The sequence below is a fragment of the Macrotis lagotis genome, chromosome 5 (genome assembly GCF_037893015.1).
Source record: "Macrotis lagotis isolate mMagLag1 chromosome 5, bilby.v1.9.chrom.fasta, whole genome shotgun sequence".
In the NCBI taxonomy this organism is placed as follows: domain Eukaryota; kingdom Metazoa; phylum Chordata; class Mammalia; order Peramelemorphia; family Peramelidae; genus Macrotis; species Macrotis lagotis.
The window spans coordinates 270,765,586-270,895,907 of NC_133662.1; the positions used below are offsets into that span (position 1 = coordinate 270,765,586).

Here is a 130,322-nt window from a genome sequence, read left to right on the forward strand (position 1 = left end):
GTGCCCAGGCAAGGCCTTCTGCCATTTTCCCTATTTAAATACTTCATGCTTTCTGAGAAAGTGGACTTCTCCTTCTTTGTTCCTGGCTTGGAAATGGGTCCCTTCATCCACCACCCCCCCTTGGGCGTTGTCTCTGCCTTAAAGTATAAGTTCCTCAAGGGCAGCAGCTCATCCTCTTTTTGCTTAGAACTCAGGTTTAGTCTAAGGCTGGAAGCCACTGAGGGCTTCATTAACACCCCCATCCAGCTCCCATACACCTGGGTACTGCCCTCTGGGCTCAAGCAGCTGGCAAGATCCCTGGCACTAGGTCTGGTGCCCCAGGACCTGGTGACCTTGGACAAGATCCACCCATCTCCTTGCACCTCAACCCCATCTGTAAAAGGAGGAAAGTTGGATTGCAGAGTGGCCGACATCCCTTCTGTCTCTGCACAATGGGTAGAGTTCAAATCCTGCCTCAGCCCCTGACTAGCTCCAGGTCCCTCCCTCACCAAGGTATTCAGTGCTCCCAGCCTCAGTTTCCTCATCTGTAAAATGTTTTAACAGGGTTATTATGAAGATCACATGAGACAACACATGTCCTTAGCAAACCCAAAGTACACATCATCATCATCATCCTCCTCCTCCTCCTCCTCATCCTCATCATTCTAAATCTGAGAGAATGCCTCTTACAAGTCAGCTCTTCCAACACCCAAAGAGCTTTATTAAACTCCTGCCCTCCCCCACCAGCTGAGTGTTTTCTCCTCTGGTCCCTGGGCCCATCCCACCCCACCTTCTCTCCAGGACCCTCCTGAGCCTGGCATCCACTCCTTAGCATGCCCTTCCTCCAACAAGTCTCCCCCAGAACTGAGCCCAAGCCTCCAGATGGGTCCAACCAGGGCCAGATACTCAAAGCCCCCTGAGCTTTGGCCCCTGGCCCAGGGTAGGTTTCCATAGTTCCAAGACGGCAAATGGGGAACATACCCTGGGTTCCCGGTCAAATGTAAGCACAGCAGGAAGTCATTGGCTTTTCCTCCTTCCAAATTGCGTCAGAAGCCCTCTCCCCACAGACGATGGGCAGGTGGCTCTGAGAGACACATGTTTGGCCAGGGATAACAAGCCCTGGGCTTCCAGCTGAGGGCAGGGGCCAGGAGGCTTCGGCTGGCACTGCCTAGGACACCTAGGCTTACCTGGGATGGCCTCCCAGCTGGGTCATCACCTCTCCATAATGCTCAGCAGATCTTTCCATGGTGCTTTCTGGGGTGGTCTCAGACCCTTGGAGCTCCTGGGCTTCAGAGGCCTCTCATTCCTGGAGACCTACCCCTCCTCCTCATTCCTGCTTCAGGGTGCTCATCAATTAATGCCACACCTATTTTCTGGATGTTCCCATGCTGCAGGCTTGGACCCTTCTGTGTCCTGATTCCCCCATCAACCCCTAGTGTCCATTTGCCTGAGACATCAGAAAATTGTGGCTGGAGGGAGCCCAGAGGCCATCATCTGATAGGGGCTCATCTAGAAGACCCCCTTGGGCAGTCCACTCCACTTGGGGTCTGCACTTCCCACTGGGGAGACTTTCTTGACTTCAAGCCTAAATCACCTTTTACATGACTTTTCCCTATTCCTCCTGGTCCCACTCCCCCAGGGACAAGCATAAAGATCAATCCCACCCATAACAGATGGACCTCCAGACATTCCCAGTTTCTTCAAATAAAGGACAGCTTCCAATGGCCAGGAGCTGGCCTCAGGGTCTGGTGCCCCCCTTAGAAACCTAAGGCCTTCAACAGCCTCTGGAGCTCTGAGAGGAGGATGAGGAGGGCCTGGGGCAGCTGGCCAGGCCATGTCTGAGGGCAGCCTCTCCCCAGAGCCCAGCTGACCCCCTCCTGCTCTTCCCATCTCCCCCAAGTTCCAGCGGTGAATGGCAGACAGGCAAAGGAGGCCCCTTTTCTTTCCTGCTCCAGTCCCTCACTTCTCTCTCAAATCATGTCTTCTCTAGTTTTTGCATCACCCAGAACCTAATGGGCAGAACTCTTGGGGCATGAGCTTGGGACCTTGACAAAAGCTGGGTTGACTGAGTGTCCTCCCTTTCTGAATGTAGACTGTTCTTGGGAACCACAAGATGAAGATGATGGTCAATCTTCTACTGTGGATAGGAGTGAGCAAACCACCCCCTTGGCCAAATCTAGCCCAGCCCAGCCCAGGCTGGGGGACCTGGGAATGGGTTTTAGGTTTTACAATAGAGTAGCATTTTGAGTCAACAAAATATTCTGACTTCATGAGCTGTAAACAGACCAAAGGCCCTAGTTTGCCAGCTCAGCTTAGGATCATCATCAGAAAATACCGATAAAAATAACTGACGTTGAGTGAAGCGAGCAGAACCAGGAGCACATTGCAACATTGCAACAGCAATATTGGGTGATGAGCAACTAAGATGGACACGGCTCCTCTCAGTGATCCAGGGATGATGGACAATTCTGAGGGACCGGCTTGGACAATGCCATTCACACCCAGTGAGGAATCCATGGAGTCTGAATGCAGAGGAAAGCAGACTACTTTCATTTTTAAAACTTTACATTCTTTCTTTCTCATGGGTTTTTTCCTCCCTTTAATTCTGATTCTTCTTTCACAATATGACTAATAGAGAAATGTTAAAGATGATTGTGTGTGTACAAAATATATCAGATTACTCACTGCCATGGGAAGGGGGGACGAAAGAGAGGGAGGTAGAAAAATGTGGAAGTCAAAAGCTTACAGAAAGGTGAATGTGGAAAACTATCTTTGCATAGGATTGACAAATTAAAATAACATTAAGAATAATTGCTGCTTTTATAGTATTTTTAGGTTTGCACTTTCCATGAATCATCTCACTTGAATTTAGTAATAACGAACCCCATGAACTCGGTGCTGTTATTCTTCCCATTTCCCAAAGGAAGCCACCTGAGGCCCAAGGAGAGGGGCTTGTCCAGTATCACCTAGCCACCACATAGCGTCAGAGGTGCGTGGAACTGGCCTCCATAACGCCCACTTCAGGTGCAGAGTTCTCACCATTTTATCATTGCCTCTCCCAAAGAGTGAACAAGGGCAGCCCACATGAATGAGGAGCAACCAACCCAAGTGGAGAGGAGAGCGCTGCTCCCCCAATGGTGGAGAGAAGCTCCAACTCCAAGTCACCAAGGACAAGGGTGGTCCGTCTAAAACCACTTGTCACTCCGTCCTGTTGAGGAGGTCCTCTGAGGATAAAGGATGGACTGTCAAATGGGTGTGAGGATAACCACATTGGATAGTTAATGCCGACTGAAATGCTAGTTTTTTCAGTCCTTTCCTTCTCAAAAACTCCACCTTCCTGTTCAGGACTTACACTGAGTTCTCAGAGCAGCTGCCCGGGATGGGGAAGGGTCCTCTGGGGCCAGTGAGGGAGCTCAGGGAAGAGCTGGTGGTCTTCAGTCATCTGAAGGGGAATCACTGGGGAACATCTGGGCCCAGTGAGCAAAGGCAGGCATGATGGCAGAGGGTAGGCATCTCAAAGATGCCAATTTTGACTGATATATGAAATTCAAAGCAGTGAGAATTCTGCATGCTTGGCATCTCCAAGTGCTCGCTGGATAGCCAGGGACACCAGGAAGGAGATTGTTTCTCAGGCACCAAATGGTCTCTTTTCAGCTCGGAGGTTCTAGGAGGTTCTAGGCCTTGGTCTCCAGCTTGTATTGTTTTTATTTTTTATTTTTGCAAGGCAATGGGGTTAAGTGGCTTGCCCAAGGCCACACAGCTAGGTAATTATTAAGTGTCTGAGGTCAGATTTGAACCCAGGTACTCCTGACTCTAAGGCCGGTGCTCTATCCACTGTGCCACCTAGCCGCCCCTCCGGCTTATATTCTAAGCAGGCTTCTGGAGTGGCATTGCCAGGAAAGCAGAGCCATGACAAGGAAGAGACTGGGGGGAAATTCACCTGTCGTTGCCCATTTCCACTCCCTTTCCACGGGAGTCTACTCATGAAAGTAAACAATCCCCACCCCACCAGATACATGTGGATGGGAATGCTCCTGCCAACCGGGAGCTTTCAGCTCCTTCAAACCATTTCTGTCTGGGTTAAAAACTCCATTAGAATGGATTTATTCCTTCTGCTCAGGAACTCAGAGCTGAGCCGCCGGATCTGGCCCGACCAAATGCATCCGAGCTCTCCCAGACTAACCACAGAATGCTGGGAGTGGAGAATGATTAATTCATGTTGGGAAGCCGCTTTGAACACGAAAGCCCTAAGCAGCGCCTCCCTGCCTTGGTGCCGGAGCCTCCTCACTCTGTGGAAGGTGGTCGAGGTCGCCTATCTCTCAAGAAGCTTTGCCTTTCCCACCACATGGTTGGGGTCATTCTGCTTTGGCCATGAGTCACATGCAACACATTTCTCAATTATGCTTCATCTTCATGTTTCATATCATGCTAGGAGGAAGCCTCAGAAGTCACAGAGCATCTAAGCTCACACCTCATTTTTTAAGACAAAAGACCCTTCCAAGAGAAGAAGGGCCTGGGGGCAGCTGGGTGGCACAGTGAATAGAGTGCTGGAGTCAGGAGGACCTGAGTTCAAATCCAACTCCCTTCTGAAGAGCATTCCTTAAAAAGAGTGCGATGGGGAAATCAGGCCAGAGCTTGAGGGGTGGATACTTCCCTCCAGACTCTGCTCCACTGGGGCAACCAAGAAAAATGGAAGTATAGCCAAAAAAGTGTAAATTGAGGTCTCACTCCCTTCCCCCACACCTTTACTGAGACCAGATCTTTCTTCAAACGGCTGCCCGGGTGTCAGGAGCACCTTGATGGGTCCATCCATTGGCTGTTTGCTCCCTCAATCTTCAGTTTGACAGCATGTGAAGGAAGAACTCTTATTTCTAACTCACCTAAGCTCCCTCTGTGAGAAAAAGCAGCCCTACTCAAGATGTGTCAGGTCCCCAAATGGTGTGTTGTGCGCCACCCCCACCCCCAGCCCTCACCACACAAATTCATTATTTTCAAGAAACCAAAATCACAGGAGCTAATGAAGTTTCCTTCAGGCCACCAGATTTTTTAACCAAGGGATTTGTTCCACATTCTATATTAGAAGGGGAAAGCATTCCATTTCCAAGCTCGTCAGGGATCTTGTAGGTAGCAGCTAACAGCTAGCTCTGGGCAGGACAGATGGACAAAGGATGCCTCTCCATACTCATGGAATCAGTCTTGTGGTTTTTACCAAACACCCCTCTAGCCCTCTGAATGCATCCATCCTGGTCTTGAGTATTGTGAGCAAAGTAACGAGAGGGCCAATAATGTCTTTTCTGATGAACATTTAAAATGTCCACAGAGGCATCATCTGACACCTTTCCACAGAGAGCAGCCAAGACAGGACTTCCTAGACACTCAGCCATCAAGCTGCTCAAACCAAGGGGGTGAAGCATATTTCACTGAGCAGAAAGCGAGCCCTGAGGTATTTTTAAATGTGATTTTTACACTGTCTTCATTCAACAGAGCTGTTTTTATGAAGTTAGGAAATCACAAATTCTAAGAATTCTATGCAATACAGAAAGCTATTTTGGAAAGTTATATTGGAGGGAAAATCTGAATTTTTATCAAGACAGATTCACTACTGGGGCGGCTAGGTGGCACAGTGAATAGAGCACCGGCCTTGCAGTCAGGAGTACCTGGGTTCAAATCCAGCCTCAGACACTTAATCATTACCTAGCTGTGTGGCCTTGGGCAAGTCACTTAACCCCATTGCCTTGAAAAATCTAAAAAACAATAAAACAGATTCACTACCCAGTTACTTCTTTTTCTGTCCTAGGGTGTGCCCACAGCAAATTGGACTGGACTTACAGGAAATAGGACATGGCCACCTTTGACCTGTCATCCCAACTGGGCTCCTGGAAAAGCGGCAGTCATTGGGCCCACTTGGCTCCAGAATGGATGCTGTCCACAGGCCATCACACTCTTCACGAAGAAGCTGGCAAGTTGAATCTCATGAGACGTCCGGTTCTATGGCCACAGAGACACATACTAGCCACGCTTTACTGATGTGGCTCCAGCAGGTTCCATTGAACAAATCTCATAGAGTGGACACCAGGGCTAAGCCATACTTTAAATATACCTTCCTAAAACTGTGTGCTGTTTGATATTTTCAAGTCATCCCTTGAAACTACTCAGGTAGGGGACAGATTATTTCGAAGATGTACTTGCTCTCTAAATCTAAAAGGAAGGGCATCTGAGAAACAATGATCCTGTTGTCCGGGTCAGGGGGGAAGCAGGGAGGCATCTGTAGTCTAGCGTTCAGGTTGCGGCAGGCCATTGTTTTCCTGAGGGGAGGCAGCCTTGGAGCTATTATTTCATCAGGTTATGAACTTACAGGCAAGAGACTCCTCCACAGGTGAAGCATCTAACTGTCCTCGACCTCCCATCTTCGAGCTCCTTTGGGCCCTGAGAGGCAGCAGCTTCCTAGGGTCCCAGCTGGCATGGGTCAGAGAAGCCTGAAGGCCGCATCATCCTGACTCCAAGACATTCTAATGGGTCACATTTGCCACTGTGATTTTTGTAGAGATTTTAAAAACTTGGAAAAGTATTTATTTCAAATGTTTTTTTGTTCTCACATAAAAATATTTTTATTGAATTGAATCCTCTTCATTACATGCCAAAGAAACAGAGAATGAAAATGTAGGAGATCCCTCCTACTACATTCAAAAGCAAGACAGCAGAACTACCTGGAGAGCAGTTTTAACACTCAACACCTGGCAGCCAAGACGGGAATGCAAGCTTGGGCTGCATGTAGAAAGACAAGGGATGATGGCATTCAAGAATGTATTCAGAGGAAGGCAGTCAGGGTGGGGTAAGGACTCCAGGTTAGGCTATTGAAGGAAGTGAGGATATTTCATCTGGAGAAGACTGGGGTAAGGGTGACATCAAGTATTTGAAGGAATGACCCCCCTGAAAAGAGATCTTATTCTGCATGGCCCCCCAAGAGCAGCACAAGGAGAAATGGGGGCAGCATCAGGTTTGATGTCAGAAACACTTCCCACTCAGCACTTCCCAAAATGGAATGGACTGCCTCCAAAGACAGTCACCCAAGCTTTCTGGTGGTCTTCTTGCAGTGAGGTTTCTTTTGGGGTGTGGACTGGTCTCAGTGGCCCTTCCCACTGTGATTCTACTGCAGTATTTCAATTGGAAGAAAAAAACATGAAACATTTTTTCCTGTCTTTATGTCTCTGCCCAACAACCCTGTAAAAGAAAACACTGGAAAATGAAACAGTGCAATTCCAAATTCATGTTCCCTCTCGAGGTAGCCTCCAGCATATAGGCTTGGACACAAATCCCCGTGAAAAACCAATGTTTACAATGGCTGGCAATTATTCAGACCTGAAGCTACAAGAAGAGGGTTGATGCGGTGGGTGGGCTCTGGATCTCACCCAAGTCATCCTGACCACACAGTCCATCGTTTCCCTGACCTGCTGGTGAACAGAACTAGAGCCTAGTCAAAGTTGAAGAGAGTGAGGGCCCTGCAGAGGAGGAGGCAGCCTCCACCAGGCACACCCTGAAGTTAATTAAAGAGATTTTTCTTTCTTTTTCCTCTGCTCATAATGGATTTGTGTGGGGGAAGCCAAAGCCCAAATGGAGGTGCTTGGAACCAAAGGCCCTGCACGACTGGCCCGATGCCCAGCAGTACTTTCATTTAATTATTAAAGTGCTCAGTTCCTTGTTGGAAATACAAAATTACAACCACTTAAATATGGTCTGTGACTCAAAAATGGCCAGGAAGCTGCATTTTCGCCTCTTGTAAGCAAAAATGGAAATGGAGGTCATCCTGCAGCCTTCTCAGGCCTGTTCTCAAATTTCCTAAAGAATCCCCCTCTGGACAAGCCTAAAGCCAGCCCTGCCCAAGTTTCTGTGAACATCCCAGAACAGGAGGAAGAGGTCGGGCCTAATGAATTCATAAACTGGGGTCTCATCTGGCCCAAATGACCACTTTCTTCTTGTATTTTACTTCTTCAAGCCTCTGAGCTTGTAAACACCCATCAGAGGAGAAATTAGGAGAATGGCTGATGATGGCTTTCAGGTAGGCTTCAACCAAAATGTCTATTAAGACAAAAGCATTGCTGGGTCAATCTGGGGCCATTTTCCTTCCCTCTTTCAGTCTGTTCTGTTCTCCTTGGTTTTTGTTTGATGCAGCAGTGAGACTGTTTGAATGCAGGGCAGGACCCCAATGCTCAGAGTCAGACACACCCACCATCCAGGGACAAGAGCACTCACACGCACTTCAGGGAGTTTCACAGAAAAGATTTTATTTCTTGGAAGTCTGAGGAAGCAAAATACAGACTTCTGTAGGGGTCAAGGCCAGTGGAAGAAAGGTGCTTACCAACCAGTTTTAGGAAATTCTATTTTTTTAAATTCCTTTAACTGACATGTCTAGGGATCATAGAAGGCAGCGCTCATCTCCATGGTCCTGATAGAAGCCACAAGGCCGTTCTCTTCTTCCAGCTCATAACTGGAGACTCATTTCCTTGGTGACTGGTTAGGGCCTGTAACTGCTCCATTAGCTCCTTCCAAGGGGGAAAGGTTTCATTTCAGCCAAATCCACTTGTCCCCCACCTCTGCATTATAGCCTGGACTATATTTGTGACCTTTCAGCTAAAAAGAAAAAACAAACATCAGGAATTATTATTATTATTATTATCAAGAATTATTTCACAAAGGAACATGACTACTGTCTCAGTCCAACTTCATCCAGATGACCAAAACTCTCCCTAGTCAAATTCTGATGTCAGAGGAAGTAAGGAGGGGCTGATAAACAGAAGGAAGCATCTTCTACTGAGGGCTAATTTTCTATATTCCTATATATGACCTGAGGAAAATGACATAATCAATGTTGGAGGGAAGATAAGCATACCACTATTAATGCACCATAAAGTGGTTCAACCATAATAAAAATCATTTGGAATTAAGAGAGAAATATTAACCAACCTTCTGACCCAAAGATCCCACCACAAATGGATATTTTTCCCAAAGGTGTCAGAAAAAGAGAAAGTAGTACCACTGATGTCAAAATGTCAGGTCAGCACTTTTTTGCAAAACCAAAAATGCAGGAGATAAACCAAATGTCCATCAAGGAGGAAATGGCAGGTGGAAGCAGGATCCAACAATACAACTAGATTAAAAATAATGAATGCCAGAAATTCAGATAATCCTAGTTAGAGGTGACTGAGCTAGTGCAGAGTGAAGTAAACAGAACCTAAAGCAGTTACACAATGCTGTAAATGAAAGAACAGGAAAGCAAAACCTAATCCTGGTGCAATGGCAAGGACCACTCTTGGCTCTGCAGAAAGGTTAAGTAAATGACCTCTTGCTTCCTTGGAGAGGTGGGGGGCTTTGATGTAGAATGGCGTGTATACTGTCAGGGATGACCGATGCTTTGATTACACTGTTTTACTTTGCTACGAGAAGGTTCATAAGGGGAGTGGTCCAGGGGGCTCTATCTGGAAGACATCAGTCAGTCAAACTGAGAACCCAAGGCATCCTTACAGGACAGTGACAAATAGCACTGGATGAGAACTCAAGCCTGAGCCAATTTGTCTTGAGAACCAAAAGCTCAGTCTTGTTTCTTGGCCAACTGCTGAGCTATCTGGAGCTGTCATGAAATACGGGAAAGGGGAAGTCGTTGCTTCTAGAGGCCCTCAGCACCATCTTGGCTGCTTGCCAACTGCAGGCCCCACAAGTGAAAGACTGCACAAAGTCCTAAAAACCACACTGAAACAGGTTCTTGGAGTTGAAGGGGCCTCAGTGACTTGCATCGACTCAACCCGTCTTGCCAGAGGATAACTGGTTCAATTCCACTCAGTAAGTGATGTGCTCAGCAGCATATCAGTACAGGAGTCCTGCCCTCATGCAGCTTTACTGGGAGAGAAGATGCCCACAACAGAAAATGATGGGATGGAGATCTAGGGCCAGAAAAGGTGGAAAAGAGAGCAGTATAGCCATGTGTGAGGGCGAGCAGGGAAGGTTTCCAAGCATGGCTTCAGGGAGGCCGCCTGAACAAGAGGGAAGAGCCACCAGAGGAGGAGGCAAGGTTCATGGTCATGAGTGGTAGGCTCAGAGACTTTCTGCTGAAGTATCGGGGGGGCAGCCCCTCAAAATGGAGAAGTAATCCCTGGATGACATCAGGCCGCTCCTCTAGGAGGGCAGCAACATTCTCCACAAGCTCCGGGCAGCCTCAGGGGACCCACAGCTGTTTCCATGTCAGATGACTGGCATTAGCTGCTTTCTTTTCTGTGACCCCCCCCTTCCCCCCCACCAGAACGAGGTAAGGCACTCATCTGGGCCCTTCTCCATTTTGAGCTCTGTGGTGTCCAAATGATGGGGAAAGATGCTGCAACACTAATCCCTGCCAGCCACTCTTGACAAACTGGGAGTCATCCCTTCTTTCCTGTCAGCAACCCAGTGCAGGACCTTATTGCCTCACCCCTACATCAGTCTGCAAATCTCGCCCAGTTTCTCTGTCCTCTTCTAGCACCAGACTTATGTTCTTCAAGTTCTAAATGGATCACTCTCTCATTCAAAAAATTTTTCAGTGACTTCTTGTTGCCTAAATGATTTAGTTTGACTTTCCTAGACCCTAACAATGTGACCCTAATTCACCTTGACCAGCTGGCCTTTCACCTCACCAAACCTTCATGCTGGTCAGTGTGGACACCTGACTAACCCAAATATATACTTCCTGCTCTCCAACCTCTGTCCAATCCCCTCTAGTGGAATGTCCCCTTTCCTACTTCACCTAATACTAACCTGCTCTCCTAATGTCATCCATCACAGGCTATCCCTCCCCCACTCTGTATTTCTTTCATATTTCATCGGCACTAGCCATGTGACTGGCCTCCTTACCATATCTGGCCCATGTTTTGCAGATACCAGACTGCAGGAGAAGGGCACACTTGGGAGAGGCACTGGCTCTCATGCCCCAAAGCCCCAGGGTGAGTAGACAGGGGCATTCTGGATACCAATACATCACAAAGAGGGATGAAAACTAGGGCCGGTCACTTATAACAATTTAACAAGAACGATTAGTAATGATTCACCAGTCACTGGGAAGGACCAACAGAGCACTGTGCAATGGAAAGAGATTTGAACCTGAGTTCAAATCTCAGTGGCAGCACCTACTCCCAAGGTAACCATAGGCAGTTGAGGCAGCCTCTGGGGAGTCAGACTAGACTAGACTAGCTGAGGTCCCTCCCAGCTTTAATGGTCTTGGCCCTGGGGATGAGAGAAAGGACAGAACAAAGGACAGCATGGTTAAGGATGCCCTAAGGCTACCAGCCCTAAGGGAACAAGAGATAACATTCACTATTATCTTAGTTATCAGTGATTGCTGAAAGCATCCAAGGTTTTCTCCCTAAGACTCACCCCACTGGTCAGTAATGGGACCTGTTGCCCTGAGCTGCCAGCAGTTTCCCCAACTCGATCCTCCTTTCTCATCCATCCCTGGCCAGCCCCATCAGGTCCTAAGATCTGAGTCCCCTGTCAGCAGTATGGCTGCCCTATTCATGATGAAGAGGGACCATGCAAAGACATGGTGCTGGCGACACTAGCGCGGCTTCTAGGTGAGCTATTCCCAGCTCTCTCCAACTCTCAGGCACAAGACCAACCCTGAGTAGGGTTTCCATGCCTGGATGCCCTTGGCTTCTTCTTCTCATCATGCTTTCCTGGCTCCTGGCCTGTGGAGGGCAGAGGGCTTGAGTCTGGCATCGTGACAGAAGAAGCCTTGCTCCTTCATGCTAGAGAAGGGTCTGCCATGGGTCACTCAGCAGGCAACCAACACCCAAAAACAAAGACACGGCTGTGGCTGCCATTTTCTAAGAAATACTTCCATCTTGCCCTGTTCCTCTTCTCACTGCAAACATACACTCTTTCGAGTTTGTATTCAAGTTAGAATCAGCAGTTTTCAAATGCCTGCTGTCTTCTGGACACAAGCGTTGGGGAAACAAAGAAAAAACAAAAATGCTCCTTGATCTCAAGGGGCTCACAAATGGGGGTGGGGGTGGGGAGACAGGGCCATAACTCAGAGCTGATAAGAAAGTATGGAGAATAAGTCAAACCCAGGGAGATGGTGCCCTGAGGACAAGGGGTCAGTCTGCAGAGACAGAGCCTCAAAAGAAAATCCTGACTGTGGCCTCTCTGGTGAAGACAAAAGCAATCACTGAGTACGGCACGGTCTGTTTTGCTGCCTTGTAAAATTCTAATTAACAACTAATTTCCTTAAAATCTTTCACTCTCCTCTGCTGCTTCATCGCGGCTCCAGCTCCTGCAGTTGCTGATTCAAGCATTGACTTCATTCATAATTTAGGATGTTTTCATGGGCTCTTTTCTCATCCACAATTGAGCCACACCTGCATGTGGCCAACTCTGGGGGGGCTCCCCCATGCAGAGGTTCTTATCGAGTCCCCTTGTCCATTCTATACTCCCGCACTGGCTCCCTTGCAGACAGGATCCCTGTACCCATTTCACGAGTTTCACGAGCAGGCCTGGGTTATTGCACACCAACCAGGCTGTGCCAGGGGCCCTTTGGATCATTTGTCATTCATTCTTTTTTTTTGTTTGTTTCTTTTTTTGGAAGGCAGTGGGGTTGAGTGACTTGCCCAGTCATACAGCTAGGTAATTTTTAAATGTCTGAGGCCACATTTGAACTCAAGTCCTCCTGACTTCAGGGTCAGTGCTCTATCCACTGCCCCACCTAGCTGCCCCCATTCATTCTTACAAAACTGGGCTCTGGGATGTGTACCTCACATTCTCACTGAGAAAATCTCTGCAATGAGAGGAGGAGGTTTGCAGCAGTGAGAGTTGTAATCACCGAATGTTTGGTGCCATTTCCCCTGCCCTATTATTATCCACATGCAAAACTCTTCTAATTCCATAGGCTGTCCCACCAGTGACAAAGCATTTTGTTTTTCCATAGCGGATGAGCTATGGAGTTTTTAGCTCTGTGGTATTCCAAGGCTAGACACACTTAGGATAAGGCCATTGGGAGAACCTCATCATTAACAAGGACCTTATATGATGCTGGCAAACATCTCTGATTTACTTACAGCTCCCTTTGTCACATCAATCATCAGTTTCCTTTATAGAAAGGTCATGATTAACTGTTCAAGTTCTACAGGTTGGTTGAAGCCAGAGCTCAGAAGAATGAAGATGCTAAGATGAGGAACTAGGACACAGACCCCTGAGCTGAGGCTGCCAGAGGGGCAATGGGATGGGAAGGGGGTCAAAGGTCATGTGATTTGCTGTCCCCAATATTGGGTACAGCCTGTCTTACCCCCACCTCCAACTCTGCCTCCTCCCATCCTCTGCCATCTAGACACTCAATAGCCACAGTTACCTTTCAAGCAGGAGATCAACCAAGGGTCACAGCTACCCTTAAGCCACCCTGCTGCCCTATCATCCCAGTGATTTTGTTCTTATGGGTGGGAGACAACTGTGGGAAAAAACCTTCAAGGTTACTCAGCTCTTTCTCAAATACTTTAAACCAATAAACCAGAAAAATGGTGAGATCTAATATTCTCTGTATCCTAGTAAGTTTTCTGAGAACAACCCTGTGGACCAAGCTGGCTAGACCTTCTTCATGTTTTCATCAAGGACATCCTTGAAGAAGTTCAGATGGTTCTCCTAAGACTTTATGGCAAAAGAAAGGGGGCATGAGGTCAAAAGCTGCTCTCTCCTCATCTATAGTCTTTTTTGCTAATCAAGTGCCATCTGGGTTCATTTCTCTTATTTGGAACTGTTGGACATTTCTGAGCATCCACCACTCAGTACCATTAAGCCTCAATCACGGAGGCACAGATGGTTTGCTGCAAGTCTACATCGGTCAGGTATAGGTCCAGAATGCTGTGTCACCCCAGAACATCTCCTAGTCTCTGCTCAGTTCTGGGGCCCACCCAGAACATCACCCGATAAACCGTGAAGTATTCAAGGATGGTGAGGGACCTCATGTTTGGCTGGAGACTTGGGGTGGGCTGGAGGAGGAAGGGACAGCTGTTGCTAAGTACCTGAAGAGATGTCCTGGAAAAGATCTAAGAGACTCATTCTGCTGAACCCCAGATTGAAGTTCAATGAAAAGGAATGACTTTCTAAAGCTAAGTGAGATCCCAAAGGAGAAGGGGCTGTTGTGAAAAGGACTGAGCTCTCATTTATAGATTTTTCAAGTAAAGGCTGGATGACCACTGCTGGGAAGGCTGTGATGTGCTTACCCTGAGGTGCTTAGTAGCCTGGCCTGGAGGTGTCAAACAAGGATTGAGCTTTATACCCGAGTAAAATGACAAAAATACAGAGAACACAAAGAACACTAGTCTGTCCATTTCTAGGCCAGCATGCCGTCCACAGCAGTGTTACCCCAAAACATCTCATATTCTTTGGTATGGCTTAGTGGCTGACCCCTATTTTTATTGTTGTTGGACACCACTGCACCAAAACCCTGAGATTTCCTTCCAATTCAAAGCTGTGACTTTGAGGGTAAATTTAGTGTCTGAACTTTGCATAACCAACCGCAGGGACAAAGTGACGTCAATTCAACTCAACCAGTACTAATGAAAGTCCTCTGCTCACCCTCCTGGGGACCCCAAAACAAACAAGAAGAACAGATTCTGCAGGAGCAAACACTCCTCTTGAATAGGGGCTAAGCAAATGCTTTTCCCACATGTGACTTCTCCAGGTTCCAGTAACAGGTCCTGGTTAAGAACCACAGCTCTGGCAGGTCCTGGCCAGGTCGAGCCTATGGCTGGGCAGCAAACAGATCATTTTCATCTCTGCCACAAAACTAGGAAAACATTCTCTAGCCCAGGGCCTCATCCCACAGCCTGGAGCCCCTAAGCAGCTTAGTTCACCTAGATGAGCTTTAAGGGGCTTTTAATTGAAAGGTATCACTGAAGACTTCCAACTGGAGGCTAGAGCAGTCAGGGAGGAGGCAAAGCAGGCTTTGTCTTTCCCATGATCACTTCAAAGAGAACTTCCCTTCCAGACCCAAGTCACACTCATCACCCTCAGGCAGCACCATCTTGAACCTGCAATTCTATGGAAAGGTTCCAGGGTCTGTCACGAGGAAGACATTGAAGTCTCAAGCTCCTCCGTACTCAGCAAACAAAGATTAAGGAGATATGAACCAGGCCCATAAGAAACACATTGAAAAGAGGAAAACAATCATTATTTTAATTCAGATGATTGTTACAAATTCTACAGTGGACAAGAATTCTTTTAAAGAAATAAAGGAGGGGCAGCTAGGTGGCGTAGTGGATAAAGCACCGGCCTTGGAGTCAGGAGCACCTGGGTTCAAATCCGGCCTCAGACACTTAATAATGACCTAGCTGTCTGGCCTTGGGCAAGCCACTTAACCCCATTTGCCTTGCAAAAAAAAAAAAGAAAGAAAGAAAGAAAGAAAGAAAGAAAGAAAGAAAGAAAGAAAGAAAGAAAGAAAGAAAGAAAGAAAGAAAGAAAGAAAGAAAGAAAGAAAGAAAGAAAGAAAGGAAGGAAGAAGGAAGGAAGGAAGGAAGGAAGGAAGGAGGGGTAGCTAGGTGGTGCAGTGGATGGAAACCAGCTCTGGGGAGTCCGGAGACCTTGAGTTCAAATCCTTGCAAAAACAACAAAAAAAAGCCATCTTCACAGCCAATAAAAGGGTAGGAAAGGCAGTATTGGGGCATAATCTCCAAAATGACCCAGGGAAATAGGTTCAGATCCACAGTAATACTAAGTTGATGCTCCAACCACTGATGCCAAATTGCTCAGGTCTATGAAGACTACAACATTTTCCAGAACTAACACCCCCAAAAGATGTCATATTCATCAGAGGATTGGAAGGTTAAGGCAGAAAAATCAAAAGATAACTGGAAGAAAAGAAGAGTTTGGCTGGCCTTTGGACTGCAAAACGAAGCAAAACAAGAGACGAATAGCTTTGTCTGGTTACAGCAAAACTTCCCAACCCCCCCCCCCCCAAAAGCATCTCCACACATGGACACCACCAGAGGGTCAGTAAAGAAACCAGACTGATTCCATACTTTGCAGTGCATGCAATTGGAGAGTGAGCATTAAGAAGTCAAAAACCCCTTCACAAAGCAGTTCTTGGGAGAAACAACTGGGAGGCAAAGGAAGAGGGAGGTCAGAACGCACCCATGAGCAGGAGGCTGATGGCTCCTCAGGGGACACGGGGCAGTCTGTGACCAGGAAAATGTGAAATGACCTGGAAAGGGAGGTCAGAGCCCACCCCAGAGGCAGCATGAAGCCGCGGGAGTGCCAAGGTCAGGCCGAGGGACCCAAGAAGCTCCTCTGCCCAGGTTTGGAGGTAGGTGGCACAGGGAAAGGGCTGTGCCTTCCTGTTCCCTTTTCCAAGTCTAGTCTCCTTATGTACACAGACTGTCTCATAAAGATCACCTGGCCAATCCCAACTTTGCAATGACTGATGTTTTCTTGACTCCATTTTTTAGCAACAAGAATTCCAGTCTACTCACGAGGATCAGAGTAGAGTGGCTCAACAAGAAAGAATGCTGTTAGGCACCTGGAACTCTATGCAAAAGAAAGGAGTTTGGAGTCTACCAGGCCAAGAGAACACACCTGGAAGGCTTACCTGGCCAATCAAAGCCATTTCATGGTTCTAAAGGTCCACAACCAGGTGGATGGCAAGATCCAACAGTCTGGGCCATGCTGGAAGACCAAGACTTGGTGATTCTCTTCAGGTGATCCTTCAGAGCTCTCCAGCCTGGGCTGTCTCCAACAGGGAGACTGCTGGACTAAGGAAAACTGCTCACCACCATCCTCTCCCCTTTTCTAATTCCTCCAAGGTCATTTCTAACTTGGTGGTTTCAATGGCTGCTTATAAACAGGGGAGAGCTTTCCCACCTTTGGTGGGTTTGCCCATTGAGCTTCAATGTTCTGGAGATGGTCTTGGTCTCACAAGATTTCTTTCATTCCACCCCCCACCCCACCCCACACTGTTCCTCCATGTTTGATGAATAGTATCACTCACAACTTTCCATATGCTCCCACCACTGCTCTACTCCTCTCCAAACCTCTACACTTACCAAGGACATCAAACCTCTGTGACTTAAGAGAGTTTTCTAGCTTCCTTTGGCCTCCTCCTGGGGGGAACTGGTTTCCATCAATTAAAATCCCATCCAGATAATCATATTTCAAGCCCATACAAGTGATCTGAATAGAGAAAAGTTATGAAATCCCTCAGGGCCCTACACCAACACATTTCCAAACACATTACCAATATGCATTGTTGTTGAATACCTCCAACATCCATAACCTTAGGAAAAGTCTATTCTTTAATCTACTTCCAGTTTTTTTAGAACTAGCAGCCTGTTTAATATGTCAGAGTGAAATCACCTACCGTCATCTTCTTTTCATTTTTAATTCTCTCGCGCAATTTCTGACTGATTTGGGTCTTTGCTTTACATAGGCTGGTGGCCTGGTCTACATCAATAATAACTGCTTTGGAACTACTTCCCAAATCCAGGCAGGCATTTCCGATCGGGGATGTCATTAAGTGCTCACAAAATTCAGTTCCTCTCAACTCTTCTTGATTCAATTCAAGCAGGTCCATAGACTGGTGTCAAGAAGCTTCTGTTCTACTGGAATTGAATAGTTTCTCTAAGTATTCCTGATATTAGAGGCTTCCCTTTAGTCTATAAGCCTTTGTCCTCTTCTGTGTTTTAATTCAGGCTTTATCTTCCAATATATTACTTGTGGTCCTCCCCTCCCTTTGAACAAGTTGCACTGAAGCAACAGAATATTAAAGTATATTTTTGATTTAATCAGAAGGAACTGATGAGTTCTTTATGGTAATTCTTTGTTCCTTCATCCTCGGCAACAGATACTATTCCATATGCTACAATCTTTTTTCGTGTTTTTAGGGCTTTTGGGCTGGTTTTGTCACAAGTACCCCCTGAAATGATACTCCTTTTTGCATCTCCATATTACATCCTAATGCTCTCTCTCATCCCATAGTCCTTAAGGTGTCAAAGTCCTTCCCACTCACAGCGAGGTTCTCATCACATTTCACTCTGATTATTGCAGAACTCCTAAATGGTTCCCCTGCCTCAAGTCTCTTCCCATTCTTGTTCATCCTATACCACACCTAATTAATTTTCCCTAGGCATAGATCTGACCATGGGACCCTTTACACAACTCCTAGTGAGGCTTCCTATTGTCTCGGGAGTCCAATGTCAACTCCCCTGATTACATTTTAAAGTCCAACACTAACATTCCACGATCAATGAACAATGGTCAAAGTGGTGGCTTCCCAGTGGCTATCCTTCGTGCTTGCCATGACATCTCCTTACTCTAACCCCAGAAAGCCCTGACCTTCTTGAAGGTGCAGTTCGAGCACCAACTCAAACATGGAACTTTTCCTGATACTTCCTCACTCACTACACACACCCACATAACTGCTGGCTCCCGTACAAGGAAAATGAATGTTGTACTGCATTATTTTATCTAATAACCAACATTCTCTGTGATTCTTCCTTTTCCACATTTTGATAGCCCCAACTTGTGAAGGGTGTGATGGAATAAGGCCCTTCTCTTCTAGGCCATCCTCAGGGATGTTTCCTGTGTCCTTGCTTTTCCTAATCTAAGTTAGGGGTGGCCAAAGAGAATCTGATGAAACAAGCTCACGTTTCCCTAGCCAAGAGCGCTAGAGGCAGCTGGGTCTTATAACGGAACCAGCATTCCTAAAGTGTCAGAGAGAGGGGTAATCAGCTACATTTGAAGGCCAGCCCAGGTTCTCTAGCTTCAGATTAATCCTGGTTCCTGCCCTCCCCTCCAAGGAGGAGAAGCTGAGAACTCTAAGCATATCTCCTTACTAAAATGTCCACCAAGCTGGACTGTCTGGCCTTTATCCAGGGAGGTCCAAATGATGAAGTGTCAGGGCACTGGGAAGGAAGATGAGTCCTCACTTGACACAAATGAAAACAGGCCTATTTATAAACTATTACAGCCCTAGGAGAATTGTCTTGGTTACCTACTTGCTAAATTTCATTCAGAACTATGAGAAGGTGAGATCACAGAGCCCAGCAGATGTTCATGGACTTGTGAATTGTTCGCAGTTGTCTTCATTGCTTCTTTTGATGCCCATTTCCTCCAAATTTCTGCCACTATAAAAGTCAACCCAATCTTAACCTTAAGATACACCGACTTTTAGCAGAGATTTTAAAACAAAAATTTACTTGGAGATTTGACATGAATAGTGTGGAGTAAAACCAAGCGAACTTTAAAAGATAAAAATGAAATAGCTAAAAATTATTTTTCCACCAATATAAACTTCACACTAAAATGAATATATCTTTTCTTAGCTGTCCTATTCAGTGTCCTAAGTGTTAGAAGATGAAATCACTCCTCTAAGCTAGGAAAGATAGAAAGAGAACAAGGCAGTCCCCAGATCCTGCCCTGATAAATGGCTGCAATATTCTGAGCCATCTCAGAGTCTTTTAAATTGCCTGAGTGCAAAACCTGCAGGCCAGAGGTTCATAAATACCCAAGGGAATCAGAAAAGAAATGCAGCAACTTTTCAGCTTGTTAACCTCTGCTCTCTCTCCCCCCAAAGGTTTGTTTCTTAAAACTGTTTAGCCACTTAGGATTTTTATTTTATCTAAAGAAAAGACAAAGAGCTTCAGATAGAAATCCAGTGGTAAATTTCCACTCTTCATCCTCCCCTAAACCTACAGATGGATGAAAAACAAGTAAAATCCCGACTCTCTTCCATTCCTGTCTCACCTCACAGAAAATGGGGAATTCACTATGATCAAATGGAACGTAATATTTAATAGGAAAATTTGCATTTTAGTATACATTAAAGGTCAGTTCTCTTGTTATGAATACTTTTGTATGGTCATAAAAAGGAGCCATATTTGTTTTTAATCTGGAATGAAAGGACTCATCACCTGGCAACATTTTTTCATGATTTTAGTTAAGGTTATATTCCAAAGCTTTTCTTGTTTGTTCCAAGTCTGACTATCTTTATTAGGATGCTTTTTGTAAAGCCAAGAACAGACAGTACTATGTATTAAAGCTGTCAAACAGCTCCATTAAAAAAAAATGGGATGGGAGACCTTGATACTGGAAATGAAAACAACTTGAGATAGTAAAGAAATAAAAATAGCAGGCGAGAGAAAACAGAAGATACTGTTTCCATAGCAACTGTCTTGGACACAATCAGCTACATGAAGGGAGCACCACATCTTAATAGCATTTTGCCTCCTAATGCTTGGAAAAGACTGACTCTAAAGTGGAAACCAATTTATGGTTTAATTATCTGCCTTAAAGGATGGGCAGCACCATCTTCAGCGCAACCCCACCCTGCTGGTGAAAAGGGGCTGGGCTCCTCCCCCCAACCCCTAGTCAGCCTTGATAGGAAAGCTCCAGGCTGCTCCCTGCTCACAGGACATGGCCTAGGCGGCCAGGAGGGGCTCAGCCTTGAGCTGAATGAGTCCAGTCAAAGTGTCTAACTTTGGTGATGACTCCTGCCAGCCTAATAGTGAGGCTGAAGAAGGGAACAGGGATGAACTCTGAAGGCAGTCAGGGTTTGAGGAAGGAGAGTTGGGGGATAAGCAAGCATAGGGGTGGTGCTGAGGTGAGGGATGACCAGACAATCAGCCTTGCCCAGGGTCACCCGATCAGCGTGTCTGAGGCCCTCCAGACTCCAGGTCTGGCGCTCTGAGCACCACAGCACCCCCAGCTGCTCCCTCTGTCATTACTGCTCATCTAGATGGACCCCACCACCTCCTAACTGGCCTCTCTCTGTCCCAAGTGTCTCACCACTGCAGTCCACTTTCCTTATCATTCCCCTGACTACAAAGTGGGAAGCCCATACCAGACAAGAGATCCATTTGAAGAGAGCCAAACACCCCAAAGCTCTTGCCCAGTTCTATGACCACTTGAAGGAGGTATCAGTACTTGGCCTGGCCCTGGGGGTTTTCACATTTTCAACAAATTCCCCGGGCAGTAGGTTGGAGACCTAGAGAAGGCCGCCTTGGGCTGCCTGGGGAGGGGAAGCAGAACCTGGTTCACTGCGCCTTGGAAAGGAAGGGTTCCTCCATCTGCCACTCCAAGCTGGCCTGAGGACTTAAGGTCACTCTCCCCACAGCCACATCCCAGAGTCCCTCGCTTCCTTCAAAGCTCAGTTTTGCCTAAAGGCCCACGAGCACTTGGAGGGCAGGACTGCCTTCCTCTTTTTTCCCCTGACAAAGAGTAATAAGAGCAAATAAAAGAAGGCCAAGAGGCCAGTGGACTGAATGTTGGAACCAGCCTAGGAGTGGGCCTTGGGGAGTTGCCTTCAAGGACTGGATGTCAAGGAAGAGGGAACTGACCTGTTCTGCAGGACCCTAGGGAAGAACTGCCAAGAGGAAGCACTGAAACAATACTAGTGTACGAGGTTTCCAGTTTCCAGACAAGGCTAGCTGACCACTTGTGGCCTGGGGAGGTCCCAGAGGGTCTCATGAATAGTGCCAGGGTGGAGGGGCCAGGCCCAACAGAAGAAACCTCCTTCCTCTTCCATGGGCTGGCCCTTTAGCCACATGACAACACTCCTAGATCCCCACAGCTTCTGTTCCCCAGGCCTATCAAAGTCCTTCCTAGAAGGGGGTTCCCAGTGCTCGGTCTGTGGTCTCACCTCCCTCCACCCAAACACTAGCCCCTCTCAAGGTCATCTAGGACAAGAGCAACTTGGTAGGCCGCCACAGCATATGGTGACTCATAGTGAACGTCGTGTCCAAAAACAAACAGCAAACTCCATCTCGGCTCTTTTGTCCTCACAATTTGCTGCTTAGCCTCATTTTCACATTACGTACTTCAGAAGGTGAACGTCCCATGCTCAGAATCCTCCTAATTCTGGGCTTAAAACAGATGACAACTATTCCTTATCTTTCTTTTGTGCCAAAGCTCCATTCTTTGCCTTGAGGGAACAGGAAGCCTTTGTTCTGACCCTGCTCAAGTGCCACAGAATTAGAACAATCTATGGTTTAGTGATTTTTGAACTAGAACTACTTACGAACTAGAGCCACAAGTAGGGAGGAGAAACAGAGTCTACGTGCATCGATCTATTAAATGTGGGGATAGATGGCATGTTAACTGTCATGCTGTGCACATACATGCCTATCAACCTCGCCATGCCACACACATCTTCATGCCTGGGTTAAGGATTAAAATTGAAATGGATGTGTGTAACGCATACCCATACACACATAGACACACACACACATTCACCCGCCTTGTCTCTCCCTAGTTTAGGTTTAAAATCTCTAATAGTTTTATTTCTATATCTAGAGAGAAAGACAGTCAGACAAAGCAGAGAAATAAACCTAGATCCGTGTCCTAAATGAACAGTTACATAAATCTGAAATAAAGCAATGGCAAATAGGATAAAACAACACATTAGAAAGATTATACATCATGACAAGGTTAAGTTTATACCAACAAGGCAAAGTTGCTTTACTACAGGCAAAACTATAAATATAAATCATGCTGATAACAATAAAAACAAAAACACAGTAAGTTTCTGATAAAATCTAATACTTGTTTCTGTTGAGAAGTCAGATGGAATTCTAATAAGACCAGGGGTAAAACAAAGATGCTATTATCACTATTACATGTGAACCCAGGACTAAAAAGGGATCTATAGAAATCAAGGGAAGGAGCCTATCTAATGAAGTAACAGAATTACTGCTTTTTACAAAAGATATGACAATTTCTCTAAAAGGCAACTAAAAAATTAACTGAAATAATCAGTTCATTCAGTAAAGCTGCAAGATAGAAGACATCCACCAAAGACATCAGAATAATTCCATGTTATCAAAAAAACTTACAGGAAGAAAAATAGAAATTCCGTTCAAAATAACTACAGAATGTATAAAATATTTGGGAAGCTACCTACCAAAACATATCCAAATAGCTATATGAATCCATCTTTTTTCTGGAAAAAATAACATTAACTGGAGAAATATTATTTGCTCAAAGACATGAGTTGATAAAATAAAAATTACAACTATCTAAATTCATTTGTTTTTTCAGGGTTATACCAAACTACTATGGAATTGTTTTTTAAAGTTAAAAAAATAAAATTCCTATGAATTTTTTAAAAAAAGGTCAGGAAATAGAAGGAAAATAATAAACAAATGAAGTAGGAAAAACAAAGACAGCAGTTAAAGATCTCAAACTTTGATCATCCCAACAATTGGTTCTGGTTAAAAAGAGATTAAAAGCTCATTGGAAGAAACTGTGTACATAACCTCCAGAAACAAACAAAAGCATCAGCATCTGACAAAAACTGCTAGAAAACATACTATCTGGCAGAAATGAGATCTAGACCAACATTTCACACTGGATACCAAGGAAAAACTCTAAATGGATTCAAGAACTTAGAAATGAAACTGGAAGAGTCAGGAAGAAATGACTTCTCGGTAATGAACAAGGCAGATTTCAACACACAGCAAAGGATAGAAAGGATCCCATAAGATAAAATAGACAATTTCCATTATATGACACAAAAATGTGCACAAAATTGAATTTAAAATTAGAAGAGAATTAGCTGAGAAAAAAATCCTTCCAATCATTTTTCCTGATAAAGGTTATTATATCCAGGATAACTAAGGACCAGATTCAAACGAATGACTAAAAGCATTCTCCAATAGACAAATGACCAAAGGAATGGAACAGGAAGTTCTCAAAGGAAGAAATCCAAGTTATCAAGAGTCATTAAAAAATGCCCCAAATCGCTAATAACCAGAAAAAGGCAAATTAAAGCAGCTCTGAGGTTTTTTATCTTACACTCATCAGATTGGCAAAGATCACAAAAGAGAAAAATGACAAATGTTGGAGGGGTTATGGGAAAAACAGATACTTTAATATAATGTTGATGGAGCTACAAACTGGTCCAGACATTCTAAAAAGCAATTTAGAACAATTTCTTAAAAATTTACTGCACTGGCCATACTCATTGAGATTCAACAATACAGAAACACAGAAAGGCTTGTGTTCAAGTGATTTTCTCTTCCAGCTATTCTCTGGGGAGAGGGAGAGGGGAAGGATACACTCTTGTCATTTTTAAATTTACTTTCCATTTCAATTTAGCAGCATCAACTGAAGAGAGAACCTATTCAGCTTTGCATCTAGGAAAAGACCATGGAAGAAATGCTGGAGAACTTTTCAGAGGGTGAATTGAAGAGGTGACCCCAAAAGAGATTTACTGTTCTATAAGCTGATTTTATCTTCTTTTTCTGCTTTTAATGGTCACACTAAATAAGAAGTCATACATCACTAGTGTGCAGTTTTCAAAACTCACCATTTCCCAAATTTCTCCAAGGACAGACAGTAAATAACAGGGAGAAGCATCAGCATTTCTGAAAAAATGTAGCATTATGGTCCTTTAAGCAAACAGTACAATTTCCAGATTTTGGAGAAATTTCTAATAATGCCCAGATAACCTTGAAGTACTTTCTTTTTCACTCAATAAGGGAGAAATCCTGTTATCTCTGAGTCATTTTACTCAGATATTGGCTTCTTCCTATAAAAGAATGAATTCCCTCTGAAATATGGGCAGGTGGCCTCAAGGAAATGCACATGGAGCTGTGGTATGCCCAGGCATGCATCTCTAGTCTGGCCAAGACTGACTTGCTAGCCACCTTCAACACACATACAAAATGAGTCAATGAGCTAAGTTCACCACATGCACTGAGAAGGTTAGAGGTCACAAATACATGGTTTGTGATCTAACAATATTTTATTCAAAGGAAAAAGTTAGAAAATGAGTAGCAACAAGAGGAAGACAATTCTAAAGATTCAGTAAGTTCAATAAGTCTCTGCTTGCAAACCCTTCTGCTGAGTGGTAGCAATCCAAAGACGGAGAGGACATCATGGGAAGAGAAAAGGGAAAGGGTGGAGGCAAGAGGTGGGGAAAATGTCAGGAGAGGCTTTCAACTAGGAGCAGGTCAAGCTGAGTCAGGACAGAGGAAGACACTTCAAGAGAAGATGGGGAATGCCCAGGAGACACAGTGGTTCTTCTACAGAGACAAAGAGAAGGGAGAGAAGCGCCAAGCTTGGGGAAGAACATGACATCAGGAGAGACAGAAGTCCATGAACAGAGAGAGCAGAGTGAGAGCAGCAATGAGAAGCCCCCAGAGGACTTGGGGGGAAGGAGACAAACAGATCAAGTAGGGACTGCTATGGAGAAGAGAGACTGGAAGAAGGAAGATCACCTGGGAGGGAGGAATCTGAACTGTGGAGAAAGGAGGAGATGAAGGGAGGATCCAGGAAGACTGCACTGGAGGCAGAGAGGATGGGCTGGAAAGAGAAATTCCAGAATCCCAAAACTGGGTGCAATGTGGCGAACGGGAAGATGCCCAAAGGGTGAAGACAGAGGTGATAGGGGACAAGATGTGTTGAAGAAGCATAAAGGGTCTCGCAGGCAGAGCCGGGAACGTGTTTGTGGAAGGGAGATGAGGACTAGATAAACAGAAACAAAAAAATCACAGGGTTGCTGCAATTGCATCAATAGATGCAAAAACAGGTTTTTGACAAAAAACCAAACCAAAGGAATAAATGAACCCTTCCTTCCCCTAGAAGACAAGAGTCAGCCGTCTACAGAAGGGGCAAACACCTTTCTAATGGGGAGAGGGCTGAGACCAGGTTGTCCAATCTACCATTACTAATCCATACAGTACAACATGCCAGCTAGAGCAGGAAGAAGAAAGAAACTGTGAGACAAAGCACAGACCAAAAAAAAAAAAAAAAAAAAAAATCCTGAATGCCTTCTGCAGATGGTATTGAAGATTTCCTTAGAGAACCCTAGAAGAGTCAACCTGAAAAACTAATTGAAACCCTTAACTTCAGGAAAGTTGTTAGATGTAAGCTAAATGCATATAAATAATCAGGATTTGTTTCCTATCCACAAAACTCAGCAGGAAAAGACAGAGAGATCTTTCATTTAAAATAATGACAAAGTGGACAAAATAGCTTGGGAATCTCACCTACCCATCAATGATATGAATCTAACAGTAAAATACTGAATAACAGAACAAATACTAATTGCTCATAGTTGGGTCAAGTCGGGACAACAAAAAGGCACTATGACCTAAATTAACATACTCATTTAAATGGCATTCCAATCAAACTGCCAAAGGACCACTTTACAGAACCAGAATGAAATTATAACCAGATTCATCTGGAAGAACAGAAGGTCAAGAATCTCAAGGAAAGTAATGGGGGGAAAGGTGACAAAAGGGGCCTCAAGGTTGAGGTCGACAGAACAGGAATCAGCAAACAACTTGGAGCCGGTTACAAACCAGAACTGATCAGCAAAGTGGACTAGCTAAACATGCAAGCAGACAGAGCCAGGAGGTCCGGTTTGAGGAGGAACTACCGGCAGACCGCCCGTGATGCAGAAGCCAATAGGCTCAGGGAGGAGGGAGTGACCAAGTGGAGGAAGGGAGGCAGATGGGCTGCCCGGGCCTGGAGGATGGCCATTAAAGCGAGGTCGAGGGGGGGCTGGAGAAAGGGACAGGGTCAACGAAGCACCACTTTGTTTTTAGATAGAGGTGAACATCATCTGAAGTCTTCACTTAATCTAAAAGGAAAATGCATCCACCTCAGCTGCTCTGAGTGTTCCTTCGTCAGATTTGTTAAAAGGGCTTAAGCGTTTTATCTACCAATACTTTGTAGTTATAATTTTTAGGCAATGTGGACAAGTCTTTTATCTACAAAAAAGTGAAGAGTCCCAGGGATTCTGACATCATAAAGCCTCTCAAATCCCCAGGCTGCTAAAAACTTTGTTCATTTCTTAGCATGGAATCTGATTTCTTATTGCCGATTCAGGGTCAAGCTTTCTTCGGAACATCTGGCCCTGAAGCCACTGGGAAGGTGTCCTGTGTGTGGTCAGTCCCCCCAGGGTTCACGCTGAGCTGCCCAGGGACTAGAATGCAAAGAGAATGGTTTGGGACCAGAAAACAGCTATTTGGTACTGGAAGGAACCTCTCCTCCTGGTGGTCTGGGAACAGTTTCCGCAGGGCTCCCCGAAACTCTGCCTAACCATTCCAATGCCCCTGGCATAGCCTCTCTCCCTCCTCCTTGCCAGGTCAATACTTCTGCTAATTGTAAAAAAGCAGGATCTGGGGTGAGCAGCAGATCCCAGGCTCCCCGAGGCCTCCATCCCACCAGCTGCCCTGGACCTTGAAGGTCCTCACGGCTGGTCCACCCTGCCCTGGCCACACAGGCCCTGCAATGCTACTTTTTGGCTCCCAGTAGGCAGCTGGAGCCACAGACTTCCAATGCAATGCGGCCTCAGTTTGCTCTCCTCATCTGTACCTGGTCTGGCCTCCTGGGCCGGCTCCACTGCTCTGGGACATCTCAGGACCTCCAATCAGGGCTTGGTTCCCAGAGGAAGTCTCATCACACAGCCACTGGACCTCAGGTGGACCCTGGACCTTCCTCTGGTGGGGAGGGGAGTCCATCTCATTAGATGGGAAGCTCCCTATGGTCAAGCTTGCCTTTGCTTTTATTTGTACCCATAAGGCCATAACTTAGCAGGGAGCCCAACCTTGGACACTCGATAAATGGTTACTGAGCACAAAGAGGCCAGTTCCTCCAAACATGCCTTATGGCTCTGGTCGGTCCTAGAGGTCTGTGGGTCTGTTGACCTGCACTACTCACTGAAGGAACAGACAGGGACAACACCAGCCCCCGGAGTCAATCTCTCTGCTGGCCCCTCCCAACTCTGTCTTCCACCTTGTCCTCAAGAAACTGAGCCTCCACAACGAGGGACCCTCCCTGCCTCCCTTTCAATCCCTTGGCTTGGTAGGGAAGACAGCTGAACCCTCTGGTCTGCAGTCAGAGCTGAGGGGCACCCTTGGGACCCTAGGAGCAACTCAGGTCCCAGAGATGAGGCAGCCAATGGACAAAGATCACAGGATTTCTGATAGAGGGAGAGCCAACAGAGAAGTGGGCTGCAGCTCTCAAAAGGAGAGGAGAATGCAGGGGGCTTTTGGTTCTGTTTTACAAATCACCATTAAAGTTCAATGGCCTTTCCCCAAATTGTAGAGCAATGAAACCCTTTCCCTCCCAGTCACCTGGACTGAACTCAGGGACAGTATCACTCTCCAGTCCATATAAACCCACTTGAGGGGACCTGCCATCAAGGGGCCCAGCTGACGGTGAGGGGCAGGGATGGATGAAGAGGGTCACTCATGCTCCTATCCTTCGGCCTTGCATCTCTCCCAAATTTTTTCTACCAGCTTCATTTTGAGACCTTTACTTCAAAACAAAACCATTAAAATGTTACTTCCATTTCTTGTAGCCACAGGACGTCAACAGCATCCCCCCCCCCCGTCCCCCCAACCACATGACAATGGGACAACATAGCTCCTCCTCCCTCAGTCCAGGAGTGGGGCCCGGCCTCCCATGATGCTTCTGCAGGGACATCCATCTTGTCTCCTACAAAGGCCTGCTGGCATCACTGTGCAGAGTACTGGGTCCGGCAGCGGGGGGGACCCACCACGTTCAAATCCAGCCACAGAGCTGGGTGACACTAGGAAGTCATTTAATGGCTACCTGCCTCAGTTTCCTCATCTGTAAAGTAGCAGCTCCCTCTCAACATTGTGGAGAATATAAAGTGACCTCGATAAATGCTTGCTCCCACCATCACTGTTGCATTCTGTAGGCTCCGAACAAGTATTGGGACAAATGAAGAAGTGAAGTGGGCCATGGGGCAAGGGGTTAGCATCCCCAGTCTTGCTCATCTGAGGTGGGACAGCTAGCCCCGGGGGGGAAGTCCCTGCTAGGTCTCAAGTTCCTTCAGTCTCACAATCACTTCCGATGACTGGGAGTCAGGAACCCAAGGGATGGGGGACACCAGACTCCCACAGCCAAGGAGAGCCCAAACTCGGCTCTGGATTAAGGGAGGGCCTGACCCTCAGAGAGGTGAGGTGACCTGTCCTGGGAATGTCCCCAAGAGAAGTCAGGGCTTCTGACTCTCAGGTCAGACCTATGAAGGAACACAAAGCCCAAGGCTTTGGGGCTGCGACTGCACTAAGCCTTTTGGGACAAGTGGATTGATCGCTTTCCTCACAATTATTTCAGGCTCATTTAAAAAAAAAAAAGAAGCATATCAACATCATCTCATATAAGACATTCTAGGGTTGGTTCTAAATGAACCAAATATGTGATGAACATTGCAAGCCTTCAAACTGAGATCTTCACTGGATCTTCTTCCAATATTCCTGAATTCCCACACTCTTTTGTAAATGATGGTTGACAAAGCAGAGAAGCTACCAGGATGGATGCTTCTACGAGCTCCAAGGATCTCCCCACCCAGTCCCTCTCAAACCCAGTCACCACCTCCCAGCCAATTCTCCCATCAAGACCCTCCAGGAAGAGGGCATCTGACCAGCCAGTCAAATGTCAGGAGACTGGAAAGAGGGCTACGCAAGGCAGTGAAGGGACCCCTGGGAGCCACCGAGCTCAGCCTGGACCAGACCAAACTCCAGTCTGAATAGTCCATTAACACAGCCATTGTACATTTGGAAAAATGGAGCAACAAGAGGGAGGGATTCCCTGTTCATTTTCCATAGAACAATGTAGTTCCACAAATTAAGACCAGAATCGAAGAATCTAATAAACCACCAGCTTAGAGTTTTAATAACTAACTTGGTGGGGGGTGGAGACAAATGTTGGGAAGAAAAAGCACCTTAATGAAAATTAATTGTTTTTGCTTTATTGAAACAAGAAAAGCATGCGGCAGCACTCCACACAAACTAAGGCGGCAGGCTGTGGACCGCCATCCTCCCACCAGACCAAAACCTTACCTCTCTGAACTGGTGATACAGCCGGTCACACTGATGAGCTCCAATGGTGAGCTCCGGGAGGTAGATGGGAACGGTGGTGTAATTCATGACCTCATATTTATTCTGGACCCTGAACAACAGAGAAAACGTGCAGATCACTGCCCAGCCTCTAGGACAGAACAAAGGCCACCCCCCCTCCTCATCCCCCTCCCCTCCAGTCCTGCCCTGGGAAAGCTGAGCAGCGGTGCCCAGGCACAAGGTTACATGCATGCCAGGCATACCAGACTCCCTCCCTCCTTGAACAGTGTGCCCAGCTCTCCCCAGAAGGGATTCAGGAACCTCTGGCGGGCCCTCCACAGCAGTCAGGTCCAGAGTCAAGCACCATCCACCACAGGCACTGGAATCATTGCCCCCTTGAGCACCAAAAGGCCCTCTGGTGGTCACCAGCCTGCCCTCATTATGGCCCAGGATACAGTGACCTGCTGCTCATCGCTCAAGGCAGACGCTGCTCTCATTCGGAGAGCTCTTCCCTGACATGGTGGCCCAGAGATGAGGCACCAGACTCGGTTTCCTTCAGATTGGGGCTCTGCTTCCACCAGTGGGGCTTTGGGCCCTCCCTGAGCTTCCCTTCCTCCTCTGCTGAATGCCCCCCAGTAGTTGGCCCAAGATCCTCCCAAAGAAGCCTCAAAGAGAGTCTATGTGAGGGATTTGGAAAGAGTTCAATGGATCTAGGGAATGATCCCTGAGAACCTGAGACCAGGTCCAGTCTTTCCCGGGCTGGTGCCATATGCCAACCCAAATCAGCCCCTAGAGCAACCTGGTCAGGTTCTCAAGGAGTTCCGTTCACTTGGCTGGCAGCGCCCAGCCCCGGCCTCCCTCACCCTGCTGCGAGAGGACACTGTCAACAAGACAACCCATCTGCTCTGCACTAAGTGGAAGTAGTCTGCCGCCAGCAGATGGACAGAAGGCAAGGCATCCATCACTAGTGGATACCAGGCCCTGGAGCTGAGGGAGCGATGAGAGAATTGGGACTGCTCGACCCATCAGCTCATCCTTAAAAGAATCTGGAGTCTTTCCTTGGAGAGTCTGTGGAGGGGACACCACCAAGCCAGTTCTCTGAGCCTCCTCCTGCCCATAGTGCCCGAATACACTGAAATACTGAGGGTTCTGCTCTCAGGATTCTCTGCAGGCCTGACATCACCTCCACAATGAAAACCTAGTTGGGAGGAGTATGAAGGTGGGGGATAGCAGCCTCCTCCAGAGGAAAAGAGTTGGCTCCCTTGGATCTCTGGCATAGGGGTCGCTTCTGTAGCATGTTTTGTTCTAGGAAGTCCCTTGGGGGCTGCAGCAGAAAGAGCGAGGGTTGGGGTTTCCCCATGGGCTGGAGGAAAGCAGACGAAGATGGAGAGAGCCTCCAATGTTGTTCTGTGTGTTAAACAGGCCCAAGGACTCCAAAGAGTAAAAAACAGGGGGCATCCCTTGTGAGAAAGTAAGTTCCTTGAGGACTGGCTATTTGACTCCTAGTTGTCTTGCTACGCCCCAATAGGAAGCTCAGGGCACTCAGTGGCTAGAGTGCCAGGAAGATCTGAGTTCAAACCAGTCTCAGACAGTAACTATGTGATCCTGGGCAAGTCACTTCATCTCTCTTTTCCTTAATCCCCTGGAGAAGCTAACAGCAAGAAAATGCCACAGACAGAAATAGTGTGGTACGGTCCCCAGGGTCCCAAAGAGCCAGACACGACTTGGTAAGGAGGTAAAAACTGGGGGAAAAAACACAACATTAGAGGTATCTCTCTCCTTTCTCTAGGAGTTCAAAACCAAGAAAACAAAGCAGGTCCTCTCCCTCGGGGCCCAGAAGGCCAGTGGGTCCTCCGCTGTGTGTCTGCACCAGGAGAGGAAGAGGTCTGGTGCCCTGGAGAAGCCCAGGTCCTTCCTCCCTCTCCTCTGCTTCAACACCCCCTTCTTTATAATGATTTCTCTTCCTGGAGTATCTGGGAATCTTCCCTTTCTGAGAATTATTTCTATCACACTGAAGAGGCTCATCACAGGACGATGACAGCCCCAGCCAAGTAACTCCACACAGGCAATTTAAAGATGGCACCACTGTGATTTTCTCTAAAAACGTAGGCCCCATCTTCCTCATTCAAGAAACTACCAGAAACGTGGAATAATTTGGGGGGCTGTGGACAGGCCAACAGCTCCATCTACATGGAAAGTGAGGGGATTGCGTGCCAGAAGAGATTCTGAAGCCAAGGCACATCTCCCTCCTTGGCCTCCATGGCTGGTGCCACAAAGCCCCAGGACAGTCACCTGCAAACCTGCCCAAGGCTACATGGGCTGGGCAGCCCCAGAAGGACTGCAATTCACCCACACCTGCCAGCCAACTCCTGCTGGGTTCCAAGACCTGACAAAAAAGGCAGTTCAAGCAGGGCTGCATTACTCACAAGGCATAATCTAAAAATCAGAGTCAAGCCAGAAAACTCCCCGTGACCTGATGCCACATTGTACAAAGAGGAGTTATTCCTGCCCCCCATGACTTGGCCAGTCACCCCAAGGTCCACGAAGTCCTCATCAACAAGAGGACGCATTCCTCAGTGGGCAGCAGCCAGATGGTGGCAAGGCTTACAACCATGGAGGCCCCACCCAGGGTCCAGGGAACTCAGGCTGGGCAGGGAATGGGATCCCTGAAGAGCAGCCTCAATGCCCAGATGAATGCTCCATTCAAAACCAGTCACAGACTTGGGGGGGGGGACAAGTTGGGGCTCAGACAAGAGTCTGGTCTCATCCACTGTTTCTGAAAGCTGACCAAGAAAATATGTCGGAGCAAAAGAATGAAGTAGAGGCCGAGGTCAGGGGGCTAAGACTGAGGGGCTGTGTATCAAGTGTCTGTTCTGTACCAGATGGCAGGCAGGCATGAGGAGGACTAAGGACAGGGTCCAGGCTCTAGGCCCAGCCAATGGTCTGTAGATGCAGAGGGAGAAAACAGAGGCATCCATGTAAAGCGAGAAAGCAGTTAGGAGCGAGATTGGGGTGGAGGGGCTGGGACCTTGTGCTGGAGCACCCCACACAGAGTCGGGGATGACTAAAGGAACAGTCTGGAAGGCAGGAGACAAAAGTGAGCAAAGGCCTGGGCAGACGAAGGGCAGAGAGCTGAATGATGAGTGATGGTTGGTGGTTTTTGCACCAAGTGCAACACTAGAAGGGAGGGACTTTTCTCTCCATTCTGCAGATGAGGAAACTAAGCACAGAACAGTTAGGTGTGAGAGTTCCCATGAGACAGCAGATCCAGGATTCTAAAAGTAATCTGGAATGATGCTAAGAAAGTGTTTTATCCATGTCTTTTGACCAAAAACTTTTTTTGTGAAGCACAGACCCCAAGGAAGGCAAAAGCAAGGTACCACAAACATCAATGTGCCCAGCCACGCTTCTGTGGTAAGCAAATGCTGGCAGAAACAGCAGATGTCCATGGATGGGGGCAGCACAGTCATACAGCAGTCTGGAGCCAGTGACCCTGGAACCACTTGGATGGAAATGGCCATGGCCATGGAAACGAGGGGCATGAAAGGAGGGCAGCTAGGAACATCCTCAAGGAAAAGGGGTGAAAATGCACCTCCTTGCTTGGTCGAGGGAGGGACATGGATGTAGACCCCAGCCTTGGCCACCATACCTGGATTGGTCAGCTTTGCTGAAGTGGAAGGGAGGCTCTTTTTTTCAGTTCTAAAATGAGTGAATGGCTGGATGCATGTCCTTTTGGGAAACAAAGTGTTACAATAACTAAACAAAAAAAAACCAGTAAAAACAATTTCTAAGATTTTCAGGGAACCTTGGAGAGAAGAGTTTCAGGCCAGTGAAGAAGCCAGATGGCAAAGGACTTACAAAGTGAGGGGTAAAGGGTTCAGCAAAGGGAAGGAGACCCTTTCGGGGGCTCTGACTGTAAAAGGAGCAGGGCTGGGGGCCACAGGCACCGGGGCAGGGAGCATCCCAAAATTTGTTTCAAGTACATGTGGAGGTGCAAGGCTTGAAAATAAAAGAACAAAAAGAGAATGCTCCATGGGGAGACTGGCAGGGATGGGCCTGGGTCTGACTGCCAGGGGCAAGGAGAAGAATCAGGAGGACAGGGTCAATCCTAAAAGAGGGTGGGGGGTGGGGGAAAAGGGGAGTATTCCAGGTCCAGGGAATGGAGGGCCAGTAGTTGATCAAGAGAACAAATTGGCAATATGTGATGAAAAAAGGAAGGGACCCTATTGTGATAAGAGATGAGTAACAGGGAGCCCCAGAAGTTGAGAAGGGGAAGGGATAATGATATCAGGCCCACACTTTGGGAAGAAGCCCAGCAGCTGAGCAGAATTAGGGTGAAAAAGGAAGAGAAAACCAGGGGGTGAGTTGAAAAAGGACAGTCGGAGCTCAGGGACAGAAGAAAAGAGCTAAGAGAAGTGGTGAAGGAAGCCAGTTGGGCAGGAAGACACCAAGGTGGAAAACCTAAAAGGGAGCCCCAGATACATGGTGGGGGGGGGGGGTGGATCTGCAGAGATAGGTCATCGAGGCTGTTTGGGAGGGACACCCCCTTGGAGACATCCTAAAGGATCAAAGGACCAAAAGACCAAGGGAGCTCAGGAGAGAGAAGAGAGTCAGTTCGGGAAGGAGGAACCATGGCTTAGAACTCAGCCCTTCCTCAGATCTTCCTCAGTGAAGGACTATTTCAGTAAGCAAGCTGGTTATCTACTGCCAGAAGACGAGGCTCGCAAGGGGAAGCATAAACTCCTGCATCCTCAGATGACCCAAAAAGACTGAACCCCTGGATGACTCTCCCTAGGTGTCCATCCAATAGCCTTTGAGCGGCAGCTGAGCTTCCCTCATTTTTTTCAAATACAACTTCCAAGAATAGAAGCCTTCTCAAGGAAAATAAGGTCCCACTCAACCATGCACAGAGGACAAAGAAAGCAGCTGAAGACATATCCTAGAGATAATGGCATACATCTGAATGGACAACCCTGAGGAAGGCTGTTATCTTGGTGCCGGGTCAACTCTGCCAAATGTTTAAATAACATTTGAGAAGATAAGGGCAGAGAACTGCCAGCCAGAGGCAATGAGGAGGCAATGGTCTTGTGAAGAAAGGAGAGATCTCCTTGGTTCTGGAAGAGTTGCAAGACTTTCAAGGGCAAAGCGATGACTGTCCTTCATTCTCAAAGAAGACATCAGGGAGATGATGTCATGACAAGCACCTGAATTGGATTTGAGTGAGGGGGATACTGTGCTAAGTCCCCAGCCTCACTTTCTCCTCCAGAGTCAACCAGGTCCAGGGACCAGATATGGATCAGGACAACTGTTGATGACTCTAGATGCAAGGCAATCAAGGTGAAGTGACTTGCCCAAGTGTCTGAAGCTGGATTCAAGCTCCCATCCTCCTGTTGCCAAGGTCAGGATTCCACCCACTGTGCCACCTAGCTGCCCTTTGAGGGCAAAGTACCTGTGATGAGACCTATGGGAGGACCAAAAGAGTCCAGAACAAAGAAGAAAAGGAGACTCTCCTCTGCAGAGATTCTCCTGCTCAACTCCCCCCAAGAAGGAACTCGGGTGACCTTGAAAGGGGCAACAGCAAACATCCCCATGATATTCCTGTTTTCTCCCTCTCCCAGTCATATTCCTAAAGAACAAATCCACCACCTTTCTCAACCCCCCTGGGGTTCCTGCTGCCTGTTTGTTTTGGAAAGCTCGTACACCCTTCCAGCCTCCCAGTCCAGTTAATGTGGCCTCCTCACCGAGTACTTTTCCCAGGCTTAGAACTCAATTTAGCTATCTTTCCCTCCAGGACTACCGATGACGGCCTTGGTGTGCCTGTGAGGATGGACACCATTTGTCCTAGGTATGATGCAATGTCCTTAAAGGGAAGGCCACTTCCCTCATCTCTCTGTGTCCCAAGAGTCTGGTACAGCTTGGGGAACACAAGCAAGGCCTAATAAATGTTTGTTTGTTTTTTTTATTTCCTGATAGTTCACAACATTTCTAATCAACGAGGTTTCATTTAACCACCAGAGAACAAGGTTTAGCAAATGTTCCCCTTCTGCATCTTTTCATTCTATTTCCAGAAATGTTTATTCTGTGACACGAATGTATTTTTCCTACTTTTTGTCAACCACAAAAGCGGTTTCAACAATCATCACTTCAAAATCTTGTTAAAGCCAGCCTTCAGTGCAGCCTTCCTGCTTGGGTCTCTTTCCTCATATGAATTCAAAGAACACATGATGCATTTCCACACCCATAAGCATTTTAACTGGTGTCCTGAACTGAGCCTTCCACTGTATTTCCTAGGGCTGAACCTCCTCCTCTGGACAGTTCAAAACTAACGGTGGAGGCAGAGCCAAGAATCCAGACCCCAACAGCAAAGCTCCCCTCCTTTGGATGACTCCCTCATTTCCTCCTCCAGGTTTTCTAGGATTAGACTAGTGATATCTTTTTAGGTCCTTTTTCTCTCTAGAGGGGGAAACTCCAGGGCAGGAAGTGACCTGCTTAAGGTCAGGCCCACAGTGTTCAGGGAGGATGAGATCCCCATGGTGCCCCTGGAGCCACCAAGAATCTGGGAGGACAGAGCCTAGTTTCCCCCTAAAGCCCCAGATGAGTCCAGCCCGTCTACTCCCTTTTCCTAACCACATGGGGGGCCACCAACAGGGACATGGTGGTTTCCTGGAACTAAAGGACAAAGGTGCCCTGGTCTCCAGACCAACATCAGCTGGGACTGGGAAATGCCAAGGGGAGGAAATGGGTGAGACCAGCAGGTTCTAGGTTTTTGTTGCAATTTCAGTCTCTTACTGGTTTATACACTATCTTAAAGGGACTGCAGCTTATTCCCAGAGGGCCACCCTAGTATTGCATGGACTAAACAGGGGAAATAGCTGTCAATTCAAAAAAACTTATAAGAGAAACTCAAGAAGCAGCCTGGAACCAAGTGTTCTAAGAGGTGAAGTCAGTTTTGCTGATTTCAGGACTCCTGCCTCACCAAACCATGAGGTGCTAGGGCCAGTGGGCACACCTGGCAAGGTGCCCTCCAGAGCACTGAACTACTGGGCCCTGCCCCGCCAACCCCACAAGTACAAAGCCAGACTCACAGCATCCTCATGTGGTGGAGAGAACGGTCATTTTGCTCCAGCCAAGGTCCCTTATCAAACTTGACATAGTCGAAATCTTCCAAAATCTGAGAAAAGAACATCGTGTGCTAAGCTGCGTTCTACACAAGTAGGTGTGAACAGGCTACTGAGGGCAAGACACTGGGACACATAAGCACAACCCCCCCACCCAAGGGTCCGGTCTACCCTCAGGGAGCTGCCATCCAACTGTTTCAAGGGGGTCAGGAAAGACTTTCTGAAGAGAAGTCACCAATTCTAAAGAGCTCCATTATTCACTGATCTGACAAAGATCCGAGGACATCTCATCAGCTCCAAATCCTTTTCTCAATCTTTGTGCCCATAGTGATAATCCACAAAGATCCAGGGAAGAGTCTCAGCTGAAGGGGGTCAGCCCAGGTCAGATGTCCCAACCTGGCTGAGGAAGTGATGCACCACAGGGAGGGGAAACATACCCAGACAAGTCAGACCCCTGCCACAACCTGTACCCTCATCTCCTCTCAGGTGTCCCCTGGCCAGCCCCAGATCCTGAGTCTAAGTTCTAGACTAGGGTCCACCACATTTTCCAGGTGAGCCTGGACAACAGCTCCTAGAGCCCCTGCAGCCCCAGAAAAGACAAGTCTTGTGCCCAGAGTCCCTAGTCCGGTCAAATGGTTCAGCCACAGAAATGCTCTCCTTTTCTAGTGACAATGACACAAAACAAGAGGGCTAGTCACCTGCTTTGTCCCTGTAGCCTAAGGACCTTTCCAAGTGACCAACTGAGCTCCTGGATCACTGGGACTGTCTGGACTTCTCCATTTGTATTTCCAATGCTTTGCATACAGAAAGAATTTAACCAATGCTTCCTTCATTCCTGATTCAGCCATCCCAAGGCCTGTGGTCAGCATCCACTCTCTCATCCTTACAATCCAGTCAAAGAGCAGGACAAGCCTCCCCCTCTTACCCGCACCCCCAACCTGGCTCCTCCAGGCCTGGGGTCCAACAAACCCATTTTCCTATTCTCACCCCCCTACAAACACTGGGGTCTCCCTCTTCTCACTTTTGGTGCCAAAGTAAGAGCCATTCCACAGCTCTCCTACATCACCTACTCTCTCTCCAGTTCCCTGTGACTTCACATCTGTTGGCACCTCTCTCCTGAAACTGGGACCACAGAGGTCACCAGTAACTTCCTGAATGACCAAACCCAAAGGGTGCTCTCCAGCTCTCTCCACTGACCACCTTCTCATTTCTCCCCACAGCTTCCAGAGAGGGATGTCTTTGCCCTCCACCCCAGCCCAGTTTGCCAACTCCTGCTCTATCCCAACCAGAGATGCCAAATAGCAGAAAGTGGATTGGATTTCCCAATTCCTTTGTAATATAAACAAAGCAGCAGCGCCTGAACAAACTATGAATTCTGTACAAAGACACAAATCCTGGCCATGGGTTCTAGCAAGTGTGGCGCAGGCCTGGTGATCACATGGTATGGGCAATTCTGACCTGGGCCAGGTCACTTCCTCTGAGGTTCCAACTTCTTATCTCTAAAAAAAGCCAGAGGAATTATCCAAACCTCACTGATTAAGTGCTGAAGATACCAGTTTGCACCTTCCAGAGTTGAAGGTATTGGGAGGAGTCCAGTAGTCCAGCCCTCCAATCAGAGGACAGAGGGGAACAGGTATGGGGGGGAGTGCACATGTGTCAGGGCGTATGTATGTGTGTGTGTGTGTGTGTGTGTGTGTGTGTTGGTCCTCTCAACCATTCTGTGAGGGTGGCCCCATTATTAGTCCCATTCAGAAGATGAGGAAATGGAACTGTCTTGACATCGAAGCATATAAAATGTGAGTTTGCAATTTACCAAAAGTTAAAATTCAAAGTGTTCAAGGATAAGAAAGAAAACCCAAACCTCTCCATCTCTCTATTTTAACCCTTACCTTCTCAACATCCTTTGCTTCCTTTGCAGTATACTGTAAAATCTCACAATTTTTACTACAAAAAAGAAAAGAAAAAAAGAAAATTAAATTTAAACCCTTTCCAATTCACTATGAAGGTGCTGATGATGCACAAAGTCCCAGAGCCAGGAGACGCCCCATCCTCCTTTGGTTCAGGAGACAGCCCAGTGTGAGGTCCAGAACCTGGGCTGGAGCCCCATCAGGAAGGCTGGTGATCCAGAATACTGTCAGAATAGGAAAGCCATAGGCAACCTCTGACAGAAGACTCTCTTCTATCTCGATTCCCATCTAAACCCAATGGCCCTCTCTTGGTCCTATGGCTTCTTGTTTGTCCTCCTGGAACCAAGCGACCAGACTCTCACCCTGGATACTCTAGTTTCCCTGGGGTCTCTGCACCCAGGGGGTTCCACTATCAATCATCTCCACGCAGATAACTACCTAACTTTCAGACCACTCCCCCGCCCAACTCCAATCTCACATTCCACAGACATCTTAAATCAACAGGCCCAATTCAGAACTTGTCACCTTCCCCACCACATTGCTGTTTCTGTCAAAGATAGCACCAATCTTTCAGTCACCCAGGTTCAGGACAGGGGTCTCCCTCCACAGCCTCCACCACCAGGCCTGGGTCAGGAGGTGGTGGCTGCTCAGAGCAGGCAAGGGTGGGCCCCATGCATGGACAGCTCATCACATCGTTCTCCCCCCACGCACTCGTGGATCCCAGAGCTTTTAGGGCCAGCAGTCACTTTAGAGAGGGCAGTTCCAAGCACCTCAAGTTATACAGAACTGTCAATAGACTCACAAGAACTGGAATCAAATCTCTACTCTGACACTTGATCCAAGTCCCTACATACTCTTCCTAAGTTCCAGGCTGTTGGGATCAGACAGACTCTGGGAGGATCAGACATCCTCAAGGTCATTAGTGGAGGAATCTTCCACACCAGGTGCTCCCCTGGCTTATGAAAGCCCAAGTTTCAACCCAAACCCTTCAAATGATCTTAATTATAGCTAATCAACATAAAAGATAGGTTAGGATCAAATAGGTGGAAATGACACCTTTTAAAATCTTTCAACACACTTCCAGGCAACACCTTTCAACATCTCCAAGGCCCTACCAGGGCTCAGAACTCCAAGTTAGAATGTCCACAAAATCTGCAATTCCCATCTAGGCCTCTCTAAGTTAAAAATTACTTTTCTCAAGCACCAGTATTTCTGAGAAAAAAGTGCCTGCGTATATTGGTGGCAGCTATTGACACTAATCATACATGCAAGCTTCGGCTGGCCCTGAGGGGTACTTTCAAGAAAGAAGATTCTGAGTTCCAAGCATCTGATTCACAACTCAAACCATGTGTATACTGGGAATCAGCTTTATAACCCTTAGAAATAGGTCCTTCCCAAATCCATTCGTTTCCTCCCATCTGTTCCTCTCCAGTCACACTCACAGCTCAAGGAATGTTGAGGTTCTTGCCATCCCATCTGGCCTGGATTTCACAATGTAGGTCTGGTACCCAATGTCAGGAGGCCCTAACCAAGGCTGTTTACCAATGATCCTCTCAGGCAACACACACACTGGCACCTTTCATACAACAGCCCGAACTGGAAGACCATCAGCTGTGATTTTAGCTGTAAAAGCCATGAGCTGGGCGGGATGGCCCATGGGAACCCCTGACCAAAGGTGGAGCTTTCAGAAGCTTTTTTCAATGCTATGCCAATTAGCCTGGGCTCATACCTTCAACCCAAAGAAATCGAGGGAGATCTATGACCTTAAATGCTATTGTCAAATTGACCAATTTTAAATGTAAACAGCCTGATTCAGACCAACAGAGAGTAGGCTGCAGGCTGCACGAGGACGAAGGCTCAGGGGCATTTGTCCACAAGGCCAGCTTACATAGGAGATAAGGCTAGCAAGTTGCACGACTGACCTCATTTCTGGAAGGAAGGTTTTCTTGTAGGCATTCTCAATGTCCTGTAGATAGGCATCTGTGATCTTCTTCTCGTGGGCCTAAACAAAGGAAGACAGGAGCGACATGGTGACAGGAGATGAAGCAGGAGTCATCCATCAAACCATCAAACCATCCAATATTTAAGACTGATCAAACACCATGTGCCCCAGTCACTAAGAAGCACTTCATAAAGGACTGGTGAGAGACGCAGAGATTTCTCAAGGAACTGCTTCTCTCCTTCCCTTTGTCTCCAGGAGTTTGCTAGATTGTTTGGAATCAGTCTATCAGAGGAAGGAGGAACCTGAGAAATGATCTGGCCTCACCTGTTCCTACAGTGGGACAGTGGGGGCTGCAGCCTGTGCCTGGCCCCCAAGAGGTCTCTCAGGTCCATATTGAAAGCTGACTGCGAGCCAAGTCGAGGGGTAGCAGAAGCTCCCTCAGTCCCACTCCCAGAAGGATGAGCCCACTCTCCGCACATCCAGATGATCCCCCACAAGTACACAAAAACAGGCTGGCCTGGCTTTTCATGTCAACCTAGAAGTCATGTAAAGTGGGTCAAATCTCTCCAAGGACCAGCGTATATAACTGGGAGATTGTCTTCATGTCCAAAGAAATTAGGGGATGTTCAATGAAGAGGTGGTACACTGGTAAGGTGCTCAACCACAGAAGGGTTGAGGAGCAGAGGTGCCCACGAAGTTCCTAGACCTTGACTATGTGGTAAATCCACTCCTTACGGGGGGGGGGGGGGGAGCCTTCTTTTGGGGTCAATCTAAAAATCTACTTCTGCCACAGTGAGTGGAGCCACAGCCCCAAAGATGAATGCTAGCTGTGGCTTTGTGCCAAAGCTCCCCAAGGCTCAGAAGGACCTTCCCAGAATCCAGAAGGTTGCTAATTTAAATGTTCCATCTACCTTCCAACAGAAGGGAAAGAGAACTGATTCTCAGCCACCTCACAGATAAGGAACTAGGACCCCCCCCCATGGGAGGAAGAAGGGGAAGGGGGAAAACTAAAAGAATGATGACATTCTGTCACTCCTGCCTCTCCATGTGATGCACGGACACCTTTTGCAATTTAATCTCTCTGAACCTCAGTTTCTTTTGAGATGAAATGAGAGTGCTGTGATAGATCTCTCCTGATTCTCCTTCCTCCAATATCTTGGGATTCCTGAGGAATAAAAGGATAAGGGACCTAGCCAATTTTCAGTTACAAAGGGATAGTGAAGTAAAACTAAGGTTCACATAGTCCTGTATGATGCCCAATGTCATTAAGACAACTGCCAGCACTCCCCCCCCCCCAGGAGAATCCCTTCTCCAACGCAGTGGGTGTTTCTTCTGCCCCATGTGCCAACTGGGTACCTCCTGAGAGTGGGTAAGCAAGGACGGTGCTAAAATGATTTCTGAATGGTCAAACACATTAGAGAACACAGCAAAGAAAAGATGTGATTTGGACAGAAAGGCTAAGTTACATTTCCTTTCTCCTGAATTTTCCTCAGGATCTCAGGAACAGGCAAATCAATGTATATAATCAGATGAGGTGGCAAATACTGAGGGGTGGTGAGGCGCTTGATTTCATTGTAGTGGTCCACGCCTGGGGAAAAAGGGAAAAAACACCAGTCTAAGGACAAGGCAATGACTCAGGGTTAGCTCCCAATTTCCCAATCCTCCCCTGCTGGCACAAGCAGCTGAGAACACACAGAATTGCCTAGAATGGGTGCTCCACCATGGTCTTGCCAAGATCTGTAGCAGAAGGAAATTTAAGCCACATTCCCCAACCATCAAGTTAGTTCATTGTCAGGAGACTTTAGTGGACCCTTCTTTTGGTCCCTCCCCCAGCACAAAGTCTCTTTAAAAAGCAGCTGAAGTTCATTAGATTACCTAAGCAACAAGTGCTCCAATGAATGCTTTGGAAGTTGTCATTCTGTTTCCATTCTATTTTTTATTCATGTAAAAGGTGCACCTAACTCTAGAGTGGTCAGCCATGCACCATGGAAGCAGCACAGAATCCTGGGAAGTGGACTGGCCCAGCCTCAAATCTAGCTTGCTTCTGAGTTTGGCGAGTCTCAGAACAAAACAGGTTTGTGATGAGAGAGACAGTGACTGCACAGGACTAACTTTCAGGGGATCGATCCCAGCACTGGCATCAAAAGGCAGCAGGCATGGACATTTCAGGCTCACAAAAAGAGGAGCTGGGTCTGAGGACTGATGAACAGCATTTCCTCAGCACTGATAGGGCTACAAATGCCAGCGGGTCTAACTTCAAAAGGAAGAGTGGGAAGATAGCCCTGCCACAGGAGAAGGAAAGCAGGCAGACACACCAGGAGAGAAGGAAAAAACCCTAAAGTAAAAATGGCATGCCATCTTTGGGAACTAACAGGCGGTGACACAGACAAGGCAGGTGTGAAGGGAGATCAGCTAGCAGGCTCCAGGACTCCTCATGGTAGAAGATGGCTTCAGGAAGGCAGGAATAATGACAAGGAACACCAGGGAGAAGGGGGAGCTCTCTGCCAGCCAGACACCCCATTGCGGCTCTTCTGACTTGGCCAGTCTGTGCCAGGCCCCAACTCAAAGGGAGCCTCTAAAACATCCCAACTCTACCTTTGTCCACTCCTCACAAAAGAAACACAAGAACAAAAGATCCCAAAGTGGTGGCAGAATAGATGCTCCTGAGCCAAATGGCCTTCCCTGTGTTTCTCTGATTGCTACTGTGCCAGTGTCAGTCATTCAACACGAGTAAAAGAGCATGAGGTTGTGACCCAGGGGGTCCCTCTCCAAGCCAGAGTCCAAGCCCCATCAAATGGCAATGTGACTAAAGAAATACAAGAACCAGGACGGCTAGGTGGTGCAGTGGATAAAGCACTGGCCCTGGAGTCAGGAGTACCTGGGTTCAAATCCGACCTCAGACACTTAATAATTACCCAGCTGTGTGGCCTTAGGCAAGCCACTTAACCCCATTTGCCTTACAAAAAAAAAAAAAAAAAGAAATACAAGAACCTACAACACTGTTGGCAACAAGAAAGAAATAGGAGCCAGAAGAACTGAAGAGAGCTCAGAAATCCCCAAGAAGTAAAGCAGCTCAGAATGCCCACTCAGAACAGCCCTGCTGTATTTCTGCCACCAGGCCGCAGCCCCCAGGATGCGTCCATGTGGCTGTGGGCACAGGGAAGGTTTCCAAGGATGCTGCCAACTTACACTGTTTGCGAATGAATCCTTGCTTGAACATGGCCTCCAAGAAGACAAAGTCACTGAAGATGGAGCGCTCCAGAACTACACCTTGTCCTGTCACCACAAAGAGAGCGGCGTCATTAGGTCCACGGATTAAGGACAGCAGGTGAGGGCTCCCAGCCTCCCAGGCAAGACCTCCCCAACCTCTTCAATCAGATGAGGAACCCAAGGAAGGGGGCTTTGAATCCTGGCCCAACACCCTAGTTGTCACGTTCCAGTTTCTTGGTCTGCAAGATAGCAACAATGACTCTTATTCTAACCCCATCTCTCTCAAATGGTTGGGGGCAGAAAAAAGGGCTTGGTCAGCTCTAAAATGCCACATCCACAAAAAGGGCTTGGTTGGCTTCAGAGCCACAATTTCCTGAGTGCAGCTCAAGAGTTTTGGGGGAGGGAATGGGTGGAATGACAGGTTCAGGGTCCCACAGGCAGGATGTGACCCAAATCAGCCTAGCTGATAGGCCCACTGTCTGCACCCTGAGCTACAGAACCTATCTGAGGATCATGACTATGGGTTTAAAATAAGAGCAGCATCCATCCATGGCTGATGAGCTTCTGACTCTAACATTCACCATTCTCAAGTCGGGGTGACTGTCAAGAAAGCAAGTTCTACAGACAAGAACTGGGAGGGATGCCAGGCCCACCCAAAGCCCAGATCTCCCCTCCAGGTATGCACAATAAACATGAAGGTGAGAATGCAGATGAGGCAGGCTATAAGGAAGTACCCAGGGCTGCTCTCCTGGCCCACCCACTAAGGCCCCACACAGACCCTCTCCTCAGTGTCTGCTGGGTCTCCACCACTGGACTCCTCCCCTCCTGGTGAACAGAGTTCTCTGGGCCCCTTCACCTGTGCTCAGCAGATGTTCCAGGGCATCAGCATACTGCAGAAGGCGGTTACAGTAGAGCCAGGCCTGCAAGCGATAACTGTTGCCGTCATTACTCCGGGGATTGTCATAAAACTTCTCCAAGCTGCAGTTGGCCCCCAGCTCTGAACTCAAAATGGTTCCGTCCCCAGAGTGCTTCTCCAAGTAATGGATGTCGACTTCAGGAAAGTGTTTCATACCTGGGCAGGGAAGAAAGGAAGTCCCCCAGTCAGTGCCAGTCTCAGCCGAGGTACACCTACAGGTATAAGAAACCTACATGAGAAAAAGGACTGCAGACTACAACAATTCAACAAAGTTGGTCCAGAAAAACTCTCTGTAGCGAGGCTTGTGGAGGGTCTTCCCTGCAGAGCCAATTGAGAAAGCACAAATCCAGACCCAGGGAATAGATTCTGATCTCTTGGAGCAGGACCTGGTCTGTAGAGAAGTCAATCCTGGGACTTTGCTCAATTTTCTCTACAAAAGAGGTCATACCTAGTTTTTCTGCCAACTGTTTTGCGAGCTCGCTTTTCCCGGAACGTATGTTGCCATCCAAGGTTATCACTTTGCTTTTCTGAGTGAATCTCTTTGTAGTTCTCTCACCAAGGATATAGGACAAGGGACCATATTGCCTTAGGTGCTGCAAACCTGTATGAATTCCTGCCTGGAAAAAAACAACATCCAACAATAAGATCAAAATTCCAGGAAAGAATTTCAAACTGTAACATTTTCAACTCTGCTTGTTGCATTTCCAAGTAACATTTATTAAGTTGTTCTAAATACATGTCCCTCTAAGAGAAGACCTGCTGTGTTCCCAGAGGTTTAATGCTGTAGGGGATGAAATGATGTGTGTGTGTGTGTGGGTGCATGCGCCTGTGCATGTTCCTAATTATTATACAAATCGATCCACGAAAATAGATTAGAGAAATAAAAGGAAATGCTTTGTGAGGTCAAGGAGAAAAGGGTCTTAATGACTCAATGAAAGAATCGACATGTGAACTGGTCTCTTAAATATGGATAAGAATTCAGCTGACAGATGAATCGCTGAATTAAACATTAGAGAAAGAAAACACGAGACAGGAAAGAAAACACGTTCAAGGAACTTAAACGTGTCTATGAACTCATCCGCACAGCGGACCTAAGAGGCTGCTACTGGACAGGCAGGGGCTGCCGCGGGCACCAAGCACCAGGCCTGCGGTCAGAAGACCCGCTTGCAATCCGGCCTCCGACATTCACTAGCTCTGTGGCCCCCGGTGAAGTCACTTGACCCCGTTTCCTTCATCTATAAGATGAAGCGGAGAGGGAAACAGCAAACCACTATTACTTCTCTGCCAGGGAAAGCCCACACGGGGTCGGAGTCGGACACAACCGAAACTGCGGAACGCCTGTGCGGCGGCGGCGAAGGCCCGGCCGGGGGGCCGAGTCCTGGAGGAAGCCAGGGTGCTCCGGGCTGGAGGTGAGCAAGGAGGACGCCGGCTCCGGGGCAAACGGGCGTGCCACCCCGGGTCTCACCAAGACAAAGTCCTGCGTGGGTGCCTGCGGCCCGGGCGGAGCAGCTGGCACCAGGGAGGCAGGCCCGGGGGCTCAGGGGCGAGGCCGGGGAGTGCGGGGCCCTGGGCGCCCCGAGGAACCTCCGGCAAGACCGCAGAGCCCCGGGGTGCCGGGAAGGGGCCGCGGGAAGAGTCGGGGGGACGGGGGGGGGGGCCCGAGGCCACCGCAGGGGGCGCAGCGGGCATCGGGGGCGGGGCCTCCCGGGGCGGTGACCTCGGGGGCCCCTGCGATGCACCCCGCGGCCGTGAGCGCAGGCCTCCTCCGCCCCCCCCCAGCTCCGGGGCGAGGCCCAAGGTCACCCGGGCCGGCCCACTCACCGCGCGTGGGGCGCCCACGGCCCCGAGCCCGCGCACCCACAGCACGGGGGCCACGGCCCGGGCCGCGCGGGGGCTCAGGAGAAGGGTAGCCATGGCGCAGGCTCGGCCGGAGAGCGCCGGGGCCGGCGAGTGGGCGCCGCGGGCCGGGAAGGTGAGACCTCCGCGCCTTCCGGGGTCGCCCGGAAGTGACGTCCCGGGCGCGCCGCAGCGGCCCGAGGGGGCGGGGCGGGCCGCTCCTCCTCCCGGCTCCCCGCGCGGGAGGGGCCCGGCCGGAAGCGGAGCGTGTCCTCCGGGGCGTGGCGGCCCGCTCCTGCGGGGGCGAGGAGCGGCCGCGGCGCAGGCGCAGAGGGGGCCTCCCCCGCCCCCCCCCCCCCCCCCCCCGCGCCCCGGGGCCGGCGCCCACGCACGAGCAGCTCAGGCTGGTTTCACGCTCTTTATTTCCCGGCTCCGCCAACAACTGCGGAAATGCCCCGGATGAGGCCCCGGGCCGGGCCGCCCCTGGGCCGCCGGAGACTCCGGGGCGGGCCGAGGCCAAGTCCGTCCGGGCCCGGGGCCGCCTCCCGCCCGGCCCTCGCGGGGGCAGGGCTTCGGGGCCGGGCAGCGCCCCGCGCCCACCCGCCGGCCTGTCCTCGGGGGAAGCCACCCTGCCTGGGCTGATGCTTGTGTCCCCGGGCCGCCGCCTCGCCCCCCGGCCCCGAGGCAGGGTCGGGGGTCGGAGCTGGCCTCGTGCCAGCCCTGCCCGGTGCTATCTGAAGATGCCCACGTTGATGGAAAGTCCGGCTTCGGCTCTGCACGGCTGCCCGGGCCCGCGCGCGCCCGGCTCGCTCTCGCCGCCCTGCAGCTGGGCCGCCTGCCGCCTGCGGGACAACAAGGCGCGTCTGGGAGCCCGGCCTGGCCCGGCCTGGCCTGGGCCGCCCCATCCCCTGGGCCGCCCCGTCCCCTGGGCCGCCCCGTCCCCCGGCCCGGCCTGGCCTGGGCCGCCCCGTCCCCCGGCCCGGCCTGGGCCGCCCCGTCCCCCGGCCCGGCCTGGGCCGCCCTGTCCCCTGGGCCGCCCCGTCCCCTGGGCCGCCCCGTCCCCTGGGCCGCCCCGTCCCCCGGCCCGACCTGGCCTAGGCCGCCCCGTCCCCCGGCCCGGCCTGGACTGGGCCGCCCCGTCCCCCGGCCTGGCCCGGCCTGGCCCGGCCTGGGCCGCCCTGTCCCCTGGGCCACCCCGTCCCCCGGCCCGGCCAGGCCTGGGCCGCCCCGTCCCCTGGGCCGCCCCGTCCCCTGGCCCAGCCATGCCTGGGCCGCCCTCCCATGTCCCCCTGCCCACTTCCCTTCCCTCCGACTGAATTCTGACAGAAAACTCCGTTTTTAAAGGGCCACTCTTCCTATCATCTGCTTCCTTCAGCCTCCATGACCAGTACACAAATTAAACTTGAAAATGCCTATGCCTGCCTGGCAGTCCTCAAGTGGGGCGGCACCTTCCAGAAATACAACCACCATGCCCCTCCGTGTACAGCTGGCTAGAAGCCAAGAGGGCAGCAGTGCCCCCGGGCTTTCCGAGGATGAGGTCTGCTCTTCGCACCCAGCTAGCTGAGGGGAAGAGCCCCGTTACCTTCTTCGTTTTCCCACAAAGAGCTTGGTCTGACTCTCTTTTCCAATATCATCTCTCAGGGTACTGAAGTCTTTGTTGTCATCTACCAGGAGGTTCTGTTGAGCAAAACAATGAATTAAGTTCCAGGAGCACGATCGGCCCTGTCTAGAGGTGGGGGCACCGGCGGGAGAGGAATCACAAAACCTCAACAAGCTAAATTCTACAGACAGGATTTGCTATCGTTGCCACACATCTGACTCTCCGTAACCCCATTTAGGGTTTTCTTGGAAAATATAATGAAGTGATTTGCCATGTTCTTCTCTCACTCATTTTACAGATGAGGAAACTGAGGCAAAATTAAATGGATGGCCAGAATCACCGTTAGCATATGTCCTCCAGGCAACAGGATTAGCCCTCTAACTACTATGCCACCTAGCTGCCCCATATGGAATTTATATAATATAAAAAAAGTAGATAAGTCTAAAAAAAAAAGGCTTTGGTATTAAAGACCCTAAAAGATTCTCCCAACTTGTAACAGACACCAATTCAGCCATTTTTTGTTGTCCTTTTCTGTCTAAGGAAGAGGGTTGCAAAGGGAGGGCAGCACCTCAAACAGAAAGACAAGACACCCCAGAGTGATGGGGATGCCACCTGCACTGGCAGACAAAATGTTCTCCCTGGAATTCTCCAGACCAGTGAAGTCATATTATAGCCAAATCCATGGATTTGGATCCCATCTTGTCCTTCAAGGAGCTCTAGACCCCCATCTTCCTTTGCTCCATGCTGCAGTGAGAGCCCCTCCACACACTAGAGCCCTCTCCCACTCACGTTCCCTGACCCAACCTCCCCCCTCCCCCATCATCTGGGCACTTCCACCCCTTCTTCTCTAGTTCACACCTACATTTCATTTATTTATTCCTTTTTGTAGCAGTCCTGAGAAAGTTCTGTCCCAAAGGTCCTGGGAGCCTTGCCCAGGGTCCAAACACAGGCCTAGAACCTGGATCTTCCTAACTGAAGACAAGCTATCTTACCCTCTGTGCTTCTGCCTGACCCAGCCAATCCTATTAGAACCTCTTGATCCCGTCCTCCTTTCAAATATACTTATGAGGAAAGTAAACTTTGAAAATACTTGAGTTCCATGCTAAAGATAAAAATGGGGGGGGGGGGGGCGGAGCAATGCCTTTTTCCTCTCCCAGAACCACCAAATCTGTCTTTGAAATACTTACCTTCACACCAATGATATCGCCATCTTTCAAGTAATAAGGTGCTATCTGCAAATTCTCCTGCTTTTTCTTCTTTTTCCTCTTGGAAACCTGCAGGTCCTATTAACAAGGGAAACCAAAGGAATTTGTGAAGCTTGTGGGGTATGCTGGAGGAGCCCTCTCCCCAGCCCTCTCCTCGGCCGCAGGGCAGGACCAGCCATGGAGGAAGAGCCTGCCCCAAGGGCTTACCCAGCTAGAGATGAGTATCCACTCAAACTTCTCCGGGAAGTACTTGGCAATCTCGATGCTGTCCACAGGGAGGCCATAGTGGGCAGCCACACCCTGCCGCAGGGATGAAGCTGTGCATTCATTCACGATGTCCCACACGAAGTCCACAGTGGGGTAGTAGGCCCTCTCCCCAGGGATGCCCATCTGGATCCTCAGCAGCATGTCCTTGGGGCTGTGAGAGAAAAGACAAGAAAAGTCCTCTTCAAAGCCAACTCAAGAATGACAAGTAGGGCAACTGAGCCAGGGACCAACAGCTATCTGAATTCATTGAGGGTTAGGCTCACAGTGAGGATGACCTTAAACTGGGATCTGACTTCCTGATACTTAAATGTTCTCCTTGACTCAGTTTTTATCTCTGCTAAATGGGGATACTAACCCCTATCCCCCAGGGCATGCAAGGCCCCAGCAGCATCAGCTTCTTGAGACTGGGGGTCAGAGTTGGCAGTAGATAGGAGAATCTGTGCCAAGGACAGGTCCTGGGAGCCTTGCCCAGGGTCCAAAGACAGGCCTAGAACCTAGATCCTCCTCACTGAAGACCAGTTATCTTGCCCTCTCTGCTCCTGCCTGATCTGGCCAATCCTGTTAGAACCCCTCAATCCCATCATAGCCCAACTGACATCACCTGGCCTCCAGCAGTTCAAAACTCCTCTGGTCCCCTCGGGGCTGCTCCAGCTCCAAGGGTCCTGTGCCCTTTCCATCCATGTGGCTGAACTCAGAGGGCATGCCCCCAATAGCCTGAGCTTTTCCATTCCCCACAGATGGTCTTCTCTCCCTGGGGCAGCCTGAAAGTCTTCTCTGGTGGAGGTCCTAGCACTTACTAATTGCCAGCAATTCCCAAGCCCTTTCTTTTTCCTTCAAGGCCCCCCAGCCTTCTCGTTGGAGGTGACCCCCTTGCTACCGGTACCAGGTTTTTTCCTCCTGTCAATTCAGATCTACCCTCACCTTTCCTGGGCTTCTGCACTGCTCCATCCCCAGGTCCACATCTCTCCCAGGCACATTCTCCAGGTAGTTTCTTCTAGCCCTTCTCCCTTTCGTCACCAACCTTCCATCTGGGGCCACCCTGGATGGTACCCCATCAACCAATGGATGGAGAGAGGCCTAGAAAGCTTGCCATTTTCCCAGAGAGCCATCTGCATCCTTCTGGCCAGGAGGATCATAGCAAGGACAGCATTGCTCCCCACACATTTGGCTGCTCAGCCTGGTCCAGTCTACCTCTGCCTAGCCCCTCCCATTCTCCACTCCAGCTTGAAGTCTCCTGTTACCTTCCTTCTTCAGGTCCTCTCCTCTCATCTGCCTCCGGGACACAAGATTCCCCATCAGCCTGGGGCAAAAAGAACCTTTCTCCCTGTAACTTGATGTCCACTGCAGGCTGGCCCCACCCACTTTTCCAGACCTCCCTCATGATTTCCAGACATCCCAGCCAGACCAGTCAACTGGCCATTCTGCTCTGCTTCCCACAACATGTCTCCTCTCTCTTCTTGGAATCCCACACCATCATGTAGCAGCTCCCAGGCCTTCTCCAACAGCATGACTACCTTCACTGGGGGTCCGCTGGTTGAGCCCAAGGCGGGCACTTGGGAAGCTTGTATTTCCAGGACCCAGGGTTCTGCCTGGCCCAGAGAAAGTATTTACAACTGTCTGTTCCACTGACTCAAATAGTCCAACACCCCTTTCCTCCCTTCTTGTTCTCTGGGCCTCTCCACCACCTGCCTGAGTAAGACGATGTGTTCACTTAAGGAGATCATAGGGGAGCCCTTGTGTAGGTCATATGATCCTCAGTCCAGAGCAAGAGCAGCTCAGGGACTGTTGGTCAATCCCAAGGATGGAGAAAAAGGAGGCACCTGCCCAGTCACCTGAGGCCTCTGCCTTGCCCCTAAACTGTACTAGTCTTACCTAGTCATCATTTCATTAAGAATACCCTCCCAGTATGTGCCAGTCATTCTCAGGAAGGCACAAAGAGGTTAGCCAGTAACAGGCCTTGCCAACAAGACAGCTTGCCACCTTCTACCCTCTTCTATAAATCCATCCATCAGTTGCACTGACCTGGGCCTGGCTGACTCATTGCCCTGGCAAGGAAAGCTAGACTTTGGGGGTGGAGGCACCTCCACCTTCTCCAAAGTTAATGCTGAGATCTCCCAGACTTGGGCACAACAAGTGGTGTGTCGCACTTTTTAGTCATAATATTTGGCTGAGATCTGTGATGGGATGGATCATCTCAGCTTTCCTGTTTCTTCTAGGGTGATACTGTTTCTGCTTGTATAGGATGACAGTCGGCCAGTCCCCACTGACCTCCTCTCAAGGTAATGCCACCCAACAGAGACCACGGGCATTTTCTGTGATGCGATCAGTGTTTGCCACATCCAAGGCTGGCCGCCTCTCTTCTTGAATGAGGAGGATGTATGGGCCTGAGGTTAATGGGTCACTAACAAGCCTTTGGCACCCATAAGTTCTCACTTGGGAACCATGGTCTTCTTTCTCTGCCTCAATGAATCACCAAGCACCTAATAAACACCAGGACTGGCTGGGTCGAGTGGAAGGGCTTATTGAGTTTCTCCACTTGCTCATGATGTGGCTCACTCCTTGGTCTCACTGGGACTGTTCGGGCATGCCCTGGAGGCATGGCAGGTCCAAGAGGAAGGAGTAGAGTATTTGAGGCACAACCAGAATGGATTCCGGCTACTAAACACCAGGACCATGGGGCTTCAGAAAAAGAAAATCACTCCTAATGGGCTGTAACCGATGGGGTGAGCCACATGGCTTCTGTGGCAACTCAACAATTTCAGTAGCAAGAATCCATTATGATTGTGTCTCAAATACACCATCCCCTTCCGGGGGAAAAAAATGCCTTGCGTTTCACACTGAGAACAGAGATGGGAAAACCTGCTCTGGGATTGGGGAAGAGCCAAACTACAATTACTATCAGTTCTATAAGGGATCCATCCATCATATTAAAGTGAACCAAAGTGAACAATGTGAGGGAAAAAACGTTAGCATGTGCAAAGGGGTGAGTGTACGTACAAGTGGAAATGCTTACCCCAAATTCTCTCCTTTCTGAAGTGGCTCCAAGCAAATCTGAGTTCTCCCTCCCACTTTATAATCCCTGGTTAAAAAGAGAGCGAGAGAGAAAGAAAGAAATTTGTGATTCGTTGACGGCCCCTTTCTATTTTTCATTTTGCTGACTTGAAACACGTAAAAGCTGGTGGTCTCAATCGACCAGGAAGCATCTCATGCTGGGCCTCAGAACAGGATGCAGAGATGCGCACATCCTTGTTCATTTGGGCTTACAAAATGGCAGACCTCAGCTGTTCCAAGCCAAGTTCAATATATGGTTCACAAAATGACATAACCAGGAATGGGTGCCCTCTTAATATTTGCCTGAATTGATTGATCTTGCCATCAATCCAGGTCACAATCCAGCTCTGTAGTGTTGCAACAGACTGAAGGTGGAGGGTTCAACTAGAAACCTACTTGAGTTGTTGCTGGTTGTTTCGTAAAAGTCTGCCTGGACGCTTACTTTCCATGGTCCAGGCTCTGAGAAAGTCGGCGGATGGAAGACTGAACTCCAGGAAAGATGGCAAGATCATGGCCTGGAAAAGTAGACAATGATTCCCCCCCAGATGTTAGAGCTCTTTCTTCTCAAGGCTGAGGTAGCCTGGGGGTGGAATCTGCTGAATGAAGCATGCCCACATCTCTGGGTGCACCCCCAACTAGGAAGGAGGATCTGCATCCACTCCTCCAAGTTTCAGTTTCAGAAAATGAAGTTTTGAAATTTGTTTACTTGTGCCCTACAATAAGGGAAGTGGGAGGGAGGGCTGTAGCCAAGCTTTATCTAGGCAGGGGTTACTGCATGCTCCCCTCCTGTCACCAGGTGGCAGGAATTTCACGAATGACCAGGAATGAAAGAAGACAAACTTCTTCTCTAGAGAAGGGAGCCCTCTCTTTGCCATATGCTTCTCTGACCACTGAGACCCCATGATCTGCTCTATCAAAGCACACAGTCTGGAAAGAGCAGCTAGAACTGCCTAATTGACCCATTTGCTTGCAAGGAAAGCCTTGCCAAAGACCTCATTTGGCCTCCTATTAGAAAGGGCCGTCCTTTAAGAACATTCAGGTCTTCCAACCAGTGGACATTAAGGTGCAATCTTACACTTGAATCCAAAACCTCCACTTCACAAAAGGACTTGGGCTGATCTGTTCCCATCCAAAATCAAGCTAAATGGAAAGTGCTAGGGGAGTCTAAAGAGCTCACACCCATCACACCTATCACACACAGGTGATGAAGGGACCAAGGATCCAGCTGGGCCTGGGCCGGACACCATAGCAGGAAAGACACAACTAAATTAGGACCCTTGGCAGGCTGGTCAGCCAGATGCTGACTGGCTCTGAGATTGCAATGTGAGCCTGCCAGAGAAAAGCACTGCCCCATGAAGAGGGATACTGAAATTCTGCATAGTCACTGGGGCAAAAAGTGGATGGGGCACAGACCAGTGTGGGTCTGGCCATCAGAATGACTGAGAAGCAGGAGGGGGCCAGGCTTCAAAGACAGGCTCATAAAGAAGCTATAGAGGGTCACCACAGTCAGGATGGGGAGCACACGGGGGCTGATCCACCAGGCTCACAGGTGAAAGCAGCACAAAGACAAGAACCATGGGTCAGAAAAGAAAGGGGATGGCTCCCTGAAGGCCCATGGAGAACCTTGGACTTCCCTGACATCTGCTGACAATGACCAGAGGCTGGCAAGTCAGCAAGCTCAGGCTCCAATAGAAGGGCCACCCATTGGACAAATACCTGAGCTTCTGCCCACATGAGGGGAGGGGGATCACCCCAGATCCTGGCACACCTCAGGGAAAGGCAAGAAGGGGGCCTCTCAAGAAACCCAACACCCAGAAATATGCTGGGAAGAAGCCTAACCTGGCGCTTGAGATCCGCCACAGAAGCCTCTTCAGAGATCTCAACATCCCCCACAAAAGTAAACGGAATTTCATTCTGGATGACTTCGGGAATCTCTCTGTGCAGATCTGGACACAGATTCAATTAAAAACAGGTCACCTACAGGCTGGGTCATCTGAGGGGAGTCTGGGACAAAGGGAAAGCAGCTACATGATGCAAAAGAGTGTAAGGAAAACAGTGAAACAAAAGAGATTGGGAATAAATAGGGCAAAATACTCTGAGGGACCAAAAGGTTTGGTAAAGTAAATGGATGGCAGCCCCATCCTTCCCTAGGAGGCCCTGCCTCAAGCCCAGGCATGCTACTTCAGATGGCACCTAAGAAGTGGCACCGCCCCCCCAGGAGGGAAAACAGGACAGTGAGGAACCTAGAGACCCTACCCTATAAGGGACTGCTGCAGAGAGTGGGGAGGACACGACAGCACGGCCCTGGGTAATGACCTGACCTACCTGGCTCCAGAAAGTAAAGCCAGGCATTAAACGACAGATTCAGAAAAGGTTAGAACAGAGTGAAAAGGGGCAGCATCTGAGGACTCCTGCTCAGGGAGGGTGGGGAAGGGACTCTTTCCAGCTCTGGGGCCCAGAACACTAGTTTGGGCTATTAAATGGCACCAGGGATCCAACTCAAAGGTAGAACATTCAGTTGGGTACCAAATGTGAAGTCATTTTGAGAACATAATTATATAAATATTACCTATTCATACTACTAATTGGAACCCAATCTGCCCACCCACCCAAGAAAAGGATTTTAAAAATGGTTTATATAAATGACAGACCAATGGACTCTTCCAAAATATTGATAATTAACCTTTCTGAATGTCCACTGCTGTCTTCCAAATCCATCTCCCATTAGTTCTAGTGCTGCAATCCCACTTCAGACCTACCGCCTCCTTCAGGGCTGGTTCTCAAAGCTCCTACTTGGTGAGTAACGTGGTTCATTTGGTCCTGGGGGTTTTCCTGCCATCCAGAGGGAAGTGATGGATGGTACCACCAGATGGGCACTTTCAGAAAACCCTAAAGAGTGAAACTTATTTCTCAGCTATAATGATGAAAATAAATGCAATGATCACAGGGGAACCCTTCCCCAGACCTGCCCCAACTAGGGTCATCCCAGAATCCTCTGGCCCAGTTGGGAGGGAATCACCAGCACTGTTCCTCTCAGCAAGATGGTAGCCCAGCAGGCTTTTCCATATTTCCTGTTCCCACACTCTCCCAATTCAGCCCCATCCTGACCTCCTAATGGGACCTGAGGCCCTGGGATCTCACCAGGCCCTCCTCTGCCTCATTCTTAGGAGGGAACCTTTGGATGTGGGTCTGTCTGGCTTTTTAGATCTGTATTGCCAACACTTAGCATAAGGTCTAGTCAGCAGACAAATGCCTTTGGAGTCACACTTTACTTCATTCTTTCAGGTCAAAGAATATGGCATAATGTGCTCCTCTTTTAAAACCAAAAAAGGTTACCATTAAAGAAACATGAAAAAAACTGTTCAAATTGAACAGGAGTTGTGCTAAATTATACTTCATTTCTGAACTCTTAATGAAACACACCAAATACAAACAAGATTTGGGGAAGAATGTTAAAAATTCTTCAACAAGTAACTTGTTTTTAGGCAAGCTCCAATACCTTAGAAAAATCATTTCTAATATAAAAAAATAGACACATTACAGAGAAAAATCATTACAGAGAATGATTTTTTAAATCCACTAAGAAAACTTTTTTGAGGGATTTTATAAAAGGAGCTACAGTTAGTTAGTCTTGTCTGAGGTCCTGGGTAACTGAGACATTGCAGAGGGCGTATGAATGCCAAGTCTCTTACTTGGCCCAGTCAGGAGAAATAAACACTAGCATTGTGGAGGACAGCAGAGGGCACCACTGGTCTTAGCATCCAACAGGACCGCTGTGATCAAGCCTGAGGGAATGATGTATCAAGCTCCCTCCCTCCTTCAACCCTTAGGTCTCCTGGCCTTCCTCTTTCCCCACCTCAATCCAATCCATTCCCCTTCAGAATTCCCCTCTTACCTTGGGTGGCAGCTTCCCTTCTAATAAGATCAGAGTCTCCCCATTGCTGATCAGAAGCTCACTCAGGGAAGCATTCTAGGGGTAGAAAATAGATGCTGTTCTGGTGTCTGGGCTATCAGAACCTTTTCAGCAAAACACTGAAAGGATTAACAAGTCAATCACCAGCTAAATCTGGGGGTGGGGATTTCAAAATCGACTGTGTCCCTGGGAATAGAGAGATGGAAAAAAGAAAGAGACCCTGCCCTCAAGGAGCTTGGACTCTAGGTCAGGACTCAAGATTATGGACTGCAGAAATGAAGAGAACAGGGAGGGCCATGAGAGGTCAGGGAGTTTCAAGAAAGTGAATTGAGGAGGGGCTGGGGACTGGAGGGCAAAGAATGGTGCAGTGGAGATACCTGCCAGGGAGAAGGGAAGGCCATTGTGCAGGGGCAGAGAAGGAGTGTAGTCCATTTGGAGGATTACCACACTTCCTTCACTAGGGCAGAAGCCTTTCTGAGGGCCAAAGATACTACTATTCCAGGAGATTAGAGATTGAGTCTGGAATTTCAAAAGTCAAGACTACCAATAAGATCTAGGCAAATGGGGCTTAAAGAATGATCTGCCTGTTGTCCAGAGAATGGATTGTCCAGGAGAACCTTGGAAAAGAGACTGCAATAATTTGGATGTGGGAAACGATGATGGTCTGCTATATGGATGGCAGTGGGAACCTGGCAAAATGGAGGAAAGGATAGGAAGGATAGTTTGTGGAAAAAAGTAAAAAGGAACTGATGAGCAGTTACAGATGGGGGGTGGAAAAAGAAGGCAGAGTCAAAAGCCACTGGAATGTTTAAGTAGGAGTCTCTTGTGCCACCAGGAGAAACCAGAAAGATGGGAATGGAAGTCCATTGTTGGGTTGTTTTATTTGGAGGTGGAAGTTAAGGCATATAGAAATCCTACTTTATATAGCCTGAGCTTGAGGTGACTCCAGAACATTTAGGGAGAAATTTGAGTCAAAAGCTCAGGTGAAAAGCTGGGATAAGAGGCCTCAGCTGAAGTCCATGGGTCCTGAGGGGGCAGCTGTCAAGCAAGGTCCCCTTGTTCCTCTGGGTAACAAGGGCCAGCATGACTCTCCTTCCACACTTACCCGCCCCCCAGGTCATTTTCAGCATTCTAGATTAAGTCTGAGCAAAGCAGATGACCAGGGGAAGGTGGGGGAAATGACAACCCTCTGACCACTGAGTGGCCTAAAGGTATTGACAGGAGTTGGAAATGCAGATCATGCTCGGGACCTGAGGATCTGGGCTTCATCTGCCAGCTCATCAATGACCACAGTGCTGTCCCCTCCACAGGAGAGGCTCCAAAACTGCTTATTCCCTGGCCCCCCACCGCTGCCTCCAGACAAGACCAAGATATGTCATCCATGTCAAGAGGAAGAGAGGAAGAGGAAGAGGCTCACAAGACAAATTTGTACAACTGAGGTGCTCATGATGGAATCACAATCAAGGCTGGAACAGCCAATCCATAGAGAGCTGTTTCTAGAATATTACCAAGTTTCTCTGTTCCTAAGAGTCTCTAAAGCTTTTTAGCCACCAATTTTGAGAGGTAGGAGGAGCCTTAGAAGTTGTTCAATCCATGAAAAAACAGGCTAGGAGATAATAAGGGAAATGTCCAAGTTCTCCTGGATAGTGTGCAACAGAGCTCTGCTGATGACCCTGCCCCCTCCCCCCCAGGCCAGGGAACATCCCCCTGCTCATAGGGAGAGAATACAAGACGGGGCAACCATTCAGGGAAATAAAAATGAATTAGAAATTAGGCTTACTTCCTCACTTAAAGGGTCTCCAGCTTCAAAGCACCAATCCATTTTTCGTAAATGCCATGAATCACCTATGATAAAATAGAAATCTGGATGAAGGAATTCTAGAGTACCCCAAATCACAAGGACGCTCACCCACCAAGAGGTAGCACTGACAGGAGAGGGGAAGGAGACACTCCACCCCAGTCAGACCACCGAGTCCACCGCCTTTCCTCCATGATCAAGGAGGCACCTCAGCCCCTTCCCAGGGAGACCCAGACTCTGACCAGATGCCATGTGAAAGGTCACACATTAAAAAAATGAATGAATCCTATGTGGATGGACAGCAATAATGAAGGCTGATAAAATTACTGGGGCAGACAAGAGGCGAGTGGGGGCAGTGGGAACATAAAGGAGGGAAGGGACAAAGTGGGGGGGGGGGGGACCTGGACAACAGCCAGGCGGGCACCGGCAACCAGTAAAAGGCAAGAAGATCAACATATTGTTGAGAGGAGGAAAGACCTTCCAAGGGGCAGGCAGGGTTGGGCAGGGGCCCCCAGAAAGAGGGTCTGACCACATGACTTGGATTTCTGAGCTGCAGCGAAGCTAAAGTGATGGCTGCCACTTAACAAGGCATCTGCTTTCTGTCTGCTGAGCGTGGCCGTGGATGATATCAAATGAAAGTGGAAGATGGGGGGGGACCCCCGACAGACGAGAAGAGTGCCAATCCAAAGGAAAGGGGGCATGAATCCAGGAGACAAGACCCAACCAGAGACCCCTCAACCAAAACCACAGTCTCAGAGAGAACCACTCAAATGGGAAACTCAGCTAGCACTCCTGCTAGGAAGGAATCAGAACTCAGAGCCAGCCAAGAAGGGCAGCCCCTAGGAGATGTCAACCAGCCCTTAGAAAGCCATGGCTCTGCCCCCGAGGTGGGGGGGGGGGATGGGGGCAGGGTGGTCAGACCAATAAGAATTGATCCTGCCCTCTGTCACAGACCACTGACAACCCACAGCTTCACAGGGTCCTCTGAGGATGCTGTAGAGATGCCAGCTCTTGTGGTGCCAACAGCATTAACATTAATATGTGAAAAATCCAGAGACCAGACTGGGCAAACCAAGAGCATTCAGGGAGGATCAAGCCCCAGGCCACCCCAAGAGGACCACCACCTCAGGCAAGTGGATGCACAACCACAGCTCCCCTGATCACACCCACAGCCGCTAAATCAGGCAAGAGTGGAATTCCCTGCACCCAAATAGCAATCCAAATGTGCAACCCCTTGGGTCTGTATCCCAAAGAGATCATGGGGGTTAAAAAGCCCACATGTACAAAGTAATTCATAGCTGTTCTTTATGTGGTGGCAAAGAATTGGAAATTGAGGGGATGCTCATCAGTTGTGGAATGGCTTAACAAACTGTGGAGTATATATGTGATGGAATGCTTGTTCTGTAAGAATTCATGAGGGATGGAATTTCCAAAGAGTACAGACTTTGACAAACTGATGCAGAATGAAGAGAACAGAACCAGAAGAACATCCTAAACACTAACAACAACACTGGGTGACGATTGACTGTGATAGACTTGCTCACTTCAGCAGGACAAAAATCAAAGACAATTCTAAAAGATTTATGATGGAAAATACAACCCATATCCAGAGAGGGAACTGTGGAGTTTAAGTGCAGACCAAAGCCTACTATCTTCAATTTTTAAAAGCTGTCTTAGGTATTGTGATTTTTCTAATTTTTTTTTCCTGTTTCAGTTTGATTCTTCTTTCATAACATTATACATATGGATCCATGTTTAGCATGGTTGTACACATATGGTCTATATTAGATTGTATTCTGTTGTTGTTGAATCAAAGGAGGGAGAAAAATGTAAAACTCAAGGCCTAGCAAAAAAATGATTGCTGAAAACTGATACTACACATAATTGGAAAAACAAACAAACAAACAAACAAACAAATAAATAAATAAATAAGGGGAGGGAGTGGAATTCTCAGAGAGAGGACTTTTCTGCTCCCTGCCCTTCTGAACAAGCGATGATACCCCATTGATTCACTCCATGTCCCCAGGATGCTCCACTCCAGGCTACTGCCAGCAAACTCCCCTTGCTCTGGACCTCTTTTCTCTCCCATTCTTTCCATGGCCAGCCTGGCATCTGGCTCCTCCTGGCCATTGCTCCTGCTCTGTGACCCCTAATTGTCAGCCTTCACAGCATAACCCTGCTCACATCCCTACCTCCTGCTCAGTCTTTCCCACCCCCATGGGCTCTTGATCTTTTTTGAAAAAAGATAAATAAAATAGATTGTATTTCACTGCAATTGGTTTCCTCTGTAATCTCATGTACTTTATGCATTTATAAAGAAAATTTTTGAAGCATACATACAGAAATACATACAAAAAAAGGTAAAAGGTTGGAGCAAAACATATTTTGCTTCAGCTGAAGTGAAAAAAAGCAGGGGCAGCAATCCTTATCTCAGACAAAGTAACTGCAAAAATAGATCTTATTAGGAGAGATAAAGAAGGAAACTATATCCTCCTAAAAGGTACCATAGACAATAAAGTGATTTCAATACTGAATATGTATGTACCCAATGGGATAGCATCCAAATTCTTATAGGATAAGCTGAAAGAACTACAGGAAAACATAGACAGCAAAACTCTACTAGTGGGAGACCTCAACCTCCTGTTCTCAGATTTGGATAAACTGAATCAAAAAATGAATGAGAAGGAAGTTAAGGAGGTAAATAGATTGTTAGAAAACCTAGATATGGTAGACTTATGGAGGAAACAGAATGGGGATAGAAAGGAATATACCTTTTTTTTCTGCAGTACATGGCATTTATACAAAAACTGACCATATTCTAGGGAAGAAAAACCTAAAGATCAACTGCAGAGGAAAGCAGAAATAGTGACTACATCTTTTTCAGATCATAATGCAATAAAAATCATATGCAATACTGGGCCAGGGAGAGATAGACCCAGAACTATTTGGAAACTAAACAATTTCATTTTAAAAAATGAGTGGATCAAACAACAAATTATAGAAAGAATTAATTATTTCATTCTAGATAATGACAATAATGAAACAACATACCAAAATCTATAGGATTCACTCAAGGTGGCTGTCAGGAGATATATCTTTAAATGCTTACATGAAATTAGAGAAATTAGAGAAAGAGGAAATCAATGAACTAAATGTGCAACTAAAAAAATTAGAGAAAGAACAAATTAAAAGCCCCCAATTAAATACCAAATTAGAAATTCTAAAAATTAAAGGAGAAATTAATAAAATCGAAAGCAAGAAAACTATTGAATTAATGAACAAAATCAAGAGTTGGTTTTATGAAAAAAGCAATAAAATTAATAAACCTCTGGTCAATTTGATTAAAGAAAAAAGAAAACCAAATTGCTAGTATCACAAATGAAAAAGGTGAACTCACCACCAATGAGGAGGAAATTAAAGTAATAATTCAGAATTATTTTGCCCAACTCTATGCCAATAAATTTGACAATCTAAGTGAAACCGATGAATATTTACAAAAATATAAATTGCCCAGATTAAATGAAGAGGAAATTAAAAACCTAAACAACTCTATCTCAGAAAAAGAAATTCAACAAGCCATTATTGAACTCCCTAAGAGAAAATCTCTAGGGCCAGATGGATTCACAAGTGAATTCTATCAAACATCTAAGGAACAATTGGTTCCAATTCTATATAAAATCTTTGGAAAAATAGGTGAAGACGGAACTCTGACTAACTCTTTCTATGACACCAATATGGTGCTGATACCTAAACCAGGAAGAGTTAAAAAATTATAAAAAGAAAGAAAATTATAGACCTATCTCCTTAATGAATACAGATGCAAAAATCTTAAATAAAATCTTAGCAAAACGATTACAAATTATCATTAGGATAATACATTATGATCAAGTACGATTTATCCCAGGAATGCAGGGTTGGTTCAATATTAGGAAAATTGTTAGTATAATTAATTATATCAATAACAAACTATCAGAAATCATATGATTATATCAATAGATACTGAAAAAGCTTTTGATAAAATACAGCATCCATTCCTACTAAAAACACCAAAGAGTGTAGGAATAAATGGACTGTTCCTTAGAATAATAAACAGTATCTATCTGAAACCATCAACAAGCATTATATGCAACAGGGATAGGCTAGAGGCCTTCCCAATAAGATCAGGGGTGAAACAAAGATGCCCTTTATCACCGCTACTATTCAACATCGTATTATCAATATTAGCTTCAACAGCAATAAGAGAAGAAAAAGAAATCGAAGGAATTAGAATTGGGAAGGAAAAGACAAAATTCTCACTCGTTGTAGAAGACATGATGGTAGAGAATCCCAAAAATTCATCTAAAAAAACTACTAGAAATAATTAGCAACTTTAGCAAAGTCACAGGATATAAAATAAATCCTCATAAACCCTCAACACTTCTATATAAGCCTAGCAAGATATAGCAGGAAGAGCTAGAAAGAGAAATCCCATTCAAAGTAACCTCAGACAATATAAAATACCTGGAAGTCTACGTGCCAAGGCAGACTCAGAAACTTTTTGAAAACAATTACAAAACACTTCTCACACAAATTAAATCAGATTTAAATAATTGGGCAAACATCAACTACTCATGGATAGGTCAAGCTAATAAAAATGACAATTCTACCAAAACTAAACTACTTGTTTAGTGCCCTACCTATCAAAATTCCAAAACATTGTTAGTAAATTCATATGGAGAAATAAAAAGTAAAGAATTTTCAGGCATTAAATGAAAAAAAGTACAAAAGAAGGTGGTTTAGCCTTACCAAATCTAAAATTATATTATAAAGCATCAGTCATCAAAAATGTCTGCTATTGGCTAAGAAACAGAGTGGTGGATCAATGGAATAGACTAAGTGCAATAGCAGGAAATGATTACAGTAATCTGCTGTTTGATAATCCCAGAGTCCAGTTTGTGGGATTAAAAACTCTTCGACAAAAACTGTTGGGAAAATTGGAAGTTAGTATAGAAGAAACTTGGATTACACCAACACCTCACACCCTATACCAAGATAAGATCCAAATGGATACCGGATTTAGAAATAAAAAACAATATTCTAAGCAAACTAGAAGATCAAGGAGTAGAATACCTGTCAGATCTATGGATAGGAAAGCAGTTTATGACCAAGGAAGAAATGGAGAACATCATTAAAAACAAACTAGATAATTTTGATTACATTAAATTAAAAAGCTTTTGCACAGACAAAACCACTGTAACCAAGATCAAAAGAAAGGTAGTAAATTAGGAAACAATTTTTACAACTAATATTTATGACTCATTTCTAATATATATATATATATATGTGTATATATATATATATATATATATATATAGAGAGAGAGAGAGAGAGAGAGAGAGAGAGAGAGAGAGAGAGAGAGAGAATGGAGTCAAATTCTCAAAAAAACAAACCATTCCCCAATTGACAAATGGTCAAAAGTTATGCTAAGGCAATTTACAGATGAGGAGATCAAAGCAATCCATAGTCATGAAAAATTGCTCTAAATCACTACTTATTAGAGAAATACAAATTAAAGCATCTCTGAGATAACACCTCACAACTCTCAGACCGGCCAATATGACCAGAAAAGATAAAGATCAATGTTGGAAGGAATGTGGGAAATCTGGGACACTAATGCATTGTTGGTGGAGTTGTGAACTCATCCAACTTTTCTGGAGAATAATTTGGAATTAGCCCAAAGGACAACAAAAATGTGTATCCCCTTTGATCCAGCAATACCACTACTGGGTCTATACCCTGAAGAGATTATGAGAAAAGGTAAAAACATCACTTGTACAAAAATATTCATAGCAGCCCTGTTTGTGGTGGCAAAGAATTGGAAATTAAGTGTAAGTCCTTCAATTGGGGAATAGCTTAGCAAACTGTGGTCTATGTATGTCATGGAACACTATTGTTCTATTAGAAACCAGGAGGGATGGGAATTCAGGGAAGCCTGGAAGGATTTGCATGAACTAATTCTGAGCAAGATGAGCAGAACCAGAAAAACACTATACACACTAACAGCAACATGGGGGTGATGATCAACCTTGATGGACTTCCTCATTCCATCAGTGCAACAAGGGACAATTTTGGGTTATCTGCGATGAAGAATACCATCTGTATCTAGAGAAAGAATTGTGGACTTTGAACAAAGACCAAAGACTATTACCTTAAATTTAGGAGAAAAAAACCTGTTATCTTATTATATAATTCTTCTATTTCTTATACTTTATTTTTCCTCCTTAAGGATATGATTTCTCTCTCATCACATTCAACTTAAATCAATGTACACCATGGAAACAATATAAAGACTAACAGATTGCCTTCGGGGGGGGGAAGCAAGAATGGGGGGAAAATTGTAAAATTCAAAATAAACAAAATCTTTCTTTAAAATAAATAAATATTATTAAGTGGGGGAAAGCCAAGAGTAAGAAATGAAAACTAAATGTAGGATTAAAAAATACAAATGAATAATTATATTACCAAAAAATAATTAAAAAAAAAAGTAAATTCTGAGAAGGGGTTCACAGACTTCCCCAAACTGTGGCCAAGGTGGAGGCCTGTCCAACTAGAGCAACTCTTCCTCTTTTGTCACAATGGATTTTCTCCTGGTTCTCCTCAAACCTTCTGGCTTCTACTTCATCCATGTCTCAGTTCTTATGTCCTCTTCTTTCTTGATAACATTACGAGTTCCCCAAGTCCAACTATCACCCAGGAAACTCTCCTGCATTCTAGGCTGACATTACCAGCTATCTGCTGGACATCTCCCAGGGATCTCCAAAAGAACCCAACTCTTATCCAAACCAAAACCCTTCTCTCCTCTTCCCTTCTCTAGTCTATTGGGGACACCCCCATTTATCCTATGACCCAGGTTCTATAAGGCTTCTCTATAGTGCCTTCTTTCCCATTCTCCCTCCCACTTAACATCCAATCAGCTGCTCAATCTCCCTAGAGTTTCCTGCATCCACCATCTTCTTTCCACTTCTTTCCACCTCTTGCCCAAGGTCCTAAAGTAAAGTCTGCTCAAAATGCCTCACTCAAAAGTCTCAGGGACTCCTTTCCTTCCTTCCAAGTCTTTGAGCTCTGTGGGGAGTTAGCAGCCCTGCAGGATGCCCTTCTCAGATGCTCTTCCCTGAGCACTGCATAAACTCCTGCCTAATGTCCAAGCTTCCTCAAGCAAACAACTTCTCTGGCATCCCCTTAGTAGACTGGAAGCTCCTCAAGGGCAGGGACTCTGGTTCTATTGGCCTCTTCAGTCCCTTCAAAAATGTTTGCTCCATTCATAGGAACCATGTCCCTTTCGTAGATCCCCACATCTCCTGTCCAGAACTCGCTTGTGCTGGATTGGTGACTTCCTCTTCCCCATGCTGGCCCTTGCCTTCCCCCTCAAAGTTCATCCTGGCCATCCCTCGCGTAGCAACATTTTTCTCTGGCAGCCCCAGCTACCTACCAATACCTCTGGCTCTACCATTTCAACAGCCATGAAATTCCACTCTAAAAATCATGATTTCAGTTCACCTTCAACCCTGTAAGACCCCAAGGTTTCCTAATCCTCAGGCTTCACTAACTACAAACCTGAAATTCTTGGTCCCTGCTCAGTAAGCTCTCATGACAGATGCCCACTCTTCAAGTACAGATGGCTGGTCAAAAGGATCTTGGACAGACAAGAAAGCAGGAATATGGGATCAAAGTCATGTGTCCTCCAAGTCACCTCTTTGGATATCACTGTAGTCACTGAGCTAGTATACTAATGTTCATGAGGCCTCAATTCTCTCTCTCTCTCCTGTTCTAGTACTAAAAATGTGAATGGGATAAAAATCACACCATCCGGAAGATTCACCCCCTACAAATGATGGTACCCCAACCTGAGTACTATCAAGGGACAGTAAAAACATCACATTTAATTTTCAACACCCCAATTTCAAGAAATGCTTACAAAGATAGAAATGGCTATAAAGAGAACAAAGATGGGATGATAGTGGAACCCATGAGAGCACCATGGCAGACCAAGTATATTTAAAAATCAGGGCTGAGAAGTCACTAGAGGGACTGACATCCAAAGAATATGGAAGAAAGGCAAGATACCAAAGGCGTAGTAAACAGATTCTTAAGAGAACATAAATGACTTCCCTGCATGTCTATTTTCTTATCTGTCTCTCATCTTTACATGAATCAAGGGCATCCTTCATAGGGTTGTTGTTAGGGAGGAAGCAGCCCTTCTCAAGTGCCATCAACAATGAACCATCATCCTGATCACTTCCCAACTGACTTAAAGACATGGGAATATCCAGTTTCACCAGGTTTATTTCTTGATCATGAAAATGATAGGAGGCAGGAGATCAAACAGAGAGTTCTAGTCCAGGATGGATTCTCTGGAGACTTAATAATCCAAAAAGAGCTCTGATATCACCCAAAGGATTGAGGCCTCACCATCCACCCAGGAAAGACCAAGATAACAATAGCATGTATTTAGACCCCCCCACGCACACTATGGACAGCTGGGATGACTGGCAATCACTGACCAAAGGCCCATGATAGAAGAGGAGGAAAGCAGCTCAGGAAGTGAACAAGAAAGCAGAGGCTCCCCTGCCAGGGAACACAACCAAGATGGTGGAGTGAAGAAGCACTCCACTGAGCTCTACCAACATTTCCCTCCAAATTTTAAAATAATGCCTGAAATCGGTTTCTGTAGTACAGTCAAAAAAAGATCAACATGAAGCATTCTTCCAGACCAAAACAATATAGGAGTTCAGGAAAGAGAGATCCATGCCCCAGGAGTAGAGCCTGGCCAGAGCCAGCATGAATAAAATGCCAGTGGTGGTGACAGAAGCAGCAGCAGTGTCCAGAGCTCTCAAGCCATGGACCATAAGGGAGTCTGCCAAATGGTCACAGAACAAGACTACGGGAATTTACACACACTAGCACTGGACACAGGACCAGCTACTGTCTGGCACCTCCATTGACTTCTACCCACTTCTGGGTCGAAGTTCAAGGGCAGGGTGAGAAGGTGTGGAAGGAGTGGAAGCCAAGGTGGGGCAGCTATCACGGCCAGCCTCAAGGAAACAGGGATCCTGAGGAGCACTCAAAATTGCAATCTCAAGGGATCAGGGACCCCCCTTCATGGGGAAGGCCCAAAGTGCAGACCAAGACAGCAGTGGCCATATCCCTCCCCAGTTCAACTTCTAAACCCCAAGAAATAGCTCTGAAAACAGCACTGTGGGAAAAACTTGAAGCTTGAGACAACTGCTCCCCATCCCCTGAAAGCAGTCCAACACTAACATAAAAATCCAAACCATAAAAGAGGGTGAAAAAATAAGCCAACAAAAAAACAAGAACCTGACCATAAAAATCTATTATTATGATAGGGAAGATACAAGTTACAAATTCAGAAGAAGTCAATGGAGTCAAAGCAGTTACAAGCAAAACAAAATAAGAATTCTTAGAAGCGCTTAAACATGAATTTCAAAATTAAATGAATAGTAGAAAAAAGAAATGAAAGCAAAGAAAGAAAATTATGAAAAGTCAATTAACAGGTTGGTGAAAGTCTCAGCTACTCTGATCCAGAAAATGATCTAAGACATGATCCATCTCCAGAAAGAGAACTGAGAATTCTGAGTGCAGATCGAAGTATAATTTTTTTGAAGGATAATTCCTTATTTTTGTTATTTTGTCTTCTTTTCAACACAGCTAATTTGGGTGAGGCAGCTAGTTGGCACAGTGGATAGAGCACCAGCCCTGGAGTAAGGGGTACCCGAATTCAAATCCGGCCTCAGACACTTAATAATTACCTAGCTGTGTGGCCTTGGGAAAGCCACTTAACCCCATTTGCCTTGCAAAAACCTAAAAAAAAAAAATAGCTAATTTGGAAATATGTTTGGTATGACCTCATTCATATGTCTAATCAAAATCAAATTGTATGCCTTCTCAAGAAGGGGGCTAGGGTAGCAGGGGAAAAAATATGGAACTTAAATTTTTTTTAAATGATTAGATTTCTTTTACATGTAATTGAGAAATACTTAAAATAAATAAAAAACAATTGTAAAAAAATAAATTAAATCAAGTGGCCTGTGTTGCTGAATGTCACCAAACCATACAATTATCTTCAAAGAACTAAATCTGAGGCTCAACCAGAGGGCAATGGAAAGTGGCAGGTGGGATATGGGCAGGTTGCAATATAAACTAATAAGGAGCTCCTCAAGGACAGCATGACAGGAAGAAGAGTTGGTCTGGGGAAGCTGGCTGCAAACCAATGATGGTGATGTACAGGATGTGCAGATGTGGATGACAGAGCAACCACCCAGATGTCTTCAATGTGATAGCACTGGAGACCCCTTCCTGTCCCCCCAAGAGAATGCACCAGAGCCCTCCCTCTCCAGGACCCCTGGGCCTGCCCTCTACTCTCACCCTGAGAGGCCCAGCGACCCGTGATCTATCTGCCCATTTAACCATCACCTCCTCAACCTGCAGGATGGACAGGCAACAAGGAGCAGGCCTACATCTCCTTTCTCCTGTTTGGGCTGATTCTAAAGATCCCATCTATCAACTGGCTGCTTGGGGGAGCCTGCGGTTTCCAAGAGTACAAAGAAGCTGTGGTTGCACTGTCCCCCAAGAGCTCTGGAAAGGGGTCCAAAGATCCCAGAGATCTATCCCAGAGATCTATCCCAGGGGAATGATTGTGAGGAAAAGGCCTTTAAACCATGCAGTAGCTCATCCCCAAGGCCACTGACCTTGCAGACCAGCTTGCTCCAGCATCCTCTTCAAACACTGAGAGAAAATAAAAACATAGAAAAGTTATGCTCCAGGTTGACTGGGTCCCAAAAGGATGTGGCTACCCTTATCAGCAGGCCCACCTTCCTGAAGGGGATGGGCAGCCCCGCCTCCACCTTTCCAACAACTTTCCTGGGCAGTGGTCACCAAGGGGCAGGACAGGGCTGCCAGCACTTACTTCGCCCACAGTGATGGTTGACTCCACGATGATCTCCATCATGATGCCAGACTCAAAGTCTGAGCCCACAGTGAAAAACAGGAACAGCTGGAAAAGGCCAACAAGCTCCAGTGAGGGGGGTTCCAGTCAGATTTCAGAAAATTCCCATTCCCTGTGGTGTGACCTCCTAATCTCCTAGAAAGTGGACTTAGTGGCCAATGGTCCTAGCCCACCTCTGGCTTTTCACAGGCAGCAGGTGATGAGAGGAGGCTGGAGAGCTGGCAAGCCTGGATTGAGGCTGAGTCCTAAGGACCCTGGTGACTTGGAGTTGGCAAAAATGGGGATGCTAACAATCTCCAAAGCTAAAATAGATGCAGCTAAAATGAAGATCAAGAACATTTCCTAGGGATTAACCCCAGCAGAGCCTTCCTGCCCCACCAAGCATGCAGACATGCTCAGACATGCTATGGGGTGAGCAAGTCCCAGAGTGTCAGCCTTCAGGCTGTGTCTGTCACCTGTGTGGAAGTCGGCGCTTTCCCACGACAGAGCCCCAACAAGCTCCCCATCTCCATCTCGGCTTCGGCCACAGTATAACATTCCGGCACTGTTAAGAAAATGAGCAGAAGCACTGAGCAAGACTTGCCCACCCCCCACTTCAGGCCCTGATCAGGACATGACCTGTCAGTCAGCGAGGTCAAAGAGCCAGCCAGGTTGTGAGGGGTGGAGCTGATGAAGGGGGTGGGGGGGAGGTTGGGGACCATGCCTCTTGCATCCCCAATTCCAAGGGAAATGGGATGGTTTGTCCTGAGCCCAGGGCTATCAGGAAAAGGCAAGGCTTGCCTGTCCTCGGGAAGGCTTGAGTTCCCTATTCCTGCCAGCAGAGGCAAAACGAGGCCAACTTTAGCAGGGACTCCTCAGTCAAGCTAGGGGGAATCTTTGAGGCAGACAGTAAACTCAAAGCAGCCAAGAAAGTGGAGTGTGAAAAAGATTGGCTCAAGTGCAGCTGGCCTGTCGCACAAGCCCTGAGGACATCAGGAAGGATCACAGCAATAAAACTTCAGAAAATGAAGTGAGCACAGTGGGGAGTATGTTAGACCTGAGTTCAAATCCTACTTCAGAAACTTAGCAGCTGGGCCTCAGCCCCCTCATCCATAAAAAGGGACTGGACAACCTTAGTCTTCCCAAAGTTACCTGAGACTCAGCCAAACCCCTCCCCAACCTCACCACCATGTCACCCCAAAGACAGCAACCTTCCAAAAGAGCAGCCACAGGGCCAGGTTGGGTAAGAGAGAGCCTCCCACCTACCTGGAAAAAGAAGCTGCCCATTTCTATCGATCAGCCGCAAGCAGCTATTATTAACTGGAGGCAAACAAGCAGAGAGAGGTAGATGAGAGGCAGAAGTCAGGACTCCCATGGCAACTCTGCCTCCCGGTCCCCCTGGGGTGGAGAAAACCCTCCACTTTATCCCAATCCCCCATCCCAGCATTGATCTGGAGCGCCCAGCCACTCACTGCTATGAGCACTCCCCTTTCCCACATCCTTGGGGCCTTTAACATTTATGTAAGTTCTGGCCAGCTTTCTCCAGGCCCTGATCCCTAGGCTGGGGTCTTCACCTGTTCCCCCCCTTGTCCAAGCCCCCTTTCTCATGAACTAAAATGCATTTACCCAGTTCCTCCTGCAGCCCCAGCTCTTTGATGGCTTTGATTCTGATGTCCAACAGCATCTGAAACACACAAAGCCACTGAGGACTGACCAGACCCAGGGAGGACCCAGAGAAGCCCCCAGCGGGGAGGGCCTGGCTGGGGCCATCTGCCCAGCTTCATCCCATCTCCAGGGCTCCAAAACTCCACCCCTTGGTGGTGTTCAAATTCTGAATTCACCAAGACAATCCCTTTCTAGGACTAAGAATCCAATGTTGACCCAAAAGGCAGAAAACGAATACCCAGTGTCCAGCGTTTTATGACCTCCAATGAAAGGAAAGAGAAGGTACCAAGCTGAGTTCTGGTTAGAGAGAGAAGACTTACCACACCTCATGAGAAGCTTCCACTTTGAGAGCCCAGAGACCAAAGTTGTCTTGCCCAATTTCCTTCCCAGCTAACCTCCATTTTACAGACAAAGAATAAGGGCTGGAAGGGACCCTAGTGATCATCTTGTGGATCCCCCCACTTCAAGTTAGGGAAACTGAGGCTCAGGGAAGTTGGCTTGGAAGCCAGGCCCACCCATGGGCTCCCTGCAGCCTCCATGGAGGGTTCAGCTATGAAGCACTCTTCCCAAGACACTGTTGTGGGGATGGGGTTTTTACAAATGAGAAGGACTATGAAGGAAACATTCCCTAAGGAAATGGGGGTCCAGTTATTGTACACAAATCCTGACCAGATCAAAGGCTTTCTGAGGACTATTTCATCCAAGGAGGATTTGAGGGTATGAGTGTCGGAGAGTTTAATAAAAAGAAAAACCAAACAAGCCACTTCAAGGAGCCTTACAGGGATTTGCTTTCACCAGGTCTCAAAGTCAAAACTGGCTTTTTTTTTTCTCTAAACCCAAGAAGTCATGAAATGTTTTATGATTCTTGAGCTCATGATTGAGGGACAGGGCTTCTTAAAAGTTCACAACTTGTCTGTTAAAACCAGATGAAGGAACATCTGTAAGGGACTAAGGAACTCCAAAACTACAGGTTGTAGATTTTGAAAATTAGGCAACAGACATTTTCTGGAGAGTTCTAAGAATTTATTTTGTGGATTTTTGAAGACAGCCTCCCTTCCATGGCTTTGCCAGACCTCTTGGACCCCCCTGGTCTACCCTAGATAGCTAAATTCAGCCAGAGAGGCAGCACCCAGAGTCTTGGAGCTGATACCAAGGGGCACTCCCCACCCCCAGGGCCATTCACTGGGCAGCTCCAGATCTGCCACTCTCTAAACCCCCTGGGGGGGGGGCTTCCTCTGGTCCCAAATTCATCTCTACTCACTGTATCAATGGTCGCAGAAACTTTCACTTGCTCCTCCTCCGAATCTGCTTGACATAAGTTTTTAACCTGCATCCAGTTGAAGCTGCTCAGAGAATTCACCCGTCGGCCTCCAGCCATCATCAAGCTGCAGGCAAGGGGACAGAGCCACAAAATGAGGTTTTCCTTTTTCCCAGTTCTGGGATGACCAACATTTCTCCACTCTCTCTACATGCAACTTTAAAGGTCCTTATAGAATGAGCCCATCACATTACCAAAAGCACTCTCTTCAGCCAAAAGAAAACCAGGGGATTGTGCATCCCTTCAGAGAGGGTGCACTCAAACTCCATGTCTGAGCCTCAATGGCTCTGGGACCCTTCTGGAGGCTCCCATCCCTCCCCAGCTTCCCATGGAAGCTCCTTGGGGTCCTCTCCTCAGCACCCCCAGGGTCTCCACCAGCTTGTCTTCCTCTACCTCATGCCAGCACCACCCTACTTGGGCTGCTTATGTTCATCCTGAGTTCTTTGAGAAGAATGGTCAAGCATCCTGAGAAATGACATCTTTTTGCCTTGTCATCCACAAGGAACCAACCTTGGCTAATCTAGAGGACTCTATCTTCCAACTCCTTTCAGTTGTCAACTAACATGCCTGAGCTTCGATCCCATCTGTCACTTTGGGGAGTCTTTGAGGCAGACAGCCCTCTCCATTCACTCTCCCTGCCCATCCTCCTCCAGCTCTCTTCCTTTTCTATTCTCACCTCCTCAATTTCTGACCAGGTCACTCACCCCCAAATCTCTGCAAGGTGACCAACCGATGATCTCTCAGTAAGAATCCTGACAACCTCTTCTCAGACCTCATCCTTTTCCCTGCTTTGGCCCCTGCCAAATCTAACAGCACTAACTGACCCACTCAGGGAAGCTGTCCTGAAACTGCTCTCAGCTGGCTCCCTTGATCCATACAGCCAGGTCCCACACCATAGGTGGGTGACCCCCCCCCCAGGCTCTGCTCTGGGCCCTCTTGGCAGATCCCATAAGTTCCATGGCCTTGCCAACAGACTCTATAGAGACAACTCTCAGATGGAGCCTGAAGTCTCAGGGTCCCCCCTCATCCCCACACCAACCCTAACTCAATACATCCAAAACCAAGGTGTCTGTCCCCAGATACCAGCTCCTCTCCTGGAGTCCCTGTTGCTAAAGACACCGCCACCACTTCCATTGCCCAGACAGGATGCCACCTCAAGTCATCTCTGATACCTCTTTCATCTCCCTCTCCCCCTAAATCCCAACCAATGCCAACTTTTCAGCCACCATCTTCTCACATGAGTTCTACTCTCCCCTCAACATTCTTTAAATCTCAGCTGGCCAGCCCCAAACCAAGAAGACACTCCCACAGCTCCCCCCAGAACTTCACAATCTGGCTCCCACTGCCCTGACCCTACACTGATCTCTCTGCTGCTCCTCGCCCAAATGTCCATCTCCCATCTCCAGGCCTCTGCACAGAGCATCCTCCTGGTCAGGAATGCCCTCCCTCTTCCCCTCTGACCCTTAGGAATGCCATCTTCCTTCAAGGTCAGCACAAGTCCCACCTCTTACATGAGGTCCATAGGTCTGAGCATCCTCTCCATACCCCTCCAGGGAGCTGCACCTCTACTTTTACCTGGTTTCAGTGACTGTGAGAATGCAATAGAGGAAGGGGATGAGTCTCCAGATGCAGCCATCTCCAGGAAGCTTAACAAGCCAACAGCCTTCCAGTTCAGTGGCAGATGGTGCTAATCCCCACCTCTCTTACCAGCACTCCCCACCCTTGCCCAAAGGGCATCAGGCTGGGCTCTGAGATGCACTCAGGAGTAGAAACAAGGGGCTGGCCTAACTCTGTCCAGTCAAGGCCCCAAAAGGTCACCATCAAAGGGAAAAGAGACAGAAAGGCAACTCCTAAACAACTAAGAAGGAAGAAAACATTTAAAAACTCAGAGTCCAAGCAGATCAATCAACAATCAAGGGGAGGGACCAGTCAAACCACTGCAAATGTATCTCAAAAATGAGACACCCCCCCAGTCCTAAGTGGCAGAGGGCTGTGAGGACCCCAAGACAACATCAAAACACTCAAGAAAGAACTCTGCTTCTTGAAAAACGTTCCGAGGAAACAAATGGGCAGAATGTCCCTGCATCAGGGGAGAACTCCTGAGTCCAGGCTGGGGAGTCTCTTCCAGGAAGTGAATGAGACAACTAATGGGGAAGGCGGCTCCCCTGAAGGGAAGGATCTTCTAGTAGAAGAGGAGCAAAGAGAGGTGCAGACGATGAGCCAAAAACCTCATCACCCTACGGAAGGAGGTCCCCAAGAAAATATCCCAGGCCTTCTGAACCCAAAAAGTAAAGCACCAATCCAAGGAATGCCCACATCTGGGGAAAGCCTGAGCTCTTCCAAAGATAACAAAGAGAGAATCCAGGAAGCCAAAACTCCTACACCTGCCAGAAGTGGACAAGACAGAGTATCACGTCCCAAGACAAATGGAGACATGGGGCCCACCCAAGGAGAGAAGCACCAGATGGACTCAGACTCTTACCCTGGCAAAAACAATAGAAACACAAAAAGGATAAAAGGTACAATCAAACACCACAAGGAAGGAAAGAATTTGATCCATTTTTAGAGATTTTTAAAAAGGAAAGGGCAAATATAGAAAATACAGAGTTGAACAAATTACTGGAGAAACTATAAGAGCTAAAAGATGAGTGGCATCTTCTAAATGGCATTGCTTAACAACATGTACATTTCTTAGCACATCATGAAACTTTTACAAAAACAAAATCATTTCTTAGGTTACAGAAATCTTGATAACAATGAAAAGAAGCATAAATAGTAGACACATCCTTTACAGACAACTATGTAATAAAAAGAGACCATGGCTGGAGGAGTCCAAACAAGAAAAAGAATCCTAAATGGAAACTTAATGAAATCCTAAATAACAAGGGGGTCAAAGAAGAAATCACAGAAACAATTAGTAATTACATAAAAGAGAAATCACGATGATAAAACCACACAATACATTTACAGTTCAAACAGTCCTGGGGGAAGGGAGGCAGGAAGGAATAACATCCCTAAAAATATGCATCAACAAAATGGGGAAAACTTTTAGTCAACCTAATTAAAAATAAAGGTGGAAAAATCAAATTAATAAAATAGAAACAAAACAAAATCAGAAATAAAAAAGGACTATCATAACCCACTAAATACAAAACTGAGAACATCAAAGGAAAAAAGAGGAACACATCCAAAAAAATAAAATACCTAATCTAACAGAATTTCACTAAGGAAATAAGCATTAGCTGTAAAGAACTATCAAAGGAAAAAAACAGGAAAAAATTGAGAAAAAAGTGCTCTGGGGTGGCTAGGTGGTGCAGTGGACAGAGCACTGGCCCTGGAGTCAGGAGTACCTGAGTTCAAATCCGGCCTCAGACACTTAATAATTACCTAGCTGTGTGGCCTTGGGCAAGCCACTTAATCCCAATGCCTTGTAAAAATTTTTTAAAAAGTGCTCTAATCCAAATTCTTTTATGAAATGATAAGAAAATAGGAAGCTAGGGAGGGGAACTACACACCAGAATCAGGAATGAGTAAGTTCAAAAATTTTAAATAAAATCCCATTAAACAGACTATGGCTACTTGTTGAAGAATTTGTTCAACAGAACCAAATGGACTTTAGACCCAGGACACAGGGACAGTACACTATTAGAAAAATGATCAACAAAATTAATCTAATTAAAACCAAGATATGTCAAACCTCATGATTACTTCAATATCTTCAGAAAAAAACCTAGGAAAAAGTACACTTTTTAAACTAAAAACAGATAAACCTCATATGCCTAAAGAAACATTTTTGTTTTGTTTTGTTTTTTTAAAAAAAAATCTGTAAAACAAAAGCTTCTCATATGTGATGGAATACAAGAAATTACAGCTGTAAAGATAACAAAAGAAGAGACAAAACTATCCCTAATCACTGATAACATGTTTAATTTAGAAAATCTCAGGGAATCAGCAGTTACTGAGACAATGAGTTCCACAAAGTTAGAAGTTAAAATAAAATACAAATCAACAGCATTAAATCTAGGAGATAATAAAGGAAAATCCCATTCAAACTAACTTCAAAATGTATAATGTATTAGGGAAATCAATTTACCAAAGTACATTCAATACTAATTTCAATTATAAAGTGTTCCTTAAGGAAATAAAGAATAATTTTAAAAACAGAAGAATATTCAATGTGCATTCCTAGGTCATACCAATATTAAAAAAAAATGAATAGACTACTAAAGTTCATCAAATTATCAAAGGAATACTTTGCAGAACTCAATAAAACTAACAAAAATCATTTTAAAAACAAAAGAGCTACATTATTAAAAGAAATTCAAAAAGAGAGAAGGATAAAGGGAAGGATGAAGGGGAATAACATTTTCAGATGTCAAACCATATTATAAAGCAGCAGTCATTTGGTTAAAAAATAAAGAAACAAATAAATGGCATAATCTGCTCAACTGGGGAATATTAAAATAATGGAACTCAATAAAAAATGTTTAATTAATCTGAAAACATAAATTAGTTAAAAGAAAATTCCCCATCTTATGAGAAATGCTGGAATAACCAGAAAGCAATTTGGCAAAAATTGGGCTGAATACAATATATTAAGCCATATTCTGTAAGAAATTCCATGGATCCATGGATTCATCTACTGAATATGAAAGACCATACTATTAAAAAAAAAAAAACCAAGAAGAGAAATTGATGACAGACCCTCACAGTTCTGGGGAGATGAGTGATTTACTAAAAAAAGGTAATCACAAGATAAAACAAAGAACTGAAAATGCATCTAAGAAAAGGAGTCAAATTTTGAAAAAAACTATCAAAAATTTTTAGATATGAGTTTGGTAGCCAAAGAAATGAACAGATACAAACATCCACATATACTGACCTGTTTATATACTGCCCATTGCCTTGCAAAAAAAGACCTCAAGAGATTGAGTGGGGTGGGGGTGGGGGGAAGAGAAATGGGAGGAAATCACTGGATCTAAACAAATGGTTCTCAAAAAAAAACCCATTAACAACTGTGGGAGAAAATGCCTCAACCACCCATGCAAAGCACATCAGTCCAACCCTAAGGATTCACCTCATACGCACACTCAACACAAAACAATCAAAACTTAACATTGCAAAATTAATCATTCAATAAATATTTGTCAAATACTTTGGATCAGGGAATCACAGGAGCTCAAATAAATACATACAAAACAAACTATAAGTGGAAAAAATGAGAGATAATGAACAATGAAAAAGGCAACAGAATTAGGATGGAGAAAGGAGTTTTATAAAATGTGAGGTTTTAATGGGGACTTAAAGGAAGCCAGAAAGTCAATAGGTGGAGGAAGACAGTTTTAGCTATGGGGAACAACCACAGAAAAGGCCCAGAGATGGAAAGTCTAGCTCATGGAACAACCAGGTGGCCAGTGTTAGTAGACCAAAGAGGATTTGGGGGAAGTAAAGTGCAAGAAGACTGCAAGGGAAGGAGAAGGCTGTGCGATAAAGGGCATTTTGTATTTGATCCTGGAGAAAACAGAGAGTCACTGGAGTTTACTGAGTCGGGTGTGTGTGTGGGGGGGGGGGGGGGAGGGTGTAACCATAAGACCTATACTCTACAAAAAAATCATTTTTGTGGCTCCTAAAGAATGGATTGGAGAGGGCAAAGTCTTGATGCAGTTACCCCCTCCCACACACCCCACCCCTACCACTGTGCCCCAGCAGCTCCTGCAATAGTCCTCGTTTAAAGAGATAAGGGCTCAAACCAGGGCCGGGGCAGTGTCAGAGAAGAGAAGAGAGTGAGGTAATCATAGATACTGCAGCATGAAAGCGAGAGATCTTGCACCATGTTGGATATGGGCAGTGAGAGGGAGTAAGGTCTCCAGGGGAACTCCTAGGGTGGGAGCCTGAGGGACTGGGAAGATGGGAGTATTCTCTACAATGAGAACAATAACAATAATGTTTGTCCATCATTTTTGAAGAAGACCATGACATCAGGGAGGTGAGGCCATGACAAGCACATGAATTGGATTTGGGTGAGGGAGAGGCTGTGCTAAGTCATCAGCCTCACTTTCTCCTTCAGAGCCATCAGGGTCCAATGGCCAAATATGAATGAGGAGAATTAGAGATGGCCCTGGATGCTGGGCAATCAGGGTTAAGTGACCAGCCCAAGGTCACACAGCTAGCAAGTGTCAGAGGTCACATTCGAACTCCTGTCCCACTATCCTCCTGTTTCTAAAGCCACACCATCTAGCTGCTCACAATGAGAGGGAAGTGAAGAGGGGAAAAAATTTAGAAGGAAAGACAAGTTCTGTTTTTGTTTCAGTTCAAAACATCTAAAGGGTAGTTGGAGATGCAGGACTGGAGGGCTGCAGATAGATTTGGGCAAGAAAGGAAGATCTGAGAATCATCTGTATGGAGATGATCATTAAATCCAAAAACCCAACTGAAGTAGCAAAAAGGGAGAAGAAAGCACAAGACAGAAATCTGTGGCTAGAGGAGGATTCAGCAAAGAAGACAGAGAAAAAGCAGTTGGACTGGGAGGAAAAGATCAAGGAGAAACTAGTGACCTAAAGAGAAGAGAGCATCCAAGTGGAGAGAGTGATCCACAGTGTTCAAGGCAGCAGAGAGGTTATGGGGAATGAGGACTGAGAAAAGACCAAAGGACTTGGTCATCAAGAGATTACCAGTCAGTCTGTAGAGAGTAATTTTAGTGGAATAATGAGGTCAGAAGCCAAACTAGGCCTGTACGGGGTTAAGATAGCATGAGAGTAGAGGAAGCTAGATGGCACAGTGGATGCAGCACCAGCCCTGGGAGGCAGGGGTCTCTGCTGAGTGGAACAAATCAGGGCATTTGAAGGGGGAGGAGCAGGTCTGGGAGAATTGGAGTGGGACAGTGAGCTGCTGAGGGAGGTATAGGATTGACTATCTAGCAGCAGTGAAGGCCCAGCTGAGGCTATGTACTATAAATCTGCAGTGGACCCATGCAGGTGCATGATTTTCTCCACCACCTTTCAGGAACAGGTGTGCAAGCCCAACGGCAATGAATGGCGTATTTACCATTCATCCAAGATTGAGATTTGGGTGGACATAACTAGTGATATGATGATGGGATCAGGGATTCAAGGGAGAAGAGCAAGAGTCAAGGAGTCAAGAAGGGGAGAAGAGGAGAAAGTGACTAGTGGGGGGGGGGGCTGTCTGGGAAAGAATCAAGGGGTCAATGAATTGGAGATTACAGTGAGGATGATGAGTAGAATTGTTTGGAGAAAGCAGAGGGTGAGGTGAAAGTCAATGGATTACAGTCAAGTAAGGGGATTTTGGAATATTTGAACATAAAGGTGTTACATTTGTGGGTGGTAAGGCCATCTTTGTATGTGGCTGGGGTGGTGGGGAAGGAGTAGCTCTTCAAAAATAAGTGGCTGAAGGCAGCTAGGTGGCACAATGGATAAAGTACTGGCCCTGGAGCCAGGAGGAAATGAGTTCAAATCCGGCCTCAGACACTTAGTAATTGCCTAGGCAAGTCACTTAACCCCATTGCCTTAAATGAATACAATACAATAAAATAAAATAAATGTACAAAAAATAAGTGGTTGAAGAACTGAGTGCTAGGAATTTTGAAAGAAAATCAATACACATGCCAAAGTCCCTAGTAGGAGGGCAAGAGTTGAGGAGGAGACCAAAATTCCAAGCCAGCTATTAAGCATCTTGAGGAAGAATGGGAGTGAGGGCTGTAGACACCATTCATCAAGATCTTCACTGGGTGGAAAACATGAATAGTATGAACTTCAAAGGAAGAGAGGTAATAAAAAAGAGACATGAAAAGACACCCCTCCCCAGCCCCTATGGCCCCCAGAGTGGCACATTTATCTGCTTTCATATTTTATTAACATATTCATCAATTTTGCTCATTTTTTCTTTTCCTCTTTTTCATTTTAAAAAATATTTGCTCTATGGGACAGCTCCCTGTGAAAGAGGAAAGATTCAGGGGGAAATTCAGGTGATGTAAAGATAAAAAATCAATAATTTAAAAAAGGAACATCAATAGTAGAGTGATGCGTTGCTTTAAATAGACTGCAGAAATTCTGGTCGAGACAATACAGATTTTCCAACAAAACATTCACATTTGGAGTCCCTACAGTTAATATTTTTGGTTTATAGACAGTCTAAAGACAATGACTTTAATATCCTTTGTCCCCTTTCCCACCATCCATATGGAAGTAGAAAGAATCATACAGAACCAAGGACCAGTCCTGAATCTGCTTTGCTTTACGGATGGCCATAGAAAAAGAATGGCTGGGGGCAGCTAGGTGGCATAGTGGATAAAGCACCAGACTTGGAGTCAGGAGTACCTGGGTTCAAATCTGGTCTCAGACACTTAATAATTACCTAGCTGTGTGGCCTTGGGCAAGCCACTTAACCCCATTTACCTTACAAAAAAAAAAAAAACCCTAAAAAAAGAAAAAAAAGAAAAAGAATGGCCATTGTATGGTCACAACCTAAATCCTGCTTGTCTTACAGCAAAGACAAAGGAAATGTTACCACTTTCCCTATTAATGGCAGCCAAGTCAAGTAAGCAGTTCTGAAGTATCCTGCATCCACTGGACTAAAGTTTTTGAGAAGTGATACAGACACCTGGACCAATAAAGGACAGAAAGAACTCATTTCACAGAACTAACATCAGAAAACCTAAGCAACGTTCGGGGAAGAGCATGCCCCTTGTTGAAGAGGGGACTGAGGAGATGAAGATAACAGACAGGGAGGGAAGAAATGCTGACCAGGGAAGGACCAGAATGAGTCACAAGGTAGCAGCTCCCAAGGGACCTGATCAGTGGGCACTACTGTCCCAAGAGACACACCCAAGGTCTCACCCAGTTTTCCTCTCATTCTTCTGAGGGACAACATCATCAATCAAGTCTATCATTACAGAAACTTGCTCCGCGGTCCACTTGCAACAATGCTGTGCCCTTCACCGAACACCCCATGAGCCTCAAAGACCAAGCACTGTCATTCTCGAGAGAGCATCAATCTAAGGCCTGCTCATAAAATCAGTTTTAAACAGTGGTCCACCTGTTGAATGAGTTACCTTTGGTCATAGCTGCTTGAGTTTACTATCCACAGGGAGCTGCCGTCTTTTAGGCCATGTTCTCTGATTGTCTCTTCCAAGCTCTCCTTGGGAATGACTGTCCAGTTCTCCAGGTCGAGGACTCGAGAGCCGGTAATGTTCACCAGGATGATGCCAACAGGGGACGCTAAAGCTGCAAATATGGTGCCTATTACAGCGTTCGAGGGAAACACATGTTGGGTTTCTACAAATGAATGCCCCTTTTCTTCATCGCTGTCATTTGTCAGCTGAAGGATATTCAAAAGGATGGGAACAGTGTCATCACCAGTTGGAATCTTGACCCCACCAACCTGTCAAATAAGGTCAAAACAAAGTCAAATCCAGTTCAGGAGAATAATAATCTCAAGTAACTCCTAAGCTATGAAAATGTCACTCAACTGTCTCTGGGATATCAACAGGTCAGCCTCACAAATCTCTCATGCCAATCCTCTCCTTTTCATCCTCATCTGCTCTTCCCCACCCCCACCCCCCACCCCCTGCCAAGAAGATGAAGACAATGAATGCCCTCCAACCCTGGATACCAGTGGTGACAGATTCTTCTTCCTAAAACGTCACCTTGCTCTCCCGGCACATCCCTGCTCACAGCTTTCAGAGCCTGCCCTCTTTCTGCCAGACGAAGCCCAAACTTGTCAAACTAATTCTAAAGGCTCTTCTCACCTGCCCTTTCCAGTCTTTTCTTTGTTACATCCCAGTATGAACCAGTCCCTCTGGCAGGACCAATCTCCTGGCAAACTTTGATCAGGCCCTGACCCTGGTCTGAATGCAGCCAATGCCCTGCTACTTAAATCCATCCAGGGTGAGGGCCCAGGTCTCTTCCCGCCTCTCCCAAGATGTCTTTCTCCATCACTGCCTTCCCTAGATACCTAAATACATCCACTCGTTGCCAGCACCAGTCACTTTGGCATGCCATGATCTACTTTGGGCTGGCTAGGGGGACTTACGTGCCTTCCTGTCTCTCCCCAGTGAAATGTTAACTGCTTCAGGGCATCTCACACATCTGGGGGGGGCCTCACATACCCTAATACAGCACTAGGGACAAAGAAGGTGCTCCAGAAAGCCCTGACGAATGAATCGAAATTTCAAGCTCAACAAATGAAAAACCGCCACCCCAAAACAGCCAAATCCTTTACAAATCCAAGCTTTGAAAGATGAATGAGAACTAGAGCCATCACCGCCAGGAGACAGCAGGTCAGAGGCCAGGTCTCCTCACACCTGTTCCCGAGTTTCTCATTCTTCTTGGTTATTAGATTAGAACAAGATGTAAACTGTCAGCAGGTGATCTTATTGCAATTATAGTAAAATGTTATAGTCAGAAGAAAGATTTCCTCAAGTTGTGTTTACCTCCATCCCATTCCACACAAAGATGTCTTCCCCATCGGTCATTTCAATTTCATGCAATGTCAGTTCATCTCCTACAAAGATGGGATCACCAGTGAAACCACTCATCACCATCATGGAAAACCATGCCGCCTCCTCTCTGCACACGGCCCTTTGCAGAGAGCTTGGACCCCGAGTGGAAGCTACATGGGGGCTTCGGAAAAGACAAAGGCAACCAAGAACCTTCTGTCTGATGAGCTAGCTGCCAAGGCTTTCCCCAGCAGCAGGTGTCTGAGAATTTGAGGGCCGAGGTCCCCATCAGGACACACTTCTAGCAGAGAAAGCAGGAGGCCCATGCCCAGGCTTTGGCAGCTGAATTAGCACTGTGCCCCTGGGGAGCAATCTCTTCAGAGCTGACCAAAGCCTGTTATACCCAGGCTCCTTCTACCAAGTATGGTTGCTGGTCTCTAACTGAGAATCCCTAGCAATGCCATTAAGGGAATCGACTGTTGGATTCCAGTGGCGGTGGGGCTTGAGGAAAGGTAGATAGGTGGACAAAAAGAGCCAAGATGACAGGCAGCAGGAAGCTCTGGAAAGATCTCTGCAGGGCCCCTTCCTCACCCTGCCTCTCAGGCTGCCCATCTGGCAAGGAAGGGTCACAGAAGCTAAAGGAAGCACCCCACCCCCACCCCGGCCCCAGGGAATACTATGTCCTGCTCTCAGCTTGGCCACAAGGGATCTCGGCTCATCAGTCACCGGACCTATCCAAACTACCGCTCAGGCAATGTCGAGGATGACCAGGCAGTCCAACGCCTCACCCAGGCAGAGACTGCCAACCCACCAAGGAGCAGAGTGAAAGGGCAGCAGGAAAGCAGGGAGGCCAGGGCTGCTGCATGGGGAGGAGGAGAGGATGGACTATGAGGTGCTAAGGCCCCTCCTGGGCTCGGCCTGCCTCCAGCCCCGCCGCAGCAGGCTCCATCTAAGGGATGGGGGCAGACAAAGAGGGGCCGGAGAGCAGGGTCATGTCACTGCATCTCACGGAGGACAAGGGGCCTACCTTCAAGGGTCTGGCAAACATGGAGTCCTGCAGGCACGAGCTTGGCAAAGCTGAGCACCAGGTCCCCTTCCCAGAATCCCAGGAGCTGGAGATGAAGGAAGAGAGGGAGAGCTGACTTTGGTCAGAGGCCAGAAACAAGTCCAGGCTGACCTGAAGGACCCTTTCTCCCATAGCTTGCTCGACCCCTGGCTGAAGGTGCCGGGTCCCCAGGCTGGCATGGTGCTCAGAACAAAACAGGTCTGAGACCACCCAGCAGTGGAGGACAGTAGGCCAAGGGGATGTCCCCACGTCCAACTAGCAAGGAGTTCCACTAGGACCTGATTAACCCTGGTCAAATGGCATCTAACCTGGGAAAAAACTTTTCCTTCTTGGTAAAAAAATGACAGCCACCTAGATGCAGAGGAAGGCAGAGGCCCTGCGCTTATCCCCTCTTCTACCTGTGTGAAGTCACTGCTCCTCCCTGGGACTCAGGCTCCTTACCTGTAAACTGAATCACTAAAAACATGACGGTCCACACCTAAGACTCCACTAAGACTCTCTCTTGCCCTGTCACAGGCAGGGGGTCACATGGCTCCTTCAAACATGTCAGAGGCTTCTGCCCCTCAACGAACACAACAATTGAAATGATAAAGCAAAGTCCTGGGCCAGTGACAGCTATCTCAAGTGTGCCATTTCTCCTCAATCACCACCTGCTTCTGGCAGTGCCATTCTCCCCAATGAAATGACTCTAAGATATAAGTGGGCACCAAGCAGATCTTCATCCTCTTGTCAAAAAACTGCTAACCTAGAATGTACCAGTCCCTGAGGAGGCAGGCAAGCAGAGCCGGGCCTGGAAAAGGAAGGCTGCATGGGGGGCTCTAGTGTCTCCGCTCCCACTCTCTCCACATGGCTGCCCCATCCCCAGCCCAGGATGCCATCAACATTCTGGCCTCCACTTGCAAGCAGGCTCGAGTCCACGTAAATAGACATCACCTGAAAGATCAACTGCCGAAGATCCCCTAAAGTTTTCCTTCTGTCGATGGTCAAGTTAAACATGCATTCTTCTATTCTGGAGGAAGAGGGGTGCAGGGCCCCATCATAAAACTCATAGCGGGAGCCCAGGTGGAGATGCAGTTCGAGGTTGTTGAGCACAGAGTCATAGTCAGCCCTGCAAAGCATCACAGTCAAGGAGGCATGAGTCCCTTAGGACCCTTAAAGTTGTTCCAATACCAACAGTCTCTTCCCCAAAAAACTCTCATCCCATGAACCTGACTGTCAACACTGCCTAGAGCCCCTCCCCAAAGAGCAGCCTCCTCATGCTGAGCAGAACCCAACCGGGCCAGCCTGGTTGTCAGCCTGACTCAAGGTCTTGAAAGCCCACAGCCAGGCTTGACTGAACTGACCTTTTCTTCTGCAGCTCACTGTTGGCCTCATACACCTCCTGCAGCAGGTGACTCGGAACCTTGTAGCGTGGATTGGACTGAGCTGCAAACAAAAGACCTTGTGAATCCGAGGTCAGCCAAAGGCAGGTAGGTTCAGGACGTCAGCCCCAGCCAGGCCCCACTTCCCTTTGAGGGTCATCCTAATCAGACTCTGTTCTTCCCTCTGGGCATGGCCCTAGCTGCTCGGAGTCCATCAGCCCCATGACATCTGGCCTGAAGCCGTCTCCCAGGCCCCCAGGCCATATCCAGTGTCATCCCTGCCAGCTGTGGCACCGTCACTCGGCAGGGAGTGGGAGACCCTCTCAGAGGCATCCCACCACCTATCTGACCACCAATTAGCCTTGGATACAAGATCAAGTCTCTCCTGACCTGGTTCTAAGGATATTCCTTCCCTGGTCAACTGTGATGCTTCCTAAGCCCCTCCCCTGGGTGCCTACGCTCTGCCGGGCAGCAAGGATATAAACACAAAAAAAGGAGCCTTCCATTCTATGGGGGAGACAACACATAGGATTCAGACAAGACCACCCTTGGGAGGGTCGACAGGCAGGAACCAGAAACCTCAGCCCTCTGGAAACCCCGATGCCAGCTCTCCTGGAGAGAGCATGGGGGAGGCCACCCCAGCCCCTGGTCCCCACCAAGCTCCACTTTAACTCCAGAAGGGAGGAGGGATGACTGTCAGCTCCAAGGTGGCCCACAAGGTTTGAAGTTTGCTCATAGCCAAAGGTGTCCAAAGGGAGGCAGTAGGTGGGGCAGAAATGCCCAAGACGGGTCTTCTATAGTCTCATCTCCCCATCTCCCCTCCCTAGATGCAGGCCAATAATGAGAGGTCTGGGGCTTTGAGGGAGGAGGGCTCCAGCTGCACAAGCCAGGGGACCCCCTCCCCAACCAAGGAGAGTTCAGCAATGATAATGGCCAACATGTCAAAAGTACCTGATCTCAACAGATCCTCCTGGTTGCTTTACTGAGAAGGAAACCGAGGCAGTCAGAGGCCGAGGGACTTGCATAAGGTCCCCCAGCTAGTCAGGGTGCAGGGACTGGCTTGCCCAGCTCTCTGGGGACAGGCCTCACAGGTCCCCCAGCAGGGAGCTGAGAGCACTCACTCTGCAGTTGTTCTCCAAGGTCAAGCCCCCTGACCCCTAAGCATCACATGTCCAAGCGTGGTTGTACCTTCGAGAGGCCTCTGCAACTGGGTCTTCCGGTAGAACAGCATGTAGGCACTCTCTTTGCCCTGGAATTGCTTCTCGATGTCCACTTCCTGGATGGGCTCCACCAGGGAATCATTTATATCAAACCAATGAGGGCCTTCTGTGCTGGCCTCCGACCACTGATCCCCAGCAGATTCGGCTCCAGAAGCCGCAAGTTCCTCTGTTTGAGAAGGGGCTCCGGGGAGGGGCTGCTCTAGATCAACAGGGGATGTCCAGGGAGGGCTGGCATCCCTCCTCAGACTGACCTTGCTGGGATTGGAGCTAAGCAAAAACACGTCAGAATGGGCCTGCAAAAACTGAAAGAGAAGAAATCCAAAAGAACTCCAGTTAGCCATAACCTGGAATGACCTCACACAACTCCCTGAGAAAGGAGGAACCACAGAGAGGACCCAAGCCCCCCAGCAGGGGCCTGGGGGGGCCCCCAGAGATGTGCAAACTCATTTTACAAAGGAAGAAACAAGGGCTCTGTTTATTCCCTCGGGCTCCTTCTGGGGTGAAGGGCTGTCTAAAACAAAGGCATCATGACCTTGGTCTATCCACTTTAGGCTATTTTAACTAGGTCCTGTTTCTCTGTCCATGAAGATAACATTAGAGATGGTCAGAGCAGGGTCCTGAGCCAGAGGGTGCCCCAAGCACTCTGAGAATGCCAGAAAGGAAGAAGAGAAGCAGAGGGGCACTTGGATCAAATGTGGAGCCAGAAGCAGCCCAAAGTCACCAGACCCCATCCCAGTGGGCAACAGGGAATGGGAAAGCCGGCCCCTCCAAGAGCCTGCTGCTACAGGACGGCAGCCCTGGCTGAGAAGCAGAAGAGCCATTCTCCTCCTCCCAAGGCCTCCATCATCCAAGGATTCCATCCTCGGCCAGTAGATCAAGGGAGCTAGAGACTAAGGACCAAAACCCAGAGGCAGGTCCCCACGGAGAGGCCCTCAGCCAAGATTCTCCTTGCTCCGGTCCATCCTCCTCACAGTGCAGATTTGGTCACACCACCTTCTCTGAACGCCATACACAGTTCCCTTATTGCCTCCAAGATCATACAAAATCCCGAGGGGCTTTCAGAGTTCCTTTCCAGTGTTCCTTTCCACCTTTCCACCTACTCTTCATTTGCCCCCACTGTGCCTGCTGCCTCCTCATCTTCTCCAGGAAGCCTCCCCTGAGTTCCCCATCTTACAAATGCCCCTTCAGAGATTCTCTCTATCTTCTCTGGACACAGTGGCTGGCAGATGGTCTCCCCATTGACTGGAAGCGCCTTGAGGACAAGGGTTGTCTCTGCCCTCTCAGCAAGGGCATAGTTCTGGATCCAAAGAACCAAGGCTGGGCTGGGTCTGACAGCTGACCATGCTCTTGACCCAAAAGGTCCCAACACCAGCCTAGGACCCTGATTCACTGAGATAAATGGGACAGAAAGAGATGGACTGAGATGGCTCAAGAACTCTGAGCCAGGCAGGGAGGTCCCTTCTAAGACAGGAAGCCAGGCTCAGTCAAAGGCAGCCCTCACTCTGTCTCAGAGGGCCGAGCACCAGAGGCCAGAGGAGTCACCTGGCCAGTGGGGGGCTGTTGTACCTTCAGCAGGGGCCCATGCTGTTTCCGATACTTCTTGTTCCAAGAAATTTCTATGCTTGCTAAGAGCTTTTGGCCCAGCTGGTCCACAGGAATCAGTTTATTTTCCTCCTTCAGAAAGAAAGATTAGAACCCATCAGAACAAGTGTGCTCAAATGAAAGAGGAATCCAAGGGTAAAAACGCCAGGTGAGAAGCAGGGAGGTGCACCCAGCAACATTCTCCAAGAGCTAGAGAGCCAGGCCGGGACGGGGTGAGATTTCACTCTAGGACTGAGCGGGGCAGGACCAGAGCCCCACCACCCGCCTCTCCCTCCCCTGCCCAGCTCCAAGTCTCCAGGATAAAGCAAAGTCGCCATCATCCCGACGGGGGTGTCTCGTGGGCATCCTCCCTGCCAAAAGCTATGACCTGGGATGCATTTCTAGAGCTCCTGTCCACAGTGAAAACAAAGCAGTTGCAGCACTGGCTTGAATCCAAAGTGAAGTGGATCGGTAAAACCGGGACTGTACCCAAATAACAATTATGCCCCCCCAAGACTAGATGATCAACCTGCCCATTCCCACAGAACTCAAGGGCACCCCAAACTGACTACTCTATGACCCACCTCCCCCCCTCTCTTTCCCCTTATGACCCTGGAGCTCTTCTCTGACTGAGCTCCACATGGTACAGCTCCAAGGAAGGAGGAATTCCATAATCTGCAAATTGGTTCCTTACAATTAAAGTAATAAATACCCAGCTCTCTGGTCACTGGCCTGCTGGGTCACACCCAGGGAAAGCAGCGATCTCTCAGCAAAACTTCAGTTAACACCACATACCCCACCCAGAAGGAAGAAGGAAGTCTCAACTGGCCCTAAGGGGACCTGGCTGCCAAGCCCCTATCTCTGCTGGCTCACAGCCAACTGGCCTGGTTTCTGAGGAAGACGCTGTCTCAGAGGGCTTCCTCCCTTCTCCCTCCTGCCAGCTCAGTGACCTGGAAATGGGGAAGCTGGCATGCATATTCCTCATTCCCTCCAGAGGGCTGCCCAGTCCTGGATCCTCCCAGGATCTTCCCTCATCCTCACTCCCAATCCACAATCATTCCCTGAGGCCTGGGGCTTCCCAACTTCTCTCCCGCTTCTGATCCCTGGCTCCCCAGCTCCAGAAGCTGACTCCCATGTCTAATCTTCCTAGTCCTGTCCCACTGTGACCAAGAAGCCCTGGTCTCCTCTACATCCTCATCACCTAGCCCCGATCCCACTGTCTCCCAATGAAGAGACTGCCCCTCCAGGCCCCTGCCAGCCCTACTGGCTCTTACAGGTGGTCTGGAAGCTCCTGTGCCAAGGATGCCAAGAGAAAAGGTGAAGTCCAAGTCACTGTCAGGATTGCACCCCCCATGCCTGGCCTCCCCAAGTCTCGACTCCACCAGGAGGCCCCAGCAAGGCCCAGGAAGGACCCGTACTTTTGGACTGCGGAGCACCTGATGAGAGCTCAAGGCTTTTCCATCCCCTACAGCCTGTTGCCCATTGTCCAGAGGCTTGGAGGGGAGCCGCCTCCAGGAACAGAAGAAGCATGGGCTCCAGGTCCAACATACATACCTGGGATAAGATATTTTTGAGGACCGTCAACGGATTATCAGTTTCTTGTACAGTTGGAAGATCTTTCAAACTCCTGGACTTTGCAACAAGTTCAGACTCGTCTTCCTGGAAAAACAAAGTCATCCTAGTCAAAGGCCCCAAGGCTGTCCGAGAAGATGATGGCCACAAAGGCCCAGGCGGGTTGGACAATGGGCTTCCCAAGCTTTCAAGGGCAGCTGATGAGCAAGGACATTGGACTCAGCTGCTCCACAAAGGCCCAAGTGGAAAGCTGTGGGACCTTAACCAAGAGGCTCAAAACCAAAGCCAAGGAGAGCTACAAGAAAGAACGGTGGCCAATCACACTGTGTTTGCATTGTTTCTAAACCAGCCACTGTTACCTTCTGACACCTTCTGAACTAAGACCTACAGACATCAAATGGAAGGGGCCTTAGGTAAAAGAGACAGGACAAAGGGGCCTCAGGCCTTCCAGGGCAGGCCATGTGACCCCTCTTTAAGGCCAGAGTCTCCCCTCAGTTCCTGACTTATTTGGCCCATTGGGACCTCCTGGCTATAACCTGTCTCCCCAATTAGATGGAGCTCCTGGAGGCCTGGACCTGTCTCAGTTCTCAGCATGGAGTCTGACACCATATCATCTTCTCAGGCAGGTCTGACACCCCTTCCCTCTTCTAAGCCATCTACAGCCATCTACCAGACCCCACCATTGGTAGGTGCTGCTGGTGGGCAGGTCTTAAGAACTGAGCCTGGATTTTAAGCAATGAATCTGCAGGTTAGCCTCCAAAAGAGACCGCCACATCTCTACATCCTACTGCCTCCAGAAGAGTTCCAGATGTGTTGGGATGGCCAGGATTCCCTCCAGCCTGGTCTGCAAGGTCAGCTTGGGCAAGCAGAAAAGGAGCAGCTGGGCCAGAAGGGTTTTCTGCAAGGCTGGCCCAGAGAAGATCCCTCAGAACTAGACCATGCCCAGCACGGATCCCTCCCTCTGTAGTGACACTGGGCCTCCCCATCAAGGAGCAGGTGGTAAAGCACATGGGAATTCTCCCTGGTTGGAGGAGCGGGCAGGGGAAGGCTGCCTGTAGAACCAGCTACAGAGCTCCATAAAATGACCTTAGGAATCCAAGGCAGCTATTGAAATTAGGACAAAGTCACAGAACTACTGTATCTTCATCTAGAAAATGAAAAATGACCCTTGCAAGGTCGGGAGAAGAGCACAATGCAAATTAGAAAAGCCCCCACCCATGCCAAAACTGGCCAACTGCAGAAGCAGAGATTCAGACCAAATCCATCCATCACAGGCAACAGCCATGTGTGCAGCCTGGACCCAGACCCACCTCTCTGGTCATCTCCATGACACCAGGCTCTGTCATAAACTTCTGACACTGCACACCCTCCTCCCACCCCCAAACCCCTAGTCATTCTCTAGGAGTCAACCATCAAGGTCATGGTCAAGGTCATCCTCCTCCGTTATGGTCATGATCATCTTCGATGGTTGAGGTCATCCCTTATTGGTCATAGCCATGGTCATCTTCACTAGTTGGGGGTCACATCTTCATTGGTTGGGGCTGTCCTTCTTCACTGGTCAGAGTCATCTTTATGAGTCACGATCATTCTCATCAGTCCTGATCATCCTCATCGGTCACAATCATCCTCATCAGTCAAGGTCATCCTTATCAGAGCCCTTCTTGGCCCATTCACCCAGGTTTCTTAGCCTAGCTCTGAAAATAAGAATCAAATCTGTCCTAGCAGGTCACCCTGACTGCCACTTTTAGAGCAGAAACTCCATGTAGGCAAAAACTGTCTGGCATCCCTGTATCTTATCCTCAGCACCAGGCTGAGAGTAAGGGCTTTGTAAATGCTTTTCCAGCCCACTACATACTGCATTCCATCACCAGGCCCACCCCCCACTACATTCCCACCTGAGAGAGCAGACATGAGTCAGACATGAGTCAGACAGTCTGAAAACACTGGCCTTCAAATCTGTCAGCTTCCTCAGGACCCACATTAAGAGAAGACAGACTTCATTCCTATTAAAAACACTTGAAATCATCGGGTATTAATGGATTTCTCTCCAACATACATGATCTGTAATGGGGACAAGCTAGAATCCTTTCCAGTAAGATCAGGAGTAAAACAAGGATGTCCATTATCACCAATGTTACTCAATATTGTATTAGAAATGATAGCAAGAGCAAGAAGAGAAGATAAAGAAATTGAAGAAATTAGGAGGGGCAAGGAAATGATAAAGCTTTTTGTTAAAAACAATGATAATCTTGGAAAATTCTAGAGATTCAACTAAAAAGCTAGTTGACACCATTTTAGCAATGTAGCAGGACATAAAATAAATCTACATAAATCATCAGCATTTATATATATATATGTATATGTTCCATATAAAATACCCATAGACAATATAAAAATCCTGGAAGCATACCTACCAAGACAAACCCAGGAACTGTATGTACATATTACAGAACACTCTTTATACAAAGAAAGTCAGATTTAAACAACTGGGAAATATTAACTGTTCTTTATCACAAAGATGATAGCACTCCCTAAACTAATTTACTTATTCAATATCATTCCAAATAAATTGTCAAAAAAAATTTAGAGTTAAAAAATAAGAATAAAATTCATTTGAAGAACAAAAGATCAAAAATATCAAAGGAATGAATAAAAAAAGTAAAGGAAGAAGAGGTTTAGCAGAATCAGATCTTAACTTTATTATAAGATGGTAATTATCAAAGACATTTGGTTCTGGCTAAGAAATAAAATGGTGGATCAGTGGAACAGAAGACATATAAATGTTACATGTCTACATATAATACACAGCAGTAAATGATGGTAGTAACCTTGAGTTTGACAAATGTAAAGATCAGGGCGGCTAGATGGTGCAGTGGATAGAGCACTGGCCCTGGAGTCTGGAGGACCTGAGTTCAAATCTAGCCTCAGACCCTCAATACTTACTTGGCTGTATGACTTTGGGCAAGCCACTTAACCCCATTGCCTTAAATTAAAAAAAAAAAAAGACAAATGTAAAGATTTTAGCTTTTGGGAAAAGAATTCATCATTTAGGAAAACAGTCTGGCAGAAACTGAGAATTGACCAATATCTTACACCATTTACCAAGATAAGGTCAAAATGGATACATCCTGGATATAAAAAAAAGCATAGATAAATTAAATATATATTTATTACTTATCAGACTTTGGATGGGAGAAGACTTTATGAATAAACAAGATAGTGAGCACTGTGAGGTATAAAATGTGTAACTTTTATTACATTAAATTGAAAAAGGATTAAACAAATCTCCTGCAGCCAAGATTAGAAAGGAATCAGAAAATCAAAGAAAAATTTAAAGTCAGTTGCTGGGATAAAGGTTTTATATCTTAAATGTATAGAGAACTTTTCTAAGAAATATGAGTCATTTGCCTATTGATAAATGGATATAAAAAAAGGATATGAAGAGACATTTTTTCAATGAAAGAATCAAAACTATAGTCATATGAAAAAATGCTGTAAATCATGACTGACTAGAAAAATGCTCATTAAAACTTTTTTTTTTTTTAGATTTTTTGCAAGGCAAATGGGGTTAAGTGGCTTGCCCAAGGCCACACAGCTAGGTAATTATTAAGTGTCTGAGACCGGATTTGAACCCAGGTATTCCTGACTTCAGGGCCGGTGCTTTATCCACTGCGTCACCTAGCCGCCCCTCATTAAAAACAATATTAAGACATTATTTCATACCTATGAGATTGACTAAAATGATCAAAGAAAACAACAAATTTGAAGGGGATGTGAGAAAACTGAACTGGAAGGACCCATGAAGGAAGACGCTATATATACATCCACCTCCAGAGAACAGAGCCGTGTGTGTGTGTGTGTGTGTGTGTGTGTGTGTGTGTGTGTGTGTGTGTGTGTTGAAAGAGAATTGCTGACCCTTCCCTAGTTTGGAACTTAAACAGAATTTAACCACAATACAATTTCAAAAAAGGAGTGTGCCAGGGGGCTCGGGGGATGACACCCCCTCCAAAGCAAAAAAAGCAGAAACACCACCCCCCAAAGGGGCAAGGCAGCAACAAAGAGCAGAGAGGCACAAGAGCTGCTCCACCTCACACAGGTCCTGGGCTGGAGAAGAGGAGCCCAGACGGAGCACACAGGGGTGCCCCGCCTCCAGGAGTCCCCAGCCAGACCAAGAGTGGCCTCTGCCATCACTCCCCTGGTCTCTCGGCATTCCCTGCCCCTTCTTCCTCCGCACCCTCAAGGGTCCCTGAGTGGGAGCCGAGAAGGGCCATGCTGCCGCCCCCTCGGCAATCCCAGAGATGTAGCCTGCCCCCAAGCAGGGGCCAGGAGGGTGTGGGGCTGGCGCCACTCACCTCCAAGTGCCAGTTTCCCAAGTGATCGACATCTTTAATATAGACATGGTAGTGTCCTCCATAGCAGCCACCTTTGTGTATAATGACTGAGAAGAGGTCATACAAGTACTCTGAATCGTCCAACTCATTCTAAAAGGAAAGGAAGTCATGTCAGTTGTCACTGGTGAAACAGCAACCCCAAGTCTCAGGGGCCATACACACAAGGCACTAACTTCAATGTGTCCCTTGGGTCACTGTCAGCATCTGGGTCTGACAGCACAGCGGCCAAGACTTCTTCAAGGCCACGTGGTGACCATGGCACATGGTGGACTGGGCTTAGAGTCAGGAAGATCTGAGTTCAATTCCAGTCTCAGATTCCACTATCAGGTCCCTCTGCTTTTCTCAGTTGCCTTAACTGTAAAATAGGGATCCCCAGGATCCCTCCCTGCCAAGGTCATTGCCAAACCACACTTTAATCACCTTAATGGTCGTATCTTTGGTGGTTATTCCCACTAAGAAAGTCTACACAAATGGTAGTCCTACACTAGGCCAACACTGCTTTGGGTACATGGGGTAGGGCTCCTATTCTGGAAGCTCGGCATGCTCACTTTGGTTGGGCTCCCCAAGATGGGGTACCCCATGAGACAAGGGGCACACTGCATCAAAGTTCTTCCTTTCTAAGAGAGTAGGTGGACTGAGACTCATCAGGAGGGCATAGGGAAGGGATGGGAGGGAGCCTAGCCTGAGACTTCTCTGGGGCACGACCCTCTTAGCATAGGGACCCCACCCAGAAGCACCTTGCAAACTAATTGAGAGAAGGGCCTTTCTTCAGCAGTGATGTCACTTTCCCCAGCCCTTTGGACGCCCAGGAAAGCCCTGAGCTGGACCTTGGAGCCTGGAAATCCCCCATCCCACCACATCCCAAAGTCCAAAGGTCAGGGGCATCTCTGTCACTTGATGATGAAGGCAAAGAGCCAGCCGTGGGTCCAGTCCTGTATGGTTGGCAACGCGCCTCTGATTTCTCTCGCTAGACCCTCATTCTATCACTGTGCGGGAGGTGCAATGGCAATGCCCATTTTACAGACCCAGGTTAAGTAATCATGCATCAGGTCCCAGGTCCCCAGAGGAGTGCAAGGGAATGAGCCTGGCAGAGTGTGCCCACCTGCTCACAAAATGGCTTCAGGTCTATCTGCAGCGGAAACGTGTAGGAGCCTGTCTCCTTGTAGCGCTCACACTTGGCAAAATCAAAATTAAATCTCAGCAATGAAACCGTCAGGAAAGGAGGCAGCTTGCGCAACCGGGCCGACTGTGGAGACAAGAGTGGCAGTCTGCATGTGCACGTGCCTCCCATACACACCAGCATGCATGCCCATCAAGGCTGAAGCCCACAGGAAAGGGAAGAACCCTCTGCCAGCCCCACGGGCCAGCTGCCTCTCCTCTGCACCATGAGGACTTCCCCTCACAGCCCCTGCAGGTCCTGCACAATCACTACCCGGTGTTGAGGAGCTGCCTCTGCCCAGAGCAGACGTCATCAACTCAACCCTACTTGGGCATAAAACTGTGGCACTGAGACCGAGGCAAGGGCAGCAGAGCACCAGCCTAATGGTGGCTGGCAAGACCCATCCATCAGATTTTCCTGGAGGAGCTTGGCACCAATGAGGGCAGAGAAAAACAACCTGGCCAGAGCCCACCTCTGGAGTCCTGCTGATCCTGGATCAAGGCACAGCCCTGGCGGGTTGCACCCCTGCCCACCTCATTTGGGTCAATGTCTCCCAAGCCCTTCCTCAGTCCGGAGCCTGGCTCACAGTAGGTGCCTGTCAACACTTCCTCCTCACCTTGGTGGCACTAACAAGCTTGTCACAAGTGCCACAGTGATACAGGTTCTCCGCATCAAAGAATTCCTCTTCCACATACATGCTCCAAAGGGCCTCCTCCAGGCCAGATAGGTTCTTGACGGCCACTGTCAGGTCCAAAAAGTCCTCCTATCACTCAGGGAAGGGCAAAAGTCTGTTAGGGGCACGAACCAGGATGCCCACTGCCAGAAACTTCACAAGGCCAGAGCCAAACAGTGTGGCTGCAAGGAGCTCATAACAAGCATGCTCCCAAGTGGCCCTAGAGGTGGAAATCAAGACTCAGAAAGGGAGGAGACTGGCCCAGGATCACCCAGATCCCAACCCTCCTAGAAGCTGCCTGGGGAAGGGTCTGGTCCCTTGACAAGTATGCCCCAATCTACACCTGTGGGCCCCCCTCCATTGAGAGCCCATCCTGGCTGAAGGAAGAGAGGTGATCAACAGCACAAGGCCTCCCAGGTCACTTTCTCCTCTGCCTCCCTCCTGCCCTGTGATTCTCAGAGATGACTAGGATGCCCATCCCCCTTGGTCTACAGCCCCTCCCCAGGGACCTGGACCCCAAGCCTTCAGGCCAGACCCACCTGCCGCTCGCTGATGTTCTCACACTCCTTGCACACCACGTGATTCACAATGGTCCCATGGTAGAGACGGTTAATGAGGTCATGGCCAGAGGTGCCCACCAGGGAGCTCTCCAACGCACTGAAGAGAATGCGGTTCAGCTCCTGAACGTCATGCTGCCTCATCTCCTGCAACGCAGGGACAGTCACAGAGCCATCGGTCCACCCCTCACGGAGACCCATGCCCACCTCCCACACAGCAAGCAGAACCCACTGGACAACAGAGGAATCCCTGGAAAACAGGAAGGAACTGTGACTTTTCTACACCACTACTCTATCGCCCAGCAGGAGGCCAACAAAGAGCACAGGAGAGGATCTTGGGGGGGTCTGTTTTAATGAACTGGTCCTCTGGTGACAAAAGGCAGGCAGGAGAGGGCCTTAGGGGTCCTGCTTTCATGAACCAGTCATCTGGGATGGTATGACAATGGAGAATAAACAGGGGACTGCCCAAGGGCCTTCACAAGTAAGTGTATCCCAGCAGAGAAGCAGTACAAAAGGCAGAGGAGACTCAGGGGTGCCAAGAGTTGGAGCCTGGAATGAAAGAACAAGCCAGGAAGTTGTGCCCTAGTTGTTCATGGGAGAAAAGGGACTGAAAGTTTGAAGCTCCCCAAGGCTTCTGGGTCTGTCCAGAGAGCAGGGAAAAGGTACACACAGGAAGGGGGGCAGTATCTCTGTGGCATGGGCAGAAGGGCTCACACCAGGGCTCTGGAGAAGGCTCCTTGGGTTTCTCTCCTACTATCAGCTTTCTCCACCATAAAAGGCAGAAATGTGTAATGGTTGGAGAACTGGCTGCCAAGACACCAAGCCCTGGAGGGGCTTTGACAGAGTTCCAGGCCCACCTCATACATCCAAGAGGATGACTCAGGCTCTGGGTAGTTCTCTAAGACCCTACCTGGCAGACAGGGTGCCAACCTGTACTGGCAGAGGGAGTGTCTTCATCGGGGAGATCCCTTCCCTCTTAGTAGACTGGGTAGAATATATCAAAGAAGTTTCCTAGGTTTCCCAAATAAGAAGTTTAAAAAAAAAAAACCCAAAGTGTCCAGAGGCCAGTAGCACCATGCGTCTCTGAAAGGAGGAACACACATTTTGTGCTATTCATTTGCCCGGCTGGCCCCCTCATTTCACAGATGAGGAATCAGAGGCTGGAAAAGCGAGAGGCCTTTCCTAAGGTCACCCAGGAAGCCACAAAGCTGAGACACAAAGCCAAAGTTCTCAAGGCCAAATCTGCTGCTGCTCTCCGGGAACCAGAGACATCCCACCCTGGAGCCCACAAAGGCAGGTTGCTACCTTCTCGGCAATACTGAGAGGGTTCAGAGTCTTGCCTAGCTGGTAGGTATTCAAGGCAGAACTTGAACCCCTTCACCCTGCACTCCTCCCACCCCTCTCGAAGAACTGGGTCCAGGCTCCAGACCTTTGAGACCCTGTAGAGTCTCACACCATCAGCCCTTCCCTCCTTACACCTGAACCAGCACCCACCTCGGCAAGGTCTAAAGAAGAGCCCTCAAGCTAACCTGAGAAGCCCAAGGTAACATTCCTGTGACAAAAGTGGCCTACCCCCAAAGGAAGCCCCCACGACATGTAGACATCGTTCTTTCTGCCCCTCTGCAGACCCATCGCACTTGCCTACCTCACTGTTGTTCCAGCCAAAGCTGTCGGTGAGGTCAGTGGTGGATGCAGCCTGCTGGTCTGAGAGAAGGAGCTGAGCAAACAACCTCTGTAACTGCAAAGGGATGATTCGCACCTGGAAGATGACATACATTCCTCCTTTAGGCCCCAGCTACATGAGGGAGCCTGAGGAAAGGCCTCCCCGTTGATTCAGTCTGGGCTGCCTCCCTTTCTGCCCCTTGCCCCAGCCTCATCCTAAACCAGAATCATTCGAGGGTTCCTGCAGTAGGCAAAAATCTGAGGTGTGACAGGTGAAAATCAAACCTGAGTTTCAAAAACCAATTTCTAACTACTGTTTAGGTGAGGCCTCGGGCAAGGGAATCACTTAACCTCCCTTAGCTGCCATTTCCTCTTCTGCAAGATGGGGAAGAAGCAATCCAAACCTCTCAGCCAAGTCTGAGTCAAGAGACAGACAGACGTACTCTAATCTATGACCAACAGAGAAGCATGCTCATACCTCTAGGCCCCCCAAGGTGGGGAGCAAGATCTCCCAATCACAAGGTGGGGCATATGGTCACCCCTCCCTGTTCCCTGAGTCTCAGTTTCCTCCTCCAAAGCTTGAGGAATGGGGCTCACGTCCTACTCAAGCCTTCATTGTTTCTGGGTCAAGGCTAGGAAAGCATCCCCAGGGGGCTGGCCATGGGTGACAACTTCTGGAGACAGCATTGGGTGACAGAAGCCAAGGCTGCCCCAGCGCCATTACGTGGCCTTCTATCAGGTCCTGAGAACCAGGAGGCCCTTCTCCAAAGCACCTGGGAGCACAGCCCCTGAGAGCAAGGCCTCTCCCCCCCCCACATGCACACAGACACACAAGGCATTAGCACACAGACCTGCATATCCCACATGCATGTGTTTTACCCATACACACATGCACACAACACACACCACATTTACACACAACGCACGCACTCACACACAAATAGCAGTAAAGGCTCCAAGCTGGAGCCATCTAACAGAGATGGTGGGAGTGGGCGGCAACAAGCGCCTCTACAACCCCACAAACTCAGGTTGCCAACCGGGGTCCATTGAGACCCCAGATGGTTTTCACATGAACTGCTCTCTAAATCTGCTCCCTCCTCTCGAGATGCCTGCTTTTACAAAGTAAATAGGGTCTGGGCTGCAATAACCCAGCTCATAGACAAGGAGAACCAAGTTGTCTTGAAACGTGAAGGTCTTGCACTCAAGTGTGGATGCTTAGTGGCATCAAGTTCTCTCCTTTAACTGCTCTGGATACTGGTTCCAGGGGATCAGTTGTGACATCAGAGGGTCACTGGTCAGGCCTCCTCACCCCAGTGAGACCTTTAATTCAATCCCTTTGGTGACATCACTTTGTTCCCCTCAGATTAATGCCCAAGAGTTTTTCTTAGAACTACTGTCGAACCCACTGAAAGTTGAATTAAAAAAAAAAAGCCTTGGACATTCTGACAGGAAATAAAGCAAAATGTTGACGCATTTACTTTTCTTATTTAGGCGACCCAGCCTCTGACAATCCCATGCTTGGGACAAGGAGGCCAGGACCTGTTTACATAGCAGCATCCAACCTCTAGGATAGTCCATTAGACATGGCAATAGCTTTGGCAGGGGCCAAAGAATGAGGCTGAGAAAAGGGGGGGGGGTGGGGGGAGGCCTGTGCTCTATTTGACAAGGACCTGCTTTCCTTATAGGGCTTTGTCTGGAAGGCTCTTAAGAGATGCTGAGGAATCCAGAGACAAGATGCTGGTACCTTAGCATCAGGGTCATCCTTGTCCTCTAATGATCCAAGTTCTTCTGGGTCCAAAGCAAACAAAGCTTCTACAAAGAAAAGACAAATGAGAAACTCAGGTAACCTCTGCACCCAGGTTCCTCTGTTCCTCTGTTTGTAAGAGTTAAAAGGGTGAGGGAAGGGGGAAGAGAGGTCCCCTTGTTCACAGACTGCACAGCAAGGAATAGGATTTTGAAAATGAAACACTCTGAAAAGACCCCAACATTGAAGCAGTGAGGATAGACACTGAGAAGATACAAGAGGGAGGCGACTATTTAGCAACAGATCTAGTCACGAAGACCTCAGGTTTTAGTTCCAATCCCCAACTCTTAAGCACAAGAGCATCCCCTCTGGGTTTCAGGCCCAAGCTCAAGCAGAAATCCCTTGTTCCAGGTGCTTCCCCTTTGGGCTTGTTTCTTTCTCTGTAAAATGAGAGCTAGGCAGAATGGCCTGAGGTCCCTTCTGGTGGCTGCTCTCAGAAGCAGGGCATCAGCAAATAGTCACACCCTAGACTGTCAGTCTGCTGTCAAGACTTGAGCTCCTCCCACCTAGTTATTCAGCCTGGCCTCAAGTCCCCAGGACAGAGCCAGTGTCTGGTTCCAGGAGGCAGTCAGGCTAGGCTCCCTTTTTTTTGGAAGAACACCAGCAACAAGCGTGGATGTAATGTCTTAAGGCTTGTAGAGTATGCATGGTGAATATCTCCCTGGAAGACAAGCATGATTGTTCTCATTTTACAGATGAGGAAACTGAGATCCACAGAGGTGCAGTAACCCACCCAGGGTCACATGGCAAGGTATAGTCAGCTGCTGCATTTGAACTCAGGTCTTCTGGACTCCAGTTCTGACACCATATCCACCAGGGCCACCCAGGTTGGAACTAATGGGGGTGAGGAGACAGAGAAAAGACTAGCGATTCAATCTCTCTGGAAAAGCCCCAGGAACAGAAAGGTGTTTATTGTCCCAGCAAGGAGTGACCCACCCTACTGAAGCTCCCCTGGTGGGTCCACAAATGGAAGAGTCTGCCTAGCACCAGTCAAGCTCCAGGACCACGGACAGCGCTAGGTCTGCCTCAGGAGGCCTTCTTAGCTGGAGCTCCATGCCAGGTCATGCCAGGCTGAGGGCACTGTCTTTCAAATGGCAAAAATCATGTTCACACGGCCCGTTCGCTGTATTGTGACAAAGGAAAAAAGTGGGCTGTGCTGTGTGTGTGTGTGCATGTGTGAGAGAGAGCATGAACAAGTATGCAAGCTCCCACAAAATTGCCATGGCAGTGTCTGGAGGGAAGTGGAAAGAGAGGAAGGAAGGTGTGCCAAGCACCTGGGGCAGCTGCCTGGTACCAAGGGAGCCTCATATCTGAGAGCAGGAACATGAGCAGGGACTGAGTCTCCCTATGGGTCAGACCAGGAGTTCTTAACTGGGGGTGGGGGGGCAGGGGTCACACAGGTCAATTTCAGGGGGTCTGTGGGGAGAACAATCCAATTTTTTTTCTCTTTGTCTTTAGGCTTCCTTTATCCTCTTCTGTTTTCTATTCCACTTATCGTTTAAAAAGGGATGCCAAGGGGCAGCTAGGCAGCCCAATGGATAAAGCACCAGCCCTGGAGTCAGGTCTTGAATTGCAATGCAGTCTCAGGTCCTTAATAATCTCCTAGCTGTGTGACCTTGGGCAAGTCACTTAACCCCACTGCCTTGCCAAAAAAACAAATAAGAAAAAAAGGGATGATGAGAGGGGGTTGGGAAGCTCGCCAGTCTGACTGCCTCAGGGCCAGTGGTGGAGAACCCCTGTGATCTCCTTCTCCACGAAGCCTCCCGTGACAGCACATGCTCCAGGAGTGTCATTTCCATTTTAGGCTGTCCGTGAGTTGATGTCAAAACTGGTGAGAACAAAGCTGCTGTGAAGGTGCTTAAATGAAAGCCCTGCAGACAGGAGCTGCGAGTGGGTCTTGCGAGTCAGTGCCAAGAAGGCCCGTCCTCCAGGACAGACTCATTCTGGTCTAGTTTGCTGATGGCCCTAACTGTAAACTGCCAGCACCCTGATGCCCACACCAGGCTGAGGCAGGAGCTGCCTGGCTAAAGTCCAAGCCTGGACAGTTCCTGGCTCTGAAACTGTGGTCAGTTCGTAAGAGGCAGCCTCCACTCTAACCACAGTCACCACCGTGACAACCTCCTGCCTCGGTGACTTCATATAGGTGATATAATTATATAGAATATATAACGCTGGATGCATGTTAACAGTGATTCATTGAACAACAAGATGAAGTTATTCTGCCCACTAAAAAGACAGGCACGGTCTTCGTTGGAAAGATGGCAGGGGCTTCAGAGGCACTCACACCCCTCCCTCATTTTACAGGTAAGGAAACTGAGGCCGAGGCAGCGGCCCCATGGGGAGGACGCCAACTAGCTTCTCTAAGAACAGCGTCCTCGATGGTTCCCTTTTCTAATCTTCCACGAGGACAGAATGACTTGGTGGGAAGGTGCCTACCTCGGAATTCCGGTGTGAAATGGAGAGTCTGCAGCAAGGAGTTGAGATAGCAAGTCCCGCCCTGGTTCTGGATCCCGCTCAGGTTGGTGACACCCCGGGGGGGGGGGAGGCTCCGGATTCACGCACTTGGACTTCGTCCCTTTCTCGATGGGGTGCTCTGAGATGTAGGGGAAGTCCTCTTCGAACAGGTCCCCAAACATTCTGAAGGCGCCGGGCTGCCCTTGCAAACGACAAAACTATTTACCACTTGTTTCTGAGCAGGTCTTTCCCAGACCCGCCCCCACCCCCAATGTCAAGGGCGGAGGACCCCCGGCCTCGAGGGTCCTTTGCTTCTCCAGCCCCATTCCAGTCTCTGGCGGGGGCCCGGGCGCTGGCTGGGGGTCCTGCACCTCCTCATGGGCCCGGGGGGCCGCGGCGCCGTGGGGTCGCGCGTGAAGGCCACAGCGGAGGAAAGGCCCCACGGCGGCGGCCCCCGAGCCCCCTCCCCACAAACGCGGCTCCCTGGCTGCGCCCCCACCTCGCGGCAGCCTCCCCTGCCCACGGCGGGGGGCTCCGGCCCGCGCCCCCAGGCCCCAACGGCCCGGGCGCGCTCGGGGCTCTCCTCCGGGGCCCGGGCCCCAGTCCGGCCTGGCCGCGCCCCGGGCGCCGCGGTCCTGGGTTCCAGTCCCGCCCGGCCGCTCGGCCCCTTCTCCCGGGCGCCCCCTCGGCGCCTCCGTTCCCCCGCCTGGCGGGGGGCGGGGAGGCCCGGCCCGCAGTGCGGCCCGGCCCGGAGTGGCCCTGCCCGCCCGCCCGGCCCCGGCCCCGGCCCCGGCCCCGGCCCCGGCCCCGGCCCCGGCCCCGGCCCCGGCCCCGGCCCCGGCCCCGCTCACCGCTAGCGCCCCGCCCCCCGGCCCCGCGACCCCAACCGCAAGCGAGCGAGGAGGGCGCGGCGGAGCGCCGCCATTTCGGTGCGGGGGCGCCCGTGGCCGCGGCGGCCTGCGCCTGCGCGCGGACTACAGCTCCCAGGGCGCACCGCGCCGCGCGCCGGCGCCTGACGCCCGCGGGAGCCGGCGCCCGTCTCGCAGCGCCTCCTGGGGGCTGTAGTTTGGGAGCTCCCAGGCTGCCCCCTGCCGGGCCAGAAAGGAACGTGAGGCCCGGATTCCCAGGGCCCCCCCCCCCCCCCCCCCCCCGCTCCCAGGCCCCGGAGCTCTGAGGGGGGCGGGGGCCTCCCAAACGAGCCTCCCCTTTTTCCGGTTGGGGAAACCGGGGTCCGCGCAGGTTCATAGGTCAGAGGTCACCTGACAGAGGAGGGGGTTCAGAGAGAGAGCCGGCCACGTGTCCCGGCGGCGGCGAAGAAGCGGGATTCGAACCCGGGCCAATCACATCAAAACTGGCCTTTGTGAAATGGAAGCAGTTGGGGGCGAGGGGTGGCGCACGGCCCAGGCCCACCCCCGGCTTGCGCTGCTTGAATAGGGCTGAAGCTCTCCTAATGACAGAGCTGCGGGGGCTCAGCGGGGTCGCAGGGAGCGCGCAGGCCCCGCGCGCCCCCTCCCTCGCTCACTCCCGCCCCTGCCTCGGCTTCACGGACTCACCCCTGCCCACCCCAGGGCCGCCCCGGGGAGTGACCGCAGGAGGGACGGACGCGAGGGCCAGAGCATGAGGGCCGGGCCGCAGGGCGGCAGATGCCGCGTGACGCCCCAGGAACGGGCGCTGGCCGCGGCCACAGACGTCGGGTGATGCCCTCTCGCCGTCCAGTGACCGGACCATCCCAAAGCCGGTGAAGGAAGGAGCCGTTCACCTCCAGAGAAAGCGCTATGCCGCCTGAGTGCACCCCAACACTATTGGCTTAAGGCAATGGGGTTGAGTGCCCAGGATCCCACCCAGCCAGGCAACTATTGAGTATCTGAGGCCAGATGTCAAGTTCACTCTTTTCACTTCTTAAAATTTGGTTTTGCTTTTCCTTGTGGTTTTTTCCCTTCTGTTCTAATTCTTCTTTCACAACATAATAGATATGAACATGTATAACCTGATGACTCATAATCAGATTGCTCGATGTCTAGGGCAGAGGGGAAGGAAGGGCAGGAGGAAGAAAATCTTACAAAATGAATGTGGAAAACAATCTCCACATGTAACTGGAAAAAATGAAACGCTATTAAGAGTTATATAAAAGGGGGGAAATCCTCTGGTGACAGTATTTCACTATACTTGATTTCTTTGTCATTTTAGATTTCTTTTTTTCCGCATTTAAAGGTATGATCCTGAGTTGGGGCCCATAGACTTCCCCAGTCTCCTGAAAAGGTCCAAGTCACACGCATGCACTCCCATAGATTGGTCCTGTAAGAAGCTGTCGTCCAACGCAGGAGGGAGAGACTTCAAGGTTCAGGGAATCACAAGACCTCAAACTTGGGAGGCACCTCAGAGGTCCCTGAACAGTCAAGCCGTCACTCAGCATTTATTAATCACCAGACATTTTGCTAAGGTTTTGTTTCGCTTCTTGCTTTTTTGAGAAAAGGTGAGAACCATTGGAAAAGGAAATGGCCAACCACTCCAGTATCTTTGCCAGGAGAATTCTATCATCTCAAAGCAATGACATCAGAAGAAAATCCCCAAGGTTGGAATTAGTAATCTAATTCTACTCCCCCCCTCTTCCACACAAATGAATTAAACTTGGAGATAAAGGGCCACACCACTGGTGAGTCACAAAGAAGAGGCTTCGACTAAATGGCTGAGCTACAACAACAATTCTGCCGCGTGCTGGAGAACAATGATTCCTTTTCTCATCTGCCCAGCAAGTGGGGCTCCCAAATGCCCCCCCATGCTCTAGACTGGAGCTCTCTAGGACAGCCCTAATTGGTAGAGAGCTCTGCCTGATACCACCTGAGGGCTCCTAGTCCCGGACCCAACCAGAGGGCTGAGGAAGGTCCATTTTCCAAAGTCAGCTGGGAAAAGACTAGAACACAGCTGACATTCTCCCCTAAGCCTTCTCTTCCCCAAGGAACAGTGGAGCACAAGTATTATTTCCTCCTCATTTCTGGAAGTATCTGCTCCATGTGTAGCTGGAGGGGTTTTATGTTATTTATTTAAGGCACTGGGGTTAAGAGTGACTTCACACAGCTAGGCAATTATTAAGTGTTTGGGGCTCACTATTTTCACTTGGCTGCTGACTCCCAGCCCCACCCCTCTCAGTCTCCCACCGTACCCCTATAGCACAGGGCTCCTTCAGGTGACCTGCTGTCTCGCTCCATCCCCCTCATCTGCATGTGCCCATCTGATTTCTGAATCCAGGGAAGAGGTGATCTTTTACTGTTTGACCTAGCCCAGATGATCAGGGCCCTGACTTTTGTCACCCAGGGTGTTCATCATCTCTCCCAGCTTTGGGTCACCCGCAAGCATCTCCTAAGTGCTCTGGCTGCCTTTATCCAAGTCCTGGGTAAAACTGTTTCAAAGTCCCTAGCCCAGATCCCCGGGACACTCTCCTAAAGACATTTTTCAAAGTCAGCAATGAGCTGTCTGTGCTAAATTCGGTGCTTCTAAATCTACATCAATAATTCTGCCATCTTACCCTCCAGGGCAGTCTGAGAGGCTTCGTCAAGAGCTTTGCTTAATGGAAGCAAGCTAAGGCTCTGGTATCCCCACATTTCAGCAAGGAAAACAAAGAGGGCCCGAGTCTGTTTGCAAGATGAAGCAAGGCCCCAGGAAACTCTGTCCTGAGCTTAGGCCATCTGAGTCTGGGGACCGCTCTTGGCAGAGAAACTGGGGGCTCTGGCTTGGCAGCATCAGCATGGATATATGGCATATAGTAGTGAATGGAAGAGTTAAAAACAAAACAAAAAATAACTAGTTCCTCAGCCTTCTGTGAACACATCTAGGGACAGCAAGACAGACAGCGAAGTCCCTTGGCAAGGGGCTGACGTCCCGAGATGGTCATTGGAGGCCCTTCCCAGACGCAGTCCGAGTCATCTTTCCAGGCCTTCTCATTGTTCCCTGGATGGATCGTTCATCAGCCACTGCCAGGCTTCTGCTCACGTTCCCTAAGAGAAGCCAGCTCAGAGATCACTTCCTTTGTGAGACCTTTCTTCATCCCAATTGTTAGAGCTTCCTCTCAGCCTAAAATAAATGACTTTGCCTTCATTTTGTTTCTTCCTATATATCTGTACAGGTACTGGAGGGATGGAGAGATGAATGGAGGGATGAGGGAGGGAGGGATGGATGGAGGGAGGGAGGGATGGATGTCCATGGATATCTATTTATTCACCCCAGACACAGGGAGTTCCAAAAACCTTGCTGCAATTTTAATTTTTAGTTCTATTTAATAGGCTGTTTTCTTGTAGATAGATAGATACACATAGATATATATTTGTGTTCAAACACACACACACACACAACCTTGGTGTCAGAAAGACTTGAGTTCAAATCCCACCCCACAAGTCACTTGACCTCTGTCTACCTTAGTTTCCTCACCTGTAAAATAAGGCTAACAGTTATACCTACCTGACAAGGTAGAGATAATATGAAAGCTTAAAGCCCTGTAGAAAGACAGTCACTGTGGTGTTTGGAATGGATCCTGGACCACTCAGCAGGCAGGAAGGCCACACTGAGTTCATCAGGACCAGGTCTTGTGACTTCCTTTCCAATCCAGCTCTTCCTTTCCCTCTTTCACAGAACAATCTCTTGTAATAGAGATATTGTCCCAAGTTCAAACGGTGCTGCTGGTCAGTCTTATAAGATTTTCTTGTGGAAAGGAGGCCTGGACAGTGGTTCCAGTGGCTGGTGCTGGAAGTGGCTAGTGGTCCAAATCCCAGGAGCCCCAGGAATCACATGGGTTTCCCTAGAGTTTTTATTGCCTATTTTTATTTCCTATGTTTTTGCATTTGGGGGTGGAACTATATATATATATATATATATATATATATATATATATATATATATATATATATATTATATATAATATATATATATGGAGAAAGAGAGAGAGATCTAGCTATCTCTGCATCTCTGTATGATGCTTTTATATAGATATAGATAGCTAGAATCACCTGTGCTTAACCTTTGTCATAAATATGTCACAGTGAGCCCCCCCCAGCCCAGGGAGGGGGCCCTGGGACCCTATTTCAGCTGGAACAGGGTGAACTGAAGAGTGTATGAGTTATAAGAGGCAGGTGCAGATGCAAGAATAGAAGGAAGAATTGGCCCAGAGCTTGAGAGGGGAAAATAATTCTTTCTTCCTCCTCTGAGAAAATGCTCCTGGCCTGCTTCCTAGGCCATCCCCTAGCCTAGCTATATCTCTTCCTTCCCCAGCATGTTGCACTTGGTGACCAGCTTTCTTCCATCTAGTTCCTCTAAGTGACCACTTCTCTCAGTTCCAGATTCTTTGAAGCCTAAGAAAGCCTCAGCAGTAGCTAACATATAGACAGCTGGCCAGGGACAGTAGCTTCCCAACTATCATCTCATTTAGTTCCCACAACAATCCTGCAAAGAAGGCTTTATTATCCCCATTTTATTTTTACAGAGGAAGATATGAGGCAAGAGTAGGTTAAGTGACTTGCTCAGGGGCACACTGCTAGGAAGTGTCTGAGGCTGAGTTTAAACTCAGGGCTTGGTGGGCTGAACCTCTAAACTGCCTTAGGAACTATAGTTATTCAGTCATGACCCCATTTAGGGGTTTCTTGGTAAAGCTGCTGGAGTGGCTTTGCTATTTCCTTCTATAACTCATTTTGCAGACAGGAAAATGGAAGCAAACAGGGTTTGGTGACTTTACCAGGGTCACTAAGCTAGTAAGTGTCTGAGGCTGGATTTGAACTCCAGATGGTTAAACTTCCTGACTTAAGACCTTCATTCTTTTTTTTATTTTATTTAAGGCGATGGGGTTAAGTGACTTGCCCAAGGGTTGTCCTTTGCTCTATTCACTGTGCCTTAGAAGAAGAAAAAAAATAGATTTTTGAAAGTCAGACAAGCATGGAAAAGCTAACTCTTCTGGGTCTCCCTGATTTCTGACTTGTCTCCTAGTGATTTTTGGAGAATTTCCCCTGAGGTGAAATGAAAATCTCTGTCCCCATCTGAGTGGAGCCCAATAAAGGCCACATTGGCAGAGCTGGGCAGAGCTGGGTGGGTAAAGGGGATTGCCAGAGAACCCTCTTCAGGTAATACCTGAGGCCCCCCCATGTCCATCCAGCCCCAGGGCTCCCATAATCTCCTATGGTTACAGGGTCCAAATGAATCTGAGATTTAGGGGAGTGTCTTTGGGACAGGTTCCCAATTTCTGAGTGTTGCTGCCCCTGAGGGCAGAGTACAGACTTATCTGGCCACTCCTCATTTATTTCAGAGGGCCTAGTCACGCAAAGATTCTACTAGTCACACAGCTTCTCATTGGCCAAGGAAACCACCTCCATGAGTTAAGGTTAAGGGGAGGGAGGGTTTTGGGGGCAGCCAGGACACAGCTGCTTAGCCAATTGGGCTTCCAATCTAGATGGGGGGCGAGGCAGACCTGGATTCTATCCATCCCGGGGGGAAGACTGGCTCTATAAGATTAAGACTGGAGCTAAAGACACCCCTAAGGCCACCCCCTCATTTTACAGACCAGGCTCAGAGAGGGACAGAGATGTAGATGTAAAACTGTGTTCCAGGCGGATGGAGAGCTAAAGGGCTTTGCAAGTCAGCTCTACCAAGTCTACCACTTTACAGATGGAGACTTTGAGGCCTAGAAAAAGGAAAAAGTTTGTCCAAAGTCATCCTGGCAGGTACTGGGATTCAGACCTACCCAGGGACCAGCTCCCGGCCATGACCTCTGAATTTCCAGTATCATTGTTTCTCCATCTCCCTGTTCCCTGCTTCCCCTTTTTTCTCCAGACTTTCCACCCCCACCTGCTTCCCAGGCCATCCCCTATCCCAGCATGTTGCACTTGGAAAGCCAGCTCTCTTCCCTCTAGAATGACCTCTTCTCTCAATCCTTGGTCCCTCACTCCCACCATTCAATTCCTTCGGCTTACATCAGGATGGGGGCAGGGTCAAAGGAGAAAAGGGTGTGATTTGTATATTGAGGGGGATGGTGCACTGGCAGAAATGGCAGAATTGGCATCCTATCAGATGGGAGGGTCAGTTAGAGAAAGTTAGGCATCTGATGTTGATATTCAGGTTTTGAGCCTGCATGACTGGGGGGATGATGAGGCTCTGCACAGAATTACAGCTGGATAACTTGATTAGAGAATCACCAGCACAGAGGTAATCATTGAAACCACAGGCTTTTCAGGGGCAGCTAGGTGGAGCAGTGGATAGAGCACCGGCCCCGGAGTCAGGAGGACCTGGGTTCAAATCCAGCCTCAGACACTTAATAATTACCTAGCTGTGTGGCCTTGGGCAAGCCACTTAACCCCACTGCCTTGAAAAAAAAAAAAAAGAAACCACAGGATTTTCAAATGTAATAGTTTAGAGCAGGGCTGTCCAGCATGTAGCTGCCTATGGGTTTACTAAATAGGTTAGAAAACAAAGTCTAACTACCAGGGCTCTCCTTTATGTCTATTGAAACAATAAAAACTTTTAAAAGTAACATTGGACAGCCCTAAAAAAGGAAGCAGAAAAAAGAGCAGAGGGTCCAAGATAGAGCCTTGGGGGGACATCCATGGATGTCCTTTGGAGGAAGATCCCACAAACGAGACAGAGGAGAGGTCCGAGAGGAAGGAGGAGACTCATGGGAGAAAGGGGCTTCAAGCCTTCATCCATGAGAGGACTCTAATAAAAAGAGTAGCGCAGTTGTATATATATTGAAAGGTTAAGAAAAAGACAACAACGCAGAGTGGTGATGCTAAGTCTGCTTAGCTACCCATAGGATCAAAACTGACAAACCCAAGTGCCTTGGGGCAAGAGGGAAGGAGGGCCTCTGTGGGACCCAACTCCAAGGGCAGGAGGGCAATGATGCCCTAACCAGGGATTAAGGTGGGAAAGGATGAAGACATAATAAATATAGTGGCACTTAACCTTGACAAAAGCTGTAGTGTGCTTAAAGAAGCGGGCTTCAGAAAGAATACACCTTGGGAGTTCTTGGAAAGTAGAGGGTTTTAGGGGCAGCTAGATGGCACAGTGGATAGAGCACCGGCCCTGGAGTCAGGAGTACCTGAGTTCAAATGTGACCTCAGACACTTAATTACCTAGCTGTGTGGCCTTGGGCAAGTCACTTAACCCCATTGCCTTGCCAAAAAAAAAAACTAAAAAAAAGTAGAGGGTTTTTCTGTTTTCTGGATATTATTAGCAGATGAAATCATATATAAGCAAAATTTGTGCTAAGCTCAAATCCTTCCCTACAGTATATATATATATTGGACTGGAATAAGCTCCCAATTTTCAAGAATATATTGGCAGAACTGACTGTCCTGTACAATCAGGGGACACTAGCCTCCTTTCTGTTTATTGCCTCCATAGGATGGTCCATCTACTACTGATCCTGCCTGTTGTCTTCCCCTTTCAGACTGGGATTGTAGGCTGGGATTTTCTTTTGTTTTTCTTTGTATCTTTAGGATTTAGCATGGCGCCTCAAATGTGATCTGCTCTTCACGAACAGGTCGTGACTTGATGGGACAATGCCTTCAGAAAAATATCATGATCCATTGCTGGGTGCAGAAGCTCTTCCTCTGATCCCTACTAGTTGTGCGACCTGGGTGAGGGGCCTCCCCTTTCCTGGACTCTGTTTTATCATCTAGGAACAAGGAGACTGAACTGGGAGCCCTCTCAGGTCCCTTCCAAGTCTGTCTATGAGCCCGTGCTTGGATGACCATGATTCCTGCCTTCATCCTCCCTTTTCTTCCCTTCCTCCTACTCTCCTCCTCTTTCCTTTCCAGACCTCCCCTACCATGCTCTCCTCCCTTCCCTTTCGGGGCCCTGGATCATATTTTCCATTTAACAATATTCATCATTGATATTTAGATAATACAGTATTCATAGAGTTCCTACCGATGTGGACAATTGTCTATGAGGCTCAGGAATGTCAGCACACACTGACCCAACTTTTGTCTAGCTCCTGTGGACATTGTCCAGGGGCCAAGGACAATACTTAGTGCATAGAAAAGGTTGAAGAAGTGGTTTTCCTTCTGACCTGCCTTCATTCCTTCCCTTCCTCCCTCCCTCCTCCCTTCCCTTCTCTCTCTTTTTTCTTTCTTTCCTCCTTCCCTTTCTCCCTTCTTTCTTCCTTTCTTCCCTTCTTTCCTCCCTCCCTCCTTCCCAACTTCTCTCCCTCCTCCCCTCATTTCTTTCCTCTCTCTCCCTTCCTTCATCCTTCCCTTCTTTCCATCCATCCTTCCCTCCTTCCTTCCTTCCTTCCTTCTTCCCTCCCTCCCTACTTCCCAACTTTCTTCCCTTTCCTTCCTGCCTTTCTTTCCTCCCTCCCTTCCTCATTTCCAACTTTCCTCCACCCTTCCCTCACTTCCTCATTTCTTCCCTCTCTCTCTCCCTCCCTTCATTCCTCATAGCAACCTATTGAAGTAATGTTTGTCTCACTCACAACAAGGACACTGAAACTGAAAAGTAAAGTGACTTCCCCAGGACAGATGGACATCTAGGAACTGGCTGGGATAGGATTGGAACACAATTCTTCCTGGAGCCAAGGAAATTATTCCTTCAACAGGATCCCGCCAGATTCATGAAGGTGACTCTCACATTGGCACGTCCTGATGTGACCGCTCCCTAATGAATTATAGCAGGGATGTCCGTTGCCAGCTGATTATATCCACCTATGTGATCCGCTCAGCCTTTCCAACTTAGCTGTTTTGTTTGTTTGTGAGACAATGGGGTTAAGTGACTTGTCCAAGGTCACAGTTAGTAAGGATCAAGTATCTGAGGCTAGATTTGAACACAAGTCCTCTTGCCTCCAGGATCAAAATTCTATCCACTGTACCACCTATCTGCCCCCTCAGATGCTTTCCAACTTCTAGAATGGGTGTCTTCTTCTTTTGTGAAGAACCTGCCCTCTCCTTTACTCCCTTTTCTATCCTCACTGGGGTATTATTGCTTCAAAGACCCTAAGTGATTTTTCATTCTTCCCATCCCCTTATTCTCTACATTCATTCAATTGTCAAACCTTGTTGGTTCACCTCCATATTATCTCCTCCATCTTCCCTTTTCTCTTTCCCAACCACCAGTCTAGTTCCATCTTTCACACAGAAGTCAAAGGGACAGCCTTAAAACCTGAGTCTTCTCAAGTCTCCATCTCAAAAAGCCACACTGGCTTCCAATGGCCTCTAGCTCCTCTGTTTGACCTTGCTGGCTCCAAGTCACCTTTTCCGTCTTCTTCCCTCACTCCTTGGTCCAGTCACATTGGCCTCGATCAGCTCTTTCCACATCACATTTTCTCTCCTGTTCCCACACTGTTCTCCATGTTTCTCTCCACACTTTCCCAACCATGGGATCCCTAGTCCCCTCAAGGTTCAGCTCAAACACACCTCCTACAAAGCCATTCCACCACCACCACCACCCCAAGGTTAGTTAATTCCTTTCTCCCACTAAACATTGACCTTGTATAAAAGGGATGCTCTGCATCCCTACCACAATCACTATAGAGGAGCTGGTCTTCTGGATTGAATCTGCCCCCTATGCCACTTAAAGTAGCTATGAGAACAATTGAAACAATCAATTAATCCAAGGCATTTCAATTAGGTCCAGAAAAAATCCTTGATCAGAGTAAAAAGGGCAGAGTTAAGGGATATTTTTGTCTTTCATTCATGAAGAAGACCATGACTCAAGAGGAAGTGATGTCATGACAAGCACATGAATTGAATTTGAGTAGGGGGTGAGGTGTACTAAGTCACCAGCCTCATTTTCTCCTCTGGAGTCATCTGGGTTCTGTGGTCAGATGTGGGCCAGGATGACTGGAAATGGCCTTGGATTTTAGGCAATCATGGTTAGATAACTTGCCCCAGATAGCTAGTAAGTGTCTGAGGCTGGATTCAGATTCCTGTCCTTCTGACTCCAAGGTCAATGCTCTATCCGTTGGCTGGAGAATTTAAGTGGAGCTGCATTCCTGCACACTATCCAACTCTATTATCTTATTCAAGACCTAGATCTGTCATCTATCAAGCCCAGGATACATTACCATCTTTCTCAAGGGTGTTCATCTTTGGCTCAGCCTTCCTCTTCCCATGAGACCGTGCCCTCTTACAGTTATTAATCTGGAGCCAGAAGACCCCTTGCCATGCCAATCCATTCCCTCCTTAATTCCAGTATTGTCATCGATTTCATGATGGTGTGCTTGCCTGGGTTCTGGAGAGTGGACGATGCTCTCGAGATTTCCCAGTCCCTAATAGAATAAAACAAAGATGTGCCCTTGTTCCCATACTTTTTAGCATGATTTTTTTCAACTATGTCATCAAATGCCTTCACTGAAGATGAACACAGCCTCAAGGTCAGTTACCATACCAATGGAAAATTCTTTAACTTAAAAGGACTACAAGCCAAGACCAAAGAGGAGGGCATGTTGGTGCATGATCTTCCATTTGCAGATGATTGTGCCCTCAGGGCAGCCTCTGAAGCTGAGATGCAATAAAGTCTGGATTGAGTCTCTCCTGCTTGCGCTCATTTTGGTCTAACAATGAACACCAAGAAAAGCCAGGTGCTCCAGCAGTCAGCACCACACCATTCACATGTGGAACCATCAGTTACAGAAAATAGAGGAGATTTGAGGACTATGGACCAGTTCACTTCCCTTGGCAGTGTCCTTTCCAAGGAGGCACACATCGACAATGAGGTTGACACACATATTACCAGAGCTGGCTCTGAAAGAAAATGTAGGAGACAAGAGGTATTAGAGTGACTACCTGACTAAAGGTCTACAGAGCCATTGTGCTGACCTCAGTCCACCAACGCCATGTCAGGAAACTGAATTGCTTCCATTTAAATTATCTTAGGAAGATTCTGAAGATCACCTGGCAGGAGAAGATCCCAGACACTGAGGTCCTTTCTCAAGCAAAAGTGCCAAGCATTCCGACATTATTGCAGAGAGGCAACTACAATGGGCTGGACATGTTGTTAGAATGCCAGACATAGGCTTGCCAAAAAAACTATTTTACAGAGAACTCACCCAGGGCAAGCACTCACAAGAAACTCAGAAGAAGCCATACTGGGACATCCTGAAGGTTTCCTTGAAGAACTTTAATATTGATTGTACAACTGGCACAGGACTGCCCAGCATGGCATGCTCTCATAGTAAGGGTGCTGCACTCTATGAGAAAAGCAGAATGGAAGCAGTTCAAAGGAAATGTGATACCTTTAAGTTGAGAGTATCCACCTCAGGTGTTCATGTGGACTATTTGTGCCTGACCTGTGGTAGAGCATCCTGAGCTCGTATTGGTCTGATCAGCCAGGTGGATACACTGTCATTTGTCTCAAGCATAATGATGTCGTTTTTTTCTTCTTAGATAATGAAGGACAAGAACCAACCAATTCCAGGGATCTTCAAACCTTACCCCTACCTCAGTCACCACCTAGACCTTTTCATGCCCTCAATTCTTCTGTCTCTGAAACTGGGAATCTGAGATCCTCCCTCTCTGAGCTCAATCTCCTGCTTTTCCCCTGCTCCTAAATGCTTCCTTTACCCCAAAGCTGCTCTTCAGACATCCCTCCCACCTGCTCTAAGGTTTCTGGGCACTTTCTTTTCTGAAGGGGATATATCTAGGGGCTCAGGTCTTCATGGTGTCCCATTGTTGGAACAGCTTAGTATTGCCAACTGGCAATCTCAGCCTTGTGAGGGTCCCTTTCTTCTTGGGCTGCCATTTCTATTCATTGCCTATATTCTTCCCTAGGCATTGATCTGTACTCAAAAGTTCCAAATGTATCATCTGGGGCCAGAACATCCATATGCTACCCCTCCCTTACATTCCCATGCACTGACTCATCTTTTCTTCCTCTGCTTCCCCACACTTTCATTGTCTTCTTTCTAAGAAACATTCTGAGTAGCTGCCAAACACCAGGGCTGGCTCCAGCCCCACTTGCTCCACTAATTACCTGGGAGAAAACCAAGTACTCATAGTCCAGGGGATATGCAGCTGGCAGCAGTCATTTCCAAGACCATGATCTTCCTCTTCACAGTGACAGTCCTGGCTTTGGCAGGACATGAGTGACCTTGAGCAAGTCACTCTCCTTGGGCCTAATTTTCTTCACCCATAAAAATAAAAGGAGAGGAAAGGAGAACCTTCCATTCAATCCCTTTTTGTGCTAGATGGGCTGTTCTATCACCTATGGGAAGGCCTTGCTGCAGGCAGCATCCTTCTCCATCTTTGAGTCTGTTGTCCAGTTACTGGGCCCACCTGTTCACCCTGGACAGTATTATCATATTTTCAGTCTATCTCCTACTTTTGAGACATTGATTCTTTCAGTTTTTGTGTGATTATAAATAAACGAGCTATAAAGATGCCTGTGCAAATGGTCTATTGGCTTTTGTTTCTGTTTGCTTAATTGGCTTTGATAAATTCTTATTGCCTAGAGTCCATAACCATTAGGACCTGTATGGGATAAAAATCCACTTTAAAAAATATATAGACTCCTCTGAGCAAAAAGGAAAGTTTATTTTGGCTTTTCTCGAGAAAAGGGCACACTCCAAGTCTCACAAAGGTAGTAAAGATCAAGGAGCTGCCCCAAGGTGACAGTCAAGCAAGATTATATGGCCTAGCACATTCCCCCCCCCCCCCCTTAGCCCCCTCTCTTCCAACCTAATTGGTTAAGGTTTTCAGAGTCACAATCTTTACATGAAAAATCTACCCAGAAACAAAGAGAAAAATAAAATGTTTTCATTAAATATTATCTCACCATCTAGATGGTGAGGGTATCAGGAGATTTCTAATGACCTTCTGTTGTCTCTCTAAATGAATTACTGTCTGAGTATACAAGGCCTTCTAAAGGAACTCTACTATCTTCTTAGTTCAGTACTTACCAAACAAGAGAAGGGAGGCCACTATTCTCACAGTCCATTATCAAACAGGTGGCTAAGACTGCAAGGTCTCTTCTCTGGAAGTATTCCACTATTTCCCTCCCTAATAGAATCAATGCAAGGACTTTCTGGAAAGAGACCACTGTTTCCCTCCCTAGCAGAATCGGGAGGGTATCTGACTGAGAATGCAAGGCCTCTCTCCCTCTCCTAAGAATAGTCTAAGAGTAATAGTCTGTCTTTGTTTTAATGATTTTTTAAACCTGAGAGGACTTCACTAGGAATGTTAACTCTTAAGAGGGAATATTCCACTCAGACCCACTGAAAAAACTGAAATGAGGGAGGTTTTATTTGAAGAAGAAATTCTCCTCATTGACATATGGTATCATCCTTTATGTCTAAATCTTGTACCCATTTTGACTTTATCTTGTTATAGGGTATGAGATGTTGATGTCTTCCTAGTTTCTGCCTTCTATCTTCCAGTTTTCCCAGAAATTTTTATCAAAGAGTGAATTCTTATCTCAGAAACTGGAGTCTTTGAGCTTATGAAATAATAGATTAGTATAATCATTCACTACTGCTTCTTTTGCACCTAAACTATTCTACTGATCCACCACTCTATTTCTTAGCCAATAACAAACAGCTTTGATGACTGATACTTTATAATAGAATTTTAGATCTAGAATGGCTAGGCCACCTTCTTTTGCATTTTTTTCATTAGGTCCCTTTATATTCTTGACCTTTTGTTCCTCCATATGAATTTATTTTTTCTAGCTCAAGAAAGTAATTTTCATAATCTAATATGGCCCAGAATACTTTAAGTAGAATTGTCATTTTTATTATATTAGCTTAGCCTACCCATAAACAATTGACATGTGAACAGTTGTTTAGATGTGATTTGATTTGTGGGAAAAAAAGTGTTTCATAGTTGTTTTCATATAGTTTCTGAGTTTACCTTAATGGGTAGACTTCCAAGGATTTTATGTTGTCTATAGCTACTCTAAGTGGAATTTATCTTTTTATCTCTTATGCTGGTAATATATAGAAATTTTGGTGATTTATGTGGATTTATTTTCTATCCTGCAACTTTGCTAAAGTTGCTAATTGTTTCAAATAATTTTTTAGATGATTTTCTAGGTTACCATCATAATATCTACAAAGAGTGAGAGTTTCCTTTCTTCATTACCTAATCTAAGTCCTTCTTTTTCTTCTCTTATTGTTAAAATTAACATTTTTACTACAATATTGAGTAATAGTGGTGACAACCGGCATCCTTGTTTCGCCCCTGATCTTATTGGGAATGTTTCTAGCTTTTCTCCTCCATCTTTCTTTTCATTCAGCAGCAGTGGTCAAAGCCCTATCTGCCTCCCTGAGGGTCTTCATTTTCTTTCACCCAGGATATCATAAATTTTAGCAAAGCTTTCTAGATCCCTTTTAATGGTTTACCTGGTCCTCACTTGAATCAACAGAATGAATGGGGGTTGTCAAGTTAGACAAACCTTAGGACTCACTTCCTAATGCTCCAACTCTAAGCCCTGGGAAAGCAGTAGACTTTCCCATTGTTTATGTCAGTTTGGTCAAGTGTCACTTGGATCCTCCAGACATGAACTTCTATGGCTCTGTTCTTCTTCCTTGGGCCATTACTGAATGGCCTTCATTGGAATGGGCCCATGGATGCATATCACCTTAACTCCAGAACACAAAAGCTTGCCTGCTCCTCCAAAAATACAGAGCCCCCTTTATGGGAAAAGCCTCATCACAATTACCTCTACATGTCTGAGGAACCCTTTTGGCTCAGGTTATTCTGTGTCATATTCTTGTTTTCTCCATCTTTCTGATGAAGGGAAGAATTTCCCTCTCTCTTCTCTATCACATACTTTTCCTCCTTTACTTCTTCTTTATAACACATTTTACATCCTTTCAAGGAATCCTCCATTTCCCTAGGACATACTTCTTTTCTGTAAGAGACAAATATGCATTTTGTACTTAGATTCACAAGTGTGGTTTTGGTACTGGCAAAAATACAGTGACTTCTCTGCAAAGGATAAGATCACTTGTCTTCCTGTACATACATGCTCTCAATGGGACCCTCCATACTTTCTCTTCTGTTCTTGGCAAATCCTTTGCAGTCAACTGGTGGTCATGCCTCTTTCAAATGCTGAAGGCTTTGTTCCCTGGGGATCAACTTTATTTGCCGTGGGGCTTATCTTCTATAGGGGGTGTATATTTGCACAAAGATGAGTAAATAGAAGCATATACAAAGGATTTTTTTCAGTTGGGAGAATAGCAGGCACAGCCTTAAAGGGAATAAGGTCTGTAAGAAGTGCCAAACACGGAGAGCAATACAGGCATGAGGCACAGCCTTTGCATAAAGAGGTACAGAAGCAGAAAACAGAATGTTGTGGGTAAGAGATCAGTTGAACGACATGATTGAATATGTGGGAAACCTGGAATTCTAGAATGCTGAGACTTTGAATGCCAAATCAAGGATCCAGAGGCAAGAGGAAACCCCGCTGTTGCTTCTTGAACAGGAGAGTAACATAGATAAGCCTGTGCATTAGGAATGTCACTTGGGTGACTACATGGAGGATGTGTTGAAGGAGGGAGAGATTGGTCATAGGGAAACCAGAAGAGAGGCTACTCCAGTGATGAATAAAGAAGTGGATGATGAAAAAGTATAGGATGAGAGAAATGTGAAGGCAGAGTCAGCAGGGATTGGCACAGATTCGATGGGGTTGGAAGTTGGGGGGTCACTCCAAGGTTAGGAATCAAGACTGATAGAAAGATGAGGCAAACACGGCAGTCAAGGAAAGAATCAATAAGGCAGTTGGTGATGATGTAATCTGGAGCTCAGCAGAACAATGAGGGATGCTTATCTAGACATGTAGAGTTGTATATCACTGGCGACTATTAGCAACTGATTCTATGAGACCTAAAGCAAAAATCTAATAATCTCATTCACTTTACCCACCTTGCTTCTCCTCTCATCTCTATGTATCTATCTCTTTCCATTTCCCTAGTCATTTAGAAGTTGCCTCCTGATCGCAACTGGCTTTAACAAAAGCTTTATTTAAAAGTTAATATTGAATATCCGGCAGCTAGGCGGTATAATGGAGAGAATGTCGGCCCTAGAATCAGGAAGATCTGAGTTCAAATCAAACTTGTTATCACTTACAAGATGTGTGACCCTGGGTAAGTCACTTTACCCTGTTTGCCTAAGTTTCTTCATCTGTCAAATGAGCTGGAGTAAGAAATTGCAAATGCTGTGCTGCTAAATGTATCTCTGCCAAGAAAAAACCTCAATAGCAAAAAGTGAATAATAATATAATCTTCCAGCTATGAGATTCTTCTGTTAGGTGGTCCTTTTCTTTTTCAACTGTGACATTAAGGAAATCTCCCTTTGAGAAACTGGCATCCATCTCCAGAATTAAAGAACTCTTGTTTTTAAAATTGTCCTTCCTAAGGATGGAAATACCTTTTCTCAGTATTGACAGTCTGACCTTTACTCAAAAAAAGGAAACAGAAAGGCAAAAGGTGGCAGCCAAAAATAGGAATGATCCCAATTTCAGGATCATCTGGGCCTCTATCAACTAATTGCTCATTATTGTTATGGGTTTCTCCTACAATCTTCCATTTTCTACTTCCTTTCATTTTGCTATACCCTAGTCTAGAAGTCCAAGGGGAAATGAGATAGAAGAGAGTAGAAATATTTTATATCTAACTTTTATAGTGATAAGTATTAAGTGTTTGAGCTTGGATTTGAACTCAGGTCCTCCTGACTCCAGGGCCAGTACTCTATCCACTACACCACCTACCCCTGCCCCCTTGCCCTCTGATCCAAGTGATCAGGTTTTCTCTTCATCACTCCTACTTTAAAGAGACTTGTCCTTTAAAGTGGGATTACATAACCTCATCAAATGCTGGATAGAAAATTGTTTTGAAACAAGTGGGTGGAGATTGAGGAGGAGGTCAATGTCCCTTGTTGTATTCTGACCCGAATAAAATTAGTGAGAAGGATTACAGTCACAGAAATCCAGAATCTCAGAGAAGGAACAGACCTCAAAATGGTAGGGCTCTTCCTTTCCTCCTTCCTGCCTGGGTTTCATGTTACATATACTTGTATTTTGGTTCAGCTGGTTTTCTTCTTCTTTTGTTTCTCTTCTTTCTTCTTTTCCCTTTGCGACAAAATTTTCCTGAGTTTCTCCCTTTCTCAATCTGTCTCTCTCTGGTGAGCCAGATTTTTCCCTTTTCCTCCTTTTCCTTCCTATCAACTCTTTGTTCTTTGAGTTTTCTTGACTCTCTCTGTCTCTGTCTCAGACTCTATCTCTTTCTCTGTCTCCCTCCTTCCCTCCCTTTTTCCTCTCCTTCCCTACCTTCCTTTTTTCTCCTCTTCCCTTCTCTCTTTTTCTCCCCTCTTTTCTATTTTCCTTTCTTCTCTTCATCATCTCCTTTCTTTGCCATATCAAGGTTCCAAATCCATTCAACCTCTAATTCTCACCACTTGAGACTTCATGAAGATACTGATTCTCAACATATTCTATTCCCAAGAATCTGTGAATACCCAAATCTAGCCCTTTGTTACTCAGTTCTCATTCTTGTCCTCTTTGATGGGGAAAAAATATCAATAATGCAGATAAAACTTGAAAGTGCATAGTGTGTTTGGTTTATTTGGTTTTTTTAAGAGCTGATTGTGGAGTGGATAGAGCACTGACCCTGAAGTCAGGAGTACCTGAGTTCAAGTCCAGCCTCAGACCTTTAAAAATTACCTAGTTGTGTGACCTTGGACAAGTCACTTAATTCCATTGCCTTAAATACATATTTTTTTTTTAAAAAGAGCTGATTGTTTGGCATTTAGCAGCACACCATGATTGAAACAACTGGAACAGCAAAACTGAACATCTAGAGTCCTCTAGCTGAAGACTTCAAGCAGACTGGGTGGCCTTCATTCAACAGACCTCTATATCAGACACTGTCCTAGGTCCTGAGGCTACAAAGACAAAGAGGAAATAATTCCTCCTCTACTGGGAAAAAAAACCCCATGAATCAAAGAAGTAAATATGAATTCCATCTAAAGTGAATAAAGTCATTTGGAAGGATGGGGTGGGGGCTCAAGTGCAGCTGCCTCCAGGAGATGGCTCTGGAGGAAAGACTGGAAGGAAGTTAGAGGATTCTTCAAGCAGAGGTGAAGAGAGTTCACATTTCCAGCAAGAAGTGGAGGGGACAGCCTGGGTCAAAGCACAAGATGAGACACAGTGTCCTGTACTAAGTTGGACTTTAGAGTTCCCAGAGAAGAGGAATGAGCAAAGAGCCCACAGAGGTGGCCTAAAGCCAGACTGCCAAAGGCTTTGAAGGACTGGGGAGGTTGTACATAATCCTAGAGGCAATAGGAAGCTCCTGGCACTTGTGGAGCAGGGAAGTTGTGCTGTGATCTTGAGAAAGATCATTTTCAGAGCTGTGGGAAGGGTGAATTCAAGTGAGGAGAGACTTAAGGAAATGACAACATTGTTATCTATGTTGTAAAGGGAGTCCATTCCCAACATGGCTCCTGAAGCAAGATTACTCCCATTTCTCTTTCCAAATATTTTTTTAAAAAATCAGCTTCCATCCTATGGTCCAAATGTCATCTCTCTTTTCTACCTTTTCACCCCTTCTCCTAGATCTACTTCTTTTGGGTTGGGGGGGATTGGATTTTTGCAAGAACTTGCCCAAGGTCACACAGCTAAGCAAGTATTAAGTGTCTGAGGGCAGATTTGAACTCAGGTCCTCCTGACTCCAGGACTGATGCTCTAGCCACTGTACCACCTAACTTCCCCCTTCGGTCTACTTTTTATCCTTATTTATCTACCATCACATTCTGACCCAGCTTGTCTACTTGCTACCCGTGTGACATTGGACAAATCAATGCCATGGGTCCCAGTTTCTTTATCTGTAAAATAAGGGGGTTGCGCCTAAATCATCATCAGCCTTTCCATATTTTATCAACAAAATAATTGCAGATAATAGAATATATTTGGGGGTTTATCTACCAAGACAAACCCAGGAACTATTTGAACATAATTAAATGCCTTTCACATAAATAAAGTCATATCTTAAACAATTGGAGAAATATTAATTGCTGAGAATATAATAAAAATGGCAAATTAATTTACTTATTTAGGGTCACATTAAAGTAAAGTTATAAAACTGGAAAAAATCATAACAAAATTCATCAAGAAGAACAAAAGGCCAGGAATATCAAAGAAATTACTGGAGGAACAAAAGAGAAGAGAGGTGATCTACCACACCATAGCACAAACTGGATTACAAAGAGCAAAACAATCAGGAGTGGATCAGTGGAATCGATGGCAGCTAGGTGGTATAATGGAGAGAATGTCGGCCCTAGAATCAGAAAGATCTGAGTTCAAATCAAACTTGTTATCATTTACAAGATGTGTGACCCTGGGTGCTTACACATTGTATTGCAACCAGACATCACAACATGTTCAGTCATTCCCTAATTGATTGAGGTCTTCTTGATTTCCAATTCTTTGTCACACAAAAAGATTTGATATAAATATTTTTGTAAATATAGTTCATTTTCCTTTTGCACTGATCTCTTTGGGATATAGACCTAGAAGTGATATCACTAAGCTGAAGCCCGTAGAAGATTTTACGCCCTCTAGCTATAATCATTCTCAATTGTTCTCCAGAATGGTTAGATTGGTTCCCAAGTCCATCAACAATGCTTTAGTGTCCCACTTGTTCCATATCCCCTCCAGAACTTGTCATTTTCCTTTTCTAGCTTGTTAGCCAATCTGACAGGTGTAAACGCCTATCTCAATGCCTTAATTAACTATAATTTGCATTTCTCTGATCAGTAATGATTTAGAAAAAATTTTATGTGACTGTTAATAGCTTTTATTTCATCTTCTGAGAACTACCTTTGATCATTTAACAACTAAGAAATGACTCTTATTTTTATAAATTTGACCAAAATTTCCTAATATTGGAGAAATAAAGTCTTTATCAGAGAGCTTTGTTGCAATTTTTTTCTTAGTTTCCTGTTTTTCTTCTAATTTTGACTGCATTGGTTTTGTTTACATAAAAGGTTTTTTTTAATTTCATATGAATAAAGTCATCTATTTTACTTTCTGTAGTCCTCTCTATCTCTTGTTGATCATGAAATCTTCCTTTATTTATGATATCACTCTTTATGTCTAAATTACAATTTTGATTTTGAAATCTTGGTCTATACCTAGTTTTTGTGAAATTGCTTCCAGTTTTCCTCGAAATTTTTGTTAAACGTTAAGTTCTGGGGCGGCTAGGTAGCGCAGTGGATAGAGCACTGGCCTTGGAGTCAGGAGGACCTGGGTTCAAATCCGGTCTCAGACACTTAATAATTACCTAGTCGTGTGGCCTTGGGCAAGCCACTTAACCCCATTGCCTAGCAAAAAAAAAAAAAAAAACCTAAAAAAAATAATAAAAAAAAACCATTAAGTTCTTACCCCCAAACCTTGGATATTTGGGTTTATCAAACACCAGCAGACTATGGTCATTGCCAACTTTTTCTTCTCTAGCTAATCTATTCCCGGATCTATCACTTGATTTCTCTGCCAAGATTAGGGTTGCCTTTTTGATGATTACCACTTTATAATACAATTTGAGATTCAGTGTTGCCAGGCCACAATCCTTCACATATATTATTGATTTCCTTGATATTTTTGATCTTAGTTCTTCCAGATGAATTTTCTTACTATTTTTCTAACTCTGTGAAATAATTCTTTGGTAGTTTGATTGGCACTGAATAAGTAGATTAGCTTATATAGAATTCATTTTTATTCTAATGATTTGGCTTACCCATGAGAAATTAATATTTCTCTAATTGTTTAGATCTTATTTTATATTTGAAAAGTGTTTTATAACTATGTTGACATTTCTTGGGTTTGTCTTGGCAAGTATATTGCCTATAGTTATTTTAAGTGGAACTTCTCTTTCCTGCAGAGTTTTGTTAGTAGGATAATCTATATGTTTATTTTATATCCTGCAATTTTGCTGGAGTTGTGAATTGTTTCAATCAGTTCTTTGCCCTGAAGGCTATTTACAGGCCAACGACTTGGTGTGGATGGAGTCACACCGATTAACAATAGGGCCGTGATCTTAGAGAGATGGACTAAATGCTTTCATAGCCCTCTTAACAGACCATCATCAATGAATGCAGAAGCCATTGACCATTTGCCTCAAGTTGAAGTCAACCAGTCCCAAGCTGGAGTTCTAACTAAAGAAGTTTTGAATGCCATTAGGCTCCTTTCAAGTGGCAAAATACCTGGTGTTGATTCTATTCCATCTGAGATCTACAAGGTGGGAATTCCATTGCTCATCTAAAAGTTGATTGAAATTTTCCAGGTTATAAGGCATGAAGAGGTTATACCCCAAGAATTCAAGGATGCTTCCATCATCCATCTGTATAGAGGTAAAGGGAATAGATTGTCCTGTGACAATCACAGGGGTATTTCTCTTTTTGGCATTGCTGGTAAGATTCTTGCTAGAATCCTTCTCAATAGGCTGATCCTCCTCCTGAAAGTTGGTCACCTCCCTGAGAGCCAGGGTAGCTTCAGAAAGAGTGGAGGAACAGTCGATAATGGTGTTTGCTGCCCGACAACTCCAGGAAAAATGTCAGGAGCAGAACAGAGATCTGTATACAACATTTGTAGATCTGACCAAGGCCTTTGATACCATCAGTCATGAATGTTTATGGAAAATTATGTCACAATTTGTCTGCTGGGAGAAGTTCATCAGTATTGTACATCAATTCCATGACGCCATGCTTGTCTGGGTTCTGGATAGTGGATGATGCTCTCCAGATTTCCCAGTCACCAATGAACAAGGTTGTGTCCTTATTCCAATGTTTTGTAGCATGATGTTTTCAGCCATGTTATCAAACACCTTCATTGAGGATGAACACAGCATCAAAGTCAGCTACCACAGTGGTGATAAATTCTTTTTTTTTGAATAACTGATTTTTCATTTATGCAGTACTTTGATGTTTACAAGGCACTTTAGCTACAATATTACAGATAATACAGTATAGATATTATTATTCCCATTTCAGAGTTGAACAAACTAAATCTAGGAAATGAAATTTCTTTTTTTAAAGCTATTTTATTTATTTGTTTTTCCAACTACATCCAATGACAGTTTTTAACCAATCATTTTTGGCAAGGTTTTGAGTTTTCTATTTTTGTCCCTCCCTCCTCCCTCTGACAGAAACCAATAGGCTCTACATTTATAACCATGCTAAACATAGATCCATATTGATCATGCTGTAAGAGAAGAATCAAATCCAAACAGATGAAAGAAAACATTAGAGAGAAAAAAAGTGACATAATACCTCTCAACTTTTTAAAATTGAGCTTTACTAAGCATCTTCCTTCCCTGAATATGGATGGTATTTTTCAACACAAGTCTTTTAATATTGTCTTAATATTAGGGAACTGCTGAAATAAACAAGCCCTGATGGTAAATTCTTCAACTTGAAAAGGCTCCAAGCCAAGACCAAAGTGGAAGGAGTGTTGGTGCTGGATCTTCTGTTTGCAGATGAATGTGCCCTCAATGCAGCCTCTGAAGCAACAAAGTATGGATCCATTCTCTGCTGCTTGTGTTCATTTTGGCCTCACAATGAACACCAAGAAAACCCAGGGACTTCATCAGCCAGCACAACACCATCCATATGTGGAACCATCGATGACAGCAAATAGAGAAGTTTTGAGCACTGTGGACAAGTTCACTTCCCTTGGCAGTGTCCTTTCCAAGGAGGTACACACTGACAATGGTCTACACATGCATTACAAGAACTAGCTTAGTATTTGGGATTCTCTGAAAGAAAGTGTGGGAAAGAAAAGGTATTAGACTAACTACCAAATTGAAGGTTTATAGAACTGTTGTGCCGACCATTTAAATTGTCTTAGGAAAATTCTGAAGATCACCTGGCAGACACTGTGGTACTTTCTCAGTTAAACTACCAAATATTTTAAGTAACACTACAGAGAATGCACCTCTGATGAACCAGGCACCTTGTTAGAATGCCAAATGTATGCTTGCCAAAAATGCAATTTTTATGAAGAACTCCCACAGGGCAAGTGCTCACAAGGAGGTAAGAAGAGGCTATATGGGACACACTGAAGGTCTCTCTAGAGAACTTTAGAATTGACTGTACAGGTTGGGAGACACTGGCAGAGGACCACCCAGAATGGGGTACCCTCATCAGAGAGGAGGCTGTTTTCTATAAGCAAAGTGGAATGGAAGCAGCTCAAAGGAAATGGGACATATGAAAGTTTAGAGCAAGCACCCCAGGTTTTCCCATAGACTATTTGTGCCCAACCTGTCAGAAAGCATTCTGAGCTCATGATATCATTTTGATCTTTTTTTTGATAAGGAAGAACAAGAACCAACCAATCAGCTGATACTTTAGGATTCTCCAAATGTACATCATATCATCTACAAAGAATGATCATTTTGTTAATCATTGCCTATTTCTGTTCCTTCCATTTCTTTTTCTTTTCTTATTGCCATAACCAGCATTTCTAGTATAATATTGAATGATTGGGGTGGTAATGGACATCCTTGCTTTTCTCAGACCTTATTGGGAAGGCTTAAAATTTCTTTCTCTTATGGATAATGCTTGTTCTTGGTTTTAGATAGATGCTACTAATTATTTGGGGGCAGCTACATGGCACAGTTTTGTAGTGCTAGAAGATTTAAGAAGTTAGGAACATTTTCTTCCTGAGTTCAAATCTGGCCTCCAATATTTACTAGATGTGTGACCCCAAGCTGGTGGTAGTAGGGAGAAGTCACTTAATCTACTTTCACCATCTGTAAAATGAGCCGGAGAAGGAACTGGCAAACCATTCCAGTATTTTTGATGAAAAAAATAACCCAAATGGGATCATGAAGAGTCAAACATTATGGAAATGACCAAACAACAATACTTAACATTTTAAGAAAGGTGTCATTGATCCCTTTCCTTCCTTTCTGATGCTTTTGATAGGAATGGGTATTATATTTTGTCCAAGGCTCTTTTTTGTATCTACTGAGATAATCATGGTTTTTGTTACTATTTTTATTAATATGGTCAATTTTGTTGATAGTTTTCCTAATATTGAGCCAGTTCTACAATTCCGTTATAAATTCCATCAAGTTATAGTATATAATCTTTATGATATATTTCAGTAATCTTTTTGCTAAATATTTTATTTAAAATATTTGCACCAATATTCATTAAGGAAATTGATCTATAATTTTCTTTCTCTGTCTTTGCTCTCCATGGTTTAGGTATTAAAATCATATTTATGTCATCAAAGGTATTTGTTAGGACTCCTTCTTTATCTATTTTTAAATTAGTTTACAGAGAATTGGGATTAATTATTCCTTAAATATTTGTTAGAATTTGTTTGTGGGAGTGGCTAGGTGACACAGTGGATAGAGCACTGGCCTTGGAGTCAGGAGGACCTGAGTTCAAATCCGACCTCAGACACTTAATCATTACCTAGCTGTGTGGCCTTGGGCAAGCCACTTAACCCCATTGCCTTGCAAAAACCTAAAATAAAGAATTTGTTTGTGAATCCATCTGGTCCCAGTGATTTATTCTTAAGAGAGTTCATTAATGGCTTATTCAATTTCTTTTTCTAAAATCGGGGTTATTTAAGTATTCTATATTTTTTTCTTTTGTTAATCCCAAATCACTCTGGCTTTCCTTAATTGGACAACAATGGGTTCCAGGATTAGCCCTTTTGGTCATCGTTTGGGCCCTGATTAGTTCAGAGTGAAGCCAAACTTCCAGATTCATTTTTTTGGTGGGGGGGCACTGTGTAAAAAAAGCTCCTTGTTTCTTCTTTCTCACTTGTCTTAATCTCTGAGATCCCCTGAAGGTCTTACCCTCCCAATAATTTTTTTCTTCTTTCTTTTGAAAATGGACATTCTTGGCCTCTTTTCCTCATCTCTTTCTCACCTAACTAATCTCAAGACTGTAGGGGTATTGCATCAGTCAAACTGTGACCCTGATAAAGATCTAGCTTTAAAAAGCCAAGGTCTCCCACTGCATCCAGGGTCATCTCCAGTAGTCTGGATCCAGATGGTTCCAGAGAAGAAAGTGAGGCTGATGACTTTGTGTAGTATTCCCTTATTTAAATCCAACTCAACTGCATGGCACTGAATCTCTTCCATGATATCATGGTCTTCATCAAGAATGAAGGACAAACAACAGCAACAATAAGAAATCTTGACAGTTTATATTTTTGAAAAATTTTTTTTTAGGTTTTTTGCAAGGCAAATGGGGTCAAGTGGCTTGCCCAAGGCCACACAGCTAGGTAATGATTAAGTGTCCGAGACCGGATTTGAACCCAGGTTATTTTTGAAAATATTTACTCATTTCACTTCGATTGTCAGTTTTGCTGGCGTATAATTTGCAAAATAACTCCTATGGAGTGCTTTCATTTTCTCTTCTTTTGGTGGCACATTCACACTTTTTATTTTTCATACTAGGAATTTGATTTTCTTCTTTCTTTTTTAAAATAAAATTAATTTTTAATAAAATTAATTCAAATCCTACTGTTATTTATTAGTTCATTTTTAAACTTTTGATTTTATTCATATGTTTTTTTGATTTTCAGGACTTCCATTTTGGTGTTTAATTAGAAGTTTTTAATTTGTTCTTCTTTTAGCATTTTTTTAGTTGCATGCCCAATTTGTTGATCAGCTCCTTTTCTTTTTTATTGATATACATGCTTAGAGATATAAATTTTATAATAAGTAATATTTTGAATATATCTCTCAAATTTTAGTATGTTTCTTATCATTGAGAATTTCTTTAATGAAATTTTGATTTGTTGATTCATTCATTCTTTCAAATTAAAATATTTAATTTTAAATGGACTTTTATGCTTCCATGGCCCTTTGTTAAAATGTATTTTTATTGCATTATGGTTGGAAAAGGGTGAATTTAATATTTCTGAATTTAGTTGTAAGGGTTTTTTTGTTCTAATACATGGTCAATTTTTGTAAAGGTGCTATGTACAACTGAGAAAAAGGAATAGTCTTTTTTGTTCCTACTCAATTTTCTCCAGAATTCTTTGATATCTAACTTTTCTAAGAAGTTATTCATATTAATAACTTCTTTCTTTTTCCTTTTATAGGTAGATTTAAATAGTTCTGAGAAGGGGAAAATTGAGACGCCTCAATTTTTTTTGCTATTTTTGCTATTTTCTCCTGTAATTCATTTGACTTTTCTTTGAGAATTTTGAAGCTTTGCTATTTGTTGTATACATGTTTAGTATTGATATTACTTCATTGTCTATGTTCCCTTTTTAGTAGGATATGGTTTCCCTACTTTATCCCTTTTAATTAGGTCTATTTTGGGTTTTGCTTTGTCTGAGATCATGCCTTCTAATTTATTCTGTTGTCTGCTTCTGTTTTGTAGGTTCACATTCACAATCACAGCTATGATTTCTAACTCTGCATTTCTCTCTGTCCTATTTTCTTCTATTTCTCTTTATCTTTCTTTTTATCTTGTCCTTCCTCTAAAATATTTTTTTTTACTTTTGATTACTGCCTTTTAAAATCTACTCTTCATTCTATTACCTCTCCTTTCCTTCATACCCTTATTTATATATACCTTTCCTGTTGAGTAAATAGATTTCTATTACCAATTGAGCATATATAGTGTTTTCTTGGTCTTTAAGGTTGAGCTGTGCAGATCTAACCGAGCTATAGAAGGCACCATACCTACATGAATGGGAAGGTTTTCCAGTTTTTGAATGTAAACTATAAGTCTACATTCCTTTCAAAGAGGAACCTCAGCAGATCAGTTGAACTGTCCAGTATAGAAGAAAGCACAAGAAGGGATATTTGGAAGATATTCAAAACAAAAGAACTCACCTGGCTGTTAAATTCCAAAGGCCATCACTGGGGCTTCTCATGCTGATATAATGGCCAAGAGGACTCAGAAACCTAAAG

At 46.7% G+C, this 130,322-nt stretch overlaps 2 protein-coding genes across 2 annotated transcripts; both read right to left on the reverse strand.

Moving 5' to 3' along the window:
* Positions 1-8,244: 8,244 nt before the first annotated feature.
* NDUFA10 (NADH:ubiquinone oxidoreductase subunit A10) lies at positions 8,245-46,876 on the reverse strand. Its single transcript, XM_074189843.1, has 10 exons — positions 46,710-46,876; positions 45,337-45,505; positions 44,829-45,044; positions 43,952-44,038; positions 42,229-42,350; positions 40,743-40,822; positions 38,803-38,857; positions 36,881-36,966; positions 29,799-29,907; positions 8,245-8,607 (listed from the first exon to the last, which is right to left on the reverse strand). Exons 1-10 carry the CDS (start codon positions 46,800-46,802, stop codon positions 8,539-8,541), a joined length of 1,086 nt encoding a protein of 361 aa, XP_074045944.1. The 5' UTR covers positions 46,803-46,876; the 3' UTR covers positions 8,245-8,538.
* A 253-nt stretch (positions 46,877-47,129) lies between these two features.
* On the reverse strand, positions 47,130-103,207 carry USP40 (ubiquitin specific peptidase 40). Its single transcript, XM_074189844.1, is given in 33 exon segments — positions 47,130-47,566; positions 48,307-48,401; positions 49,512-49,607; positions 49,737-49,947; positions 52,810-52,875; positions 53,244-53,362; positions 54,687-54,793; positions 55,607-55,736; positions 56,743-56,817; positions 58,541-58,605; positions 69,304-69,340; positions 69,522-69,608; positions 70,016-70,104; positions 70,806-70,859; positions 71,166-71,223; positions 72,466-72,589; positions 81,590-81,918; positions 82,970-83,040; positions 84,003-84,087; positions 84,975-85,149; positions 85,385-85,466; positions 86,591-86,924; positions 88,189-88,296; positions 89,758-89,862; positions 94,128-94,256; positions 95,269-95,412; positions 95,942-96,088; positions 96,538-96,702; positions 98,201-98,314; positions 99,962-100,029; positions 102,458-102,563; positions 102,565-102,672; positions 102,975-103,207. Coding segments are annotated over 32 exon segments (3,780 nt in total). The 5' UTR covers positions 102,658-102,672; positions 102,975-103,207; the 3' UTR covers positions 47,130-47,454.
* Between the last annotated feature and the right edge of the window lie 27,115 nt (positions 103,208-130,322).

Excerpts from the sequence above, each read along its gene's own strand:
- NDUFA10 (XM_074189843.1), bottom strand. The coding sequence starts at position 46,802 with ATGGCTACCCTTCTCCTGAGCCCCCGCGCGGCCCGGGCCGTGGCCCCC. Across the intron at positions 40,823-42,228 it reads AAATTCAGGAGAAAGGAAAT|GCCCACGAGAAGAAGATCAC; the intron begins GTAACTTAGCCT and ends TCCTTTGTTTAG. Across the intron at positions 8,608-29,798 it reads TGTATCACCAGTTCAGAGAG|CTGAAAGGTCACAAATATAG; the intron begins GTAAGGTTTTGG and ends TTTTCTTTTTAG.